At 53.4% G+C, this 114036-nt stretch overlaps 5 protein-coding genes and 1 long non-coding RNA gene across 14 annotated transcripts; 4 read left to right on the top strand and 2 right to left on the bottom strand.

The window, feature by feature from the left end:
- Positions 1 to 8644: 8644 nt before the first annotated feature.
- On the bottom strand, positions 8645 to 31534 carry MAP2K2 (mitogen-activated protein kinase kinase 2). The gene is made up of 11 exons (XM_068537259.1): positions 31137 to 31534; positions 27267 to 27477; positions 21003 to 21149; positions 16809 to 16886; positions 16097 to 16148; positions 15895 to 16019; positions 14956 to 15169; positions 13036 to 13100; positions 11734 to 11795; positions 10758 to 10803; positions 8645 to 8937 (listed from the first exon to the last, which is right to left on the bottom strand). The coding sequence occupies exons 1-11, from the start codon at positions 31226 to 31228 to the stop codon at positions 8827 to 8829; spliced, it is 1203 nt and encodes a 400-aa protein (XP_068393360.1). The 5' UTR covers positions 31229 to 31534; the 3' UTR covers positions 8645 to 8826.
- A 192-nt stretch (positions 31535 to 31726) lies between these two features.
- LOC137759114 (uncharacterized) lies at positions 31727 to 47546 on the top strand. Its single transcript, XR_011073037.1, has 3 exons — positions 31727 to 31812; positions 39489 to 39552; positions 47477 to 47546. It is a non-coding gene; the product is annotated as an uncharacterized lncRNA (long non-coding RNA).
- A 6784-nt stretch (positions 47547 to 54330) lies between these two features.
- CREB3L3 (cAMP responsive element binding protein 3 like 3) lies at positions 54331 to 71853 on the top strand. Of its 2 annotated transcripts, XM_068535033.1 has the most exons (11): positions 54331 to 54401; positions 60499 to 60640; positions 61141 to 61269; positions 61725 to 62022; positions 62886 to 62998; positions 64670 to 64804; positions 65365 to 65471; positions 68169 to 68237; positions 70469 to 70553; positions 70759 to 70855; positions 71063 to 71853. In XM_068535033.1, exons 2-11 carry the CDS (start codon positions 60614 to 60616, stop codon positions 71374 to 71376), a joined length of 1374 nt encoding a protein of 457 aa, XP_068391134.1. In that variant the 5' UTR covers positions 54331 to 54401; positions 60499 to 60613; the 3' UTR covers positions 71377 to 71853. The 2 variants fall into 2 exon arrangements, with proteins under 2 accessions (XP_068391134.1, XP_068391133.1); XM_068535032.1 differs by lacking the exons at positions 54331 to 54401; positions 60499 to 60640 and having other exon boundaries at positions 61081 to 61269.
- A 733-nt stretch (positions 71854 to 72586) lies between these two features.
- Positions 72587 to 79732, bottom strand: SIRT6 (sirtuin 6). Of its 7 annotated transcripts, XM_068537256.1 has the most exons (9): positions 79619 to 79732; positions 78373 to 78500; positions 76834 to 77016; positions 76492 to 76551; positions 74502 to 74597; positions 74344 to 74424; positions 73576 to 73699; positions 73376 to 73487; positions 72587 to 73078 (listed from the first exon to the last, which is right to left on the bottom strand). In XM_068537256.1, exons 1-9 carry the CDS (start codon positions 79682 to 79684, stop codon positions 72861 to 72863), a joined length of 1068 nt encoding a protein of 355 aa, XP_068393357.1. In that variant the 5' UTR covers positions 79685 to 79732; the 3' UTR covers positions 72587 to 72860. The 7 variants fall into 7 exon arrangements, with proteins under 7 accessions (XP_068393357.1, XP_068393353.1, XP_068393356.1 ...); XM_068537252.1 differs by having other exon boundaries at positions 73028 to 73487; XM_068537255.1 differs by lacking the exon at positions 79619 to 79732 and adding an exon at positions 78883 to 78990 and having other exon boundaries at positions 73028 to 73487.
- A 753-nt stretch (positions 79733 to 80485) lies between these two features.
- ANKRD24 (ankyrin repeat domain 24) lies at positions 80486 to 105522 on the top strand. The gene is made up of 22 exons (XM_068535031.1): positions 80486 to 80541; positions 82844 to 82915; positions 91179 to 91265; positions 91367 to 91497; positions 91575 to 91663; positions 92706 to 92770; positions 93271 to 93328; positions 94875 to 94945; positions 95137 to 95243; positions 95419 to 95606; positions 96099 to 96127; positions 96761 to 96841; positions 96980 to 97087; positions 97703 to 97747; positions 97837 to 97935; positions 98796 to 98868; positions 99101 to 99219; positions 99396 to 100802; positions 103166 to 103333; positions 104568 to 104693; positions 104922 to 104987; positions 105181 to 105522. The coding sequence occupies exons 2-22, from the start codon at positions 82880 to 82882 to the stop codon at positions 105256 to 105258; spliced, it is 3231 nt and encodes a 1076-aa protein (XP_068391132.1). The 5' UTR covers positions 80486 to 80541; positions 82844 to 82879; the 3' UTR covers positions 105259 to 105522.
- Positions 105523 to 106423: 901 nt separating this feature from the next.
- On the top strand, positions 106424 to 113493 carry EBI3 (Epstein-Barr virus induced 3). Of its 2 annotated transcripts, none has more exons than XM_068535030.1 (5): positions 106424 to 106711; positions 107335 to 107455; positions 109152 to 109330; positions 110981 to 111138; positions 113079 to 113493. In XM_068535030.1, the coding sequence occupies exons 1-5, from the start codon at positions 106639 to 106641 to the stop codon at positions 113229 to 113231; spliced, it is 684 nt and encodes a 227-aa protein (XP_068391131.1). In that variant the 5' UTR covers positions 106424 to 106638; the 3' UTR covers positions 113232 to 113493. The 2 variants fall into 2 exon arrangements, with proteins under 2 accessions (XP_068391131.1, XP_068391129.1); XM_068535028.1 differs by having other exon boundaries at positions 107332 to 107455.
- Positions 113494 to 114036: the final 543 nt, after the last annotated feature.

Here is a 114036-nt window from a genome sequence, read left to right as displayed (position 1 = left end):
GCCTTGTCCCCCTCACCCCTGCTGCTCTTCCTGCAGGGTGTGGGTCCACAGCCTGGGGCATGGATTCACTGCCTTCTGGGTCTGGTTGAGAGTCACCTGATGTCAGGAGATGGGCCCATTCTCCAGGACTCCCCAGACTGGACGGGAGGCGGTGGGGGTGGGGGGGTGGGGGGTGGGGGAGAGTCACCTGGGGATGTCAAGAACATAGCTCAGGGAATTCCCTGGTGGTCCAGTGGTCAGGACGTGGGCTTTCACTGCCGTGGACCCGGGTTCGATCCCCGGTCGGGGAACACAAGCTGCGTGGCGTGGCCAAAAAACAAAAAAACCTCACAGCTCAGCGAGATAGGAAGTGTGGGAGCCAATGGGAGAGGGCGGTTCGTTATTTATTTATTTATTTCTAATTTTTAAAAAAATTTTTTGAATTTTATTTATTTTTTATACAGCAGGTTCTTATTCGTTATTTTACATATATTACATTTTAGTGTATATATGTCAATCCCAATCTCCCAATTCATCCCACCACCATCCCCCCACCCCGCCACTTTCCCCCCTTGGTGTCCATACGTTTGTTCTCTACATCTGTCGTTTTTTAGTATAACAGCTTTATTGAGATATAATTCACATACCATACAGTTCACACACTTAAAGTGTGCGATTCACTGGTTTTCAGGACATTCACAGTGTTGTGCAACCATCACCACTATCTAATCTTAGAACATTCCATCCCCCCAAAAGGAAACCCCGTCCCCATTAGCATCACCCCCAGCCCCTGACAACCAGGAACCCACTCTCTGTGTCTGTGGATCTGCCTGTTCCGGACGTTTCCGATCAATGGAATCACACCCTGTGTGTCCTTCTGTGTCTGGCTTCTCTCACTGAGCATCGTGTTCTCAGGGTCCATCCACGGTGTAGCGAGTGTCAGTGCTTCACCCCTTTTCACGGCTGAGTGATGTTCCCGGGTGTGGATGTGCCTTATCCCGCTTATGCATTCCTCAGCCGATGGACGTTTAGGATGTCTCCAGTTTGGGCTGCTGTGAATGAGGGCAGGTGTTAACCGAAGTAGGTGTTGATTGGTGCATGTCCACCCACCATAAGTGATGTCTGGGGACCCCACGTTTTCTGGGGGGTAAGAAGCACACCCTAAAAGGCACAGAGAGAAGGAGCACCCCCAGGGGCGGCCCAGCACCCAGTCTCCCTGGATCTTTGCCGGATGCTGGGAAAACACCTTCCCCATCCCCACCCCCACCCAGGTTGGCTCCAATTGTGAACCCAGAACTTCAAAAGGGAGAGTTTGAGAAGCTCCCAGAACCTCAGGGGCCAGCACGAAGCAGCAGGGCAGGCAGGCTGGGAGCAAGGCCCCGGAAGATGGCCCCTCCCTTTTAATGAGGAGTAGAGCCGGGCTGGGGGTGGGCCGGCCGAGGCGGGGGAGGGGAGAGCAGAGGAGAGGCAGGAAGGGGAGGAGGGCAGGGCCGGGGCTTCCTCAGAGGGCAGGTAGGCAGGCGGCTTCTTCGCACCTGTGCCGGGCTTTGCGCCGCCCCTTTGGCGGGGAGCCCCCGGGCAGGGGAGGAGGAGGAGGAGAGGGAGTCACACAGGATTCCGTTCCCGTCACTCCGGAGCCACTTCCTGCTCTTTAATGTGGGGTGAAAGCAGGAGACAGCGCACCTCCGGGTTCACGCACGCCGGGGAGACCCCACCCCTCTGCGTAGAAGCTGATCCCACTCGCCCCGCCCCCTCCTCCAGCCCAAGTCCAGGTGTGGGGAGACCCCGTCCGGCGGCAGCTCCTCACGTGCTCACTGGGCACTTGTACAACGTCTTTGGGGAAATACCCGCCTTTTTAATTGGGGCGACTCTTTTGGTTGCTAAGTTTTAAGGATTTTTTTTTTCTTTGTTGTAAGGATTCTTTGTATCTTCTGGGTACTAGGCCCGTCTCCCCTACAGGATTTGCAAATACTTTCTTCCCACTCCGTGGGCTTTCTCTTCACTCTCCTGAGGGCGTCCTTTGATGCACCCAAGTTTTCAATTTTGATCAAAGTCCAAGTTCATCTATATTTTCTTTTGCTGCTTGTGCCTGTGTGTCATGTTGAAGAATCCACTGCCAAGTTCAAGGGCATGAAGATGGGTGATGGGAAAGTCAAAGGAGTAATTTTGCTGAGGGTTTTACATGGGTGGGGGTCTGGCGGCCCTCGGCGAGGGGGAAGGGAAAGGCTGCCTGAAGTTTGAGCAGGAGCTGAGGGTGGGGACGGGGGGAATATGGAAGAGGAATTCCAGAACAGGGAACAGCAGGTGCAAAGACAGGGAGCCAAGAGTGAGTGAAAGGCTTGCACTGCCTCCCCTCTCCCCCCTCCTCTTCCCCCTCCCCCTTCTCTTCCCCCTCTCCCTCCCCTCCCTCTTCTCTCTCCCCTCCCCACTCCTCCTCCCTGACACTCTGACCCCTGGGCAGTCCCTACCGCTGTACACTGGGCCCCCCCACAGACATTAGGGGTTGGGGGGTGACGTGTCTGTGCTTAGAAACCTCACCGGTCCCCACCTCAAAATCCAAGGCTGTTATAGAAGAAAGGAGATGGGTGGCCCGGCAGGGGAGCTGGTGGCGGGCTGACCCTGTGTGTGAACTTGCAGGTGAGTGTAGTGGGGGGGGGCATCTCAGCCACACGGGAAGGGGGAGGGTTATGGGGGCTCGGAGAGCCCTCCCCAAGAGACACCCACAAGTGAAGGAGCAGGAGCTAGGCAGGTGCAGACGGAAGGGAGTGAAAAGGCTCACGGGTGAGCAGAGTAGGAAGTGCGACAGAACAGACAGCAATGCCAGTGCTGGGGACAGGTGGGCTTGGTCTTCTGGGAGGAAGAGGGGACATGGGGACAGGAGGTAAGGGGCCAGCCTTTACCTCCACCCAGGGCAGGCCAGCAGGGTGAGGGTATTTGTGGAGCGATAGGTCTAAGGGGAAGGTATAGGGGGGGGTCTCCAGTCCAAGGCCTTGCCCTGCCCCACGGCCTGGCTCTCTCTGTGACTTTTTTCTTTTTATATTTATTATTATGATCATTATTATTTTATTTATTTTGGCTGCACCAGGTCTTAGTTGCGGCACACGGGATCTTCGTTGCGGCATGCGGGATCTTTGGTTGCAGCATGTGGACTTTTTTTTTTTTTTTTTTAATAAATTTATCTATTTTTATTTATTTATTTTTGGCTGCGTTGGGTCTTTGTTGCTGCACGCGGGCTTTCTCTAGGTGCGGCGAGCGGGGGCTACTCTTCGTTGAGGTGCGCGAGATTGTCATTGCAGTGGCTTCTCTTGTTGCGGAGCACAGGCTCTAGGAGCACGGGCTTCAGTTGCAGCATGCGGGCTCAGTAGTTGTGGCTCGTGGGCTCTGGAGTGCAGGCTCAGTAGTTGTGGCGCACGGGCTTAGTTGCTCCGCAGCATGTGGGATCTTCCTGGACCAGGGCTCGAACCCGTGTCCCCTGCATTGGCAGGCGGATTCCTAACCACTGCACCACCAGGAGAGCCCAGCATGTGGACTTCTTAGTTGCAGCATGCATGCGGGATCTAGTTCCCCGACCAGGGATTGAACCCGGGCCCCCTGCATTGGGAGCGTGGAGTCTTACCCGCTGGACCACCAGGGAAGTTCCTCTCTGTGACTTTTTGCAGGAGAATCTGTAACCTGAGGCCAGCTTCCCTGGATGTCCATGCCCTCCTAGCTGGTGTGACCCCCCAAGAGGACAGCCACAGTGGGGACTGGCCTGGACCCCTATGGTGGTATTTCTGAGCATCCTGTTCCTTTGCTAATTCATTTCCCCAAACCTGCTTGTCTGAGTTCACTGCCCAGCTTGCAGTCAGCCATCGTCCCGACCATAAAGTTCCGGTTTCTTAGCCAGACATCCAAGTGACCTGGCTCCCCACTCAGCCACCATGTTGTCCTGCACCCGAGGCCAGTGGGGGCTGAAATGTCGAAAGGCTTCCGTTCGTTCACCTGGTAGGCACCCAACACCCCAGCCCCTATGTCCCCCCCACCGCCCCCAGAAATTAAACAGTCAACACGAGGTCCAGTAGAGGACCCCTTTCTGAGTCCAGGCGCCCTCGCGGGCCCATCAGGAATGGGCACTGCTCTGCTGGATGGTTGTTAAAGATCTTGCACCCTGGCCCCGCTGCCACGCCCTTGCTCACGCGGGTTCCCCTGCCCCGGATGCCCTCTCCGGTCCAAGGGTTCTCAGCGTGGACACCCAGCCCACGGCCTTCTGCCTGGTGCTGCCGCTAGGGCTGGGAACTCTCCAGCACGCAGGGTGTGGAGATGGGGGGCGCCCGGCATCTGTCGGGGGAGCTCGGAGCCTCTGGACGGGTCCCGTGTCGCCAGGGCTCAGGGGGAGACGATGGGGTTAGCTGTTCTGGCCAATTCACGGGGTGTAGCCAGGGTGAAGGGAAAAGGGATGCAGGATGCCCAGGAGGAGAGGGTCTGCTCCTTCCTTGGGGGTCAGCAGTAGCCATCTCATTTAGTCCGGGATGACCCCCTTGCAGGGGGCGTGGCCTCCCCCAGGGGTGGGGGGTCAGGCGAGGGATGGGGGTGGGGAGGAGACTCAGCTGCGGGCCTCGGTCCCTGCCTCACCTGAGGCTTCTCTCTGATTCTCCAGGTGCTTCTCTGCGGGCCTCCCTCGGTCCCCAGGGAAGCCTGGGCAGAAACCCGAGCCTCGGTTCAGGCTGCCATGGGGCCTGGCCTCCCCCTCCGCCCTCCTTCCTCCTCCAGAGCCTCCCTGCCGTTGCCACGGGGACTGCAGACCGGGCAGGTCCTCCAGCCACTGGCCTGAAGTTCAAGGTGTGGCCTCCAGCCCCGGGTGGGCGGCCTGGGGCCCGCACACCTGGTCAACCGGGAGCCCCAGCCCCGGGAGGCGGGGCGAGACCCGCAGGGCCCCTGCTGGTTTCATTTTGAGGCCGTCCCTTCCCCTTCCTCACTCCCACTCCGCCCGCCCGATCCCCACTTTCTGGGAAACGCTGTGGCAGCTTCTTCTGAACTGAACTCGGTTAACCCGGAGTCCACTGAGTTCCGCCTCCCGGACCTGAGGCTTCCTGCCCAGCACACACCTCCACCCCCGGGGCTGGCTGAGCGCCCTTCTCCAGACTCCCTGCCTTCCGGAAGGTTCTGGGCCGCCCCTTCCCACACGCCCCCTGCCACACCGTGTCCCAGGCTCTGGACACAGGAAACCTGGTGACTGCAGGCAGGGCTGCCTTGGACATAGAGGACCCAGGGTCCGATTTCTGCTACTGGGGGACTGTGGCCTCCTACCCTGTCGGATCCCGGGAGGGGCGTGGGCTAAACCAGCTTCCTCCCTTCACTGCTGACAGGGGGCAAGACTGTCCCCACTGAGACCCAGTGGGCATGATGACAGCTGGGAGAGGACAGAGCAGCCTCTGGCCACGTGGGGCATCGAGCACTGGAGATGTGGGCCGTCCGAATTGAGGGCAAAACACACGGTATCACAACTCCGTACCAAAAAAAAAAAAAAAAAAAGGAAAACACCAGACTGATTTTCATATTGATTGCAAAGCGCAAGGGTAATATTTTGGCTACATTGGGTTAAATAAAACATACCATCCAATTACCTTCGCCAGGGACTTCCCTGGCGGTTAAGACTCCGCGCTTCCACCGCAGGGGGCACAGGTTTGATCCCTGATTGGGGAACTAAAGATACCGCCTGTCGCGTGCCATGCGGTGAGGCCAAAACAAAAAACAAACAAAAACAAGAAACCAGAAGGGTTAACTCTTTTTCCTATTTTAAACGTGGCCACGAGGAAATTTAAGTTGCGCCTGCAGCTGAAAGATGCGCATGCGTACCAGTGGCATCTGAGGGCGCAGGGGGCCGAGACCCGCCTGGAATCTGCCTGCTGGTTCTGGGTTCTGCACACCTTCTTTCCTTCCATTTTCCCTCTGCCCCACCCCCGGAACGTCTGCTACACTCAGAGAAGGGAATGCGACGGTCCCAGGGCCGGGGCTGGTCCAACCTGAGAATTCCACTGGATCAGGCGGGCAGGCATTTGCCCGCCCGTGACCCCGAGCTTTTAGATGGCTCTGGCCCATGGCCAGGGTTGGGGGTAAAAGCCTGTGGCACCCTGATAGAGCTGGGCCACCTTTCCTGGCTCATCACTTGTTCCAAGGTCACTTGTGAGCTGCTCAGAACAAGGCAGGGAGAGTCTGCTCTCTGGGGACACAGGGGTCAGCACACGTGGTGTTGTTAAGCGCTGTTTAATATGATGAAAACTTGGACCTGAGGAGAAACTTGCATCGACAAGACGCTGGATACCTTCTTCTTCCAAACCAAGCGCGAAAGAAACCAAAAAAACAAAAAAACCCCAAAACCCCAGAAGCGAATAAAACTCAAAACCCAAGTAAGAAAACACCCAACAGGCGAGATTCTGAAGCTCTTGGATTCATTTCCTGATTGATTTGTTTTTGGACAAAGAGGTTAGACAGAGGGGCGCTGGGGGTCCCAGGGGCCCCGAACAGGGCGGCTGCATCATCTCACGCACTTGGCCATCTCGGGGTTTAAGGAAGAGCCACGGGGAACCTTGACACAGAACACAGTCTCTCACAAGAAGCTCGGGAGGGGCCAGCAGCCTGGCTGCCTGACCCCCCCTTCTGCCTGGACCCCTACACGTCAGGAGACCCCAAAACCAACAGATGTTACATGTTTCAGGGAGAAGAGCCTGCCCCCTTGCCAAGAGAGGACCTCGACAGGACAGGCAGCAGCGTCCCCAGGCCTGCCTGTGGTCACCTTTGGCCAGATCGCTGGGAGCAGCCAGGCCTGGACCACTGTGAACCGGGGAGAGACAGGGTGTCGGGGTGTGGGAGCAGAGGGGGCCAAGTCTAGGGACATTTGCAGGGAGCGGGAGCGAGGAAGCGGGCGGTGGGGGGGCGGGGGAGGGAGGGAGACCCCTGGCTGTTAAAGTCGGACACTTTCATCACGGTCTCCAAGGCTCTGGCGTGTTCCTGGCTGACTCGGAGTGGGAAGGGTAAGCGCCAAGTGTCTCTCTGGTCCTTTCCTGAGGCGCCTCGGGGTCCTGGCAAAGCAACACAGCAGACGGTGGGCGGCTGGAGCCGATGGGCTGGGGGAGGCGCCTGCTTTCGATCCGTGCTCCCCCAGCAACCCTGGAGGCCTTACCCCACCGACCCGATTCACCCGCACCCCTAGGAACCCCGTCAATGTGGTCTCACTCCTTGCAAACGGCAGTCGGCTCTGTTAACAGACATTGGTCAGGCCCACAGCCTGACGTGTACAGGACTGGCCCGACGATGGGGCTGTGACTGCCAGCGCCGGGCGCCCACGGGCCAAGACGCTGAGTCACAGTCACCCGTTAGGCCCCCTTCCCCCTCTGAAGCTCTGTAGGGAGCTGGGGTACCCACAGAGCGACACCTCCATCACTTTTAGTTATCTTTTTTATTCTTTTCTAAATCAGGAAAGACTTTGGGGGCAACTACGAGGTGGCAGAAATCTGGAAAGCTGGTTGGAACAGCTACCAACTTGTCTTCTCTTTGGTGACCACAGGAAAAAACAGAGGAGACTTGAAGGGTCTCCCTAGGAAGAAAAGGACCCAGCAGTTCCCAGAGGGCCACAGTCCCCCACCTTCAGCTGTACCTTCTCCAGAAACGCGGGGCCGGTGTGGCTTGCACCAGGACCGCTGCTCTACGAGAACCCTTCCTCTGCGACTTATCACAGATAAGTATCGGCTCGTTTCAAGCCTTCAGGAAGTATTGGGGTTGTGGGGAGACTCACAGCTTCATCTTCAGAGAGCCTGCAGGAGGGGAAGCCTTAGAAGCAGCCCTGCCCTCCACCACTTCCTACTGCCCGATGGCCCAGAGGTGGCCTTCTCCGTTGGAGGTGGTACGGCCCTGAAGGCGGAAAGGCTGGGTCTCGGGCCTCGGACCTCATGCAGACCCCTGCAGGGGGCCTGGCTGGACACCTCAATGGCCACCAGGAGTAAGGACAGCCTCACCCCCACCATCTCATTTCCGATCCGCTGCGGTCGAACGGTTCAAGGCCCGAGACAGTGACGTGCCTTGGGTGGTCACTTCTGATTTGCTGGGCGAGCGGAGGTGACACAGAGCCACCCGCCCACATCTGTCGGCCTGCAGGCATAGGGGAGCGGGCCTTATCTGCAGGATCTGCTGGGGCTTCAACCACAGGACAGCTTGGAAACCCAAGGCTTCCTTTCTGCGGAGCGAGTGTCAGCTCAGGCTGCTGCGAGCTGTCAGAAGTCTCTGTTTCCCGAAGCACAGGAGAGGACCCGGAGGTCCCTCCCAGGGGGCAGGTCACACACTGCTGAGGACAGGCTGCATGGCCCGAGGCTGGAGCCACCGGGGCGGGGAGGGGACCCCACGAGAGCCACTGGGCCCGATGGCTCTTGCGGGCCGGGAGGGTCACCTCCAAGGGGCAGATGCCAGGCTGGGGGCACACACGCACCCCAAGGCGGCAGCCCCCTTCTCTTCTGGTGAAAGTCACCCACGGCTGGGGGTCCCCCCGAGGCTTCAGCCCTGGGAAAGGAGCAAAGCCAGTGCCCGACGCCAGGCCCGTCTCTCGGGGGTGGGGCCGCCCTCGCAGAGGCGCCCACCCCGGGCTGGACCAAGGCTGACACCCCAAGGACGAGGCACAAGAAGCACAACCGGCACGTTTGCGTTTTCTTTCCCTGTTTTGTTTCGGTTTTTTTCTTTAAACCTAAGGAAGCAGGTTCTGAGAAGACAGCACAGCGGCGTCGGCCTCCCCGGGCCCGAGGGCCACGCGCGCATCCCCGCGGAGGGTGCAGCGGGAGGGGCGGGGGTGGGGGGGGAGCGGGTCTGTCGGTGGTGGGACCGTCAGACGGCGGTGCGCGTGGGCGTGCTGGGCTGGTTCAGCCGCAGCGTTTTACACAACCAGCCGGCAAAATCCACTTCTTCCACCTCGGACCGCTTGATGAAGGCGTGGTTCTGAAAGGGAAGGAATGACGTGAGTGGCCCGGCCCTGGCCGGCCGGCCGGGTCCCCACCCCAGAGCAGGGAGGCCCGGGCCCGAGGCCACGCGGCCTGGGACGGGGTCTCAGGCGACAGGGGAGGCCGCTCTATGCCCCCTGGAGCCCAGGGTGACGTGGGGGTCGGCTCACCCTCTGTGGGGCGTCCCGGGCGCCGCGGGGCGTGAAGCAGCATCCCTGCCCCGACCCGCTCGACGCCAGGAGTCCCCCCCAGGTGTGACAACCACAGACGTCCCCAGATGTGGCCCAGGGATCCACGGGGGCAGAGTCGCCTGGGTGAGAACATCTGATCTGGAAGCACGGAACTCTGTGAGGATAGCAAGTGCCCTACGTGTCCTGTCCCGGCGGCAGCCACCGGCCGCTTGAGGCTCCTGAGCCCTTGAAACAGGGCCCGTGTGGCTGGAGAGCAGGATCGCGCCTCGTCCGGCAGTTTAAGTAACTTTAACAGTCACCCTGACAGCGGTTCCCGTTCGGAAGGGCGGGGGGGCGGTCTAGGCCTCCCACGTGACATCCGCCTGTTATGCCAGCTGGGGAGGCGAGACCACCCCCACCTCCCTAAAGGTGGGCGCAGGCTTGGGTGAAACACCAAACCAAGGGAACAGGACTCGTGGTCGGGGAGACAGTCAGCCCCACACGGCCCGCGGTGTCACGCAGGCAGAGACCTGGACGTCGTCCCGCCCCGTGTGAACTGCGCGGAGCTGGGCGGGGAAGACGACGGCAGGTGTCAAAGTTCACTCCCCTGTTCCGTGGGTCTGCATGTTCCACAGTGAACACGTGCTTCTTATGTCGTGCGTGCCCTGAACACACGTCACTGGACTCAGTAAGGAGCTTCTAGAAAGAAGCAGACGGACGCAGACCCCCTCCCACAAGGCGCTCCAGGCCAGCTCACTCTTGGGGCCACAGCAAACTGACTACAGCCGCGACACACAGGCTGTAGCCACAGCTAACAGAGGGGTGGGCTTAGACAGGGCGCCTTCCTGGAGGCGGTGCCGAAGCAGAGGCCCACAGCTGGGGAGAGAGCAACAGGACACGTCCCAGAAGGAGAAGGGCCACCCTGTGCAAAGGTCCCGAGGTGGAAAGCGGGAGGGAGGCTCGGTGGAGGACATGGTGGGGAGGGGGGAGCGTGGTCCTGCAGGCGGGCGCAGGGGCACAGGAGCCCACCGGAGGGCGTGGCTCGGTTATTCAAACTACCGCATCGTGACCACCCTAAGAGGCTCCTTCTCTCCCGTGTGGACACCTGAGGTTGACAACCAACGTCTCACGCCTATAGCTGGCAGTGTTTTCTCTCTTCGAGACACAAGACGCATAAACAAGGGGCTGACTCAGCATTGGGGGTGACTCAGGGGGTCAGGCCTGGTGATGGAGGAAGAAGGCCTAACGTCCACAGCGGACGTGGGCGGAAGGCACTGTGACGGTCACCCTGAGGCTGGCAGGCAGCCCTGCCGGGGGAAGGCCAATGCCGGAGACCACCTTGGTTTTCAAGGACGTTGGACAGTACGGGTTTAGAGGAAGGCAAACACCCCAGTGGTGCCCCCAACGCCTTGGAGGCTGGCCATTCTGAGACACAGCCCTAGCCCCGGGCACACGGGCCCTTCTGTCCCCCGGGGAGCTAAGAGGACCACGGCCGCTCTGCATGGCCCCTTCCAGCAAGCCAGGGAGACCCACAGGGGTTCTCCAGCTTGGCTGGCCGAGAGACATCGGAGCCAGCTCAGTGTTCACTCAGGGCGAGGAGGGCCTGCCAGGGACCTCCGGACGTCCGAAATCTGTGGGTATCACTCACCATGAGCATCTTCAGATCTGCTCGCTCTGCTGGGTTCTTAATTAGGCTGTGGGTTCCAGGGGGTGGGAGAGAGAAGACAGGAGGGCAGTCAGTGGCCTTGGGGGAAGAGGCCTGCATCCTGCTGCCCTTTCCTGCCTGGCCCCCGTGGGTGAGGGGCTCCACCACCATCCTTGGGTGTGAGAGCAGGATGCCCCGGGAGGGCAGGGCAAGAATCTGAGACCAGGACAGGAGGGAAAGGGGAAGAGGGTGGGAAACCGCCCCCCCATGCTGCTCCATCAGAGGCCCAGCAGCAACCGCAGCTAAGTTTCTAATAAAAACCCCAAGTCTGGGAGTCCAAGGGTCAAAGTGGAAGTCTTCCCTTCACGAAAGCAGAACTGTCTAAAAGGCAGCTGCTCAAAGCAGTTCAGGGCTGAGTGGCAGTTCTTCAAACTGGCAACCTCACAGGGCACAGAGAGGTTTACGGGGAGCGCTGGACGCACAGTCAACAGGCTGGCTGCGAGGTACGCAACCCTGGGCCGCAGTGTCGCGTCCTGACATGCAGGGCGCTCGACGGGCCGGCCCTCCGGGTCCACAGCCCGCTCCCCCGAGGCCGCATCACCCAGACGCTTCAGAGGGTGGGAGGGCCACCCCCCGGAAACCAGCTCTGAAGGCCTGCCTAGGAGCCGCGGGTTAGGGGCTTGAGGGGTTAGGACACTGGGCTGCCTGCTGGCAGAAGGCAAGGCGGGAGTAGCGTTATTTCCAGAGAGCCTGCCATCCTGGCTCGCGCGGGGTTTTGGGGACAAGCTAGGGGTGGCAGCTGGACGCCGTGACTCAGCAGCCTCGGTGGGGGGTTGGTGGGGGGATCTGGGTTCTCAGGTGAGCTCCGGTCCCGCCAGGCGCCGCCACTGCCCGGCATCCCCGAGGCCCTGGTCGCCCAGGAAGCAGATGGCCTGGCCCCTGCCCCACCCGACCCGAGCTGGCAGCCGTGGCATCTTACCATTTATTTACAAACTCCTGGAAGTCCTGGGTGAAGACGCCGTTGGGCAGCTTGGGAGGAGGCTGTGGGGCAGGACAGACAGGCGGGGGTGAGAGCTCAAGGATGCTTCTGGAATCAGGGAGAAAAGGCGCTTCCCAGCCTGTGCCTCTGAGGACAGCTCGGCACTTGTCGGGGACCCTCAGGACGCACGCTTCCTGGAGGCAGAGCACGCCCACCCCCCCCACCCCCCCTTCCAGCAGCTTCCCCGGGCAGCCCTGCCAACTGGGTCGGCCTTTTCCCAGAGTTTCCTCCAAAAGCTCTTCTTGTTTGGGGACCACGACTGGTTCTGGAGTGAAGGAGAACAGGGCTCATCCCATTTTATGGACGAGGGTGGTTACTCTTGACCACGTGCTACACGGTCTGGGCCACTACCCTCCGGAGGTGCTTGGAGAGAGCTGGGGGTCTGCCTGAAAAGAGGGGGAGCCCGAGGGGCCTGGCCCCGCACAGGTCCCGGGGTGGGGACAGCCGTGCACAGGCTCAGGCCCCGTCCAGGAGGGCGGTGGGCCTTCTTCCTGTTCAGGGGTGGGAGGTGTCGGTGGCCTCCCTGGAAGGACGTGCTCGCTGGGCCTGGGTGTCGCTGCCAGGTGCAGGGATAGCTGTGTCACCAGAACCACCCCGCCCTGTTCTGTCACCACTGACCCTGCTCTGAGCTGCTCACCTCAAGACCCAACCCTGGGCCAAGCTCGGCCACCCCAACTCCAAAGGGCCACTGGAAACACACTTGCATCAGAGAAGGGCCAGGAGGGTGACCCGGTCACGCCGAGGGGGAGGGCTATAGGGTCAGGTCCTGCTCGGTCCCGTCCCAGCTGCAGGCCTGAGGAGGCCACTCCCATCCTTATGCCTGGATTTACCCATCTGTACAATGGGAGTATCCACGCTGCCCTCTCACGGGGCGGGGAGAAGGATTGGGTGGGCGCCCCGTGCCCACTTCCCAGAGAGGAAGGTGATGCCTCAACTTTCCCTGAGGAAGTGGGATGATTTATGACTTCACCCACAGGGCCCCAGCGCTCGGCCCTGGTGAGAATTCAGAGTGAGAATTCTGGGTTCATCCCCGTGAAAAGATAAAAAAAGAGTCCCCTGGGGAGGGGAGGTGTGCGCATCCTACTGGACTCAGTGGTCTCCACGGCTCCCTGCGGCCCCTCCCCGACACAACCCACAGTCTACACGTCGAACGCTCTTCTTTCTGGGGGACGCTTTCCAACGCGAACGGCTTGATGCCGCCGCTGTGGAGACCTGCCTGCCAGCAGGGCTCCGGGCACGCACCTCGTTCACGATGTAGTCCAGCAGCTCAAAGATTGCCATGGCCGGCCGGCTGTCCATCCCATGACCTGCCCGGGGCAGAAACAAAGACGGGTGAGACGGGCAGGTGGGCACCGTGCTTCCATCGGGCGGCGGGGCCTGAGCGCGCTGCACGCAGCCGAGCGCCCTCCTCCGCACCCGGCCCGACCCAGAGGGCAGGCTCCCGGGCCCAGCTGCCTTCCTGGGAGAGGAACGTCCCTCCTGAGCCTCTGGTGAATTAAAACAACAAAACACCAGAACGAACAGGAACGTTTGTTGAGAAGGCACACATCTGGCAGGGGGTTGCGTCTGGGCTGTGCTAAAGCCGACCCCCTGCCCCCTGGCGTTGGGGGAGGGAGCACGGGGGGTCGAGCAGGCAAGGGCAGCAGTGTGACCTGGCACGGACCTGCGGGCTCAGGATGGTGGCTGGCTGGGATGGCTGACCCCTGTCCTAGACCCAGCTGGCCAGGCCCGCGTTTGGCAGCTGGACTTTTGCCTTCTGTCCCCTGTCCTGAAATGGGCACGTGGGCCGGGGCCGGGGCTGGGGGAGGTGCTGGCAGGCCGAGCAACCTGGCACAGCGCCCCGCTCCTCCCCGCCTGGAAGGCCTGGGCACCGTCTGGGAGTTGGGCTGGAAAGGGAGGGGCAGGGCCGGGGCCTGAGGACACAGATGCGGGCGGGGGGGTTCACCCCTAGTAGGAAATCAAGACACCTCAGCGGTCTGGGTGCGGCACCAGGAAAGGGGAGGGTCTGGGCTTGAGAATACTGTGAAAACCACCATCTGACGACCCAAGTGTCCGTCAGTGGTAAACAGATACCACACGGTGGAATATTATGTGACCATAAAAAAGGAGCGAGGCACCGATGCTTGCCACGGTGTGGACAGATCTCAAGAACACAATGCTCAGTGAGAGAAGCCAGACACAGAAGGACACACAGTGTGTGATTCTATTGATGGGAAACGTCCAGGACAGGCAAATCCACAGACACAGGGAGTGGGTTCGTGGTTGTCAGGGGCTGGGGAGGGGACAGGGTCTCCTTTTGGGGTGATGAAATGTTCTGAAGTGAGATAAAGGTGATGGTCGGACAACCTTGTGAAGGTATAGAAATCCAGTGAGTTATAAGCCGGAATCGAGTGGACCATATGGTATGTGAATGCTATCTCAATAAAGCTGTCAGAAAGCAACCAACTGCAGTCCACTGCATGGTCCTCTGGGCTCTCACTCAATTCAACTCTTTTCCGGTCACTTGACTTTAAAAAAAAAAAAAAAAAAAAAAGTCACAGAGCCCTACGCGTCGCTTCCTAATTACACCACCTGAGCCATGACCCTGACCCCTCACCAGCCCCCAACGTGGTGGAAGCATCGGCCTGAACCTCGCAGGCGGCTGCTTGAGGTACCAGGAGGCCCCTGGGAGCCCCGCTGCCCTCCCGTACCCGTGCTGTGTGTCGGGGCTGAATCTAACCAGCCGCCCGAGACCCGAGTCGAGTTCCTTTCACTTTGGACTCCCTGAAAGGTCTGGCCCAACACAGCAGGACGGCCACTGCAGAGTCCAGGTGGGGGGCAGAAGACTGCCTGCTGGGCAACCCTCTCGGCTTTTCTGTACACTTGAACGTTCTCGTGATGAAATGCTGGAGAAACCACCCGCCACCCCACGGCTTGGCTGAGGGGCGAGTGTCCTGACCCCGCCAGCTGGCAGCGACAGGTGCAGCTGCCCCAGACGGGACAGTTCGGGGCGTTGCTTGCCGCGTTGTCCCCAGAAGCCTCAGGACCATCTGAGGACTGCTGACCGCAGTGAGCGCGGCCCAGGGGGACAGGTGGCGCTAAGAGGGGCCAGAGGGGAGGCAGCTGCCGTCCCCAGGCACCGTACGCCCCGTCCAAACCGGAAGTCCCAGCCTCGGGCCATACCGCTGATGGGGCGTCCGGGGGGTCTCGGCCGCGGCGAGATGCTGTGAGGCTCTCCTTCTGCGCCGTCGACCATGGGCCGGCCAAATATGGCCTCCAGCTCCTTGGCGTCCGGCGGGGGGATGGGGTACCTTCCAATGGACAGCTCCACCAGGGACAGGCCCATGCTCCAGATGTCTGACTGCACCGAGTAGTGAGTGCCTTGCAGCCGCTCCGGCTGGGGGGGAGATGGGCAGAGACGGCCCGAGGGAGATGGAGGGGCGCTGGCACCCTAGAGTGTCCCTGTGGTCCCCCTGCAGCCCCATCCCGCTTAGGGACCCAGCAGCAGAAAGAAAGCCATTCCGCCCCCTCCCTCCACCTGCTTCCAGCCGTGCTGACAGCAGCCCCTTAAAGCCCCGCAACCCAAAGTGCTTCTGGAGAGCGACCGGCCCAGGAAAGACGCCGGAACGTCTCCTTCTCCCAACAGTCTCAACACGGACTTCTCAGAATCTGCTCTTAAAATCACCCAGATGGGGACTTCCCTGGCGGTCCAGTGGTTAAGACTCCACGCTGCCAATGCAGGGGGCGCGGGTTCGATCCCTGGTCGGGGAACTAAGATCCCGCATGCCACGCGGTGCGGCCAAAAAAAATTAAAGAGATAAAAACGAAAATAAAAAAATAAAATCACCCAGATAGTTCCTAAAATAACGGAGGGTTAGTCGACTGGCTCAGAAATTAACTGACTACTCTCCCCGAGCGGACAGGCACCAGGCCGGCGTCTCCAGAGAGACAAAAACCCAGATGAGAAGATGATGGAAACTAGAAATTCGACGGAGAGAAGAAAGCCCGCAAAAGAAACTACACTACAGGGAAGGGCAGGCTTTTGGAAAAGCTTCTGGAAAACGGGGAAGAGCTGATGAGGGTCGGGGTGGGCGGGGGGGGGAGGACGCTGGAAGGACTCACAGACATGTAGGACCGCGTCCCCACAAAGGAGTTGGCCATGGAGTCGATGAGCTGCCCGCTCACCCCAAAGTCGCACAGCTTGATCTCCCCTCGGGAGTTGACGAGGATGTTGGATGGCTTCACATCTGGGAGCAGAGCCGGCGGTGTGGACGCTGCGGGTCGCCGCCAGCCCCTCCCGGCCCCGGGGCGCCCGTCCCCTTACCTCGGTGCATGATCTGGTGCTTCTCCCGGAGATACGCCAGGCCCCGCAGAACCTGCAGGGAAGCCGCAGGGCGGTGCCGTGAGGGGGACTGTCCTCTGGACAGGCCCGAGGCCCAGGCCGAAGTGGCCATGTGACAGTGACGACATTCTTCGGGTGGGTACAGTCACCCACCTCCCCAACTCTCACACGGCCCCCCACCTTGAGGAGGACACCGCCCTCCCCTTGTCTGAGGAGGGCCCGAGGCCCTGTCAGCAGGGCTGTAAGCGTCCAGCCGACCGCCCCGCCTCAGGGGTCACCCCCGCCCGAGAGGCGTCCTCTGTTGAGCCCTTTGGTGCCGGGACCGTGCTCAGGGCCCCCAGGTCGACGGCGTGAAGGATACAGTGGCTGTTTCACCGAGTTAGACAGGCAACACTCGACGACGACAGCACCGTGGGACAGTGTGTGCCTGGCGCCACGCCACGGCTCCTCCTGCCACCCCCTTGCCTGTATGGGGCAGGGAAGTATCACCCCCACTTCACAGGCAAAGGGACGCCACCCGCTCAGTCCCACAGCCGGTGGAGGCTGGCACTGGCACCTCTGCCTCTTTGCCCGGAGGCGGATGCCCACCACTGGCTTCCGGAGGCTCCTTGAGCCTGGCCGCGTGGAAGGGGGCAGAAGTAAGCAGAAACCCATGAGAACGCGGGGCCGGGAGCGCGCGCCCGCACGCACTTACCGCGATGCTGACCTTCCCCAGGATCTCTTCGGGGATTCTCTTGGCTTCTTTCAACACCTGGTCCAGGGAGCCACCGTCCTAGGGGCAGCACAGGAGAGAGAGGCAGAGCTGCCCTGAGCCGTCGCCAGGCAGGGCTCCCCAGAGGGACGCCAGAGTGGCAGGGAGGAAAACGAAGCATCTCCCTGGTTCCCAGCGAGCTGGTGCTCAATTTCCTCCATGGAAAACAGAGGCCAGACCACAGCCAAAGGCAGCCCGCTGGCTCAGAGCAGGGACTCCCGCAGCCCCGGCCACCTCTGGGGCCTCAGGAAACGGAAAGGGTGCCAGTGTGCTCGCCAGGCGGTCCATCCTTCCCGGAACTGAGGCCCGTGGCTGGACGGCGTGACTCAGCCTTCCTGAGGTTGCCACGGCAGCGGCAGGCGGCCAGTGCTCCACGAGGCCTGCGGCTGAGCCGCCCAGCTTGCAGCCGGAGCACCAGAGAGCGTACCTGAGCCAGACCCGCAGCTCTGGGCCTGCGTCCCCTCCCAGCAAGTCAGCCGCGGCCTCGGGAAGGGGAGCGCGAGCACAGGGGCGCCGCCCGCAAGTGCCCGGTGCAGACGGGAGGCCAAGCCAGCTCCGCCAGGGAGGCCTGATGGCCGAGGGGCATGGGGGAGGGGGGAACGATGGCTCGGCCCCCCCCGTCCTGCCAGTGTAGACACTGCTTGCCACCCTGAACCTGGGATGTCCAGCAAAGGACCTGACACAGGGCACCCTAGCTGATCCCCTGACCAGGGCATGGCCCCAAATCCACACGATAACGAGGAAGTGACAGAAACCAAGTGTCTTGCGCAAGGTCACCCGGCAGCAAACCTGGAGACCAAAACCCCGGGTGTCGCCGACCGGCCCAAGGCGCCTCTTCAGAGATGGGCTCCGAGGACACACCGAGGCCCCCCCCAGGATGCTAGGCAGACCAGAGCTGAGGCTCGGGGCATGCAGTGGGAGGTGGTCAGCATCTGAACGCGCAGCTGGGTGGAGAGCCTGTTTTCTCTCCATGCTGCTCTAGGGCTCCTGTGGCCACCGGCTGTCCCAGGAGGCCTCTTATTCCGCTTGAGGGAGGGCGAGAAGCCTGCAGCCTCGGAGACGCCTGGTCCCCCCTCCCTGGCACTCTGCTCCAGCTGTGCTTGGGTAGAAGGGCCGTGGTGGGACTTGTGGAAAGCCCCAGGCCCTCCAACGCCTTGGGAACCCATGAGGGGCTCTGTAGGCGAGCCCCAGCCTGAGGACGAGGGGGCTGTGCGTGCAGCGACGGCGGGTGTGGCCGCGGAGGAACCCACGGGACCAGGCGGTCCAGTGCACTTGGGCGGCAGGCTGCCCGGCCCAGCCCCGTTCTGCGTGCAGGGCGAGACGGGAGTTCCACTTTTTTCTCATTTTTTGTTTCATCAACTTTAAAAGGATTTTTTAAAAAAAGCGTTCGTGATCCCTGCTCCCTGACTCGGCTCCTTATACTCTTAACTTTCCGTAGGACTGCGGTATGTTTGCTGGATGACATTCAGGGAGAGCGTCTCCGCAGCGACTATGGTGGGCCAGGCCCCAGACCGGGGTCTCAAGGCGGCTCAGGACGCGGCGCGGGTCTCCTCCACGCGGCCCCACTGCCACCCACCCACTGACGTCAGCATGCATCATCCTCTGCGGGGGGCCGAGCTGATAACGGAGTTTCAAGTGTATCTATCTGTCTATCCATCTGCGGGCTCATATTATGCATGCTTTCCTCTCGGGGGATTTTCTCATCCGGTGCATATATGCTGCTTTCACTTCTCCCCTGGAAAGCGGCCTGGTGTCACTCTTCACCTCCCCTTTGCTGACGGACGTGTCTGATTTTTCATTATTGTAGAACAAGGTAGTGCATTCTTCAGTAGATTTGACCGGGACCCAAGAAAATACCAAGAGGTGCCTCTGAGTGGTCAGTCGGCTGCTCCTTGGCCGCTCCGGCCCTGAGACACCCGCTGTCCGCTGGTCCAGGCCCCAAGTCTCCCCAGGAATAGGAATAGGTCTGGGCACCAGGGAGCCGCCAGCCCCGCTCTTTCCCGTGCCCACAGGTGAGTTTCTCCTTCTGTGCTGAATCAGGGCTGCTCGTCACAGCCAGCGGGCCTTTCTCACAAGCTGGAGCTGGAATCTACCCGGTGCGAGACGAGAGTCAATTCGCGCACGACCCTGCGTAGAGACGAATGTGCGCCCTCGACAGGGAGAGAAATGGAGGTGATGCGGGAATCTGGGGAAATGGTGGCGGTGGTGACAACGTCACGGCTGACGCTCCGTCAGCGTTCACGGACCAGCTCGCCCCGTCCTCACACCCTTGGCCTGACAGACAAGGTGTGAGACTCGTCCAGTCCCGCGTGAGAGGTGGGGGGACTGCAAGCGTCCTCTCACCGCCATGTGCGAGACCCTGCAGGGGACCATCGGGCACGAGGACGCCGGGGTGGGTGGCACAGGCCCTCTCAGCGCTTCCTGTCGTCTTGTCCTCCTCACGCCCTCCCCGCCCAGCAGCCGCCCACCACTTAAGGCTCACCTCCACGGATGTAACCCGTCAGCAGAAAGAGGGGCGCGTGGGCCACACCCGGGCCCGTGTCTCTGCGTTTGTGTGCCATCTACGCGTTCCACTGTCGTCATACGCTCGCTATGAAAGCGAACAAGAAAAGCCCAACCGTGAAGCTCTGAAGGACAAACACGGCAAACAGAGAGAATCCAGCATCTCCCCTGCATCCCAGCGGTTCCGTCTGTGCGCTGCCGGGGTGCAGGCGTCTCACCTGGAACTGGTGCTTTACACCCACCAAGAACGGAGGCGGAGGGGGTGGGGCTGTGATGCTGCCTCTTTTCTTTTTTATTTTATTTTATTTTATTTTTTTAGACCGTGCTGTGTAGCACGCGGGATCTTAGTTCCCCAACCAGAAATGGAACCCGTGCCCCCTGCAGTGGGAGCACGGAGTCTTAACTACTGGACCGCCAGGGAAGTCCCATGCTGCCTCTTTTGTACAAGGCAAAGAGGGGCCTCCAAACTCTCAGGGTATTCAGGGAGCAGGGATGGGGGTAGCTGAATGGGGGGGCGAGCAGGGGAGGAGGGGGGAAGGGGAGAGGGAGGGAGGAGGCGGGGAGAGACAGCACAGAAGAGGCTCCCCTCACACCACAGCGATGTCACATCCTTTTCTTGCCCTGATACTCGTCTGTGCAGTGTCGACCAGGTGGGTGGGCAGATACGACTGCCCTCTCCCAGGTGGGGAAGGGGCTCCCACGGGGCAGTGCCAGGCGGGAATCAGGCAGCCAGGTCGGCGCAAGGCAGCTGGGGGAGCCCTCCCTCCGGCCCACGTGCATTCCTCGCCGGCTCTTGCTCAAATTCGTTTCCTGCCTCCTTACAAAACCATCAGAGGGGACGGCACGCTGGAGGCGAGGCGTAATCGAAGCCACCCGCCCAAAGCCACGCGGCATCCTGGTTTTGCAAGGGCCCTGAGGGCTGGGGCCTGGACAGCCGGGCGCGGGCAGGGTCCTACCTGACAAAGGAGGCACGGCAGAGGGCCGGCGGCATTTCCTCTGGGGGCCTTCGGCTCTGACCACTTCTGCTTTCGTTACACCTGATCCCACCCACTTCTGAGCCTCGAGACCAGAGTTCCTTAATGAGGGGGCACATCAGAATCAACCATGGTTTAAAAGAGATGGGCGGCCGCCCTCCATGGCAGAGGCCTGGTCCCATGGGTCTGAGCTGGGGTGCAGAGCCAGGTCCCCAGACCATGCACTCTGGTTAGAGGGCACTTGGGAAGGAGAGATCCAGTGTTTAGTCGCGTAGCCCACCGGCGGGCCTCAGCCCTCAGGCGTGCCTGCTTAGGTGCAAGGACTTTCAACGCTGCATTACTCAGAAGGCCGTGGGGGCCGGAAACAACCTCAGTGTCCACCAAGAGCGTTTCATAAATTATCCAACAGGTACACGTGGACGCCAGGGCGCTAGACGGAGGGGAAAAAGACGGAGCCGGCTCTGTGCCGACAGAGAGCAACGTCTACCATGGATCCGGGGAAAAAGCAACGTCGGGAGGAGGGTGTCTGGTGCTTAAGAAACAAAGGAGCCTACGTGCACACACGGCTGCACCGCCTCGCCCACCTCTAAGAGGGTCCTCCGGGAACAGGACGGGGACTCCGGGGTGGGAGGGGAGGTGCCCCGGGCCCCGCCGCGCTCACCATGTGCTCCATGCAGATGCTGATCTCGCCGTCGCTGTAGAAGGCCCCATAGAAGCCCACGATGTACGGGGAGTTACACTCATGCAGCACCTGCAGCTCACGGATGATCTGGTTCCGGATGGCTGGCTTGATCTCCAGGTGGATCAGCTGCAAGGGAGAGGGAGGCGGGGTCAGGACCGGGCCACTGAGGAGGACCGGGCCACTGAGGGGGGCCGGGAAGGGGGGCTGTCTATGTGCCTGAGAACGGGGAACACACACCCACACACAGACTGGAGCGGGAATGTTCGCAGCAACCGGCTTCACAGCAACTGAAAGGTGGAAGCAACCCAAATGCCCTGAATCAACGGAGGAAGGGACAGAAGAATGTCTCTCTACGCCCTGAACATCACTCAGCCGTGAAAAGGGGTGATGGGCGGACGCTCGCTGCAATGTGGATGGACCTTGAGAACATCATGCTCACTGAGAGAAGCCAGACACAGAAGGACACACGGTGGGTGACTCCACTGATGGGAAAGGTCCGGAACAGGCAAATCCACAGAGAGTGCATTCCTGGCTGTCAGGGGCTGGGGGACAGGGGAGTGACTGCTAATGGGGATGGGGCATATTTTTGGGGTGATGAAAATGTTCTAAAATTGATGATGGAGATGGATGCACAGCTCTGTGAATATACTAAAAATCAGTGAATTAAATACTCTAAAAGGGTCGTTTGTATGGTAGGTGAAGTACATCTCAATAATGCTGTTTAAACAAAATATATCATCAGAGGCAACATTATTCACTTGGTTACAGGGGGAGCTCTGTTAATCAAATCATACAAAGGGCCAGCCTTTCCCAGGAGCAGACCAGGTAATGCCCTGTCCGATGCGGCAATTACTTCACCTCTGCCCCCCTCTGCCCCTTGGGTTTTCTGAACCCCTTCCCACCCCCAGCCTAGACAGAACAGATAGCCTTCCACTGCCACCCTAGGATCCTGGCTCCCCTTCCCCTTGAGTTTGTCAGCAGAGAGGACAGTCACCAAATTCATCGCAATATCTGGAAAGGTTAGAAAAGAAAGGATCGTCCAGAGATGCAGAAAAGACAGCTGACAAACAGCCAAGAGCAATGCCCAGCTACAAACCCCAAATAAGCCAAGATCCCCCGTACAGCGGGGGAGAGTCAGGCTGCGGGTCCACGTCCTGGTTACTTCGAGTCCTAGATGTTACAGCCATGGTGATAAGACAAGAAAAGGGTGTGATTTCCACCTGTCCATCAGAGAGGCGGAACCAGATCCCCGGTACCTGAAAATGACCACTATCAATTCAACAGACATTTCTGTAGAGTCAGTTACACTCGGGGCTGGTGACAGGGAGAGACAGCACAGATGGTCCTGCTTGGAGGAGATGCGCCACCAGGAGGGGAAGAGACGCAGGCAAAACAACCCCGCTGTGGTGGAGATGCTGACGGAGGAATCACAGAGGGGGGTCCAGGGCTCAGGCGACACTCAGGCCGGGCCTTGAAGCACAGGTGGGACTCTGCCAGACGGACCAGGTGGGGTGGGCATGCTGGGCGGAAGGACAGAGAGCTGCCTGTTGGCGGGCTGCGTGCCGAGTTCAGGGGGGCACAGGGCGTGTGTGGGGCACCCACCAACGACCTTCAAAACCTTGAGAACTGCGGCAGCTCCCGGCGAAACGGTGCCTGGTGCCTACGCCGCCCCAGGCAAAGCCTCACGCCTCCACGTGAAGGTTCCCCCACCTGACCCAGCCTGCAGAGTAGAGCCCTGGCTGTGGGCCCTGGGACACCACACCTGCCCCTTGGCCACCACCAGCGGGACGGCGGAACACACCAGAACCCCAGGTGCTCTCTCCTCCATCGGCCGCCCCCATGAGCACGTGCACACAGACCCGCCTGGAAAGGGCGAGATGAGGGTCTGAAAGCCAAGTGCTGCCGTCTGCGTGCAGCGCGGCAGGTTCATCCTGCAAGCCAGGTGGGAGGGCACGGCGAGGCTGACAGTGGGCAATGCCGGCGTCAGGACCATCAAGGCCCAAGAGAAATACAGCGCGGGCCACCAATTTAATTTTGAATCCTCTAGCTGCTGTGTTCAGAGTACAGAGAGACAGGTGACATGAATTTTTCATGTGTTTTGTTGAAACTCGGTGCAATGTATCAAAAATTGACTGTTTCGACGTGAGGGCGATGTAAAAAGATTAATGAGTTTTTTCACACGGAGCCCTTGAAACCTGGTTTGTGTCTCTGCACGTACGGTGAGCCCTGGCTGACATCGACCGTGTCTCACAGGCTCGGCCACCGCGTCTGACCAGGGGCAGCCATCGTGGACAGAGCTGCTCTCGACCAAGAACTTCAAAGGAGCTGCAGATGAATCACTGGGGGGGGGGGGGTGGGTGGGTGGGTAGAGAAGCAGAAGTGGGGGAGTTGGACAAAACTGGACGAAACCGGGCAGATCTGGACAAATCCCAGGGGTCCTGGAAGCCTGGGGTCAGGGCCTTAATGTGAATAAGGCCAAAAGAAGTCAGAGGCTTTCCAGAAAGGTATGGTAAAGAGAGCACGCGGGGGCGGCTGCCATGTGAAGTGAGCCTCGTGGATCACCTAGGAACCACCGCGGAGGGGGTGTGGAGAAAAAGCAGGAATGGGACGAGGGCCACGTGTCTGAGCCCTGGTGCTTGCGATTCGCCCTGACGACGACGACCCACAGGGGCTGGAGGGTGGTGGCGAGAACCGCCCCCACTGGGCTGACCAGCAAGTTCAGGTTCAGAGACTTAAATGACGCCCCCAGGGGCACACAGCTGGTGAGCGGTCAGGAAGGGTTGGGGCCTGGCTCATGGAACGCCAAACAAAACCCATGCTCTTTCCACTGCGGCACCTGGGCCCTGCGAGCTCCAACAGCTGATTAAATAAGTATGGTGCTAGGAGTTCAAACCCCATCTAGGAGTCCAAGGCTGTTCCTACTGCAGAACGGGGGATTCGAGTTAGGGATGGGGGCAGGGGGCACAAACTATGTAAAGAGGGAAATGGATTGCGGAGGCGAGGCCTTGACGGCTTCCTCTGGGTCAGGGTCAACTGCAAAGGGAGGACCCGAGAGGGTTCAAGCCCAATTCAGACACCGACCCAGCTAAGCCTCAGTTTCTCAGTAAAACAGAGCTGTTGGTCCATGCAAATGAGAACGTGCGCACCGGCTTTGACCCAGGGCCATCACTAGAAAGAAGGCAGCTGGTGTTAGGACGTGGCCTTGGGCAGGTCTGTAACCTCCATTCTGGAAGCATGCAGATGCCGAGGGTACACACACACACACACACACACACACACACACACACACACACACACACACACACACACACACACACACACACACACACACACACACACACACACACACACACGAGGCTGAAAACATCCCTCCGCTTGGAGCACAGGGAATTTGGGAGAGCCCCACAGGTGCAACACGGTCACCGAGTCCCTCTGCCGGTCCCAGTGACGCAGAGGTTGTGTGCCCAGGGCTCCCGCAAGGATGCGGGAGGAATCGTGACACCAGGCATGAGTTCAGAGAACATTGACGAACGGACGTTAACAGTGGAAATGGAGACTGGTTCTCGCGGGTCTTAGGGAACTGGTGTCACTGCTCGTGTCGTAGTGGTCAGGATAATCCCCTGCCCATCACAGGGGCTGGAGGGACGCCGGCCCACAGCAGGATCTGTGCAGGCCTTCCAGAATGCGTGGAATTCCTACTCGGCTTCCCAGGAATTCGGAATTCCACCCAGGGTAGTGGAGCAAGGACGGAGGCCACTGTTCCTCAAAAACCACTTTGACACGTCAATTTTCCCACCTGTGTCCTCTGCTGAATACAGGCAAACAGAGCTCCTGGGGGAACTGTCACCCTGGGAGCCCTTGACCTCCGCAGACTGGCCGAGGGCTCCGGGGCCACCAGGAAGTGAATTCACGCCCTGAATTGCGTGACTCTGGGTGCGGCTGCACAGGCCACAGGCAACTGGAAGGGGTTACGACTGATGGGGAACAAAATCTGAGGTCCACCTCCCCCAGTTTTTAGAAGTTTTTTTTTTTGGCCGTACCACGCGGCATACGGGATCTTAGTTCCCTGACCAGGGATCGAACCGGGGCCCTTGGCAGTGAAAGTGCTGAGTCCTAACCACTGGACCTCCAGGGAATTCCCTTTCTTAAAAAAATGTTTATTCTATTATTATTTTTTTTTTTGGCCAAACTGCGCAGCATGTGGGATCAGTTCCCCGACCAAGGATTGAACCTACGACCCCTGCAGTGGAAGCTCGGAGTCTTAACCGCTGGACCACCAGGGAAGTCCTCCCTTTTTTTTTTAAACCTTTTATTTTGAAAGGATTATGCAAGCACAGGAAAGCTGCAAAAACAGCAGAGAGAGTCCCGTGTGCCCTTCACCCAGCTTCCCCTGGCAGTGACGCTGTCTGTGACTGAGGCCGGTATCACAGCCGGGACACAGACATCGGGGCAGCACCACTAACTAGACTACACCTGGGCCCCCCAGCTTTAAACCCGGAAGCCTTACTTCGCAGGCTTTCAGAAAGCCGTAGACAAACTCTCGGATTTCATGGTTATACAAGGCACGTCGGCAGCCACCTGGAAGAGTCCTGGCTGGCGTGAGAACCCTCCGACCCTGACGAGCACTCTGACCCGTGCACTCTGTCCCCAAGTCCCCACCTTCCGTCACCGTCTGAATTTCACGTCTGCCCTTCCACTCCCTGTGCTTTGGGCGATGGCAGACCAGGGATTTCGGGGGCTGCTCTGGTTTTGAAAAGGCTGCCTGTGGTAAGCAGACAGAAATAGAAAGCATGTGGCTGTAGGTTTCAGGAGGGAGGGCGGGGCTCTGGAGGCAGGAGGAATAGCTGCTGCGCTAACCTCCCCCCACCCCCTCCATGGAAACCGAGTGCATGGTTCCCAGGAAAGGCGGGCCCTGCGCAGATACCCCCGGGGAACGGGGTGGTCAGGTTTCCAAGAACGCAATTCAGAAACTACGGGACGATGGGCTTCCAGGAAGAGGGGGCTTTCTATGTCTGCAGGAACATGCCTGTGTAAGCTGAATCATGTGTCAACTCAACGTATCCCAGTCACGTGTGCAGAAGCCACCATCCCCAGGTGGTGACCTCCTCTTCCCCACTCCCGATGCCTCTCAGGGACCCTCCCCTACATGTAGCAGGGAGACTGCACTGTGGCACAGGAGCCCCGATGAGGGACTTCTCAGCACCAGGGTTTGCACTGAACAGGGAGGTGATGGTTGATTTTGTGTGTCCGCTTGGCTAGGCCACGGTACCCAGCTGTCGGGTCAGACGCCAATCTAGACGTCACTGTGAAGGTATTTTTTAGATGTGATCTAACATGGAAATCATCAGACTTTGAGGAAAGCAGGTGACCCTCCATAAGTGGGTGGGCCTTATCTAATCAGTTGAAGGCCTTAAGAGAAAAGACTGAGGTCGTGCCCCCCTGCCCCCACAAAGAGAGGATTCTGCCTCCGGACTCCCTCTCTCTCTCTCTCTTTTTTCTTCTTTTTAAATTTTTTGGCCACGCCACGCAGCATGCGGGATCCTAGTTCCCTGACCAGGGATCAAACCAGCGTTCCCTGCAGTGGAAGCATGGAGTCTTAACCACTGGACCGCCAGGGAAGCCCCCAGACTCTCTCTGGACTCAAGCTGCACCAGCTCTTTCCTGGGTCTGCGCCCACCGGCCCGCCCTACAGATTTCAGACCTGCCAGCCACCACGATCACCTGAACCAATGCCTTAAAGTACCTCTACCTACCCCACCCCCTACACACCCCTAGTGCTTCTGTTTCTCTGGAGAACCCTGGCTACTACAGGTGGCTCGGGTACCCCGTTGCCAAGGGACCGCCCTCCCCCACCCCACCGATGTGACCGTCGCTACCAGCAGCCAGTCCTGGTCGGCAGGGCCTTCTCCTGGTTGTGAAGTCAGGGGAAGGCCGGCTCTAAGGGGACTCGATTCTCCTCCCTTCCGTCTGCTACCCTTCTCAAGCCAGTCCGTTCCCGGCGACCTGAATTTCAGACATCCCGCAAGGCAGGGGGTGGCCTCCAAGGGAAGAGCTGCGTGGGACCAGGCTGCATCACCACATTCTAACTAGAACCCACGTTGGCAGGGGTGGCCTCTGAGCCTGGGAGCCCGTCAGAAGGCAGAGGCCGGCACCCTTGAGGCCCCTCTCTCCCGCTGCCAGGGCACCTGTCGCCACCGCTCGTACCCGCAGAGCACGGGGACAGAGCCGTCAGCTGCCTCTCACCTTTCTTGCCATGATGAGGCCCGAGGGTCTGTGCTGGACCTTGGTGACCACCCCACCGTTCCCGGCTCCCAGCTCCGAGATCCTTTCAAAGTCATCGTCCTTGAGCTCCCCGACCTTGGCCTTCTGGGTGAGGAAGGCTTCCAGCCGCTTCTTCTGCTGCTCGTCAAGTTCTAGCTCCTCTAGCTTCTTCTGCAGGTCCACCAAGTTTGCTCTGCGGAGACCCCAAGGGCGAGGGTTAGCCAAGACTGCACGCGCTACCGAGAGATGACTCAGCCCGAGCCGAGGTCACCGCGTGGCCACTGCACATTCCAGGCCCGGGGTTTGTAGCTGGGAGGTGAATCAGACCTGATTCTGGTGCTTGAAGGGCCTACGATCTCATGGGAAAGAAAGACCACCCGCAGACACACAGCTGAGGTCCCTGAGAACTGGGGATGCCGTCCCTGCCCCCCCACTCATAAAGGTTAGGAGCCCTCAGGACCTTGAGGACCAGCTCTAGCTCAGTGGCCCTGGTATCAGACCCGGGAGCCCTTCCTCCTGACACAAGAGCTCTGGACCACATGGGAAGGAGACAAGGGAACCGGAGAGACAAGCCTGGGGGTCGGGGAGTGAAGGCCCAGGTCAGGACACCTGTTTTTCACAGGGATGGAGGAGCAAACTCATTTTGAGTGGACTCAGAGCAAAGAACTAGAACCGAGAGGCAGATGACAGAAGCCGTAGCATCTGCGCCTCTAATTTACACGAATTACCCAGAGGTACGGGCAGGGGAAAGGAGAGGGGCATAATTTAAACAGTGCAGACAATTCCAGGGCATTCCGTTCCAGCAGCACGCTCTTATTATATCTTGAGCGTTACTGTAAACGTTAGGCATTTATACGTACACGCATTCCTAGAGCCGGTTATTAAAAACCAACCATGTGGGACTTCCCTGGTGGCGCAGTGGTTAAAAATCCACCTGCCAATGCAGGAGACAGATTCGAGCCCTGGTCCGGGAAGATCCCACATGCTGCGGAACAACTAAGCCCGTGCACCACAACTACTGAGCCTGCGCTCTAGAGCCCGCGAGCCACAACTACTGAAGCCCGCGCACCTAGAGCCTGTGCTCCACGACAAGAGAAGCCACCGCAATGAGAAGCCTGCGCACCTCAATGAAGAGTAGCCCCCACTCGCCACAACTAGAGAAAGCCTGCGCGCAGTAACGAAGACCCAACACAGCCAAAAATAAGTAAACAAATAAATAAATAAATGTATATAAAAACCATGTATACTGCACTTTATTGGGTGATTCAACAAACTTTCAAAGGAAAGGTTGACAGCTATTTTCACTAGTGCCTTGACTTTGAACCAAATCCTGGAGTAAAAAGCAGCTCACTATAACAGGCAGGTAGACGCCAGCTCAATGCTCAGCGCACACAAGGACTAACCTGAGGCTGCCCAAAAGAAAAAGAACATGAGCTATGTATGCAATTCTAAAAATTTCTAGCCACATTAGAAAATGTTTATCTGGTGAAATTAGTTACTCTGGAATACGTATTATACTTACAGCTTCCCTGAATTTGGACAAGCCACATTTCAAGCGCTGGCTGTGGCCAAGGGCTCTACCCAAACAGTGAGTGCAGCTCTAAGAAAAGTCACTAGAGGAGAATGGGCCACCTCCAGAGGTCCCCACTCACCATTCTCCAGGGCATTTAAGCCAAGGTTTACCGCCCACCTAGGGGAGACCCCCCCGGGGGAATTCAAGCAGGAGATGAAGGGGGACACTGGAGTTCTGGCAGGAACCTTCCAAGCCCCAAGTTCAACCATGACTTGCCTACAACTTTAAGAGATGTGAGCAAAAGGGCACACAGGAGCAAGATGACCTGCCGCTGGGTGATGTCACCTGAGCTGGTACCTCGAAGAGGTCGCTGGGAGGTAGGGGGCTAGGTGCCACTTCCTGAGCAGGTACAAGAGCTTTAACTCCCACAATCCTCCTGGGAGGCACCTCTCTTGTAGACCCAGCCCACCCAGGAGGGACAAGGCTCAGAGGTTCAGTAACCTGCCTGAGGGTCACAAGGCAAGGAAGTGGCAGAGGCTGGAGCGACACCTATGTCCTTCCAGCCTGCAAAGCCTGTGCTCATGGTAGTGGTCCCCTGAGCCAGGACCTGGAGAAAGGGGGAACAAGAAGGACACTGACAGACAGAGAAGGAAAGGCAAAGGGAAGGAATGAATGTGCCACGACCCCTTCACCATAGGGCTGAAGAGGCAGCTTTTGCAGCCAGACCCTCAGACCCTGGAATGTGTCCAGCCTGGCCTATGACATCTAAAATGCATTCTGGAGTCAGCTGATTAAGCCATTTTACATTTCATGGCAACTCCACTGTGGTTATTTAAAAAAACCCTGGAATTCCAATGGCTGGCTTCTTCTACTGGGGGAATTCTTGAAGGGATGGAAATCACAAATCACATTAAAAAAAAAAAACACAAAAAAACGAGAAGAGAATATGATGAAGGAGCTGTCTTGTAAGAATAAGTGGAGTTTTTGAGAATCAGGAACACATCCCCACACTGAGCTGCGCCCTCGGGGACAGAGAAAGATGTGAACTCACACACATATGCATCAAGGCGCTCCTCCTTCATCTGGTTGCAGGAGGCCAAGTCCCCCGAGAGACACCAAACATGCCATTCGCCCATCACACCTGGTTCTCATGGGTCACACCACAGGCAAGGCACACGGCACACGGATCCCGGCCACGGACCTCTGAGACCAGCCTGGCCGCTCCAGCATGAAGAACGGGAGTAGGGAGGTCATAGGGACATGCTCTGGGGCCAAGTGGCGTGACCTCACACAATGCGACTCTACCATCGGGTAACCCCAATGCCCCGTGCTTCTTCCTCTGTCCCCTTCCTTCCTCTCAAGTCCTCCTGTCCCCCTCAGTTGCCTCAAACCCACCCACACTTCTCCAGCCCCTCAAGGCTTTGCTAATCCATTCGATCCAGAATCTCTGTTCATCTGCTTTCAGGGGTCCCAGCAGGCCCCCGACTTCTTTCCTGCTGGGTGCCCAGGTCCCCCCACCCCCGCCCCTACAAATCCCCCTCGCTCCTTGCTCCCCCCCAGCCTCTATGCCTCCTCCAGGCCTCCTCACCACTCTCCCCAGGCTCAGCTCCACCCCCCACCAGCAGGGTCTTCTCAGGCTCCCTTCCCCTCAATTCCCTGAGGACACCCCCACCCCTCAGGGATCCCTCCCCACCCTCAAATCTCTCAAGCACCCCCTTCCCCTTTTCCTGGACCTCCTTATCCCATGCTCACTCCCAGGAACCCCGCTTGCCCCATCCCCTCCTCTCAGGAACCCCACGCGCCACCGTTCTTGGAACGCAAGGATCCCCCCCCCACCCCGCCTTTCCCTCCACATCACTACTCAGGGACTCCTCCTCCTTCCTCCGATTTCACTATTGCGGACCCCTGACCCATCCTCTCCCCTCAGAAACCCTCCCATCATCATCCTGGCTTCACTATTTAGGGCGCCACATTCCGGTCTTCTCCCCGCAGGGACCGATTCACTATTCTGAGACCCTCCATCCCATCTTCTCCCAGCAAGAACCCTCCCCCAGCCCGATTTCACCATTCAGGGACCTCCCTCCCGCCGACAGAGATACTCTGAGCCCCTCACCTCTCCTCTCCTCTCAGGGCCCCCTCCCCGACCTTGCTACCCAGGGCCCCCTCCCCTCCTTTCAGGGACCCCCTTCCCCGATCTCGCAACTCAGGGACCCCTCCCCCCGTCCTTCCCACCCAGGGTCCACTCCCCCGTCCTCTCATCTCCTCGACCCCCTCCCCCGACCTCGGTACTCTGGGACCCCCATCCCGTCCTCTCCCCGGCGCTGGCCCGGCCCACTCACTCGGAGGCGCCCTCGCTGGTGGGGGACGGGCCCTCGGCGATGGCGGGGTTGATGGTGAGCGCCGGCAGCACCGGCTTCCTCCGGGCCAGCATCGGGGATCCGAGGGCCGGCGGCGGCGGCGCCTCTAGCCGGGGCCCATAGGGGGCGGGCCGGGAGCGGGCGGCGCCGACGCGAGCGCGGGGCTGCGGCCGCGGCCTAGGCCGGCGCCGGGGGGGCGAGGATTGGCGGCGCTGCGGATCGGGGCCGAGAGGCGCCAAGGGACGAAGGGGCTGAAGCCGAGGGATCGGGGCCGCGGCAGCCACAGAGGCCGGACCGAGGCTGACTCTGCAGCCGGAGCCCGGGAGGCAGAGGGAAGGGAGGGGGAGCTACGAGATCGCGGGCCTCTCGCGAGAACCAGCGCCGGTGAACCGAGCCGGGCCCCGCCCCTCACCCCGACGCGTGCGCACCAGCCTGAGGCCGCCTCCTCGAAGGGAAAAGGGGAGGATACCGACTCTAGGCGGCGCCTGGAGCATGCGCACTCGCTCGTCTCCCGCCGAGCGTGTGCGCATGTGCCTGGGGCGCCTGGAGGCGGTTCGGAGGAGGCAGGGCGAGAGAGAGGACGCGGTGACCAGGTGCGCGTGGGGAAACGTCAGACCCTTAGAGCTTTGCAGGTGCCGGACTGCGAATACATCACCCGGTAAAATCCTCAAAAGTTGTGGGCAACTTAAATTGACCTCAGAGTCAAAGGCTTTTTGCCAATTATGGACACACACACGCACACACACACCCCCACTCATAATATCAATTACCATCATTCTTTCACGAAAGAGAGGTCATTTAAAAACTTTTGTTGTTGTTGTAAGTATATGTAACATAAAATTTACCATTTTACCATTTGTAAGTGCACAGCTCAGTGGCATTAAGTACATTCACACGGTTTGGCAACCATCCCCACTATCCATCTCCAGAACTTTCTCATCCTCCCAGACTGAAACTCTGTCCCCATGAACCACTGACTCCCTATTCTACTCCCCCAGGCTACCACTACTTTCTGCCTCTATGAATTGGAAATCATACAATAAATACATACATATGATTGTAATCATACAATCATACATATGATTCCATAAAGTGGAATCATACAATATTTGTCCTTTTGTGACTGTCTTATTTCACTCAACATAGTGTCCTCAAGGTTCATCCATGTTGTGGCGCGTGTCAGAATTTCCTTCCTTTTTAAGGCTGAATAATATTCCTCTGTATGGTTGGACCATGTTTTGTTTATCTGTTTACCCAGTGATGGACATTTGGGTGTTTCCACCTTTTGGCTGTGATGAATAGTGCTGCTATGAATATGGGTGTACCAATATCTGTTCATATCCCTGCTTGCAATTCTTTTGGATATCTACTTAGAAGCGGAATTGCTGGATCATATGGTGTTTCTATGTTTAATTTTGAGGGATCATACTGTTTTCCACAGCGGCTACACCATTTTATGAGAAAGGTCATTTTTAACACAAACTAAAAAAAAAAAAAAAAGGAGGCAGTATATGGCGCAGAATAAAGGCACAGCCATTTAAATGGGAAAATGTTGGCTTCATGAAAAACTCACCACATTGCTTTTTTTGGCTCACATCTATGAGCACCTGTGTGCATTTCATGGTAGGGTGCATCCTCACGTGGGAGGAAACAGAGAGGAAGGTTCAGTCCACCTCTTTTAGGTCCAACCCAGGTCCCCTGGTCCCCCTGGCTCAGCCCTGCCCACTTCCTGTCCAGCAGCCCTGCAGTCATTCTTTTAACAGTTAATTTGCAAGCCTTTTAGGTGCTAGACCCGCGCTGGGCACTGAGAGATACAATGTTTAAGAAAATAAAAAAAATAAATAAAAAAAAGAAAATAGCTACATAATCTAAATATACATAATTGCAAAATGTGACAATGGTCTAAAAATGCAAAGATGTAACCATAGCTCTCCCCTGATGAAAACTGCTCCCAGACACTGCCTGCCCCTCCACTTTTACAATCTGAGCCGTGTTTGTTTTGCCTCTCACCGCTCCCAGTCGCTCATCCAAAATTCAGAAGAATGCTCATCTAGCCTCAAATAATGCCATGACCTTTCCCAGATCTGGGCGTTTCCAATGTCTTTCTGTTCTGCAAAATGATTTCTCTATAATTTTATTTTATTTTAGGCTATATATACGTATAGTCTTTTTTATTGAGCTGTAACTTACATGTAATAAACGCACAGTTCTTGAATGTTCAGTTCCTTGAGCTTTTATAACTGTATACACCCATGAAACCATTCCCGGAAACAAGATGCAGAACGTTTCCATCACTCCAGAAAGTTTTCTCGGTGTCCTATTCAGTTAATCCCCCTTGCCCCAAGCAGCAGTGGTGTGCTGGTAAATGTTTAACGATGGGCTTGTGAAACGAGAGATTGAGAGAGAGAGAGAGAGAGAGAGAGAGAGAGAGAGAGAGAGGCTGCTTTGTAATCTGTAGTACTTGTCCTTTTCTGTGGTGTATATATTCCCACCGAGACTTATTTCCATCTACCATGAAGTTGGAAAGGATGGTAACAATAGGCACCTATGAGCCAGGACAAGCTGGCTGCAGCCCCCTACTCCCCTACAGGCACCTTAGATTCTGATTTCTATCCCCAGAGATTAGTTTTGCATGTTCTAGAGCTTTGTGGAAATGGAATTGTACAGTATGTACTCTTGTGCCCGACTTCTTTTGCTCAGCAAAATATTTTGGCCATTCATCCATGTGATTGCATGTAACAGTAATTTGGTTTTTTCCTTGCTGTATGTATGATATTCCATCGTGTGTATTTGGGGGACTGCCCTTCATGTAGACCAATCAATTAGTTCTTTTTTTTTAATTGAAGTATAATCAATTTACAATGTTTCAGGTGTACAACAAAGTGATTCAGTTATGTATATATTATAATATATATTTTTTCAGATTCTTTTCCATTATAGGTTATTAAACAATAAATATAGGTCCCTGTACTATACAATAGGTCCTTGTTGTTTATTTTATGTATAGTGGTGTGTATCTGTCAATCCCAAATTCCTAATTTATCTCCCCCCCTTCCCCTTTGGTAACCATAAGTTTGTTTTCTATGTCTGTGAGCCTGTTTCTGTTTTGTAAAGAGGTTCATTTGTATCATTATTTTTAGATTTCACATATATGTGACATATGATATTTGTCTTTGTCTGACTTAGTATAATAATCTCTAGGTCCATCCATGTTGCTGTAAATGGCATTATTTCATTCTTTTTTTTTTTTTTTTTTAATGGCTGAGTTAAATTAGTTCTTGAGGAGGATCAAGGGATCAAATCTTTTCTAATGAGCAGAATTTTCTCCTCAATTCCTAGTTGGGGGCTCAGCGTACATTAAATCTGATTCTCCTTGTTCCTTTCAGTTCCCTATTTCTTGGAATTCCCAATACACCCTGCTTGTTTCTGGCGTATGGCTCTTGCTGCATTCTGATTCCCTTCCCTGCTCTCTTATTCTATCTTCCCTTCTAGTTATGAACATTTTGAAGGCAAGGAAGATGTTGGATTTGTCTCTTCCTCTAACAGTCCAGCTCCTTGGATAGTGGAACCCTCCGAATATATGCTACTTGAATTAATGAAATGGGTGCTCCTGTCCTTGGGAGGCGAACTTCCTGCTAATCACCTAATGCTCAGCCCTTGTTATAGAACATGAGCTTTTATTGTTGCGATTACAGCAGACTTGCCCTCCACCCCCTTCTCTATCTTGACCACGGAGTACGTTTTGCTCTGTAACCTCACCCTGTTACCTATCTCTCTGCTTATCCTTGGTTCCAATCACATCTTTCTTGATACATCTGTTCCCTGGTCCCAGAGACTTGGATCTCTCTGAAATCTCCCCCTCCCCATGGAAATTAATTTCTAATAGCTTTGTTGATAGATTCAATCCAAAGTGACGTTTATCTCACTCAGGAACAATTTAGCATTAACATCACATGTGTACACTCTGCCTATCTCGGAATGCACCCTGAACTTTATCTCTCTCACCTGGGCAATGGATTAACTGAAGAACGGCTGACCTGACCCCTTTGCATACTGCAGTTGAGCTCTATCTAGACTACCTACAACCCAGCAATTCTACCCCTAGGCATATGCCCTTGTATAACCAGGAGACACATACACTAATGTTCTCTGTGGCAAAAATCTGGAAACAACACGAATATCCATTGATGGAAAAATGGAAAATTATGTTCCAGTATAGTCCCCAAAGAAATATTAGGGAGCAGTAAACTCACAAATGACAACAACAACGTAAAAAAGTCTTAGAAACAGAAAGTTACAGAAGACTTTTTACGACACCATTTTTTTTTTTTTTTTAAGATTTTATTTAATTTTGGCTGCATTGGGTCTTTGTTGCTGTGTGCGGGCTTTCTCTAGTTGTGGTGAGCGGGGGCTACTCTTCGTTGCAGTGTGCAGGCTTCTCATTGTGGTGGCTTCCCTTGTTGCGGAGCATGGGCTCTAGGCGCGCGGGCTTCAGTAGCTGTGGCATGTGGGCTCAGGAGTTGTGGCTCATGGGCTCTAGAGTGCAGACTCAGTAGTTGTGGTGCACGGGCTTAGTTGCTCCGCAGCATGTGGGATCTTCCCGGACCAGGGCTCAAACCTGTGTCCCCTGCATTGGCAGGCAGATTCTTAACCACTGCGCCACCAGGGAAGTCCCCATCACCTCAGTTTTTTTTTAAAGGTAAAAAGTATTTATACTCAAAACATCACATCCTAATTATATTTTGCTATTACATATGCTTTTTAATTTGCTTTGATTTTCACCTATTTTCATTGTTTTTGTTATTGTATCTGTTTGGTGGAAATATGATGGGGAGGTACTTTCTGTATCTTTTTAACTTTGTGTCATTGACATCACATTGGTAGATTGAAATGGTCCCTAGTGAGAGTATTTACACCCTGGAAATTGGCAAATGATACAAATGAGGGCTTGATTTATTGTGTTTTTGATTGCACAGAATGAGTCAGAAAATATTTTGGTAAAGGATCAGTCAATATTTTCTGCTTTGTGGGCCCTACGTCTCTATTGCATGTCTGTACGGCGGAGAGAGCAGCCACAGACCACACTAACCAAATGGGCATGGCCACGTGCCAATAAAACTTTATTTACATAAACAGGCAGAAGATCATAGCATGCCAACTCCTGGTTTAGGCTTTAAAAAGTGGTGGACGGGGCTTCCTTGGTGGCGCAGTGGTTGAGAATCTGCCTGCCAATGCAGGAGACTACGGGTTCGAGCCCTGGTCTGGGAAGATCCCACATGCCGTGGAGCAACTAGGCCCGTGAGCCACAACTGCTGAGCCTGCGCGTCTGGAGCCTGTGCTACGCAATAGGAGAGGCCGCGACAGTGAGAGGCCCGCGCACCGCGATGAGGAGTGGCCCCCGCTTGCCACAACTGGAGAAAGCCCTCGCGCAGAAACGAAGACCCAACACAGCCATAAATAAATAAATTAAAAAAAAAAAAAAGACTTTCTAAAAAAAAAAAAAAAAAGTGGTGGAGAAAAGTTAATAATGCAGATTAAATGTCAAAATGTGTGTGTCTACCATTGTTAGGTTGTGACTAGCACACACACACACACAGAAATGGAAAGATATTTTCCAGTATTCAAAAACCGTTATATGATTCACCAAAGAAAACATTCACATTATTGATGAACAAGTGAAATTCCAACATACATCTTCACTTTCACGTTACTTATTAACATAAATGAAAAATATTGCCAACGTTCATGTCAGAACTACACTTGTTCCATTATTTGCCACCAGAGGTTGGCTATGGATACAAGAGTTTGGCAGAAATCAACCAAAACCTATTCTGAGATTCAAGTGGCTATAGAGAATTTATAATACGATATTGTATATGTGATTATTATCTGTAAATTGTGTCCTACACCTCCTTTATATCGTTAACATTTAAAAATATATATTAGGGACTTCCCTGGTGGTGCAGTGGTTGGGAATCCACCTGCCAATGCAGGGGACACGGGTTTGAGCCCTGGTCTGGGAAGCTCCCACATGCCACGGAGCAACTAAGCCCATGCGCCACAACTACTGAGCTTGCGCTCTAGAGCCCATGAGCCACAACTCCTGAGCCCACATGCCACAGCTACTGAAGCCCGCACGCCTAGAGCCCGTGCTCTGCAACAAGAGAAGCCACCACAATGAGAAGCCCATGCACCATAACGAAGAGTAGCCCCCGCTCGCCGCAACTAGAGAAAGCCCACGTGCAGCAACGAAGGCCCAAGGCAGCCAAAAAATATAAAATTAATAATAATAATAATAAATATATATATTATATAATGCATGTATATTATACACATGTATATTTGACATATAGAGATGTCTGCAATGCATGTATATTATACACGTGTAATGTATATTCAACATATAGAGATGTCTGCAATGCATGTATATTATACACGTGTAATGTATATTCAACATATAGAGATGTCTGCAATGCATGTATGTTACACATGTATAATATATATTAGATATACAGAGATATCTAAATTCCCTTCCAAGAGAGCCGGTCGTTAAACACAGACCAGCACACCACTACTTTTACACATTGGGGAGCTGAGATAGTCCTCCACCAAAACGGTGTGCATTCATTCAACTAACATTTATTGAGTGTCTACTCCCTGCCGGGCAGAAAGACCTACCCCAGGGGATATGGATATTCACTAATTACTTCAACAGAAATGTCTGTGATCATTCCCTGCATCAGCTTCGATCCAGATACTTAGCTATTCAGAGAGAGAAAGGGATATGGGGTTGAGCAAAAACTCAGGAAGTAGCAAATAAGTGGACAAAAGCACAGAGGGCCCATCTCTGTGATGCCATCCCTAGAGGGTTTTTTGTGTGTTTTTTGCTTGTTTTTTTGGTTTGTTTTTCATTTCGTTTTCTTGGTGGCCGCACCACGGTGGCTTGAGGGATCTTTGTTCCCCAGCCAGGGATGGAACCTCAGACCTGGGCAGTGAAAGTGCAGAGTCCTAACCACTGGACTGCCAGGGAATTCCCATCTCTTTCTTTCTTTCTTTCCTTCTTTCTTTCTTCCTTCTTTTCTTCCTTTCTTTTCTTTCTTTCTCTTTTCTTTCCTTCCTTCCTTTCTTTCTTTCTTTCTTTCTTTCTTTCTTTCTTTCTTTCTTTCTTTCTTTCTTTCTTTCTTTCTTTCTTTCTTTCTTTCTTTCCCCTTCCTTCCCTCCTTCCTTCCTTTTTACCTCCTTTTATTATTTGATTATTTTTCTTGAGATATAATTGACATGTAACATTATATTAGTTTCAGGTGTACGACCTAATGATTTGGCTTATGTATATATTGAGAAACGATCACCACAACAAGACTAGTTAACATCCGTCACCACACATAGTTAACAAACACCTTTTTTTTTCTTGTGATGAGAACTTTTAAGACCTCCTCTCTTTGCAACCTTCAAATATACAACACAGTACTATTACCTATAGTCACCATGCTGTACATTATGTCCTCAGGACTCATTTTATAATTGGAAGTTTGTACCTTTTGACACCTTTCACCCATTTCTTGCCCCTCCTATCCCCGCCCCTAGAGTTGTTTTTCTTTTTTAATGATGTTGTATCATGTCCTGACCAATGGATGGGCAAGATGATATCTATTTTACAGCTGTGCCAAAAGGGTCCATGCAGATGAATAAGAATTAGGAGGAATGTGGAAAAGGAGTTTGACTTGGGGCAGGGGTGTTTAATAGGTGAAATTTACTTTTTGCCTTCCCTTTATTTATTTATTTCATAGCACTATTATTTAGTAAGAAACAGATAAGCATTGTCTTTTAAAATTTATTATTATTTTTTTAAATTGAGGCATCATGTATGTAATGCAAAATCCACCCTTTTAAAGTGTATGGGGACTTCCCTGGCGGTCCAGTGGTAAAGACTCCGTGCTTCCACTGCAGGGGACACGGGTTCGATCCCTGGCTGGGGAACTAAGATCCTGCATGCTGCGTGGCGAGGCCAAAAAATTATAAAAAAATAAAATACAGTGTACGAATCAGTGGTTTTTAGTATATTCACTGTGTTGTGCAACCCTCACCGCTATCTAGTTCCAGAACATTCCATCACCCCCAAAAGAAACCCCGTTCCCATTAGCCGTCGCTCCCCAGCCCCCGGAAACTTGCTTTTCTGCCTCCAGTTTGCCATCAGCTTCTGACTGTGCCCATAAATGTCTGCGGAAGGGATGAAGTCAAATGGAGTTTTGATGGGATGTTGTAATCACTCCGATCAAAGTCCCAAACTCAAGGTTTCTAGAGTGAGCGATGACTTTATTTTTTCTTTTTTTACAGGGGCAATTAAAAATCTCCGGGGCTTGGCAAGATCAGATGGTTGGGTGCAGATTTCTCTCTCAAGGTCGGTACCTCAGGTGACCTTCAGTTTATGAAGGTGTTTCTTCATCAGTCTGATATCTTTCTTCCTTCCTTCCTTTTTTTTTTTTTTTATAAATTTTTTTATTTTTATTTTTGGCTGCGTTGGGTCTTTGTTGCTGCACGCAGGCTTTCTCTAGTTGCGCTGAGCGGGGGCTACACTTTGTTGTGGTGCGCGGGCTTCTCATAGCAGTGGCTTCTCTTGTTGCAGAGCACGGGCTTCAGGCGCGCGGGCTTCAGTAGTTGTGGCTCGCGGGCTCAGTAGTTGTGGCTCGCAGCCTCTAGAGCACAGGCTCAGTAGTTGTGGCGCACGGGCTTAGCTGCTCCACAGCATGGGGGATCCTCCCAGACCAGGGCTCGAACCCGTGTCTCCTGCGTTGGCAGGCGGATTCTTAACCACTGCACCACCAGGGAAGCCCCTTCCTTTCTTTTTTAATATTTGTTTATTTATTTAGGCTGCGCCGGATCTTAGTTGCAGCACGCCGGATCTTCGTTGCAGAACGCAGGATCCTTTAGTTGCGGCATGCAGACTCTTAGTTGCGGCATACATGCGGGATCTAGTTCCCGACCAGGGATCAAACCTGGGACCCCTGCATTGGGAGCGCGGAGTCTTACCCGCTGGACCACCAGGGAAGTCCTGTTTCCTGTAAAGCATCAGAAACATTGTTCAGATAATTCAGCAAAGGAGGAGTCCCTCAGAAACATGGGGCCTTGGAAAACTCATCTCACCCCTCTGGGTCTCAGTTTCCCCTTTGGCAACACCATTTCCTCCTTTGACACGAGAGCAGGGCTCTGCAAACTTTTTCTGTAAAGGACCAGATAATAAATATTTTCAGTTCTGAGGGCCAGTCTCTGTCGCAAAAATATAGAGACAAATGGGTGTGGCCAGGTGACACTGACATTTGCATTTCATATAATTTTCAGTAACAGAAAATATTCTTAAAACTTTTTCTCAACCGTTAAAGAGTGTAAAATGCATTCTTGAAGACAATACAGCAGCAGGTGGTGAGCTGGCTTTGGCCCGTGGGCTGTGGTTTGCCAACTCCTGATCTAGGGCATCAGGACATTGGTTACATTCGAGGCATTTGGGGTATAAGATGTGGCATGTTCCTCATAACTAAGTTAAGGCAAATCATTCATTCATTCAACAGCTATAGCAGTTCGTTCAAATTTTTATTGAACCCCTACTCTGTACCAAGCTCTCATGGAGCTCACGGTCTGATAGGGAGAAATAGGCCACAAACAGATAAAAAACAGTATGTCCCATTTCAGCAAGTGCCGCGGAAGAAAAATAGCGAATGCAAGAGAAGAGGAAACACAGAAGCTGGGAATAGGGCAAAAGTCACAGTTTTACATAGGATGTCAGGGACTTCCCTGGGGGTGCAGTGGTTAAGAATCCACGCTCCCAATGCAGGGGGCCTGGGTTTGATCCCTGGTCAGGGAACTACGTCCCACGTGCATGCCGCGACTAAGGAGCCCGTGAGCCTCAACTAAGACCCGGCACGACCAAATAAATAAATAGGATGCCAGGGAAGGTCTCATTGAGAAGGTGACATTTGGCAAAAGCAGAAAAAGTTGGGAGTGTGCTCCATCGAGATCTGGAAGAAGAGTTTTGAGGCAGACGACACAGCCCGTGCAAAGGTCCTGGGGCAGGACTGCACCTGGCGTGTTGGAGGGACAGCCAGGAGGCCCGGGTGGCCGGAGCAGAGTGAGGCAGACTGGATAAGACTGCTGATGGCTGGACGTGGGGTGTGAGGGAAAGAGGAAACTCAAGGACAACCCAACGTTTTGACCTTGAGCACTGGAAGGCTGGAGCTTCCGTTTAGTGAGACAGGAGGGGCGGCAGGAGGAGCAGGTTTGGGGGAATGGCAGGTGCTCAGTCAGCCACGCTGAATTTGGGAGGCTTGTGAGACGCCCGCATGGAGATGGCAAAAGGCAGTTGGATATGCAGGCCATTTGCCAACCTTCAGCAGTTAACCCTGTAAACAAGGTCAGACTTCTAGAAATGACAGGCGTAGCAGAAGCACTTGCTGCATTTGCGGTAGAGACTAAGCTAGTTTTTGTTTGTTTCCTTGTTTTGTTTTTGGCCATGCCCCACTGGCATGTTGGATCTTAGTTCCCGGAGGAGGGATCGAACCCGGACCCCCTGCAGTGGAAATGCGGAGTCTTAACCACTGGACCGCCAGGGAAGTCCCTAAGCTAGTTCATTTTGAATCTAATAACTCACATCTGATATCTTGGAGAGGTGGTACTGGACTTTATAAATAATCACAGCTTTTTGGGGGGAGAAAGGTCCAAGCATTATTCTAATATTTGAGAAGGAATGGGTAACGTCTTATTACATCAGGTAAATATTTGATAAATATTTGATGGGGAAAATGAATGAATAAATGAGTGATGAAGGAAGGAGGGCTCTGAAAAAGAGTGATTTGTCTTCCCAAAAGTCCCTGGCACAGCTGGCATGTTTGCCCTCTCCCGGGAGGACTGTCTTCCTTGCTGACTGCCATGCTGGTGATGCTCTGCTCACATCCCAAAACGCAATGGTTACACCTTCCCTCTCGTGAGCCACACAGAAAATCCCTAATTTGTAGCATCTGCCGATTTCTGAGGTGTAAATACCCCAACCTTGGCCAATTTCAATCTACCTGTGTGATGTCATTGAATCTCACCAGCCAGAGGAAGCCAGCTCCAGCTCACCACTGTACCTGAGTCTTTTCGGGCCTTGGCCCCAACATCATCTCTTAGCCTGAGTGTATATATTACCTATCTCCTCTGTCCTTCTATGTCTTCAGTGTGAAATACTAGCCAGTTCCTGCAGATGTTGGATGAAATGATGTGGATCAAAATACTTCGGGAGAGGGACTTCCCTGGTGGTCCAGCGGTTAAGACTCTGGCTCCCAATGCAGGGGGGCGAGGGTTCGATCCCTGGTCAGGGAACTAGATCCCTCATGCCGCAACTAAAGATCCCTCATGCTGAAACTAAATATCCCACACTCCACAACCAAGATCCCGCATGCCCCAACTAAGACCCGGCTTAGCCCAATAAATAAATAAATATTTTTAAACAACACTTTGGAAGGGCAAAGAATGGCATGCTACACAAATGCAAGGCGTACGTACAGATAAAAAGCACAAATTAAGAGGTGGTGTGTATACACACCAAGGGGCTTTGGAAAGTAACGAAGCTGTTCAAATTTGTCGACATCTTTGACACCGACTGCATGGGATTTAATTCATTGAGAGTCCTAGTGTGTAAAATATGGTGGGAGAGTAGGAGCATGGCCCCAGGAGGGGGGAGTCCTGGAGACCTTGGCAGGGGGCAGGGGGAGGAATCAGGACAAGGAGGAGGCACAAAAATAACCTCCCACTCCTCCCCACTTCCCAGGAGACCTGGGGGGGGTGGGGGTGGGGCGGAGAGCGTGGGCGGGGCCGCCAGGGAAGGAGGTTGAGAAGGCAGTTGCTCGCGGGATCCACTAGAGGGCGCCAAGGACTGAGAAGTTGACCGGTCTGCCCCAGCCTCAGACCTGGCCTGGGTGGGAAGGGGAGGGGTCCACTGGGTGACGCTGGGCAGCTGTCTATAGAAGAGGACCTGGGGGCCTAAGTCTCTGAACATGGACTTCCAGAGTTGGGGGTTTGGAGGAGAGGGGTTGAAAAATTAGAGCAGCAGTCTGCAAAATTTTAAAGGGCCGCGTAGCAAATAGTTTAAACACAGCCCGTCACAATTAGTCAACTCTGCCCTTCTAGTCCCAAAGCAGCCACAGACCATACAGTCCCTAAATGGGCGTGCTGTGCGCCAACGAAATTTTATTTTTGGAGGCTGAAATTTGCATTTCATGTAATTTTCCTGTGTCGCGAAATAATTTTTTCCTATATTTTTAAAGCGAAATAATTATTCTACATTTTAAAATTATTTGAAAATGCAAAAGCTGGTCTTTGCTCTCAGTCTTTACAAAGACAGACTATGGGGGTATAGTTTGTCAATGGACTATGGATGATAATAAATATTTGTCTGACACTAGGAACCAGGTATTAAGTGCCTAAATGCAGTGGCTTACATAGCGCATTTAAAAGCTGGAGGAAATCTTGTTTTAACACTCACTCCTCTATGAGCCAGAAAGTTTCAGTAACAATTATGCAAAGCAACCAATAATTGTAATAGCCATAAGAGAAATATAAAGTGAAATTTTTTTCTTTCATTGAACACCAGCTATATAATCACACCAGTAACATACGTAAAATAAATATCCCAGTCCAATATATACACTACCAAATGTTAGATAGATAGCTAGTGGGAAGCAGCCACGTAGCACAGGGAGATCAGCTCGGTGCTTTGCGTCCACCTAGAAGGGTGGGATAGGGAGGGTGGGAGGGAGATGCAAGAGGGAGGACATATGGGGATATATGTATATGTATAGCTGCTTCACTGTGTTATACAGCAGAAACTAACACACCATTGTAAAGCAATTATACTCCAATAAAGATGTTAAAAAATTAAATAAATAAATAAATATCCCAGTCCAATAAAGGGAAAAAGGTGATGAATGGATACATTTTAATTCCATTAATGAATTTTTTTTTAAAGAAAAACTTCTCTTTACATGTAGGTACATATCTCTACTGATCTGTTGCAGCAATGAATAATAGCTTTACAGTTTAATAAGTTCAAATCATCAAACAAGAATAATAATTTAAAGGAGGAAATTATTGATATTTCCATTTTAAAGATACGGCTCAAATCCAGTAAAAATGAATTAAAATTTGAGCTTGCCAAACAAAAATATTATAATTTGCAATTGGTGCACTGTCTAAACTTTTAAACAGAAATAGAAGGTCCAAGTGGTCAGATAGGGAAAAAAAAAAAAAAAAGTGAAGTAGCTCAAACTCTGTTTCTTTGCATTTAAAATCACTGGCCCATCACTGTTTATTTCAAATCTACTGTTTAAACACAAGATCGTGTAATACCACAAGGGTTGGAAATATGAACTGTGTCCAAAGAGAACCCAAAAGAATTAGGATCGTTAAGAACTAACTCTTCAAATGAATGTGTGTAGCTGAGTCTGTGTGTGTCTGGAGCCAAATGCATTGCATGAAGTTCTCCAAATTCACTTCCATGTACAATACAATGTTTATTAAAGGATAAGTAATAAAATGTGCTAATTCAAAACTTCCAGTGGTTAAACCACAGCAATTGTTCAGACCAAGAGTGGACAGACCATGACTTGCCAGCCAAATCCAGCTTATTTTTGTAGGAGCTAAAGAGGGTTTTTGTTTTTGTTTTTTTTTAACTAGTTGGGAAAAAAATCAAAAGTAGAGGGACTTCCCTGGCGATCCAGTGGTTAAGACTTCGCCTTCCAATGCAGGGGGTGTGGGTTCGATCCCTGGTTGGGGAGCTAAGATCCCACATGCCTCGCGGCCAAAAAACCAAAGCATAAAACAGAAGCAGTATTATAACAAATTCAAGGAAGACTTTAAAAATGGTCCACATCAAAAAAAAAAAATCTTAAAAAAAAAATCAAAAAGAGAATAATATTTCACATGTGCAAAATATAGAGGATTCGAATATCAGTGTCCATAAAAAGAGCTTTCCTGGCACTGGGCCATATTCATTGATGAATTGTCTGCAGTGGCTTTCTTGCTGGGATCACAAGCTGAGTAGTTGCCATCTGGCCCAAAGAGCTGAAAATATTTACTATCTGGCCCTTTATGGAAAAACTTTGCTCACTCCCTGGTTTAGACCAATAAAAGATTTCTTAGGGGGAGATTATTTTGACACTGACATTGTTCAGCATTGTCTATGCACGTTGATAAAAAAATAATAATAAAATCAGGTTTATTATCAGTTTTTGAATTCTCTGCAGACAATGGACTCCCCTTTTTTTACTTCAGATTTTCTTTTTTATAAATTGAAGTGTAGTTGATTTACAATGTGTGTTAGTTTCTGGTGTACAGCAAAGTGTATCAGATAGATACACTTCTCAGATTCTTTTCAGATTCTTTTCCATTATGGTTTATTAAAAGATATTGAATATAGTTTCCTGTGCTATACAGTAGGACCTTGTTGTTTATCTATTTCATATATAGTAGTTTGTATCTGCTAATCCCAAACTCCTAATTTATCCCTCCCCCACTTCCTTACCCCTTTGGTAAACATATGGTTACCCCTTTGGTAACCATACGTTTGTTTTCTGTTTTGTAAATAAGTTCATTTGTATCATATTTTAGATTCCACATGTAAGTGAAATAATATGATATTTGTCTTTCTCTGCTTGACTTACTTCACTCAGTATGATAATCTCTAGGTCCATCCATGTTGCTGCAAATGGCATTATTTCATTCTTTTTTTATGGCTGAGTAGTATTCCATTGCATATATACCACATCTTCTTTATCCATTCATCTGGTGATGGACATTTAGGTTGTTTCCATGTCTTGGCTATCGTAAATAGTGCTGCTGTGAACATTGGGGTGCACGCGTATTTTAGAATTAGAGTTTTCTCTGGATATATGCCCAGGAGTGGGATTGCTGGATCATATGGCAACTCTAGTTTTAGTTTCTTAAGGAATCTCCATACTGTCCTCCATAGTGGCTGCACCAGTTTACATACCCACCAACAGTGTAGGAGGGTTCTCTTTTCTCCACACCATCACCAGCATTTTTTTATCTGTAGACTTTTTGATGATGGCCATTCTGAACAGTGTGAGGTGATGCCTCATAGTAGTTTTGACCTGAATTTCTCTAATAATTAGCAATGTTGAGCATCTTTTCATGTGCCTATTGGACATCTATATGTCTTCTGTGGAGAAATGTTGATTTAGGTCTTCCACTCATTTTTTGTTTGGGTGGTTTGGTTTTTTTTATTATTGAGTTATACGAGCTGTTTGTATATTTTGGAAATTAATGGGCCTCTTTTTTGATAGCACCTGGGGTGGGCTGCTCCCCTCGCCCCAGCCGTGGTATGCCACCGCTCACGTGTAAGAGCTCATTGGATCTTTACTATTATCCCCATTTTGGGAGGAGTAGAGGCACAGAGAGGCCAAATAACTTGCCCAGGGTCACGTGGCTTGCAAGAGGAGGAGCTGGAATTGAATCCAGAGAGCCATAACCATGACATTCGCTCTGTGCTAGATGACATGACAAAGCCCCGGCCTGTTGTTGCCATGAGCACTGCTACCTGGGGTTGACTCTGGCTCACCCCGGGGGCAACTCTGACTTAGCTTTGCTGCCTTGAATTTCAGCGTCACTGCTTACAAGCTGCTTGGGCGAGAGCATCCCCTCCCCGAGCCTCAGTTTACTTATCTGCAAAATGGGTATTTACAAAGTTCCCAACTCATTTGGGGTTTTTGGAGGATCAAGTTTATTTGTGTACTTTGCACGGTGCCTGGCACAGTGAGTGATCAATAAATTTTAGCTGTGGTTTTTTTTTTTTTAATTTTTTTTTTTTTTTAGGTTTACTTACTTATTTATTTATTTATTTATTTACTTTTGGCTGTGTTGGTCTTCGTTTCTGTGCGAGGGCTTTCTTTATTTGCGGCAAGTGGGGGCCACTCTTCATCGCGGTGCACGGGCCTCGCATTATCGCAGCCTCTCTTGTTCAGGAGCGCAGGCTCAGCAGTTGTGGCTCACGGGCCCAGTTGCTCCGTGGCATGTGGGATCTTCCCAGACCAGGGATCGAACCTGTGTCCCCTGCATTGGCAGGCAGATTCTTAACCACTGCGCCACCAGGGAAGCCCTTTAGCTGTGGTTTTGATGAGACTGGGCGCCCAGACCCAGAAGCTGGGCCTAGGAGAAATGGCATTGTTTTTCGTGGAGAAGGGAAGTCCAAGAGAGTCGGGGGGTGGTGGGGGCGGTTTGAGAGAATTCAATGCACAGAGTGAGTTCTCCGTGCATGTTTGTTTGTTTGTTTGTTTCAGAGGCCCCGCTGGGATTCTCCATGCACGTTTGCATGCAAATTGCATATACAAAATAAACCCTAATGAAAGGTAAGAAATGACTTCCTTTTCAATCCTTTTTTAAACTGTTTGATTCTATAAAGAAGCACTCAAATTGGGTGCTGTTGTGTCCTTAACACCTTTTTGCTGAGTTCTCAACAGAGTCACCTAATCCAGAACCTTCCACAGGCAACAGTAGCTGTCTAGAATATAATAACATTGTTTATTTTGTTTTGCATCTGTTTTAGGCACCTGATACTTAAAAAAAAAAACAAAACCCTGGTGTTATAATGTTTCCTTTTAAGATACATTTGTTGAAGAAAGTTTAGTACCGTCTTCAGCATTATTATGTATTTGGCTTGTTTTCGTCAATAAATTTATTTTTGAAAGACACTTAGTAACGTGCTGGTAAATCAGATGCCCCAATTGGAAGGTAATTGTAAAAGCAACGTAACATGAAAATAAATGTTACTAGGGACTTCCTTGGCGGTCCAGTGGTTAAGACTCAGCGCTTCCACTGCAGGGGGCACGGGTTCAATCCCTGGCCCTTCCGGGAACTAAGATCCCACATGCTACACTGCGCCGCCAAAAAAGAAAAAAAGTTACTAAATTCTGTTGAGGGTTTTGGTGATCTTTTAAGTATACTCTAACCTGGAGATTCTATTGGTGATCTGAGATTTCTACAGTGTTCTTCCTGCAGCAGGGAGGACACTTGGGGATTAACCACGCTCCCAGCGAGAAGAATCAGGGTGCGGTTCTTTCTTAACACTTTCTCAGCCCGTTCCACCTCGCTCATGCGTGGGCGGGATTGTCCCCTACCTGGTGGGCTTCTCCATATATACGTACACAACGTGGCCCACGACTCTTATCAAACTCCACTCCTGGTCAGATTTTCCCTGGGATTAAACATTAACCCCAATGTTTAACCTGGCAGGGGCTTCATTTTATATAACCTTTAGATCCATCGTCCCATTTTGCAGATGGGGAACCAGAGTCTCAGAGGGGAGGAGTGACTCTGTGATGTCACAGCCAAGTCGATTGCTGAGCTGGGGCTAGGACTTCGACCTCCTGGCACCCAGTCCAGAAAGCAATTGTGCACAAAATGGGAAAGTTTTGAGTTGATTAGAGATGACACAGATATCCCAGCTCGGCCGAGAGCAGGTGCATTTCTCTTGAGATCCGTGGCGCACACTGAGTTGTGGGGTTCACTCCACAGATGGGTTTGGAGCCACTTCAGTGGTGGTGGGGGATTGATTTCGTGGCTGAAGGTATATCAGTGATCAAAATACACAGGTCCCTGCTCCCTGGTGTAAACAGATAACATAGATAGATAAACAGAATTCCTTCCCATCAAAGGGGTTGTACTGGGTGTGACTGGGATGGCGGGGGTGACTTTGGCTGGGGTGGTCAGGGCAGCTACTTGGGGAGGTGACCACCAGGCTTCGGTTTCATCACAGCTCTGAGGGGTGTTAGGGGTTGAATTGTATCCCCCAGGCCCAAATTCATATGTTGGAATCCTAACCCCCAGGGCCTCAGAATGTGACTGTATTTGGAGTTGGGGGTTTTCAAAGAGGTAATCGAGTTAAATGAGGTCACTAGGGTGAGCTCTAATCCATAAGACTGAGATCCTTGTAAAAAGGGGACATTTGGACACAGAGATACAGGGACAAGATGGCATCTAAAAGGCAAGGAGAGGGGCTTCCCTGGTGGTGCAGTGGTTAAGAATCTGCCTGCCAATGCAGGGGACACGGGTTCGAGCCCTGGTCTGGGAAGATCCCACATGCCGTGGAGCAACTAAGCCCGTATGCCACAACTACTGAGCCTGCGTTCTAGAGCCCGCGAGCCACAACTACTGAGCCCGCGAGCCACAACTACTGAAGCCCGCACGCCTAGAGCCCGTGCTCCGCAACAAGAGAAGCCACTGCAATGAGAAGCCCGCGCACCGCAACGAAGAGTAGCCCCTGCTCGCCACAACTAGAGAAAGCCTGTGCGCAGCAACGAAGACCCAACGCAGCCGATAAATAAATAAATAGATAATAAGTTCTTTAAAAAATAAAATAAAATAATATAAAAGGCAAGGAGAGAGGCCTCAGAAGGAACCAGCCCTGCTGACACCTTGATCTTGGACTACCAGCCTCTGGGACTGGGAGAGAATACATTTCTGTTGTTCCAGCCCCCCAGTCTGTGGGACTTTGTTTCAGCAGCTACAGCAAACACATTCAGAAGGTGAGGGATGGAGGGCCAGGACGAATTCAGGCTCTGGGGACCCCGACATGCTTCCCCCACCTGCAGCTTAAGGGCTCCCTCCCAGAAGCCCCAGGGGTGGAGCCAAGGGAGACAAGGTCTCCTCGCCCACAGGGGGAAGGAAGCTGAGTTGACCACATCCACAGCCGTAGGAGGCCTCCTTTTCCTGGTGAGAGGGTCAGCTCTGACCCTTGGACCCACCAGCCATAAAACAATCACCGAGATGAGGTGAGATGAGATGGTGGTGAGACATGGTGGGTGGGGGGACTGGGCAGAGGGGTGTGGATTGCGAGATGGCAGGGACGCTGACCCCGTTTGCTGGTCTAGACTCAGGACCCTCACGGGGTACTGTCCCAGAGGCCACCTGGTCTCCTGAAGCTGGGGGACCCCCTTCCTATGGTTGACTAAGGGCTAGACCCCGACACCAAGCTTGGAGAACCGGATCCCTGACCCAAGGGACCTCCCAGCTCTGTCCACAAACACATCCCATCCAGCCCCACACAGAAACTTCTAGAACCATCACAGGACTGACATCAGCCTTCTCATCCTGGAGCAAGGCACCACCCTGCCCTCAACTCCCCAGGATCTTTCTGCTGAGGCCTCCCTGACCCAATCCCTCCCATCTCTCTTTCCTGCTTTATTCTTCTATACCTGGTCTCTCCCAATTTATTTTTTAAATTTCTAATTGAAGTATAATTGATTTACAATGTTGTGTTTCTCTTCAATTTATTTCCTTGCTTATGCACAACTGATTTTACTTAGCCTCTTCCCCACCTCAGAACATCAGCTCCACGGGGGCGGGGCATGGGGAATAATTGGTTATGTTCTCTGCTGGGTCCCCAATGCCTGGCACACAGCAGGCACTCAAGAAGTAGTGGTCAAGGGCTTCCCTGGTGGCGCAGTGGTTGAGAGTCTGCCTGCCAATGCAGGGGACACGGGTTCGAGCCCTGGTCTGGGAAGACCCCACATGCCGCGGATCAGCTGGGCCCGTGAGCCACAACTACTGAGCCTGCGCGTCTGGAGCCTGTGCTCCGCAACAAGAGAGGCCGCGATAGTGAGAGGCCCGTGCACCGCGATGAAGAGTGGCCCCTGCTTGCTGCAACTAGAGAAAGCCCTGGCACAGAAACGAAGACCCAACACAGCCAAAAATAAATAAATAAATAAATAAATAATACAAATAAAGGAATTCCTTTAAAAAAAAAAAAAAGAAGTAATGGTCACAAGAATGAATGAATGAATTCCCGGACATAACGTCCTTCATGCTTTAGGAAGGGCAGAGGGAGGCTCCCACCCCCTGACAAAGTCTCGCCTCTCGTGGTATTGGGAGACCCTCGTTCAAGCTTCCTGTCTTCACTCACCCCTGAGAGCCAGGAACCCCTTGGACTGGGAAGCCTGGCGGATTCGGTGCTAATCAGTTGGCGTTGCCCAAGAGGCGGATCAGAGTCCCCCTGTCCCCAGCCCCTGGCCTGCCTCAGCCACACCCATGTCACAAGGGTTTTACTCACTGCCTGGCCTGGCCGTACCCCAGGGGAGAGTCCCGGAGAAGGAGGAGGAGAAAGAGGGGGAGGAGGGGGAAAGGGAGGGGGAGGAGCACCTGCTCCCAGACCCCCTCACCTCTTTCCCCCAAAACTGACCGAAAGGGAGAAGTAGAAAGGACCCTCCGGCAAGCAGTCAAAGGAATGTGGAGGTGACATGGTGACGAGGGACATGTCCCCATCTGGGGCAGGGGACCTGGGCGTTGTCTCAATGGTGGCTGACTCATGGAGTGGCCATGGTGAATCATAACCCCTTATTAGCCCCTCTGTCCTCCTGTGCAGAATGGGGACTGTCATTAGGGCCAGACTTGTGCTGAGGCCAAAGGGCTGAGGCGGCCGGAAAATGACAAGCGGACGTCTGCCCTTCAAGCGCCTCGGAACCGGAGCCTGGCGTGTTTCTTACAGATTCATATACTAGTAATAATAGCAATAACCCTAAAAATGGCCGGAGTTTGAGACCTGGCTGTGTGGGCGTCCCTTCTGAGCACTCCACATGTTATAATGGATCGAACCCCCAAGAACCCGGTGAAGCAGGGTCTTTATCCCCCATTTTACAGATAAAGAAAATGAGGCAAGAGGAGCACAGTTATTTGCCCACAGTTACAAGTGGCAGAGGCAGGATTCGAACCCAGGCCCTGCTCTACCCCAGCCGGTTCCATGGAAATATCATTCTCACTTTAAAGTTTTTAGCAGTTACATCAGAAAAGTACAAAGCAAAATGGAGTTTCGTATTAATAATAAATTTTTGTCAATCTAAATGATTGAATTCATAAACCCAAACTGTTATCATTTCAATGTGCAGTCAATGTCACAGTTATGAACGCGGTATTTCACTTTTTTTCATGCTAAGTCTTGGATATCCAATGTGTATTTCACACGTACAACCCATCTCAATGTGGATGCTCAGTTTTCATCAGAAATCCTCGATCTGTATTTATAGAGTTCAGAAAATTTACAGTAAAAATGTAGATTCACATACGCAACTTGTTCCATATATACTCAAAAGTTGTCTGTTAACTGAATTAAGTATCAATTTTTTAAATTCAAATGAATAGAAATTAAATAAAAGTTAAAATCCAGTTCCTCAGTCACACTTTTTATACTTCAAGTGCTCAGTAACCACATGCGAACTTAATCCTGCTATTGGGCTGAGCAAGTCTAATCCACAGAACCTGTGGATTACAGAAAAAGTTTTCTGAAAAGAGCCAGACAGTAAATATTTTCAGCTTTGCAGGCCACAGTGTCTCTGTCAAGACTATGCAACTGTGTGACAGCAACTGTGAACAATATGTAAACTAGTGGGAGTGACCATGTGCCAACAAAGTTTTATTTATAAAAACAAGCAAGGGGCCAGAATTGGCCCACAGACTGTAGTTTGTCAGCCACGCACTAAACTGCATGATTATATTTATACATGTTCAGTTGTTCCTTCTACAAGTATTGATTGGGCAGCTACTGCGTACCAGGCACAGTTCCAGGCACTAGGGATACTGCACACGGTAGGTCTTGTCCTAATGATTGTCCCTGTTTTGCAGGTGAATCCTAGCTAGAGACTTTATAGTACTCCCCCGCAACAACCTTTCCTCTCTCTGACTTGTTAAGCACTTGGATCAGTGTTGATGTACGGAAGGAGTAAAAGACACTTTTGTAGAGTGAAATAATGAATGAATATTGACATTCCCTAGGATGTGTCCCTCTGCCTGGCACAGAATAGACACTCCATAAATGTTTGTTGAATGAATGTACGCTGTGATAAATGAACAAAATATATAGTGTCGGGTGACAGTAAGTTTCTATGAAGAAACATAAATCGAGATGGGGATGGAGACTGGTTTTAAAGAAGGTGGTCATGGAGAGCTTCATGGAGGAGGTGAATTTGAGCAGCCATTTAAAGGTGAAAGGAGCCAGCCACAGGGAGATCTAGGAAAGGGGATAGGACAGCAAGTGCAGAGGCCCTGGGGGAGGCCCGTGCCTGGTGACATGAGTCCAGTGTGGAGGGAGAGAGAGGAAAGGCAGTGGAAGACGTTGCAAAGGTAATGAGGGAGAGGGCTTTTTGAGTCCTAATAAGGAAAGCAGACTATGGGGGCCAGCATGGAAGCCAGGAGGAGGAGGAGAAGGGGGAGAGTGCACTGGTCCAGCCCAGTGAGGATGGGGCTGGACCAGGACAGCAGAAATGGAGCGGGCAAAGAATGAACGTATTTTGAAGGCAGAGCTGTCAAGACTTGCTGATGGATTGTAATAAACATGTGCAAGGCCCACTGGAAGATAAACAGAAGCACAAGAGTGTGGGAGCTGAGGGAAGGAGGAGGGTGACAGATACACAGGAAGTAGTGAGAGCCGAAAAAAATGCCACAGAATTCAGAACAGTGGTTACCTCCATGGGGGGAGGGGTAACTCCTGAAAAGGGATTTCTGGAGTTCTGGAATATTCTTTCTCCTTTTTTTTTTTTGGCCGTGCCATGTGGCATGCGGGATCTTAGTTCCCCGACCAGCGACCAGCGGTCGAACCTGTGCCCCCTGCAGTGGAAGCCCAGAGTCTTAACCACTGCACTGCCAGGGAAGTCCAAAAATTATATATATTTTTAATTTAAAAAATTTACACAGGATCTTGGTGCAAACCAATGCTAATAGCATGCCATCAGATTAGAGTATAAGAGATTCAATTATGAGCATTTCACAGCCAAAAATTAAGGGGGAAGAAAAGCAATGATATGTGAATAGGGGAGGACCATTTTGGCAAATTCAGAACTGGCCAGACATTCTTGAGTATCCACCATGCCCTGAGTAGTGTCAAGGAAGATGAACAGACCTGCCTTCAACCTTCAAGGGACTCAGTCTAGTTTTGAAAAGACAATACAGACAGGCAGGACCAATCAACAAATACCTAAGGAGAGTGTGTTAAGTGCTAATCTCTATAATCTACATTCAAATGTGAAGTTTGGGGCAGGGGGAGAGGGCTCTGTGGACAGGATTAATCAAGGAAAGTAAATAGTTTTTTTGTTTGTTTGTTTTGTTGTTTGTTTGTTCAGTGCAAGGGTCAGAAACTCCAGCTCAAAAATTTTAAACCGAAAAGGGAAGTCACTGGCTCACATCACTGCCATGTTTCTGAAGCCAAGGAGTGGATTTCAGGTATGGCTGGGTCCAGGACTTCAGACCATGTTGTCAGGGATTGATTGCTCTCTGTCTGCTCTGCTGTATTCTGGGTGGGCTTCATTCTCAGATAGCTTCTCCCATGATGGGGTAATGATGGCCAACAGCCCCAAATCTACACTCCTACAGCTCAGCACCCCTAGAGTGCTATAGAGTGGAAAGGGGAGTTTTGGAGTGAAGTGACTTACCAGGGTCTAACGTAATATCTGTGAGGAGTGAAGGTAGAGTTCACACACACATCCATCTGTCTCCAAACCCTGAGTTATTCTTAACCACAGAATCATACTACCTCCTATAGAACTGTCCCCAAGCTGCAGAGGAAATGGTTAGCATTTTCTCAATTTTTAGAGTTTTCTCATTTGAATTTTTTTCAGTCTTTTCTGACCTTTAACTACCACTTGTCTGAGCTAGAATCTGGTACAGTATGCAATCTCCAGTCAGTAAAGATTCAGGAAGCAGTTCCTATGTGCCCTAAACTAAATGCTGGGATTTTATAGATAGGAAACTTGTATGTTTAAGGGTGTGAGACTGAATATCATAATTTCATGGTGTTTCACATAGAACCCAGTGGCTTTTGAACATCTTACCACTTGAGTACATCTGAAACCCACAGAGGGAAGTTATTTGCCCTGGGCAAAAAGATAAGAGCTAATATAGATCTGGGCTACAGTTCCTTCAGGCTCCATGAAGAAATGTAAATGTTCCCAAGAAAAATAATATATTCACCTAAAATCAGTCATTCACATTTTACCTAGGTCTAGTTATATCTAAGTAACATCTGAGAGGGGTGATTTTTGCCCTGGGGAAAAATGCTAAGAACTAATCTTTGAGTTATAATGCCTTAAGGCTCCATAAGGAAATGTAAATGCTCCCAAGAAAAGGAATATATGTGCCTGATATCAGCCATTCACACTTTAGTTGGAATTAGCTCAAAGTGCTTTGAGCACATTTTCCCTGAGGTAATTTTAGAGATGGAAAGGAAGAGGGATCTGTGAGAAAAGCATGGGTATAGGGAAACTGCCTCCTGGCAGGACTTGGCTGGCAATTATTGATATGGTAGTGTTCACATCAGAATAAAGCAATACTGATGAAAGGGAGGCATCACCTTATTTAAGGAATGTTACAGGCAAGGCAGTGGGAATGCTGGACTTTGGGGACCCAGGTGGATCAATTTACTTTTGTAGAGGGGGCAGCTCCTAAACACTAACTCTAATACAAGGTGAGCTTGTATTAGAAAACTTGGGAAACTATGGAAAAGGTATGCTTTGCATTTTATTTGTATTGTTTTATTTCCTTTTTAAAAAAGTTAAATTGTATTTCTTTGTTTGGAATATGTACATCGGGCACATGGCTGAAAATTACCAAATAAATGATTATACAGGGAAAAGCCCTCCTTCTTCTCTATCCCACCTCCCAGCTCCCAGCCCTGAAGGTTACCACCGTTACCAGATTCTTGTGTCTCATTCCAGAGATATTCTATAAATATATAAGAAACGTATATACACATTCATTTTTCCTTTTGTCACACACAGACAGTATCTTGTGTTGTGCACCTTAATTTTTACTTAACCAGTGCACTTTCAATGGGAAAGATATTATCTTCAAGGGGGTTGTGAAAACTAGTTCTTAGGGGGTGAAAAAAAATCTTACTCTTTTACTGTATAAAGCACAGATATACATACGGTACACAAGCATGTATATAGAATACATGTGGATTTACAGTTTCATGGGAGAGCAGTTAGGAAAATGTCTTCAAAGACTCCTTGTGGGAGGGCCAGAATAAAAAAATGTTGAGAAACACTGAAATAACCATATATTTTCAATAAAGATAACCCTCATTCATTTTCACAGCTACATAATATTCCATTGTGTTAACACATCAGACTCTATTAATCAATCCCCTATTGACAGATATTTTGGTTGTTTCTAATGTTTTCCTAAACACATTATGTACGTGGTTGTTCATTATGTATTTAGTATGCTTTTTATTGAGGTAGAATTAATTTACAATAATGATGCACAGGTCTCAGGTATGTTCAATTGGCTGAGTTTTGACAATTCTAGACAATCATGTAACCACCATTAAAAATAAGATATGGAATATTTTCTCCACCCTAGAAAGTTCCTTCATGCCCCTGTCCAATCAATTGCCCATTCTACTTCAGGCAACCACTTTCTTTCACCAAGAATTACTTTTGCCTCTTCTCTGGGTGTCATATAAATGGAATCCTACAGTATTCTTTTATGTCTGGCTTTTATCACAATGCATTTGAGATTCATCCATGTTGTTGAATGTATCAGTAATTTATTCCTTTTTATGGCTGAGTATTATTGTGTTGTATGGATATACCAGTTTGTTTATCCACTCCCCTATTGCTGGGTATTTGAGTTGTTTACAGTTCAGGACAATTATGAATCAGGCTGCTGTGAACATTCACGTACAAATCTTTCTGTGAACATATATTTACATTTCTCTTAGGTAAATACCCAGGAATAAAATTGCTAAGTCATATGGTGAATGCATGTTTAACTTTATAAGAGATTTCCCAATTGTCCAAAGTTTCCCCAAGTGGTTGGACCCTTTTGGTTCCCACAAACAATGGGTGAGAGTTCCAGTTGCCCCAGATTTTCCGCCAACACCTGATGTTGTCTTTTGTATTGCAGTCAGTCTAGTGGGTATCTTTTTTTTTTTTTTTTAAACTTTTTTTTTTTTTAATTAATTAGTTTATTTATTTATTTTTGGCTGTGTTGGGTCTTCGTTCCTGTGCCAGGGCTTTCTCTAGTTGCGGCGAGCGGGGGCCACTCTTCATCGCGGTGCGCGGGACTCTCACTATCGCAGCCTCTCTTGTTGCGGAGCATAGGCTCCAGACACGCAGGCTCAGTAATTGTGGTTCACGGGCCCAGTTGTTCTGCGGCATGTGGGATCTTCCCAGACCAGGGCTCGAACCCGTGTCCCCTGCATTGGCAGGCGGATTCTCAACCACTGCACCACCAGGGAAGCCCCTAGTGGGTATCTTTAAACGTTTTCATATATCAGAAATGGTTCAGTATGAATCAAGTGCAACTTAAAAACAAAACTCACACCTACGCAATTATGTTTAAGAAATGCTACAAACTCTGTCCCTTCCAAGGGTGTTACAGGGTGTTGCAAAGGCTCTGACAAGTTCCGCAAAGCTGTTTGTTAACACAGTATTCCTCAATCAACACAGCACCCTCTTGTGTTATGTTTCATACTTTTTAAATAATTAATTAATTAACTAATTAATTTTTGGCTGCGTTGGGTCTTCATTGCTGCGCGCGGGCTTTCTCTAGTTGCGGCGAGCGGGGGCTGCTCTTCGTTGCGGTGCGCGGGCTTCTCATTGCGGTGGCTTCTCTTCTTGCGGAGCACAGGCTCTAGGCACGTGGGCTTTAGCAGGTGTGGTGCAGGCTCAGTAGTTGTGGCGCACGGGCTTAGTTGCTCCACGACATGTGGGATCTTCCCAGACCAGGGCTCGAACCCGTGTCCCCTGCATTGGCAGGCGGGTTCTTAACCACCGCGCCACCAGGGAAGTCCCATGTTTCGTGCTTAAACACATCGGTGGAATCTATTGTGGGACTTTTACTTTAGATTCCCACTTAGCATCACTTTGAAGCATGTGGTCATGTCCAGTAAATTAGGTCATATGATGCCAAGGGCATCAGAAAGTCCTCTTGTCCCTCAAATGCTTATCTTTATCCTACCTTTTCAGACATCTCTTCATTAGGACATATAAAAGCCTTCCAAAGCCCATGATTATAAAATTACAAAAAAAGTACAAATATCCTGGGGAGGTGGACTATGGGGTCTAAATCTACAGGAAGGTGTAAATGAGTAATACCAGATCCATGATTCTGGCAGGTTTTGATAAGAAGAGGAGGAAGAGTTCTATGTCAAGGGCACCGGGGCTCCTGAGAGTCATAAATGGGAGTGAGGGGGAGGCAGAGACAAGCCCAGAAGTCAAACTTCACCTACTTTCTACACCTGCTGAAACTGCCCTGGAAAGGAGCCTCCATAGCAAAGGCTGAATAAATATTATGACTAGGATCACTAAAGCCAAACCAAACAAAACAAACCCCTTAAAAAAATCCAACACACACACACACACATCCAACACAGAGTGGTTAAAAAGGAAATAAGAGATGCAGAGGTCAAGAGTGAGATCATGTCCCCCACCCAGAGGGGGACACTTACCATAATGCAGGGATTCTCCCGCCAGGCACTGCTGACATCCGGGCCAGGCTTTCTCTGTGTGGGGCCGTTCCAGGCATTGTGGGGTGTGGAGCGGCATTCCTGACCCTCGCTCATTCCACACTTGGAGGACCCCCAGTTGTGACAACCACAGATGTTATTGTCAGATAAGAGAACCACTCTGGCGCAGCACATAGTAGGTCGTCCTTAAATTTTTGATGCATGAATAAATAATGGCTGGTCCAGGGAGAAATGTACACCAGGATGGGAACTTCTTGAGAGCAAGGAGGGTGTCTGAGTTACTGTGTAAACCTAGCACCTACCATCGTGCCCGGCACACAGAAGGTTCGTCATCCATTCACTAATCTCCAACAGCTTCCTGCTGTATTTGGTATAAACCAAACTCCTTGCCACAGACTGCAAGGCCCTGCACGACCTGCCCCATTCCCTCCCTGCCCTCCCCTCCTCCCTCTCTCTCCCTCGCTCACTCTGCTCCATCCACACGGGCCTCCTGGCTGTTCCTCCAACACGCCAGGCCCCCATCCTGCCCCAGGACCTTTGCACATGCTGTTCCTTGGCCTGAAACACCCTTCCACTAGATCTCCCAGTGGCTGGCTCTTTCTCATCACTCAGGACTGTACTTAAATGTCACCTTCTTTTTTTTTTTTATTTTTATTTTTTAAATTTTTTGGCCATGCCACATGGCACGTGGGATCTTAGTTCCCCGACCAGGAATTGAACCCGCATCCCCTGCATTGGAAGCGTGGAGTCTTAACCGCTGGACCACCAGCAAAGTCCCTAAATGTCACCTTCTAAAAAGAAGACTTTGCCAGCCCTCTGTTGCCCTTTACATGATGACATTTAGTTTCTTGGTAGCATTTGCCCATTTGTCAGTTTTCTGGTGTGTTTATGCATTTATGGTCTAGCTCATCCGCTGCCTTATCCCCAGGGCCTTAAATAGTGCTTGGCACACAGGAGGTGCCCAATGAATAAGAGTTGACTGATCACCTCCTGTGTGCCGGGCACTTCCTAGACACTGGGGACCCAGCTGAGAACAAAAGAGCCTCTATCTTAGCCCCGAAGTCACTCACATGAAGAGGCAGGGGAGGAATGAGGGAAGAATACAGGCGAGTAAACAAGAAAATTTCAAATAGTGAGGATTTCAGTGAAACCAGTGATGTGATAAAGAGGTACAGGGTGAGGGCTCCTCTCTGGTGAGGGGTCAGAGACGGCCTCTCAGCTGTTTGGGCTGAGATCCACAGATAGAAAACATTCCCGAATATGTGAACGCAGTGATAGATTCGGGGTGGAGGGGATAGGAGTTCCAGGCAGAGGGAACAGCTAGTGCAAAGGCCCTGAGGAGGGAATAAGTTTGGCTCCATGAATATTTGTTGAGAATAAATGAATGATAGAAGATTCTAGAAGGAATCGATTGTTCTGGTTTGGCCATGGAGAGCTTGCTTGTGGGCAGGGGGTTGGGGGTTGCCAGCTCCAATGAGGGAAGGGGGCTCCTGGCAGAGGGAAGGGCTCTAGCGGAGGCCTGGGCAGTTCTTCTTGGTTCTGTTCTGAGAGTGGACAGGACCCGGCCAGGGGCCCTGGGCTCTCCTGGAGCCAACATCCAGGGATTATGATGAGAAACAGTCCCTGAAAGTAGGGGAGAGGTCATGCGAGAGCCGCGGCTCCCCAGACTTTGGCCTTTGCCCACTGCCGGCTGGAAAAGCACGAAACATCTGAGATAACGGTCTTCCCTCCCCTCCCCCTAGCCTGCCCCCGTGTCACTGGCCCTTAACCCTGTCTGTCTTGCCTGTTCCCCAATCAGCACCTGGGGGTGGGCTAGGAGCTCCCCAGGACTATTTCAGCATCTTTTAGGGGTGGTGACAGAGCCACAGAGAAGAGCCGGCGGAGCCTGGGAGCCCTGGTGGTGGGGTGAGCCCCCAGCTCGCAGCAGACGCAGAAGTGGCTGGAGAAAGAGCTGGCCTGGCTCATGAATGGGGATTCAGCAGTTGGAAAGGTGAGCCCTGCACGGGTCTCCAGGTGAGGGAGGGTTTATGCCAGGAACCTTCCCCAAGCTCCCAGGGTTGGCAGGAACCTCACATCCCATTTTACAGATGAGAAGACTGGGGCCCAGAGGGAGAATGCAACGACCAAAATTGTGTCTCCATTCCGGGGCTGCTCCTGGTCTTTCTTCCTGGTTCCCCCGCCTTCCAGAAGGGGAGAATTTGGGCAGCATGGGAATGCAAGAGAGGGCTATCTCCATCGGCTGATCATCCCCACGGGGGCATCTGTCTACCACTTCTTAAAGAAATTGGCTGTCAGGCCCCGGGAGTCTCTGGGTTGGCCCCAAAACACAGATTTGGAGACAGAAGTCCAGCAAGCAGGAGCAACAGGCCCGACCTTGGGGCTGGAGCCGGGATAGAACTGGAGCAGGATGGACCTCAGGGTGGTGTGCAGATGGGTGGTGGGGAGGAGAAGGGCTGTGTGACCCTCACAAATGTCCCCTCCTTGCCCCAGATGGCTTCCTCCACCAGTCTCACGTGCCCTATCGACAGCCTGGAACTCTTGGATCTCCTGTTTGACCGGCAGGACGGCATCCTGAGACACGTAGAGCTGGGCGAGGACTGGGGCCACGTTGAGGACCAGGTGATAACCCACTGCATTTACCCCAGGGCCAGAGCCAGCACCCCATTCAGCTGTGTGCATTTACTGCTCATGTGTGAGATTTTAGCAAAGCACGTTATTGTATGGAACCTCTCAGCGACCCTAAGGGACAGATGACATCACCTCCTTCTTATAGGTGGGGAAAGCGAGGCCCAGAGAGGGGTGGTAACTTGTCCTGGGTCACACACACAGCAGTTTGGAGTTGGGTCCAGACTTAAACTTGGGGCCTGTGCCTCGACACGGTTGGATGTTGTTCCCGTGCTACCTGACTGTGTTCAGGCTCCAACAACACTGGGGGCAAGGAGCGTTAGCTCTTTCCATCTTACAGAAAGGACACGTGAGGCCCAGAGGGGGTCAGTGGCTTGCTCAGAGACACACAGCTATCCAAGCCAAAACATAGACCTCCTAATTCCCACCGTCCCTCTCCGTCCCAACAGGTCCTGCCAGGCCCGAACTCTGATGATTTCCTCAACTCCATCCTGCGTTCTGGAGAATCAGTGCCCAGCTCCCCGACCTGGTCTCCTGCGGCCAGTGACAGTGGCATCTCAGAAGATCTGCCCTCCGACCCCCAGGACACCCCTCCACACAGTGGGGTGGCTGCCACCCCGGCCAGCTGCCACAGCGTGGAGTCTGGCAAGGGGCCCTGCCCCTCCTACCATCCTGGCCCTGCCTGCCCCACCAGGAACCTTGGGCCAGTGGCCCAAGGGCTTGAGGCTTCCGTGGCCATAGACCTGGGTGAGCCCTATGTCTTTGCCAACTACCCTCCCCTTCTCCCAGGCACTGTACACGCAAACCCACCTTTTGAGATGGGTATTGGGATGCTGTCATGGGCCCGTTTTCCAGGTGGTTAAGAAATGAGTCAGAGCCACAAAGGTGGGATGCGCCCCTGGCAGGCTGGTTCCTGCCCCAAGCATCATTCTGGCAACCTCATTTTTGTACCTTCTGTGCCTGAATCATAGTAGACGCTCAATGAAAGTGTGTGAGGTCATGGGATCCCAGGCCTTGGGGTGCTCCCCCTGGACCTGGAGAAAGGCCTGATGCAGAAGCCACTGCCAACAGGGTATCCTTTGTCTCTTGAGCATTGCGATGGTATGGGAACGCTTATTAGTCCCTTTGGAGACTTGACAAAACTAAGGCTCAGAGAGGTTTAGTCCCTTACTCAAGGTCACACAGCTCCCCCTAGTCGGGATTAGAACAAAGGGCTATTTGACTCTGAAGTCTGTGCTCTCCAGAGCAGCTCACCTACAGTGTGCCAGGTACCTGGTGGGAGGGAACCACAGGTGAATCAGACCTGGTCCTTTCCCCGAGGGAGAGATAAGGCCAGGCCAGCTTCAGATCTAGCCTATAATCCTCGGCAATAACAGCCGCTCCCTCCTGGGTTGACAGTGGGTCCCTGACAATGTCCTGATGAATCTGGGTTCCCATCTTTTGGAGGGGAGACTGAGGCACCAGGTCTTGGGGCCCCAAGCTGTGCCACAAATCCCTAGCACATTGGGGTCAATGCTGGGAGCTTTGCTGGAGGAGGGAAGTAGAAGCTGGGAGCCCAGGGGACCCCTGCCTGACTCCCTCCCTGTCTCTGTCCCCATCTGCCCTGTCAGAAATGTGGAGCCCAGGCCTCTACGCCGGGGAGCAGGCTGAGCTGGCCAGCTCACCCCCACACTGCAACCTCACAGTGAAAGACCTCCTCCTCTCTGGCAGTGGCGGGGACCTGGTGAGCAGTCCCCACCCGCCCCCTGGAGCATCAGAGGTGGGAGGGCGCTGGGGTTCATGGGGCCCCAATACCCCCATTTTGGAGATTGGAAGACAGTCACAGACAAGAGCTGATTGTTGTCCAAGGTAAGTCCAAGTCACTTACTCTGACTTACACCCAGAGTAAGTCAGTGGGTCCCAGTCCTGAGTTCTCTGTCTCCTGGGCTGGGATACTTTCTGCTATAGTAGTAGTATTAAAAAAAAAAAAAAAAAAAGGCTAAAACTTACCAAGCATCTACTATAGGCCAGGCACTCTTCTAAATGCTCTTAATGTATCATCTTTTAATTCACAGCAACCCTGAAAACTGGGACTCTTATCTTAATTTTACGTTTGAGGAAATGGGCACAGAGAGGTCCAGTAACTTGACCTAAGTCACACAGCTGCTGCAGGCTCAATCCCTGGGCTGGCCCATTGGGCCTATTGTGCCCATTGCACGCTGACCGAGGGCTGTCTATCTTGCCCTGGGGTTCTACTACAGGTAAACCAGACCTGAGAACCCAATTAGTACCTCCATTTCGCAGATGAGAAAGCCAACGCCCAGAGAGGTTAAGCCACAAAGCCAAAGTCACACAGCAAGCAAGTGGCCGAGTCAGGATTTGAACTCTAGTTTGCCTGATGCCCAAAGTTGTCCTGACAACCTCTAAGAAAGAGCAGAACATCCCTCTTGACTTGAGAGATGCGCGGTGAGCACCAGCTGTGTGCTCAGCCTCTGGGGACCTCATGGTCAAAAGGGGACAACTGACTGCTCATGGAAGTGTACCCGTAAGGGAGAGAGGCTGGAGGGGCATTGCAGGTCCAGGAAGGCTTCCTGGAGGAGGCAGAACTTCAGCAGGTCTTGAAAGATAGGAAAGGCTAATGACTGCTCTGGAAATACTAACTGGCTTTTGTAAATGTGTCAAGTTTAATACTGTTGTTCTGTGTGTGAACAACGTTGAGAAGTGGAAGACCTTATCCCCATTTTGCAGATGAACATGGTGAGGCTGGGATCCTGGAGAGAAAATGGTTGGGCTGATCCATGGCCTGGAATTCTAGGGAGTGGAGTTTGATCCAACGAATGTCAGGCTGCCCCAATCTCCACCTTTATTCCTGAGCCTCCCATTCCATGGTGTGACATTCCTAAGACTTGGCGCTCTGATGACACGATTCTTTCATTTTCAGTGTTTCTATTTCATAATTTAAATTTAATTAAAAGTTTTTTTGAATAGGCAAATGCATTCACATAGTCCAAGTTCCAAAGGTACAAACAAGTAGACAGGGAGAAACACCCCTCACCCCCATTTCCCGTAGGCTCACTTAACCTGTGCCCTGTGTGTTGGATTTTCCCTTTGCTGTTGCAGACTGCACTGCAAGGAATGTTCAGAGCCCAGAGAAGTGCCTGGCATGTAGTAGGTGCTAAATACATAGCTGTCTAATGACTACTTGTGAAACAAATGAAAAACTTGTATCTAAAGAGCAATTCCTGGAAGTGGAATTGCTGGGTCAGAGGGCTGTGTGCTGGTTCTTTGGAGCCCTAGTGCCAGCGGGGACTCTACAGCAGATGGATCGATTGTTTCTCAGACCTGATGCCTCTTTCATTTCCCAGAGGCGGTCACTCTCCCTGCCCTCAAAGCAATTCTCCTGGTTTCCCCACAGCAACATCACCTGGCAGCCCCCAACCTGTTGCGCCTTGGGACCGGGCACAGCCAGGAGCTGGTGCTGACGGAGGATGAGAAGAAGCTGCTGGCCAAAGAAGGCATCACCCTGCCCACCCAGCTGCCCCTCACCAAGGTGAGTCAGTGGGACCCCTGGCTCTGGAGCTCGCCCCCTTTCCTGCAGCTACTTGCCCATGAGTCTCACCTTTGGGTCTCCCCCACTAAAATGTTAGGACGTGTCTGTCACCAGAGCCAGAAAAATCATCCTCAGAGCCAACGCAGTAGGGGCTCTCTAGCTGGCCGCAGTCCCCACCCAGCCTATTCACTCAACATCAGTATCTGAGTTTGCTTTTCCAACTGGAAGACCTCTCTTAGTCTTGATAACTGGCCCCTGGAAAGGCGCTGTTCCCACAGATGGCCAGAAGATGGCGGGATTGCACCAGTGCACAAAATCCAGTTGCCAATACGAGACTGGGTTTGGGAGCTGGGAAGACCTTCAGGACCCAGGACCCCCCCTAGAGATTCTGCAAGAATTTTGGGGCAGAAAATCTGGTCTTCAAGTCATCATGGGTCTGCCCTCAAGTCCCTGAGTCTGGGATGGCTCCCTTGGGAGGATAATGGGGTGAAGTTGTGGGGTCTGGACAAGAGAGCAGACCCTCCAGACCGCCTCAGTCTGCCCCCCTTGTCACTCTGCAGTATGAGGAGAGAGTGCTGAAAAAAATCCGCCGGAAAATTCGGAACAAACAGTCAGCCCAAGAAAGCCGGAAAAAGAAGAAGGAATATATTGATGGCCTGGAAACTCGGTAAGGCTGGGGTCCCGGGACACCACACTTAAGGGGGAAACTGAGGCCTGAGAGAGGGACGCAACGGAGCTAAGGTCACAGTTTGCAGGATGTGACAAAATTAGAGTTGTTTCCTTCTCTGGGAGAGACGATTTTTCACGTGAATTGCAAGGATGGAAAAAATGCCTAGTAAGGTGGTACAGGGCTCAGGTTCGAGGCCCCTTAATCCCCTAGAAGATGCTATGCCAAGAAGGGAGAAGGTATCATCCATCTTGTCCTGGCTCTTTGCCTGAAGATGGGACATTTACTTCCCTTGCTGAGCATCACTGGTCCTCAGAGCTGTCATGGCTTCCTTCGGTCGGGGAGAAGAAAGGCAGAATTTCCTCAGCTTAACTGTGCACCTGGGACTTCCCTGTTGGCGCAGTGGTTAAGAATCCACCTGCCAATGCAGGAGACACAGGTTCGAGCCTTGGTCCGGGAAGATCCCACATGCCACAGAGCGACTAAGCCTGTGCGCCACAACTACTGAGCCTGCGCTCTAGAGCTCGTGAGCCACAACTATGGAGCCCGCGTGCCACAACTACTGAAGCCCGCACGCCTAGATCCCGTGCTCCGCAACAAAAGAAGCCACCACAATGAGAAGCCCGCACACCGCAACAAAGAGTAGCCCCCACTTGACACAACTCGAGAAAGCCCGTGCGCAGCAACAAAGACACAATGCAACCAAAAATAAATAAATAAATAATAATAAAAAAAAAGAACTCTGCACCCCAGGACTTCCCTGGTAGTCCAGTGGTTAAGACTCCACGTTCCCCATGCAGGGGCCCAGGTTCGATCCCTGGCCAGGGAACTAGATCCCACATGCCACAACTAAGATCCACGTGCTGCAACTAAGACCTGGTGCAGCCAAATAAATAAATACATAAATATTAAAAAAAAAGAAAAAGAACTGTGCACCCCAATCTCATCCAATCACCTCTCTCAACTCAATTAGGCTACTGAGGGACAGGCTCCTCTTTATTCTTTAATAGAAACATAAAAACTTAGCTTGCTCACTTTTTAAACTAAAAGTGATTTAATTAAATGTTACAGATTTGGGTTTTCTATTTCTTTTCTAGTCAATTCTGAGATGCCATAGTCTTCTGGAAAGTTGTCCATTTCAAATTTACTGACATAAAATTGTTCATAGTTCTCTCCTGTTATTTTTTTAAGTTCTGAATAATTTATAGTTGTGCCCTTTTTAATTACTCATGTTGTGTATTTGTGCCTTCTCTTGTTTTTTATCTTGGTCAATCTTGCCAGAAGTTTGTCTGTTTTATCATTCTTTTCAAAGAATGAATTTCTGGCTTTTCCTCCCACCCGGTTGTCTTTTTGTATTCTAGTTCCTTTATTTCTACTCTTAGCTTTATTGTGTCTTTAGCTGTGTTTTGTTTTGCTTTTGGTGGGGAAGATCTATTCTGTTGTTCTTTTGCTAATTGTTAAATGTGTATGTTCAGCTGGTTGAGCTGTAATAAGGTTTTATACATTTTGGGGGACTTCCCTGGCAGTCCAGTGGTTAAGACTCCATGCTTCCACTGCAGCAGGGCACAGGTTTGATCCCTGGTCAGAGAACTAAGATCCCGCATGCTGAGGGGCCAAAAAGAAAAAGAAAAAGAAAAAAGGTTATACATTTTCCTCTCAGCACTGCTTTAGCTGCATCTCACACATTTTGGTTTGCACCATTGTCCTTACCATTTGGTCCCTAGGTCTTTCTTAATTTACACAGTGGATTCTTCTTTATCCCATGAGTTATTTAGAAGGAGGGCCTTTTAGTGGGAGAATTTATTCTCTTCCCTGGTTGTGATATGAGGACTAGCATATCCTCATGCCATGATTTGAGTGTTTTGGTTTTTTTAAAGATTTTTTGATGTAGACCATTTTTTAAGTTTTTATTGAAATTACTACAATATTGCTTCTATTTTATGTTTTGGTTGTTTTCTTGTTTGTTTGTTTGTTTTTTGGCCGCAAGGCATGTGGGATCCTAGCTCCCAACCAGGGGTTGAACCCACATCCCCTGCACTGGAAGGTGAAGTCTTAACCACTGGACCACCAGGGAAGTCCCATGATTTGAGTGTTTTAATTCTACATCTGAGTGGTCTGGGCCAAGACAGCATTAACAGATGGATGCAGATGGGAAAGGTGGGGTTCCCGGCCCGGACTGGACCCCATAACCCTAGATGGAATGATCACATTGTCTTGTTCCTCAAATGTGCTCTGCTAAGCCCCTAATCAACTTTACTTCATGTCAGTCCCCAACTGCTCTATGAACTAGGTAACTGTATCTCCACTTTACAGATGAGGGGACTGAGGCCAGACAGCAGAGCGCCTCAAGGTCACAGGGAGGGTGAGGATTGTAACTCGGGTCTCCTTGGACTCAGTTGCCATGCTACTGCATCTTCTCAAAGCATCACTGCCTGAGTTTGGTGGTCCACTTCCAATCCTGGGGGCTCAGACCGGAATAAAGCCCCACACCAATGTGAAGATGGTACCGAGGAGCCAGGCAGAACTGGGTTCAAATTCTGGCCTTGCTACAGACTTGCCAGGGTGACTTTGGATGAATGACTTCCCCTCTCTGGGCTTCGGTTCCCTGCCGGTACAGTGGGGCCTCACAAAGAGATGTTAGTTTGACCTGTTGGTGACAGGCATATTCTGAATGTCACTGTGATGTTGCCCCTGCAGGATGTCAGCCTGCACTGCCCAGAACCAGGAACTTCAGAGGAAGGTCTTGCATCTTGAGAAGCAGAACCTGTGAGTATTGGTCAAACCGGGGCAGGGAACAGGGGGAGCTGACCCCAGAGTCCCTTGCAGGAGAGGTGGACATGGGCGGACAGGCTGTGTGACGGCAGGGCAGAGCAGGGGGTAAGGGCTCCACCTAGAAAGGGGGAAGGCTGCAGAGAGAAAGGGTTTTGGACTTGGGCCCTTGAAGGATGTGTAAGAGTTCACTAAAGGGAAGATGCTGCCGGTAGAGGAAATGGCATATGAATGTCTAAAGGCTAGGAGTATGGTGTGCTGGATAACTGCAGGTGATTCCATCTGTGGGTGCATTTACTTAATCAATTTTTTGGGGGGTGTCATGGATGATGCCATTACAGGTGTTTGTGAAATAGCTTGTGATAACACTTTAGTTGTGATGGGAGGAGGTGGTATTTCCTCCCCCCGTCATGGTCAACCTCCTGATTCACATTTTGAACTGTTGGATGTCTGCTCTGGTGGCAGAGAGGACTTTGTTGCATTCATTCAGCTTTGGGGAAGAAATGTATGCCTCTGTCAAGTTGTTGGGTGTTTTTTAAACCTTAAATCTTTTATCTCCCTGCATATATACATTCATCTTGTCACATGGTTGGTGTTGCCTCCATAATTGAGTTAATACAGGCTAAATTTCCATCTTCTGTGATGTCCTGTTTGAAGTTTAAACAGCTTGATCTATTTTTTAAAAGCCTATCAGCATATTCTTCTTGTGTGGACAGTGCTTGGTGCCTTATTCTTTCATAGAATCGTCTGTTTGCAAATAGTGAGGGATTGATTCTTTTTTTTTTCCTAATAAATTTATTTATTTATTTGTTTATTTATTTATTTTTGGCTGAGCTGGGTCTTCGTTGCTGCGCATGGGCTTTCTCTAGTTGCGGTGAGCGGAGGCTACTCTTCGTTGCGGTGCACGGGCTTCTCATTGCGGTGGCTTCTCTTGTTGTGGAGCATGGGCTCTAGGCGCACGGGCTTCAGTAGTTGTGGCACGTGGGCTCAGTAGTTTTGGCTTGCGGGCTCTAGAGCGCAGGCTCAGTAGCTGTGGCGCACGGGCTTAGTTGCTCCATGGCATGTGGGATCTTCCCGGACCAGGGCTCGAACTCGTGTCCCCTGCATTGGCAGGCGGATTCTTAACCACTGAGCCACCAGGGAATTGATTGATTCTTATGGTGGTATTTAGAAGGGAATTTTAGTTCTTTTTTTTCTGTGCTATAATGTAGCTATGTTTAAACTTTCCAACCAGGTGGTATATTTTCTACTAACCTGTTTTTAACCTGAGGAAAATTCTTGAGCCATTGTTTCCAAATAGCTTCCACTGAGTATTTGCTACATTGGCATACTTCTAGATCAAACTGTATGGCCCTACTTACTCAATTTTTATTTAGCATCTACTCTGTGCCAGGCATAGTTCTGGACACTGGGGCCCAAACAGTGAACAAAACAGACCCAGCCCCTCCACTTAAAGACTCACAGTCTACTGAGAAACAGACTCCAGACAAACAAAAATATATGAAAGATCATTCAAATAGTGATAGCCACTGGGAAGAAAAATAAACTAGAGGGAAGGGGCTAGGGAGTGAGGGGGGTGCCATTTTAGGCAGGGAGGTCAGATAAAGTGACATTTGAGATGAGACCCAACAGATAAGAAAGAAGCAGCTACAAAAAGACCTGTGGGGGGTGGAGCGGGGGAACAGTGTCCTTGGTACAGAGAGAACAGCCTGTGCAAAGGCCCTGGGGCAGGAATGCTTGTGTGTAGGAGGAACAGTGAGGGGCTGTGTGTCTGGAACAGAGTGAGCGAGGGGGAGAGAGGGAGGAGGGGAGGGCAGGGAGGGGACGGGACTGGCTGTGCCAGGCCTTGTGGGCCTCGGGGAGGACTTGGGCTTTTACCTCCGAGGGAGATGGGAACTCTGGGAGGGTTGGGAGAAGTTGACTCACATTTGAAAAAGTGTGGAGCATGAACTCTAGAGGAAGCAGGAGAAGCTTAGGGGGACCAGAGGCTGGGACAGGTGTCCAGGCGAGCAGTAATGGCAACCTGGATGGAGAAGGTGGGGTGGCAGAGAAGTGGGTGAGATGTTCAGTGGAGGTTTACTGAGGGAGCTTCTGGGACTTTTAAGAGCAGTGGGGTCTTCAGGGATGGACGGGATTCAGACTTCAGCCAGGCTGGGGGACCCCAGGAATCACAGGGAGGCAGGTCAAGGCTATGTAGGGATCAACCAAGTCTTCCCGTTTCCACTAAGGTCCCTCTTGGAGCAGCTGAAGAAACTCCAGGCCATCGTGGTCCAGTCCACCAGCAAGTCGGCTCAGACGGGCACCTGCATAGCGGTGAGTCCTGACCCCCAGCTCCAAGGGGCTTGTCAGCCTTGGCAGAGGGTCCTGTGGGGGAGGTGAGTGTGAGTAGGAGCACGGACGGCCCTGAGCCCCAGCTCAGGCACGCTCCAGTCTTCTGGGCCTCAGTTTCCCTGCCTATGAGACGAGTGTGCTCAGGGGAGGGGGAGGGATGGGGTGACCCTGCCCCCATCTCCACCAGGTCCTGCTCTTCTCCTTCGCCCTCATCATCCTCCCCTCCATCAGCCCTTTCGCCTCCAACAAAGCCGAGAGCCCCGGAGACTTCGTGCCTGTACGAGGTAGGTGGACCAGGGGGTTGCTCCTCCCTCAAAACCCCTCTGGGCTGCCCCGTGGGCGCACTCCCCTTGGCTCCCCAGCCCCCATACTGGGCCACTGGGGGAGGGGGAGGAGGCCCCCTTGCAACCGCTTCCTGAGGCTGGGGGCTAAAAGAAAGAAGGGAACCAGCCCCCCAGGCCATCCCTCACGACCCCCCAACCCTTGCTCAGTTTTCTCCAGAACTTTGCACAACGATGCTGCATCCCGCGTGGCTCCCAAAACCGTGCCAGGCTCCGAAACCCCAGGACATGGGCCCAAGGCTGCCACACTTCAGGAAGGGTCTCCAAGCAGCCCTCAGGAGGAATGGGGATCCCGGGACCCGCCGGCTCCGGACAACTCGACGGAGGATCTGGACAACGGGACCCTGGTCCAGGGCAACTCCATGAAGGAGCTGGACCGGACCACCCTCCTAGACTGTGCCCAGCCTGAACAAGCACTCGGCCCAGGGCGCGTGGGGCTGGAGGTGGCAGGGGGTGAGCTGTGAGCACCACGGGTACGTGTCCCCAGGCCCCTCTAGTCAGGGGTGCTGCAGTGGGTGCTGCAGTGGAGACAGGCACAGGGATCCGGGGTGAGGGAGAGACCCCGGCGACGGTGTCAGGATGGAGACGCACAGACTCACAGCTACAGACCCAGGGACCCAGGCCCATGCACAAACTGATGCTCAGACATAGACCATAAGGCCACAAAGCCTGAGAAATACACATACAGACCCAGGTGCAGAAGGAAACAGGAAGACACGCACAGACTGATCCACAGACCCAGAGAGATAGGCATACACCAGGCCTCGGTAACTCCCCGCTCGGGGACTCCCTCCTGCCCCCTGGAACACAGGGAGGAGGAAGCGGCCAAGTCTGCTGGGACCCTGGCCCTGGAGCACGGGCTGAGCTCTGAACTTCGGGGCCGCCATGGCTCACAGCCATTCCCTTTTTCTAAGACTGCTATGGTCCTTAATAAAGTATTTTGAGAGAACATGGCTGGCATGGAGGTGGAGTGGGGTGGGGGCTGAATTAGAGTCTGGGGCTCCCCAACCCACAGAAGGAGGGACCGGGCCAGCCTAGGATAGAGGAGTGAGGCAGGGGGTCCCTTGACCCCCAGGCTGGAGCGGTGACCAGAGAGGTGCCGGGGCGTCTTCAGCACCTTGGAGAGCGGCGGCGGGCGGAGAGCAGGGCGCACCAGGAGTGCCAGGTAGCTCTGGCCCGCCCCCCACCCCCACCCCCACCCCGACCCTTCCAGGGTATTCGCGGAAGGCCTGCGGCAGTTGCCTTCCTGGGGGGCCGGGATCCCCAACCTGCTCGTTTTATGGATGAGGAGACTGAGGCGTCGGGAATGAAGGGACCTGCCCAAGGTCACAGCTGGGGAGGACTGACCCCAGCTGCACCTGCGCTCTTCCTTTAACGCGTCACCCTGGCCCTCCCCAAGCACAGGTGCCTGGGGGTTGCAACTGCGATCAAAAAACGCGGCCTCTCTCAAGGGGCTCACAGCCTAGTAGCAGAGGGCACATAATAAAGAATCCCGCAAGTCAGAATTACAAACTGAGGACTCAGCAAATGTCAGCAGCTGGTAAGGCCCTCCTTCACCCCCAGGCCTGGATTGCATGCCCAGGCACACATCCCAGGGGGTGAGGGGACCACACAGCCCTGCCCCCAGGGACTGGGACCCAGGGCAAGGTTGTGGATGGCAAACACAGACTCAGATGCAAGAAATGCTTTTATTGCATTGAAGGCTTTTCTGGAAGCCTGGAGGAAGCCAGGTGGACCCACCCTTCTTCCTCCAGCCCCAAAGGCAGTGTGAGCTTCTATTGTCTGTCCTGCCATGAAGTTTGGCTCCTAAATGATGGCCCTGCCTCCCTTCCCTCCTGGAGGGACTGTGAAGGCTGTCCGGGGGTAGGCAGGGGCTGGAGAGTGTGAGGGCCCAGGGGTCAGAGGAAACCACAGAGGGCCTGGCCACACCTCCCAGGAACATCCTGAGTCAGAGGCTGGAGCCTGGGGTTGGAGCAGGTACGGGGTGGGGTGGGGGTGTGTCAGCTCCAAGGTCAGGGTCCAGGGGGGATGCTCCTTCCCAGGCCCCCTCCAGAGGCCCCAAGCTAAAGGGAGGTGCAGTGGAGGGCAAGTCTGCCCCGGGGCCTGGAGCCCAGCTCTCAGCACCCTGAGGTCTCCCCCCAAGGACAGAGACAAGTAACAAAGTGAAACCAGTAAGAAAAAAAAAAGAATCCATGGTTTCTACAAAGAGCCCCGCCCTCCCCAGGCCCCCTGGTCAGCTGGGAACCACCTCGGTCTTCACTCTTTTGGGGGGCCTGCGGGGAGCAGGACTGTCCAGCAGCTCCCTTTTGGGGCTGGCGGGCCCGGAGCCGTTGTGCTGGGCGCCAGGCTCAGCTGTGGGCTCCTGCTTGGGGCTGGCGGGCGCTGGGCTGTGGAGCTGGGCGGGGGCCTCCTCCTTGGGCTCCAGCTTGGGGGTGGGTGGGCGGGGCAGGGGTGGCAGCGCCCTCTCCAGCACGCGGGGGCCGTCCCAGGCCGGGATCTCCAGGCCCAGATGCTTCATGAGCCGGGTCATGACCTCATCTACATAGCCATGGATACGCAGGTCTGCGTGGCGGTCCTGCGGGGGGCGGGGACCGGTCAGGCGGAGGGAGAAGGCTTGGGGGGGCGTGGGGTGTCAGGGGTCACGGGTGGGCTCCAGCACGTACGTGCTTGGTGGGCTGAAGGTTGACGATGACCAGCCGGCCTCCGCGGCGTTTGGTGGCGAGGGGCAGGTTCCCGCTGGGCCGGATTTGCAGGGAGGTGCCGAGCGTGATGGACAGGTCCGCGTTCCTGGGGCCAGGAGGCGGGATTAGCCTGAGCCCCTCGGCAAGGGTCTCTGCAGCCCTCCTCCTGCCCCACGAGGCTGGGGGCGGGCGGTCTCCGACACACACACCACCCCACCCTTGCTCAACTGCCATGGCTTCACTGCTCTGCTGACACGCCGGGGCCAGCCCTGGGAGGCCGGCTCACACAGCGCCCATCTCTGCCTGGGGGCCGGCTTGCCCCAGCTTCCAAGCTGCCCTGAATCCTGCCCGCCGCTTCCCTTCCGCCGGAGCCACCCCACCCCGTCGGCAGAAGTGGAGTTGCTGATGTGGGTGGGACCTTCCCCACTTGGACTCCTGGGTTCCAGACCTGGCTCAGTCACTTCCTGGCTGGGCAGTGTGGACGGAGGTGTCAGCTTGCTCCAGCCTCGGTATCCTCGTCTGTAAAATGGGCCCCGAGCAGCACCCACCCTGGGCTGTGGTGAGGATGGTGTGTGAGGCCTCTGGCCGGGGCCGGGGGTATGAGGGCTCAGTACACAGGAGCTGCCATTGTTACGGGGGAAGCCCAGAGAGGGTGTGGGCCACCTCTTTCCTCATGTCTCCGGGGTTGCAGCTGGCTGTGTTTCTGCCCCTCCCCTGCCCACCCCACCCTGGGCTCGGCGGGGGTCAGACCTGCTGGCCTCATCGGCCAGAGTGAGGTCCCGGTCAGGCAGGGAGTCTTCCCAGTCCAGGATAGTGTCTCTCAGCTCCCCCCTGTATGGAGAGCGGGGAGTCAGCAGGGACACTGGCCACCTCCCCTGGGGACCAGGGCGTGGGGAGGGGCCGCTTACCTGCAGGCCCGCAGCCCCCTTGACTTGGCCACGGTGCAGAGCCGGCCGGTGGCCTTCAGGCCCATGCTGCCCACGACGGTGTCCCGGACGTACTGCCTGTGTCGGGAGAGGAAGGGGTCAGCTCCCTGCCTGCTCCCAGGTGCCTACCCTGCGGCCCCACCTGGGTGGCTCTTGCTTTTTGCAGGCAGCTGTTCTCCCAGGAAAGCGGGGGCCACATGACCAGAATCTAAGCATGAGGGGACATCTGGCAAACCCACCACGGGGGGGCAGAGGGGGCCTCCCACAAAACAGCTGGCCTGGCTGCTTCAAAAGGTCCACAGCTCGGAAAACAGAGAAAGGTCGGGAACTGCTCCAGGTAAAGGAGACTAAAGAGATGGGACACTGGCATGCAGAGTGCCACCCTGGGTTGGACCCTGCACCGGGGGAAAAACAGCAACAATGGGAGGGAACACTGGGAACACAGACTGGGGATCGAATAGTCGCGTTTGTGGTTTTTACATTTCCTGACTTCAGAAACTGCACGGCGGCTGTGGAAGAGAATACCGTGGCTCGTGGGAGATGTCTAAAGGGTTTAAGGGGCAAAGGATAAGGAAATCTGCCCCTTGAACAGTAGAGCAAATCCGAACACAGAGAGAAGAGGAGAAACAAATTGTGGCGAAATGGTAACATTGATGAATCTAGGTCAGGGTCAGCAAACCATAGCCCTGAGGATCAAATCCGGCCCTCTGCTTCCCATTTTCATAAATAAAGTTTTATTGGCACACGGCCATGCCCATTCCTTTAAGTGCTGTCTATAGCAGCTTTCACGCTACAGAGCTGATAGTCACGACAGAGACAGTCTGGCCCACAAAGCTGAAGGTATTTACCATCTGGCCCTGTACAGGAAAAAGTTGGGGATCCCCGGTCTAGGTGAAGTATGAGTTCATTGTATGGTTCTTGTGAGTTTTCCACCAGACAGAAGTTTTTCGAAATAAATTTAGAGAGAAAAAAAATTTGTTTTTAAAGTTGGGGCCCCACCTGTGCTCTGGTCTCAAGAGATTCCACCCGCAGGGGAGCCACACGCACCCACCACACCTGAGTTATTCACACCCGTAAGGCTGCTTGCCCAGCAGAGGGAGACACGCCCAGAGCCCTCCTGTTCCAGGAAGGCTCAGCCTTCCCAGAGCCAGAAGAATGCCCAGTCACACCCTGTTATGGGCTGAGTGGTGCCTCCCAAGTATTTTGGAATAAGACCTTATTTGGAAGTAGGGTTGTTGCAGATGTACTGGGTGGGTTCAGATGAGGTCACATTTTGAGTAGGGTGGCCCCTCACCCATATGACTGGTGTCCTTATAAGAAGAGGGGACACAGGGACTTCCCTGGTGGTCCAGGGGGTTAGACTCTGTGCTCCCGATGCAGGGGGCCCGGGTTCGATCCCTGGTCAGGGAACTAGATCCTACACGCTGCAACTGCAACTAAGAGCTCGCACGTGGCAACTAAAAAAGATCCCGCATGTCACAACGAAGATCCTGTGTGCCGCAACTAAAGCCATAAGTAAATATTCAAAAAAAAAAAAAAAAAAAAGAGTAGGGGACACAGACACACAGGGACACGGAAACGTGATAAAAGAGTCAGAGGTTGGAGTGATGAGTCTACAACCAAGGATGGTTGGAAACCACGAGGAGCTGGAAGAGGCAGGAAGGATCCTCCGCAACAGGGTTCAGAGGGAGCACGGCCCTGCCAACACCTTGATTGTGGACTTCGAGCTTTCAGACCCATGAGACTTATCAGTTTCTGTTGTTTTAAGTTACTCAGGTTGTGGCAGTTCGTTACAGCAGCTGCAGGAAATGAATACACCTCCTGGGAGGAAGATACGCCCCCAAGTCCCACCCTGGGAGGGTCACACCCTCGTCTCTGGAAACATCAGGTTCAACTCACAAGGCCCTTCTGCAGAGCCCGACCAGGGTCATCCACGCCTTGGGCCCCCGCCCCTACCCTCCGTGGCACTCACGTCTTACACTTGACACATTCTTCTACAAACATGTTTCCGTGAAGCTCTGCCAGCTTGTCCCTGTGGGAGGAGAAGGAAGAGGCTTAGTGGAGGAGATCCAGAGGGCTCAGGGCTGGAATCCCCCCCAGGACCAGGAAGAGGGGATCTCGATTCTCCAGACGTGCCCGCCTAGCAGACACTGACAGTGGCAGCTGAGCACCAAGCATTTCTCCTGACTGAATCGCCACAGTGGCCTTGAGAGGGAGGGGCTGCCATCAACACCCGTCTTCCAGATGAGGAAACTGAGGCTCGGAGAGAGGGGCAGCCTGCCCAAGGCTGAGCGGGGCTGGACACGGGGTGCACCTGGGGAAGCCGGAGCGCACGTGCAGCCCGTCCACGTTCTGGCTGACCAGGAAGCGGAGGAGGCCCACGCGCTCCAGCTGCACCAGTGCCATGTGAGTCTTCGTGGGCCGCGCGTTCTCAAAGGTGGTGTCGAACTTGGGGGCCAGGCCCTGCTCCTCCATCGTCCAGACGCCATGGGGGCCCCTGAGGTGGCAGGCGGGAGAGACAGAGAGAGCTTAGGGATCAGGAAGAGAGGGGACAGAAAAGGAGACAGAGAAGAGGAGACAGAGAAACAGAGGCAGAGAAACAGAATCAGAGAGAGACAGAGTGACACAGTCAAAGGAGGGGGTGGGGGAGGAAGGAGGGAGAACGTGGTACACAAGGGCAGAAATTAACTATTCAATTCCACCAACACTTACTGCTGCTGCACTGAGCCTGGCCCTGCGCTGGGTGATGCTGGGGCCCTAGGGGACCCCGGCCCTGCCCTCAAGGAGTCCTCCATCTTGTGGGGAGAGACATAGGTGGACACAGACCCTCCAGCTCTGTGGGGCTGGGGCAGAGGGAGGAACCCGGGGCTGGGCTGGCCCAGTAGAAGCGGTGAGGGCTCTTTGTGGAACTGTGGGAAGGCTTCCTGGAGGAGGCTGAGCTGTCTCTTGAACAGACAGGAAAGGGCCGGGCAGCTCAGACAGAAGAGGTAAGCAAAGGCCAGGGGGCTGGCAACAGCCTGTGAGTGGTCTGGGGGCTGCAGGGGCTGAGGTTGGAGAGCTGATCCAGGGCTAGGTTGGGAAGAGCTTTGATTTCCAGCCTGAAGTGCTTAGAACTCTCCTGTGTGGCAATGGGGAGCCATGGCAGGTTATGGAAGGGGGGTGAGATTCACACCTTAAAATTCTAACATTCCTCCAAGAACAAGGAATCTGCTCTTCTGCTGTAAGAGTCTGCTCCGGGGGCCTGAGAGGCCTTAGAAAGAGAGTACAATTGTGATAGGCCTGCCCTACGGGGTAGGGTTGCAAACTCAGCACCTACAGGGGCCACTCGGAGGCCATCAGTTAGAGACCCCTGCTATTCAGCAATGAGACTCTTGTCTAACACAGCCTGCCTAAAGTTAGACACTATCTGTCCTCACACCCTCACTTACAGGTGAGGAAACTGAGGTCCAGGTGGTTAAGCCACTTGTCCCACCAGAGGTCTGACAGAAAAATATTTGCAAGTGAATATGGAGCTAATTGTCCTTGATATCAATTCTCCCCTTTTCCTCTGGTAATAACAGAACCCCACTACTTAGCCTTGCACAGTGAGCCTAGACGAAAGACTACATTTCCCAGCATCACTTGCAACTAGGTATAGTCAGGTGACCAAGTTCTGGCCGGTGGAATGGAATGCTGGGTGTGATATAAAGGGACATGCTCCAAAGGAAGGGTCTTTCCCATCCCCAACACCCCAGGGGACTGACAGATCACCCCAGACTCAGCGGGAGGGAAGGCGGCAGGAGGGGTTCCGATGGCCACACATCTGCGAGCTCACAGGGAAGCCCTGCCTTGACTTCCCTCCGTGCGAACGCACCTGAAGTCGGGGATGCCTGAGGCTGTGCTGATGCCCGCGCCCGTGTGGAACACCACGTTGGAGGACTGCCAGACCAGCTGTGCCAGCTCCCATACCTTCCGCTCCAACTCCTCAGGGGGGTCAAAGACCTGTTGGGTGGGAGAGAGTGGAAGGGAGTGAAACAGGAGGGAAGGGGGCAGGGCACAACCTTTAAAAGAGTGACACAGCCGTAGGACGTAACAAAAACTGGTTAAAGGTCCAAGATGGCGGAAGATTCGACTTCCAGTAGACCTGGAGCCTCATTATACACTCATTGTAATACCTCAGCATATGCTAAATGTATTAACACCCACAGGTGTCAGGACAGTTCAAAGGCTAACCATAAATGGCCAAAAAGTGGGCGGTGGCCCAATTCCTGGAACTCCCCACCCCTTCCCCGAAATAGTTGCAATAATTCTCCCACTCACTAACTAGCCTATGAAATTACCCAGCCCATACAAACTAACCACGCCATATTTCGAGGCCTCTCACCTTCTGATGTGGCCCCAGGGCGGAGAAAGTGTCTGGTGCATGGTAAGTGCTTAATAAATGTTTGTGGAATAAAGTGGAAACCAGGCAGAAGAGGAGTGGGGCTTCACACCACCTGGGAGCTCACTAATGCCTGACTCGGAAGGGACGCACTAGCCTTTGTGGGGAGGGGGCAATCTTCTCCCCCGTTTACAGAAGAGAGGAGAAACAAAAGGAAGTGACCCCGCCAAGGTCTCAGTGTATGGTGGGGACTTCCTCTCGGCGTGGCTGGAGGGGTCTTTCTGACTTACATCCTCCAGGTTCCTCCCCAGCTCAAAACCCTTCCTCATCACACCCTCAGGACGGTGTCAGCTCCCCAGCTTGGCACTTGAGGCCCATCCTGGCCTGGTTCTGGTAACCTCTCTGGCCTAATCTGTTCTCCAAGTTTGTTTATTCCCACCTCCGCGCCATTGCCCCGGTAGTGCCTTCCGCCTGGAACTACAGCCCCTGGTCCCCCATCAGAACTTCAGGACTTCCCGACGTGGGTCCTAGCCTCAGTCCCAGCCTGACCGACCCGGAGCTGGGCGTGGTCGCGTCCCCAGGCGCGCTGGGGCGTCACTTCCCGCCCCCTCCTCACTGGGAAGTCCCTCCCATTGTCTAGCTTCAGTGTCTCCTGATACTCCCAGAATGCCCGCTGCCAGGCGGCCCCCCCCAGCCCACGGCCCTGACGACGGCCGTTGGGACACCCAGCCGCGCTCACCTCGGGGAGGCCGCACTTGCCCTTGTCCGCGTACGGCGACAGCCCCGCCGCATAATTCACCGACATCCTCGAGACCCCAACGGGAACAATAAAGTTTCCCTTGTTGCAGCCGCGTCCGCCGGAAACGGGGTGGGACAAGGAAGAAGGAGGAGCCGCCTTCTCATCCTCCGTACCCGGCCTCTTCTCCCCAAGGCGCATGCGCCTCGTGCTGACGCCTCAGTCGCCCTATTAACTGCTGGCAAAGAGCAGCCAGCTTCCTACTGTGCTGGGGATGTGGAGAGTGGCGGGAAAAGGGCTGTCCAGTGACCCGAGCTGGAAACTAAGGGACTGCCGACGTGAGAGTTCTCTAGTCACCTCTAAAATGAGGGGCGCAAGCGATCGTTTCCCTCTTTCCCCTTTTTACAAATGAGTAAACTGATACTCCCCTTCCCCGCACCCCACCCCTCACAGGACAGAGCCTGAGAGAAGGGACCCAGGACTTATGCTTCGAGTCCAAGGTTCTTTCCCCTGCACATTTCATAAGTTTCTAAATTTACAAATGCAGGGTACCTGTGCATGTGTGCGGGGGCCGCAGGGGGTGGCAATTTGGGGCTTCACTAGGGAGGGTCACGGACGCCACTCTAAGTTATCTGAACATTATCCAGTCAGCAGGACAGGTCCTGACTTTACCAAGAGGCTGGGGAAACTGCTCACACTCACTGGGGCTGGAGGCCTTGAGGACTCATTTAAGAAATGTATTGTTTACTGGGGAGACGCTGGAGAACACAGGCAGCACCCTGTGACGGGGCAATGGTGACTTAGTGTGAGTGGGTTGTAATGAGGGCACTGGGCAATGAAGGAGCTCAGAGGAGGCGCCTGACCCAGCCTGGGGGCAACCAGCAAGGCTTCCTGGAGGAGGGGATGTTGCAGCAAAGATCTGAACAGTGAGTACGATTGTGGTGGGGAGAATCAGCCAGTTGGGGGGTGACAGGAGGTACAGAAAGAGGGCTCCTGGCATAGGGACCGCAAGTACAAAGGCTGAGAAGAGAGGAAAAGGGTGGCTCACTCCAGAAACTGAAATCCGTCCAGCCATGGTCGGGAAGAACATCGGTGTCTTCCCACCAGAGCCCCTTGGCCAACAGACAGCCCTGCTGCCAGCCTGTCTCCTCCCTCTGCTCATCCCCGGCCCCCTGGGGCAGCTGCCCGCTCAGAGCTGATCAGGTGTCAGAGCTGAGAGCTGGGAGCTGCTGGTGCGAGCTGGTGGCCCAGCTGGGAGCAGGTAACCAGAGCTGGCAGTGGACACAGTGGCCTGGTGCTGGAGTCACTGGAGCTGCAGGAGGTAGGAGGGGACCGAGTTAAGGGAGGCCTGGGATGGAGGCTCCCCTTAGGGCCTCAGGCTCCTTGCCCCTGATCCCTGGCATGTGGGAGAAAGGAAAGGCTGGTGTGTGTCCCAGCTATGCTGAGGCACGCTGACACCCACACACACACTCATTCATGAGTGCACCTCCCACTTCCCAGCCATTGCGCTGTCTAGGGCTGTCTGCTGCTGCAGCTCAATATCCTGCCCAGCCATCAGGCCCTGTTCATATATCATCACCTCTTCCAGGAAGCAGCTCCCCAGATGAGGGTACTTCCCCCTCCCCCAGCCTGCGGATTCCCTCCTGCCCAGGCAACCTGCGGACTCCTCTCTTGGGTGTCAGTTACACCCTGCCCTGGGTGTGATTGAGTCCGTTAGACAGGAGTAAAGAAAAAGGGTGGGGTGGGTGGTGAGTGAATGGGTACATTGATTGAATGGGGTAAATTGAAGGGGTGAATGAAAGGATGGGCAGTAGATGGATGGGCGGGTGGATGGTAGGTGGGTGTTGGCTGTATGGGTGGGTGCACAGGTGGATGGGTGCGTGGATAGTTGAGGGAGATAGGTGGTTGGATGAGTGGTTGGGTGGGTGGATGGGATGGTGGGTGGGTGGTGGATGAAGGATGGTTGAAGGGTGCGTGGAGAACCATGAGAAGATGAGTTGGGTGGATGAGTGGGTGGGTGGTGGCCAGTGGGTGATTGGATGGATGAGTGGATGGTGGGTGGATGGGCAGGTGGATGGTGGGTGGATGGTGGATAGAGCACTGTTGAAGGGTACGTGGAGGACTATGAGAACATAAGTTGGGCGGATGGTGGACAGTGGGTGGATGTAGAAGCGCTTGGGTGGGAGGATGGATGCACAGGTGAGTGGATGGGTGGAAAGATGATTTGGAGAATTCATGGGCAGGTGAGCAGGTGAAAGGACAGGTGAAGGATATGTCTTAACAGAAATCCCACTCAGACATAGGAAGGAATTCCTAGCCAGACACCTGGCAAAATGCCCCCTTGAGATCCCTGCCTGACCTCTATACCTGCACATGCACGAAACACAAAACAGGCTAAGCTGGACAGACATGCATGCACACACATACCTTGTGCTCACACGTGCACACGCATGCAGCCATCACCCCAGACCTCTGCCCACCTTGGGTGACTTGCCTCCATGCTCTCACTCACACAGGAGCCAGGCTGGTGTAAGGGGACTTAGCTGCAAGAATTTTCTCTCTGACTTTCCAAGAAACATGCCTCTGTGCTAAGACACCTCGGCTCTGGGCCTGGCCCCCCAGGAGCCCCTAACTATTCAAGAAAACAGAACCAGTCCAGACACTTCCAGCCTCTGGAGCCAGGGGTGGGGCAGAGGAAGAGCTGGGGGAACCCAATTTGAGGAGTTAGAGTTCTGCCTACTAGTAAGAGGCAAAGCTGATCAGAACACCATGGGATTTTGGAACTGGGCTGTGAAGGATGAATAGGAGTCTACCAGAGAAGGAAAAAAAAAAAAAAAAAGGCATCCCAGGTAGAAGTAACTGCACAGATAAAAGCTTGAAACCAGAAAAAGCCTGATCTACTTGGGCAACAGGGAATACTGGTGGGATACATTTATTGAGCACCTACTGTTTGCCAGGCTCTATGCTAGGGACCTCACAGGAAACTGGCCACAAGTTGGTTAGGAGGGGATTATTTCCTGCATTTTATGGAAGAGGGATGTAAAACACAGAGAGGGCAAGTGACCTGCTGAAGGACACACAGAAGTTAGAAGATGGGATAGGTCCATGTCCGGCTCTAGGGGCTGGGATGGCCAGGGGGGAGGAGGAAGTGGCACTTTTGAGGAGTGGGAGGCAGACGACTCTCCTGCCCACCAGGATTGATGTCCCTTACCCCCTGGCCTTCTGTAGGTGGCCTGGGGAGAGGAGAAACACCTGACACTGGCCATGAAGACCCTCCGGGCACGATTTAAGAAGACAGAGGTGAGTCTGAGGCCACTGAGATGCCCAATGTCCCCCAACTTCAGGCTCCTGTCCCCCAGGACCTGGCTGAAGATCCACTGGGCCCTTGGACTGCTGTCCTCCGTCTGTCATCAGATTCTTTTGGCAGCTTCCGTATGACCAAGCCCCTCCCTGTTCAAAACTCTTCTATGGTTCCCCACCATCCACAGGTTCAAGTTTACCCTTTTAGCCTCTGGCCACCTCCCCTCCCTTTCCTCTCTACAGCCCCCTGCTGCCCTGATCTCCACATTACTTCCTGTTCAAGCTTTTCAGCCACCATGCCTTTGTCCAGGCTGTTCCCTCCACCTGCAATTCTCTTCCCTGTACTACTATGCATCGGATCCTCCCCACCCCTCACAATTTGGCTCCAAGAACATTTCTTCCGGAAGATCTCTATTCCCAGCTACAGTGACCACTTGCTTTTCTGGGGCCTCACTTTCTCAGGGACCCTGATTTCTTGCTTTTGAGTATTTATTCAGCAAATATTTGTATTGGGTGCTGTTCTAGGCACAGATGACACAGCAGTGAACAGGGCAGACCGAAATCCCTGCCCTTGTGGAGCTGACAGCTGTGTTGGGGAGATGGATGCTGAACAAGATAAATAAGTGAAAGGCATATTTTGTACCAGGGAGACAAAGAAAGCAAAGAAAGGGAATTTAAAGCATCTGGGGCAGGGGAGATGGTTGCAGTTTTAAAGCAGGTTGTCCGGAAAGGCCTCACCGAGAAGCTGATATTAGAGCAAAGATCAGAAGGGAAAGGAGGAGGAAATCATGTGTGTATTTGCAGGAATTGCATTCCAGGCAGAGGGAACAGCCAGTGCAAAGACCCTGAGGTGGGGTCTTGCTGGCTTCTCTTGCAGCTATATTTTGGGCTGTGAACTTCCAGAGACTGTGCTCCTTCCTCATTCATTACCCACTCCCTCCCGGCCCCACTAGTCCCTGCCGGTGTGCAGGCTGGTCCAGGGCACGGAGTCACAGAAGCTAAGTGAGCATTCAGATGTAGAGTCTGGCAGCCAGCCTTCCTGAGCACTGGCCTCTGTCAGGCTAAACTTCCCAATTACAGCACAAAGAAACCAGGGTCCAGAGAGGTTAACTCACCTCTCCTGGTCACAGAGTAAAGTGGCCACAGGGAGATTCAAACCCACACGTGTCTGACTTTAGAGCCCTTGGTCTTTCTCCCATGACAGGGCCTTCCCATCCGGAAGGCTCAAGGCAATCAGGGAGGCTACCTGGAGGAGGTGGTGCTGGAGCGGAGCCTGGAAGGACAGGGAAGATTTAGACAAGTGAAGGCACACAGGGAGGGGGATGGGGACCAGTGTGAGCAAAGGTCTGGAGGCTGGGCAGAGCCTGGTTGATACAGGGACATAATGGGATGATGAAGAGGTTCTTTTGGCTGGAGCAGAGAATGTGAGGGGGAGCTGAGACCCGAGAGGGCCCAGCCCGAGGAGTCCTTGAATGTCAAAAACGGGGCAGAGGAACAAGCCTGGTTTTATTTTTTAATTTAAAAAAAAATTCTGGCCGTGCTGCACGGCATGCAGGATCTTAGTGCCCCAGCCAGGGATCGAACCCGTGGCCGCTGCTGTGGAAGAGCAGAGTCTTAACCACAGGACCGCCAGGGAAGTCCCAAGCCTGGTTTTAAAGTCAGGTGGCTCTAGGTTCGAATCCTTCCTCTGTCCCTGACTAGCTCGGTGACTTTGCGTATATCTCCGCCATTCTCTGGCCTTCCAAAGTTTTCCCAACTGATTTTTATTTTATTTTATTTTTATTTTATTTATTTATTTATTTATTTATTTTGGCTGTGCTGCGCGGCTTGTGGGGTCTTAGTTCCCTGACCAGGGATCGAACCCATGCCCCCTGCAGTGGAAGCTCAGAGTCCTAGCCACTGCACCGCCAGGGAATTCCCCCCTCAAAATGATTTTTAAATGCATTTTTATTATTTATCAATTTTAACATTCCTTTCATTTTGTTTATTTTAACGTTTAAAATTTACATTTAATGTCGTTGAACTCATTTTTATTTCATCCCATTTTTGTTTTTATTTATTTGTTTTCAAACACTACAAGGAGATTTCCATGTGCTTTGCAGATGTCAGCTCCTTTAACCCTCATAACAATCATGTAGGGTAGGAGCTTTTATCTCCACTTTATAAATGAGTAAACGATGCCCAGAGAGGTTAAGGAACTTGCCCAACGTCACACAGCTAGGAAGTGAGATGCCTGCCTTCTCCGCGGGCTGTGTTACTAGGATCACCTGTGTTACTAGGGCTGTGTTATTGGGCCTTGGTTGGGGGGGAAAGTGCATTGATTGAAGTGAGAGGGAAGGAGAGGGAGAGGGGGAGGGAGAGAGAAAGAAAGAGAGAGAGAGAGGGCACCAGAGCAAGGAATAAATTGTTTGTTAATCCCTACAAAACGTGGCATGGGGTTAGCTTCATTCACTGCAGAACGATCCTAAAATTTTCATCCCGTTTGAAATCGATTCCTAGTTAGTGTTCGCATTTCCTGCTAAAAATTCCCGAGAAGTTGTAGCCAGTGGTAAACCAAACCATACGATTGTTGAATTTCAAAAGCAGAGTCCTGTTGAAATCCAATCCTTCAAAACGTTTGTGCCTCTAAAAGAAACAAAAACAAAAAAACACCTAATTTGGGACCTGGGTGTGTTTTGATAGGTGCCTGGCACAGAGTCAAGATGAGGAGGGCGGGAATAGAGGGGTGTTAAAACCTCAGCCTGGGTGTGAGGGTCTCTGGGTATGTCAGGGAGGGCGGGGGCAGCGAGCAGAGCCCGCCTGTGCTGGAGCGGGCGCGGCAGATGGGAGGCCTGGGGGAGGAAAGAGAGGAGAAGCTGGTCCTCCATTCCCCCGCCAAAACCGCCCCCCACCCCCGTCAGTCCCTCTACCTGCCAGGCTCCGGTTTCTCTGCCAAATGCAGGAGTCAGGTTCAGCTTTTGTTCGGCTGCCCCGAGGGAAGAAAGCAAACACCCGCGACTGCAGTGGTCCGCCTCCACCTCCGGTCTCCATCTCTCCGGACCTTCCGTGTCCCATTCTCAGCACACAACCTGCCCGGCGCGCCCTCCCCGTTCCTTTCTGCTTCTCTCATGATACAGCCTGCTCTGCCAGGTCCCAGCAGAGCGCCCTACTTGCTCTGAGCCTTCTCGCCCCCTCTCTGGGCCTCAGTTTTTCCATCCATAAGATGGGAGGGACTTCCCTGGCGGTCCAGTGGTTAAGACTCTGTGCTTCCAATGCAGGGAGCACGGGTTTGGTCCCTCGTTAGGGGAACTAAGATCCCACATGCCATGCGATGCCGCCAAAAAAAAAAAAAAAAAAGATGGGAGTTAACTGGAGCCGGGAGCCTAGTTTTTGGATTCCCATCAACCTCCTGCCCTTATTTCAGGTTTTAGAAAAATCCTACAAGGAAGAAGATTGCGGATTTGTAGAAAATTTTAGAGATTCGTAGACTCCCGGTGCCTCAACACTTTTTGGAAAATCTGTCTGTCTGTCTCTCCCTCACTTTTATTCCCAGAGTCACTGTTTCTTTTTCTTTTTCTTTTTTGTTTTCAGTTTGAACAAAGTAGTTTATTGCTATTAGATCAACACAGGCACTAGGGGATTGACTGAATTTTGTAGCTTGTAGTTTATTATTAGGATGCCTTGAAAAGTACTCTTGAAATGAACAAATGTACATATAGATATATATTAGATATGTGACCTTATTTTAAATGAGTCACTATTTCTTTAATTCATTCAACAAACATTTATTCAGCACCTACTGTGGGCTGGAGATCAGGGCCTGCTTCACAGACACACACACACACACCCTGCCACTCAGAAGGGCCCCATGTTTGGTTTCATACTCATTTCTCCCCATCTTGAAATTCTTCATAATTTTTCAACAAGGGGCCCTGCATTTTCATTTTGCACCGGGTCCTTCAAAATCTATACCCGGTACCTGCTGGGGATCCAGCCGCAGTGACTAAGGGGGACAAAAATTCCTGCCTGTGCAGAGGTGACATTCTGTGAAGAAATCAAGAGGAAACAATATTTTCAGAAAGGTACACAGGATGACGTCAGGTAGTGATAAGAACGATGAAGGAAAGATAACACCCCACTAAGGGGTCAGAGTGACAAGGGGTGATCAGAGAAGGGCTCTCTGAAGAGGTGTCTTCCAGTGCAAAAGACAGTAACGGAATCAGCATTGTGGGCAGTGGAGGAAGGAGGGCATTCCGGGTGGAGGACACAGCAAGGGCAAAGGCCCGGAGGTGGGCAGAGCTGTCTGAGGACCAGAAAGGAGGCCACTGCGGCAGGATGTCACGGACCAGGGGAAAGGTAGAGGGAGATGAGTTCAGAGAGTTGACAAGGAGGATTGTTTAGAGCAAAGCTAGGCACATTTTTCCTGTAAAGGGCCAGAAAGTAAATTTTTTTTTTTTTTTTTTTTGCCACACCACACAGCTTGTGGGATCCTAGTTCCCTGAGCAGGGATTGAACCCCGGCCCTCGGCAGTGAAAGCATGGAGTCCTAACCATTGGACCACCGGGGAATTCCCATAGGCCATTTGAAAATGAATGGGCATAGCCCCATCCCAATAACACTTGTTTTATGGACACTGAAGTGTGAATTTCATATAATTTTCATGTGTCAGGAAGTATTACTCTTCTTTCGATTTTTTTTTTTTTTTTCCCTGACCACTTATAAGTGTAAAAACCATTCTTAGCTCTTGAGCTGGAGCAAACCAGGTGGGGGTGGGGTGGGCTGGGATTTGCCACCCCCCCCCCCCCAGCCCTGGGGACCTCAGTTGGCAGTTGGACCCCTTGCCATAGAACCTCCTGGGCTCTGTGAGCAGTTAGCATTTGATGCCGAGCAAAGTCGCTGGAGGCTTCTGAGCAGAAGAGAAATGCTCTGATGCAGGCTTTAGGAAGCTGGTGGACCAGGGAGGGGAACAGAAGCAGGGAGTCCTGGGAGGAGGTGACCTCCAGATAGAATTGTGATGGGGCTGGACCACGGGTGAGAAGGGGTCCCTGGACGTAGTTTACAGCTGGTGGGGTTGGCTGCTGGATTGGGTGTGGGGTGAGAGAGGAGTGAGATGACGCTAAGACTTGGCCTAAGCCCCTACCGGGACAGCGACGCCCTTGGCCCACTGCAGGGGGCTTCTGAGCTTGTCTAGCATCCAGAAGGACAGGACGAGGGCAGTTGGAAATCCGAGGCCTGAGCTGGGAGATCCATTTCAGTCTCCTCTCTGGACAAGCCTGAGAGGGTCACACCACCCCCCCTCGGTGTAAGAGGAGAGAGGAGCCCTTAACACCCTCCTTCCAACTCCCCAATTGCTTATCAGCAGACTCTCCATTTACCTGCCCCCACCTCTCCCTCCATCTGCCTAAAGGTGTCTAAGAATAATCACGGACAACAGCAGTGATCCTGCCCCCAGGTACACTGGGTGATCCCTGGGACATTTACGGTTGTCACATGGTGGGGGGGTGTGCTTCTGGACCAGGGGTGCCGCTCGACACCCCACAGAGTCCAGGATGGCCCCACCCCAGGGAATGACCAGGCTGAAGTGTCAGCAGTGCCTCTGGGTGGAGGAACCCGGCTCTGTAGTGTTCGTTCCATTATCTATCCCGTTGTTAAAGAATTGAGGCCCAGAGAGGGAGAATGGCTGGCCCCGGGTCACACAGCAACTATACAATGGCCAAGCTGGGTTCAAAGCCCCAGTGCCTGTCAGCAGTCATTGCTCTTAAATTTGGGCTCCTGAAGGCCTGTCTCCTCACACATCCCTTCTCTCTCCTGTAATCCCAATCTTGTCCCTTCTCCTGGTCCCTTCTTGAATTTGCATCCACAACACAGTGGACTATCCTGACTTTTGGAACCGTTTGTGGCTCTCCTGACACCCCACACTCCCGGTTTCCCCCTCCTTCCCAGGACCCCCTCCTCCAGCTCCTATGCTAGCACCTCTCCTCCTCTGCCCCACCCTTAAGTATGCACACCCTCACCCCACCCCACCCCATGCCCCAGGTCCTGGACCAGGGCAGAGGCTACCACACTGGTCCAGGAGAGCAATTTATTTCATGATTTCTCCCAAACATGATCTTGTTCCTGCCACTCCCCAACTCCTGCCCATTCTTCAAGTTTCAGCTCAGATGTCCTTTCTTCCAGGAAGCCCTCCCTGACTCCCCAGATGATATCAAGAGTCCTCTCTGAGCTCCCAGCTCACCTGGGCTTCCCTCTTAATAGCCCTGATCACCTTGGTTCATAAATCCATGGGTGTGTCTGTCTCTCCAGGGACCTCAGTGATAGCAGGGACATCTGTCTTCGTCACCACTGAGTCCCAATGCCCAGTGCAGTGCCAGGCACCCTGTAGCACGAGTGGACTGAATGAATGAAATACACATGGCTCAGAGGGCTTGGCCTTGTGAGTCACACATTAACTGAGCAAACATTCACCAACTGCCCACCCCACCCTGGCCTCTGCCAGGGAGGCCTCAGTGGGACCCTGCTCTCAAGGGGCTCCCAGTCTGAGAAAACCAGCAGAACACAGACCCTCCCAGCCCCTTGGAGTTAGATCCAAAGGCTGTGTCCTCTCTGTCTTTCAGTGGTTTAACTGAGCACCTACTATGTCCTGCGTCCCTAGGATTCAGTATTAGATATGCACACAGCCCAACCGCATCTTTCTTTGAATCCGTGTTTATGGCGCACTATGTTCCAGGCCCCATACATAGCATCTCGTTTAGTCCTCCCAGTAACCCTCTGCAGTAGGCACTGTTTAATATGAAACCCATTTCCCGGATGAGGAAAGTGAAGTCCAAAGCAGGTAAGTATCTGGGCCGATCTTATAGATGGTAAATGCGGGTTTGTGGAGGGCAGGGGGCGTGGCGGGGGGGGGGGATGCCCTGGATTCAAATTCAGGTTTGTCAGACTGCAGAGCCCCACTGGTGGATGATGAATGAATGAATGAGTGAGTGAATGAATGAGTGAGGGAGAGCCTGGATAGCCCAGAGGCAGTGCCAGACCGGGAGTCACCTGAGACCACCCCCCTATCCCACACTCCCCCTCTTCCCCCCCCCCTCCCCAGAGAGGCGGAGACGAACGCAGGCGGGTCCATGCAGATCCTGGGAGCCTGGCCCTCTTTGCCTCAGCCTCCCGGTGGCAAGAAGGTCAGGTCGGGCCACCGCGGTGCCCCTCCCCCAGAGCCCAGCCCCCTTCCCTGGCACTCCCCCCCACCCGTAGGGGAGGGGCCGGGAGGGGGGCAGCAGGCGGGGCGCGCGGGCGAGGGTTGGCGCGGGGCTTGGCGGGACTGCGCGGGCCGGGCGGCCGAGCCCCGGCATCGCGGGCCCTTCCCTCTGGTCACTTCCCGGAGCCCGGCCGCCCGGCCGCCCGGCGCCCTGGACACCATGAAGCAGCTGTGCCTTTGCGCCGCCGCCTCCTTTGCGGTAGGGCCGGGGGAAGGGGCGCGGGAGCGGGGCGGGCGCGGGCCCTTCCTCCCCTCCCCGTCCCGCCCCTCCCCGTCCCCTGACCGCGCAGAGCCTAGACCCTCCACCCCGAGACCCGCGAAGGATGATCAGGGAGGAGGGAGGGGGCGGGACAGAGACTGGGGGGGATGGATGGGACATTTGGGGGGACAGTTTTGAGGACAGATGGGGACACAGGAGAATTTAGAGGGACAGTTTTGGGGAACAGTTTTGGATGGGATCATTTGTGGGGACAATTCGGGTGCTGTTTTGGGTGATCTTTTTTGGGAAAAGATACTGACATTTGGAGGACAATTTTGGAGGACATCTGAAAGATTTTAGGGGAGGACAATTTGGGGACAGATGATGGGGTCATTGGGGGGATGATTTTGGAGAACATGTCAGGAATTTGGGGAAGACATTTTGGAATGCATTTCAGATCTTGGGACATTTGGGAGACAATTGTGGCATCTCAGAGGCAGTCAAAGGACAGATGGCAGAGGATGGTGCTGAGAGACATCGAAGCAACCTTTTTAGGGGTTCCTTTGGGAAGACTTCAGAGGGTAGTTCAGAAAGGGATATGGTGAGGTGATATTGGAAAGGTGGCTTTCACTAAGGGATGAGCTGGGGACCTAGGTTTGGGGGACAACTTTTCGGAAAGATGCTGAAAGGGGCTGATCTGGGGATGGTTTAATGGGACGATGGTGGAAGTGGTGTATGACAGCTGGGGCGATGGACCTGGGGGGCAGATGCTGGGGACCCAGGCTTGAGGGATGCTGTCTCAGGCCCCCACCCAGGACCACTCCCCCCGGCAGCTGCGGCTCAGCCCCACTGACCTTGGCTCCTGCCCACCCTGCGGCCCCTGCCCCATCCCGAAGCCGGCAGCCAGAGGCAGGCGCCAGGCAAGTGCCCAGGCCGGGCGGTGAGAGCCCGGAGCCCCTGCTGGGGGAGCGGGGAGGGGCAGTGGCCGCCAGTCCCACGTTCCCCTGGGTGTGCCCCGCAGAGCCAGGACTGGGGCAAAAGTGACGAGCGGCTGCTGCAGGCCGTGGAGAACGATGATGCCGCACGGGTGGCCTCCCTGATTGCCCGCAAGGGGCTGGTGCCCACGAAGCTGGACCCCGAGGGCAAGTCCGCGTGAGTGCCCACCTCCTGGGGGTGTGATGGCTGAGGGGTGGCCACCCTGCAGCTGACCCCTGACCTCTGGCCTCCAGATTCCACCTGGCGGCCACGAGGGGTGCAGCCAGCTGTCTAGAAGCGATGCTGACACTTGGCGCCAACGTTATGAGCACGGACGGGGCAGGTACTACCCGCCGGGCCCTGGGGGAGGGAAGAGGAACTCGGACCAGGTGCCCAGCCTGAGGGTCCAGCCAGGCCCTGCTTCATGGCCTCCGTGTCCTGCTGAAAAAGGGGGGTTCTCTTCAGTGCCCCCAGGGAGGCACGGGGGCGAGTCAGGCTGTGGTACCCAAGGATGGAGACCATGGCCGGCAGCAAACAGAGTGAGTCAACCTGTGGATTGGGGAGAGCTGGGACTCAGGTAGTGGTTGAGTCAGAGGAAGTAATGGAAACAGAGGAGCATCTGAGCTTGAGGAACATCCGGGGGCGTGAGAATAACAAGTACAGTTTTTTGGAGGGGAGTATTTGAGATGCATGGAGTAGCTGGGCTTTAGAGTTAGCTGGAGCTCTGGGAGTAGCTGAGACAAAAGGAGAATCTAGGTGTGTGACCTAACTAGGGCCCTGAGGGATAACTGCGATAGAAGGCATGGCCAGAGGGAGTAGTTGGGACTCAGGGAATAGCTAGGCATGGGGCATAGCCACATCTGAAGCTTCAGGGCAACAAGTATAGGAGCCAGGATGTATGGGTACTGGGGATTTGTAGAGCATCAAAGAAAGCGGCATAGCTGGCACTTTGGTGTCGTTGAGCTTATAGAGTAGCTGGAGACCTGGGGAGTAGCTGGGGACCTGGGGAGTAGCTGAGGACCTGGGGAGTAGCTGGTGACTTGGGGAGTAGCTGGGGACCGGGAGAGTAGCTGAGGACCTGGGGAGTAGCTGGCGACCTGGGGAGTAGCTGAGCACCTGGGGAGTAGCTGAGCACCTGGGGAGTAGCTGGGGACAGTAGTGCTTGAGGAGTGGATGGATGTGGAGTGTAGCTGGGATGAGATTGTCTGGGACACCTACTAGCTGAGGCTTGGAGAGTCTCTGGCCCCAGGGAGTAGCACGGTTTTGAGCAGTACTTGGGTTTGGGGACTTGTTAGAGTCATCACAAGTAGTTGACACAGGTTTGGGGGGGCAACTGGAAGTTCCCTGAGTATCTGAAGCTGTAGTACATTCTCTCTCCCTTTCAGGTTACAGTGCCCTCCACCTGGCCGCCAAGTATGGGCACCCTCAGTGCTTGAAGCAACTACTGCAGGTCATGTCCTTTCCTGCCTCAGATACTTCCCAACCCCAGATACTCCCTTGCCCTGACTACTCCTGAGTTCCAGGAATTCACTGAACCCCCAGTTACCCCCTGAATCCTTCGTATTCCTTGGCCCCTTTTACTCCTGAGTCCCAGCTACTCCTTGGACAAGCAGATACTCCCTGAGTGTCCAGCTACTTCCCACACCCAAGTTATACTCCCAATACCAGCTATTTCCTGAGCCCAGCTTCTCCCCGAACCCCCGGCTGCCCCTGGGCTCCCAGCTAATCCCTCTTTCTCACCAATTTTCATAAAAGCCAAGAGAGTCATTTGGGGGCCTGTGAGAAGTGGGTTCCACAGAGCAGGTGGGTGGGAGGGGAGAAGGGGGGAGGCAAGGAGCCTGAAATACAGCAGAGCCCAAGGAGGGGCAGTTCCTAGAGAAATTAGGCAACAGGGATGGCTCCTAAACAGGGATGGCTCCACCTCCAATGACACGCCCCTCCCCCCCCCAGGCATCCTGCGTGGTGGATACTGTGGACAGTAGTGGGTGGACGGCCCTGCATCACGCAGGTGGGTGCAGCCTGGCCTTGCCCTGGCCACCATGGCCCGGAGGGTGCTAGGCTTGGGAATTATTCTACCTAGGGCTCTGGGGACCTGCCTAGGACATTCCACCTCCTTCCTCACGGAGCCGCTACTGTGTGCCAGGCACTGGGCTCTGCATTATCCTCAGTGACCCTTTGAGCCATGGACGATGACCTTGGGACAGACAAGGGAATTGAGGCTTATCAGCAAGAAAGTGGGGAGGATCCAGGCCGTCTGACCCCGAAGCACAGCCTACTGTATGCTGGGCCTGGGTGAGGACGATCAGAGGGTGACCAGAGTATAATTTGCTTCAAGGAGCTCCTAGGGAATCTCAGGAAGGCCAAAGGTCCAGGCAGCCTTCATAGTCATCAAATCCAAATTCCTTTCCCGAGGGAGGGAAGGGACCCACCCACCTGAGCCAGGGCCCAGCCCAACGTCTGTCCACCGTGCCCATGACATTCGGGAATGTCTTTCACTTGATGACTCAAGAAACGGCTATCCTCTTGGGAGCGTGAAATACATTTGCTTTGGAGTTTTATTCACTGTTGAAACATTCCCTGCAGTTGGAGTACGCTGCCACCTAGTGGTGGCAAAGCCTTTGATCACGTTATGGAAGCTCCATGGTTTTTTTCTTTCAATAAATATTTATTGAGAACCTACTGTGGGCCAGGCTGGGTTCTAAGCAATGGAATTACCACAGCAAACAAAACCCCATAAGTCCTTGGGCACACAGCAGGTAATCATATAGAGTTTGATGATTTTTTTTTTAGCTTTTTTTCTTATTTTATCTTTTTGGCCGTGCCGCCCAGCACGTGGGATCTTAGTTCCCTCACCAGGGATCGAACCCGCGTCCCCTGCAGTGGAATTGCGGAGTCTTAACCACTGGACCGCCAGGGAAGTCCAAGAGTTTAGTGGTTTTCAAGCAACACTTCCTTGCACAAAGCCCTTCCTTCCCTCTTTGAGGTTCTGGACATAACACACCTTGTCCTACTTCCTTGATGACCAAGTCCTTCCAAGCTCCTCCCTGCCTCAGGGTCCATGCCCATGCAGTGACCTCTACCCTCCCCCTTTCACCATCAAAACTCAAGCTCAGATCAAACCCCAAGAAGCCTGCCCAACCTCAGCAGAGGTCTGATCTCTCTAGTAAATATGAACACGCTGTGTATGAGGGTTTGGTATGTAGTCGGTACACAATAAATGCTGGTTGAATCAAAAGGGGTTAAATACATGAAAATCAGTGAAACGTTCCACCCTAAGAGGGACCCACGGTGGAATGTGGAAAGAGCTTGGGACTGGGAATTAGGAGACCTGGGTCCTCATCCTGGCTCTTTCTCTGACCCCCCTGGGTGACCATGGGCCTGGCTGGGCCTCAGTTTCTTCATCTGTAAAATAGGAGTCATATCTTTGTCACTGATCTTCTGGGGGAGGTGGGAGTTTCTCATGAAATAAAGGATAAGAATCACACTCAGGCAGAAGGCCCCCAGAAGATGTCAAAGCCATGCCCTTCCTACCCACCCTTCTCTCTTTTTTCCAGCGGCTGGCGGCTGCATCTCCTGCTCAGAAATGCTCTGCTCCTTCAAGGCACGTCTGAATCCCCGAGATCGGGTGAGTCTGTGGGATCTTGTGGGGAAAGATACTGCATTTGAGGTATGCTGCCACCAAGTGGCAGCATCCCAGGCACCCTTTGAAAAGTACGAAGATTTGGAGGGAAGCCTGGGGGCCGTCATAGGCTTCCCCACCTCCCAGAGTCATTCTCTCATGCCTTGTCTCATCCCTCTCCCAACCCCCTCCCCCAGCTGGGTGCAACACCCCTCATCATAGCAGCTCAGATGTGTCACACAGATCTGTGCCGCCTTCTCCTGCAGCAAGGGGCTGCTGCAAATGACCAGGACCTTCAGGGCAGGTGAGCGTCTCCCCTCTCAGCCAGTCCATTGTGTGCTGTGTGACTTAGGCAAGTCTCTTAACCTCTCTGGGTGTGGGATCTAGTTGTCCTCCTCCCCCTACCCAGCCTGGGCGTTGAGGAGGGTGTGGTGGTTTGAAAATGTCCTCACCCCCTCAGTAGCCTCCTCTTCTGGTAGGACGGCCCTGATGCTGGCCTGTGAGGGAGCCAGCCCCGAAACAGTGGAGGTGCTGCTGCAGGGTGGGGCCCAGCCGGGCATCACTGATGCGCTGGGCCAGGACGCTGCTCACTACGGCGCCCTGGCAGGGGACAAACTCATCCTACACCTCCTGCAGGAGGCCGCCCAGCGCCCCTCGCCACCCAGCGGTATGCAAACCCCACCTCTGAACAGTTTTGAGCACCCTCCTCCATCTTCTAGGTAATTTCTTGTCACCCCTTTCTCTCCCTCCCTACCGTGGATAGTTTCAAGGTACCCCTATTTGTATTATAGGAGGTTTCATTGCTCCCGTCACACTACTCAGCACAGTTTTGAGGAACCCCAGAGCTTCTAGCATAGCCTAGGGGTCAACTCTGTTTTCCTGGGTCATCCATATTCTTGGATCTTTACCTTTCCTAAGAATTGGCCCTTCCACTTGCCCCATCCTGGAGATGCCACTCTTCTCTCTTTTTGAGAGTTTCAAGGCCCCTCCTATTAGTATTCTGTCAAAATGGTTGATCCCTACCTTAAAAGTCCTGATTCTGGGGGGAAGTGGGAGCCCCCTCAAGTCCCCTGGGCTCACTAATGCCCTTCCTAGGGCTAGGAATGGAATCCCTAGAGCAGTGCCTGACCCTGCTTCCCTCTCTCCCCTGCCCTCCCAGAGGATGATTCAGGCGAGGCATCGTCTCAGGTATGGACCCCTAAGCAGCGAACAAGTCCCTCTCCCTGTGCACACACTACCTTCCCCCTTGCCCCAAGCTCCCTGGGAAGAGAAGGAAGAGATGGACCCTTGACTCAGGGTTAATACCTGGAAGGACCTGTTTGGGAAGAATGCTACCTTCAGGGTATACTGCCACCAGGTGGCAGCAGCACCCACAGCATAACTCCCAAGACTCAGTGAGAACAGTGGGGGGATGGGGCCAAATCATGGGGCTAGGGTGGGATGGCAGAGGGAACTGAGATGGATGAGGGCTGGTGCAGTCAGTGAAGGAGTCAGGTCTGGCCTCTCTCCCTCTTCCGGCGCTACAGCGTCTCAGCTCCATAGGGAAAGAATTGTAAACAATTGGGTCTAGCTGGGGAAAGTACCAGGGCATGGAGAGGGGCAGAGGGTAAAACATAAAATTTAGAACTCTCAGGAGATGTGGTCTTGCCCCCTTTTAAGCTGGGATAAGTGAGGACCAGCGAGAGGCAGGGACTCACTCGAGATCACACAGGAAGTGAGGGCAGAGTTGGGGCTGGTGACAGAGAGTGGGTTGGCTGTGTTGGTTTATTTGGGTGGGAGGCTGGCATGTCCCCCATGTACCCCCTCTCCCCCTCCCCCCAGAACTCTGTGTCCAGCCATGAAAAGCAAGGGGCCCCCAAGAAGCGGAAGGCACCTCAGCCCCCTGCCAATATCCCGATGCCGGTGAGAGATGCCCTGGCCTTGGGGGGGAGGCGTGGAGGGCCTCCAGGCAGGATGGGGAGAAAGCTCTGGCTCAGGTATGGGAGGATACAGTCCTTGGGCCTCATGTAAAGGTGGTGGGTTCCCGGGGTCGGGGGACAGGATGATCAAGATGCCTATGAGGAGATCGTGCGGCTGCGACAGGAGAGGGGCCGCCTGCTGCAGAAGATCCGGGGCCTGGAGCAGCACCAGGAACGGAGGAAGCAGGAGGTGAGGGGCCTCAGAGACACGGGCCTCGGGCTAAGCCCGCGGCAGGTACCATTTTGGGGGTACCCTACCTCTCCTCCCTCTCCAGACACACGGGCCTCCTCGGTGTTCCTCCAACACGCCAGGCAGGGTGCTGCCCCCGGGCCTTTGCACGTGCTGTGGCCTCTGCCAGAAACACCTTCTCCCAGATGTCCCTATGACTCCCTCCCTCCCGTCCTTCAGGTCTTTGCTCAAAGACACCTCCCCTACCCAAATTATTTAAAGTTGTTACACCCCCACTCACGTCACAGTTCCCTTTATTTTTATTTAGAGCACTTACTGCTATTAGATGTACCATATATTTTATTCATATTCACCCATCCGACTGTAAGCCCATGAGGGCAGGCACGGTTGACAGTGCCTGGCTCACAGTAGATGCTTGATAAGTATTTATTGGATGGATGAATATTTGAGTGAGTGAGTGAATGAATAAATAAATGAATTAGTGGCCCCAAAGGGGGTCTGGCACAAAATAGGCTAGAGGACATCTGTGGTTGGGATGGAGGGCCACTGAAGCAGGAGGTGGGCCAGGGAGGCCCCCCAGCCCAGATCCAAGCCCAGGCCCCTTTCTTCCATCAGCTGCCAGAGGCGGAGGCCAGCTCCCTCCACAGCCTGGAGAGACAGGTAGGGTGGAAGGTGGGGGGAAGCTGGACTGCCAGCTGCCCAGTGTTTTCCCCCAGAGGCCCACTGAGCCCCCCACCCCCTCCCTGCAGGTGCAAGAGCTACAGCAGCTGCTGGCAGAGAAGCAGGAGGAGAAGGAGAGCCTAGGACGGGAGGTGGAAAGTTTGCAGAGCAGGCTGTCCCTGCTGGAGGTGGGCCCAGCGGGGAGCAGGGCAGGGGTGGGGCTTCTAGGGGCGGGGCCACCAGGGGCGGGGCCACCAGGGGGAAGGGCCTCTCTTCTGCTGCAGCTGCGTGATAATCACACTAATACACATAGTCTCACACACATGCAAACACAGAACAGACAAACGTACAAACACAGGTACACATAATAGACACTTTTAAAAACACAGAATCACACATACTCACGTACATGCAGAGATGAACAACCACGCTTGTATATATGTGGTCTTACACATACAACAGGCAAACACACAACAAACACATCTGTGGGTGTATAATCACACATGCACAGCAAATACTTGGGCACACACAGCAGATATTTCTCATTCAGTCACACACCTAGGCCACACACCCACAAATACATGTACACACACAAGTATTTCTCAAAATACATAATTACACAAACATAGATACATGTACACAACCATATTCACGCACATGCACACATACACAAACACAGAACGGTCACACACCACAGACTAAAATACAAGTGCAAAATCACACACAGTCACGGGGACTCACACAGGAGAGACCGGGGCCACTGTGCACGCCCACACGCGCGCACACACGCGCGCACACACGCTCACCGCAGACCCACAGACCCTGAACCACTGTTGCAGGTACTCGCACACAGGCAGACAGCCGTGGCCCCGCACAGAATTGCAGACACACCCTTTCAAGGACTCACTCCCATCCCTCTCTTGGTCCCCTGTGCCCAGGTGGCACGTACACCCCTAGTTGTTGGGGTTATGGTCACAAACTTGGGGGAGACACGGGGACTGGAGGGAGGGCAGGACCCCGAGCCGGACCCTGGTCGCCCCCCCACCAGAATGAGAGGGAGAACACGAGCTATGACGTGGCCACCCTGCAGGACGAGGAGGGTGAGCTGCCCGACTTCCCAGGTGAGCTCCCACCTGCCCTCCCCAACCCGTCGCGTCTGGGGCCCCAGGAGTTGGAGCCTTGACCCACAGGCACAGAGAGAGGTTGCATCTGGGAGGGAGCTTGGCCCGCCCCATGAGTTATTCCACTCCCCAAAGCCTGCCTGCCCCAGGGGCCCTGACCCATGGCTCCAGACCCCCAGCTCCCATTCCTCGTGGCCAGGACCCTGGGGCCTGACTCTGTGTCCCCTGCCAGGGGCTGAGGCGCTGCTCTCCAAGCACCTAAGCCCATCGGCCCAGGAGCTCTTGGCCTCGCTGCAGGAGCAGGTGACCATGCTCACCAGACAGAACCAGGAGCTGATGGAGAAGGTCCAGGTGGGGAAACCGAGGCCCGGGAGGGTTGGGTGGGGACAGACCTGAGGACCTGAGGGGCTGTTCCCCGGGGGGTTGGGCGGGCACGTGGCTGAGTCTGTGGACAGGGAAAGTGGCATGGCTGCCCTGTGCCCCCCATGGCCACTTCAGCTCTTGCCCGGCTCCCCCGCCCCCACCAGATCCTGGAGCACTTCGAGAAGGACGAGATGGAGGCTGGCAGTCTGGCCGAGGTCATCCCTCTGGCGCTGTACGACTCTCTCCGGGCTGAGTTTGACCAGCTCCGCAGGCAGCATGCCAAGGCCCTGCAGGCGCTGGAGCAACAGGAAGCGCAGGAGGCCCCTGGAGAAGAGGAGGCAGCCCCCAGGGAGGGCAAAGGCCCGGGAGCCAAGACCACCAGAAACGGACCGGTGCAAACAGAGCTTAACGGCACTGCAGCTCCGGAAACCAGAGTTAATGGAGCCGAGAGCACAGATGAGGAGGCTGCAGGAGTAGAAACCATGGAAGCCAGAGCTTTGGAAGCAGCATCCGTGGTGGCTGAGGCCACGGAAACAAGACCCACGGACGCTGAGGCCACGGAAACGGAGGGTGTGGGAGCCGAGCGCTTGGAGACAAAGGCCACAGGGGCTGAGGTCACAGAAACGAAAACTCTAGAAGAAGGAGGAAACCCAGAAACAAAGGCCACGGGAGCAGAGTCCACAAATATGAAAACAGAGGAACCAGAATGGAAGGCCAGTGGAACAGGTGCTGTGCCAGAAGAGCTCACAGGCACAGGGACCATGAAAACGGAGGCCACGGGAGTGGAGGCCACGACTCCGAGGGTCACCCCAGGCCCCGCCCTGCACCCCAGTGCTGCCGGGCTGGAGGCGGCCCACGGCAAGGCTGAGCCCGCGGAGGCCGAGGGCGGTGGGGCTGGCGGGGTCGGCAGCGGTGACACAGGCCAGCTGCGGGCCGCCCTGGAGCAGGCCCGGGAGGACCTCCGAGACCGGGACTGCCGCCTCCGGGAGCTGGAAGCGGCCTCGGCCCGGCTGGACGAGGCCCAGGCTGGCCGGCTGTTGGCCGAGGAGGAGGCTCGGGGCCTGCGGGCAGAGCTGGCCCAGCGGGAGGAGTTGCGGCTGGAGCTGAGCCGGGAGCTGCAGGCCCTACGGGAGCAGCTGGCCACGGCCACAGCCGCCGGGGAGCAGCAGCGGGCCGCGGCCGTGAAGCTGGGCCAGGCGCGGGACGCGGCTGAGGCCCGGGCCGCCGAGCTGGCCGCGGCCTGCGAGGAGGCTCGGCGGGGCCTGGCGGAATTGCGTGAGGCGTCCGAGGGGCTCCGCCAGGCAGCGGTGCCGGCCTCGGAGCATCACCGGCTGCAGGAGGAGGCCCTGGAGTTGCGGGGCCGGGCGGCCAGCCTGGAGCAGGAGGTGGTGGCCACGGGCAAGGAGGCTGCCCGTCTGCGGGCAGAGCTGGAGCGCGAGCGTGTGGGCAGCGTGGCCCGCCTGGAGCACGAGCGCATCGTGGGTGCCCTGCAGGCCGACGTGGCCCGGCTGCAGGGGCAGCTGGAGGAGCTGGGGCGACGCCACGAGAAGACCAGCGCCGAGGTCTTCCAGGTGAGCGTGGCGGGATCCTCATCGGGCACAGCCGGTAGCCAGTTGGTGGTCTGTTCTGACCCCACAGCCATGCGATGTTTCGACCCCATCGGTTTCAATCCTGCAGAGACTTGACGCTGCGATATATCCAGGTGGACCTTTGACCCTGCAGCCATTCTGACCTCCTGGGTGTTTCAACTGGTATTTTCTTTTTAAAAACCTTTTGGCCATTTTGGTCCCATCATTTTTTCTAATGGTTAGCCCTTTTTGCCATTTTCCTTTTTATTTATTTATTTGTTTATTTATTTTTGGCTGTGTTGGGTCTTTGTTGCTGTGCACGGGCTTTCTCTAGTTGCGGCGAGCGGGGGCTACTCTTCGTTGTGGTGCGTAGGCTTCTCATTGCGGTGGCTTCTCTTGTTGCAGAGCACGGGCTCTAGGCACATGGGCTCAGTAGCTGTGGCTCGTGGGCTCTAGAGCGCAGGCTCAGTAGTTGTGGTGCACAGGCTTAGCGGCTCCACGGCATGTGGGATCTTCCCAGACCAGGGCTCAAACCTTTGTCCCCTGCATTGGCAGGTGGATTCTTAACCACTGTGCCACTGGGGAAGTCCCCGGCATGTGGGATCTTTGTTGCGGTGCACGGGCTCAGTAGTTGCGGCGCACGGGCTCTCTAGTTGTGGCACGCGGGCTCTAGAGCATCTGGGCTTAGTTGCCCCGCAGCATGTGGGATCTTAGTTCCCTGACCAGGGATCGAACCCACACCCCTTGCAGTGGAGGAAGGAGGATTCTAAACCACTGGACAACCAGGGAAGTCCTGAAGGTGGATCTTTTGACCCCATCTCTTTTCTTAAATACACACACACACACACACACACACACACACACACACATCCCGCAAAAAAACCTAGCAGCTGTTTTTTTGTTTTTTTTTTTAAACAGAGGGAACCACTATTTTTATTTTTTATTTTTTTTAATTTTTATTTATTTATTTATTTATTATTTATGGCTGTGTTGGGTCTTCGTTTCTGTGCGAGGGCTTTCTCTAGTTGTGGCAAGTGGGGGCCCCTCTTCACTGCGGTGCGCAGGCCTCTCATTATCGCGGCCTCTCTTGTTGCGGAGCACAGGCTCCAGACGCGCAGGCTCAGTAATTGTGGCTCACGGGCCTAGTTGCTCCGCGGCATATGGGATCTTCCCAGACCAGGGCTCGAACCCGTGTCCCCTGCATTGGCAGGCAGATTCTCAACCACTGTGCCACCAGGGAAGCCCCTAGCAGCTGTTTTTAACAAATATGTGAATAAAAAGCCACATTTGTTAATTGTCATCAGGAAAGCATTTTTCTCTCCATGCCTCTGTTTACTCACCTGTATAATGGAGCTAATAATAGTTCTTAGTCCTCACATGAAAATTAAATGGTTTAATTTTACTTAGGACAGTGATTAATAATTGCAGCCGGGATTATTGTTCCAAGAACATGCTCTTCTAGTTTTTGTTGTTTTTTTTTTTGGCTGCACTGCTTGCAGGGATCTTAGTTCCCCGACCAGGGATCTAACCTGTGCCCCCTGCAGTGGAAGCGTGGAGTCTTAACCACTGGACCACCAGGGAAGCCCTATTTTCTAAATTTTACCTTCCTTTATGATCACTTCTTTTGTGGGTAAATTTTGCAAGTCTGATTTGATTCAGACTTAGTTTTTTTTTTTTTAATTGTTAAGGTATAGCCAGTCTGTACTAAGTGAACATCTAATTATTATCCATTTTCCCTGACCTGTTATTTCTATAAAGACCAGTGATCCCCCCAGGATCAGTTTTTGCAAATCTAACACTGCTCTGATCTTGATATTTTTTGTGAAAATGCAGTCATCAATTTTGGGGCATTTGTTTGCTTTTCATCCAGACTCTTCTGTTTTTCCTTCATTTTGTAAGAAATCTGCAAACCTTCACACCACTGGCAGAGGAAAGAACATTGGTTATATTGTAATAAGAATGATAATAACGTTCATTATGTAATAATAATACTAGCAACAACAACAACATCACGAACTTGAAGATAGCACTTACTGTGTGCCAAGCACCATTCTAAGTGTGTTCCATGTATTTTCTCATTGTATCCTCACAATCACCCTGTGACGTGGAGGCTCTTATTATCCTCGTTTTACATATGAGCAAATTGAGACACAGAGAGCTTATGTCACTTGTCTAAGGACACACAGCTTGGCAGAGTCAGAATGTTCATCATGCCCAAAGAAATCCAGAACTTCCCTGAATCAAATTCCTTGAGGTCAAATGGGCTTGAATAGCCTCAGACCAAAATAGAAGGGTCAGAATCTTTGGGGTCCAGGTATCTTTGGGGTCCAGACGTCCTCAGGGTCACACATGGGTTTGGGCCGCAGGTGCAGCGGGAGGCGCTATTCATGAAGAGTGAACGGCACGCGGCCGAGGCCCAGCTGGCCACCGCAGAGCAGCAGCTGCGGGGGCTACGTACCGAGGCCGAGAGGGCACGCCAGGCCCAGAGCCGTGCCCAGGAGGCCCTGGAGAGGGCCAAGGAGAAGGACAAGAAGGTGGGTCCCCTTTTCTTGTGCTCAGTCAGGGGGCCCCCCACTCGACAGATGTTGGAGGGAATCTAAGAATGTCCCAACTGAAAGTGTCTTGGGAAATCAGCCCATTTTCCAGATGAGCAAACAGAGGCTCCAGGAGGCAAACTGAGTGTCTCGAAGTCACACAGCACCTCACTAGACAGTGGATGTGACCCCCAGAGCCCCAGGTGCTTTAGCACACAGAGTCACCCAGCCCCAACCTGCTGTGTGACCCTGGGCAAGTCACTTGACCTCTCTGAGCCCCAGTTTCCACCTCTGTAAAATGAAGATAAAATTGTGGTAGGGATTATGGTTTATTTGTAGCAGGGTTCCTCCCCCTCAGCACTAGTGACATTTGGGGCTAGGTTATTCTTTGCGGGGGACCATCCCGGGCACTGTGGGGTGTGGAGCAGCATTCGTGGCCCCTACCCACTCGATATCAGGAGCACCCCCAGTGGTGACAAACACAGATGTCCCCAGATATTGCCTGGCATCCCCGGGAGGCAGGATCACCCCTGGTTGAGAACCTCTGATCTATAGAAATAACAATAAAGCCCAGCATTTATTGAGTGCCTGCTGTTTGCTGACACAGTTTAAACTTAATCGCAGCAGCCTACCAAGGTGAGAAGTGTGATTCTCTTTAAAGATGAGGAAACTGAGATTCAGAGGGGTTAAGTCATCTTCCCAAGATCTCCAGCAGGGAAAGGGTAGAGAAGGACCCAAACCCTGGCCTGTCTGACCCGGCCCCACCAGGCCAGGCTGCTTTCGGCCCTCCTGTTCTGTCTGTCTCCGCTTTCACTTTCCGGGACTCCAAGATCCACAGGCTTTTTCTGTAAAGGGCCAGACGGTCAATGTTTTTGGCCTTACTTGGTTGGCCACGGCACTCAGCTCTGCCGCTGATGCAGGAGCTGTAGACGCCGTGACAATGAATGGGCTTGGCCGTGCGCCAATAAAATTTTACGTTTGGCCATGGAAATGTGAATTTGGTTTAATTTGCACATGTCGTGAAATGTCATTCTTCTTCTGACTTCTTCCCCCTCAACCATTTAACGTGTGGAAACCATTCTTAGCCGATGGGCCGGACTCAGCCTGCAGGGCAGAGTTTGCTAACCTCTAGGATGAGACTTTCCCTCCAAGGCCTGTCCTTTGCCTGGAAAGGTCCCCCGCCCCCAGCCCCGGCCTCGGGGTGCTAGCTGACCCTCCCCTGATCCCACTTCAGATCACAGAGCTCTCCAAGGAAGTCTTCAGTCTTAAGGAGGCACTGAAGGACCAGCCGGGAGCCCCAGGCTCCTCGGAGGTGGAGGCCCTTCGCAGCCAGGTGAAGGCTCTACGGGAGCAGCTGGAGGTGAGAGCCTCGCCCACCCGCCGGGCACAGGGGTCCCAGGAGGGTGACAGGCAGGCAGGAGTTTGGGCACATGGGCCAGGCGTGGGAGGAAAACAGTTCAGTATTTTAGCAAGCAGCACTGTCACGCCGGCGCCTGCCATCAAATTAGGGGCTCGGGGTGCAAAGGGGGCTTTCTGGCATATCTTGGAGGGGGTTCTGCTTTTCTGAGCGCCCTCCCCACACCCACAGGAAGCTGCCAGGTACCACAGTGCAGTGGTGGCCTTGTACAGGAGCCACCTCCTCTACGCCATTCAGGTGAGTCACCCTGGCTTTGGGTGCGCCACTGCTGCTCTCTGGGCCTCAGTGTCCCCATCTGTACAATGGGACGCTGGTCAAGGGAAGAGGTTCATGGCCTCCGGGGCGGGGGGTCGGGGAGGGGAATGGAGAAGCTGGGGAGGGGGTGGGGAACGCCCAGGCTCTCTCCGCTTCTCTCCACCTCCCGCCCCAGGGTCAGATGGATGAAGATGTACAGCGGATTCTGAGTCAGATCCTGCAAATGCAAAGACTCCAGGCCCAGGGCCGCTGAGATCAGAGCACTGCCCTCCGCCTTCCAGGCCCCGAGTCGGGGCTTCCAGACTCACGCACTGACCATCCGCACTTGGAGACCAGCCTGGGCTCCTTCCCAACGATCCCTCACTGCCTCCACGGCCCCACTGGTCCCTGCATGCGCTGGTCAGTCTAGACCCCGGCCCTGACCGTGTACCCTTCCCTGCGCCGGAGAATCTGTGAGTCCCCTCCCTCACGTCTGGTCTTATCATCAGACGCCACCCCAGGAATAAAAGCTCACGGAGCAGAGGATGAAAGCGTCGTGTGGCCTGATTGCTGGGCTCCCACTGCAAAGCGGGGAAGGGGCGGCCCAGAGCAGGGATTGGGGATTAGGGTGAGGAGAGCAAGGCAGGACTCAGTCCCCAAGATGTACACTATGTTACTATGTTACTGCAGTATCTTTTTTCTTTCTTTGTTTTTTTTTTGGCCACGCCACGCAGCATCTTAGTTCCCAGACCAGGGATTGAACCGCGCCTCCTGCCTTGGATGCGCGAAGTCGTAACCACTGGACTGCCAGGGAATTCCCCAGTTACTGCGATATTTCTAAAAGTCAGAATGGGTTCCCAAAAGTTCATGATGAACAAAACATGCAAATGTCAAATGAAGACAGAATCTGAGGCTGCACGACTTACCTCACTGTCCTCACCCTAAACCCGGCCCTGGTGGGAGTGTCCCACACCCTCCCACAGCCTCCTTGCCCCTGGGCCAACCCCCTGAAATCCCCTGGGGGTTCTTGGCTCTTTCCAGCTCGGGCAGGAAGGCAGCTCCGTGTCCAGCCTGTTCCCCAGGTTTCCTCAGCGTCCAGCAGAGGCTCTGCCTGTCCCCGGGCGTCCCAGGCCCTTGGAGAATGTCCACGGTTCGGGGCTGCCTTCCCAGAGCCTGGGTTTCTGCCTCTCTGTGGCCTGGAGCGTGGAATGTGGCTGGCGGGGGGGTCCCCGTCTCTGTGGTTGATGAATGATCGGCATCTTCTGTCGGTGCCAGCTGCTCTGTTCCTCCCCGCCCTGGCCTCTCTCTGTCTTTCTCCCTGTCATCATCGCGCTCCCCGGGGTGCCCCCTCCTCGCTGCAGCCGGAAGGAAGGCTCTTCTGGGAAAGGCCACGGGGTCACCACTTCTCCCTTTCGTGGCCTCCTCCTTCTGCCCCCACCTTTGGGGCCTTCCGCACCCGAGACTGGGGGTGGCCAGTGAAGGGACTGGGGGCTCCTCCTCCAGAGCCCCATGAACCAGGCAGTGAGTCAGAAGGGGAAGGGGAAGTAGGGGGCCTCGACTGAGGGCTGGGCTTTCCCCTGGGTGGGACCTGAGTCCCTTGCCTGCCCGAGGGTGCTCCCTGCCCCAGCCCCTGAAAGCAGATCCCGCCTGAGCCATGGCCCCAAGACTTGTCCTGGTCCTCACCCTCACCTTCTGGGTGGGTTGCTCACTTTGCTGCGGGAGAGAAGGTATGTGGGGACCCGGGGGGGTAGGGGGAGCCAGGGCAGAGGGACACTCTCTGAGGACTGGACTTTGTCTGCCGTGGAACATTCTGGGTGGGGTGGGAGCTCACACACCTTCTGTATGACCACTGATGGGAGGGGGTTACCATCCCATTGCATGGCTGGGGGAAACTGAGGCACAGAGAGGGCAAGAGCTACCCCAAAGGGACCGGGAAGTGGCAGCCACAGCCTGGAGGAAGGGAGGGTGGGAGAGAAAAAAATTTTAATTGTATCCATTCATTTCATGTGATTCAAAACAAAACCGTCACAAAGAGGGGTCCGGTAAAGCATCTTCCTCCCACCAGAAATCCCCGCCAACGCTAGGTCCCCTCTGTGGCTCCTTCAACCTCAGTTTCCCCATCTGGAAAATGGGCTAATAGTTCCTGCCTTGGTGGGTTGTAGCGAGAGTGAGAGATGATGTAGGTGCCTTTCATTCATGTACTCATTCATTCCACAAACCTTTATTAGGCTCCTAATGTGTGCCCAGCACTGGCTGGAAGTGAGGTGGGGGCCAAGCCATGGTAGGGCTTTGACAGTCCCGGGTGAATCAGAAGCTCACGCTCTCCCTCTCTCTCCGGGCCCCCCAGCAGCTCCCACCCAGCCCAGGGTGCGGTGCCAGGCCTCTAGGTACCCGATCGCAGTGGATTGCTCCTGGACCCTGCCGCTCGCTCCAAACTCCTCCAGGCCCATGTCCTTCATTGCCACGTACAGGTCAGAGAGCCTGGAGGGCTTCCTGGGGATTCTACATCTGGGCTGACCCCCTAGGATCAGGGCAGCTGGGGACTTAGTGAGAGCCTGAACGCCTCAGAATTCTAGAGCACCACCAACCCTTAGAAATATACTCCCTAAAATATGTACTGCGTGCCACATGTGGAGGGTAAAATTTTCTAGAAGCCACATTTAAAAAAGAAAAAGAAATGGGTGACATTGGCTTTAATGTTTTATTTAAATAGTATCTAAGTATTCCAAATGTTTATCATTTAATATGATCGAATGCAATGTACTTTAACATGCTTATATACGATTCATATATTTAAACTTATACTAGAAATTGATTTCATAGCATTTAATAGGATTATCTAAAGTATTATTTCAACATGTAATCAATACTTTAAAAATTAATGAGAAATTTTGCATTCGGTCTTGTTATACTAAGTTATGGAATTCCATGTGTGCTTTACACATGTGTCACACTTCAATTCAGATGCTAAACATTCAATCAGAAATTCTTTTTTTAAAAAATAAATTTATTTATTTATGTATGGCTGCTTTGGGTCTTCCTGTTGCTTCCCGCAGGCTTTCTCTAGTTGTGGTGAGCGGGGGCTACTCTTCATTGCAGTGCACAGGCTACCCATTGCAGTGCCTTCTCTTGTGGAGCATGGGCTCTAGGCGCACGGTCTTCAGTAGTTGTGGCACTCAGGCTCAGTAGTTGTGGCACACGGGCTTAGTTGCTCCACGGCATGTGGGATCTTCCCGGACCAGGGCTCGAACACGTGTCCCCTGCATTGGCAGATGGATTCTTAACCACTGCGCCACCAGGGAAGTCCCCCAGTCAGATATTCTTGATCTCTGATTAGATTTCATAACATTTGTGTTTGGAAAAGTAGATTCACACACCTGAGTTGTTCTGAGGAACTTTCTCACGCTTTCTGATAGGTGGAAACTTTTCATTCAGATTAGATGAAATAAATCAAAAAGTCCCACTCAGCTGCACTAGCCGCGCTTCATATCCACAGGGCAGAAGCAGAACGTTTTGGATGCTGTGGAAGTTTCTGTGGACGGTGCTGAGCTCCAGGCTCTAGAGTCTGAAATCTTGGGGTGTCAGAACTCGAGAGAATTGGAATCTTATTATTTCGGATTCCGGAATCCGTGAATCGTAGTCCTGGGAATGTTGGAATTCTAAGGCTGGCATGTTGACGTTCCAGAAAGCTTTATTTATTTATTTTAAAAACTACTATTATTATTACTTGGCTGTGCTGGGTCTTTGCTGTGGCATGCGGGTTCTTCTTCGCTGTGGTGCATGGGCTTCTCTCTAGTTGTGGCACATGGGCTCCAGAGCACGCGGGCTCAGGAGTTGTGGCGCGTGGGCTTAGTTGCCCCGCGGCATGTGGGATCTTAATTCCCCGACCAGGGATCGAACCCGCGTCCCCTGCATTGGAAGGCGGATTATTAACCACTGGACCGCCAGGGAAGTCCCCCCAGAAAGTGTTAGAATTCGGACCCTAGCATCTCCCTGTGGGTTTTACCCCCGACCCTGGGTCCCCCGGGCTCTGTGATGTTGGAGTGAGGGGTCCCTAGGATCACACAGCCAAGAGCAGGACTCCTCACCTGCTGTCCCTACTCGGGGTCCAGGGCACAGGGGGCCAGCAGGAAGTGCTGGGACCCTCACAGTGCACTCGGTGTCCAGGCTTGGCGTGGCAGCCCATGGGGAGAGCTGGCCCTGCCTCCAGCAGACACCAGAGGCCACCAGCTGTATCATCCCTGACATCCAGATGTTCTCCATGGTGCCCTATGTGCTCAACATCACGGCTGTCCACCCCCGGGGCGTCAGCAGCAGCTTCGTACCGTTTGTCCCAGAGCACGTCAGTGAGTAGGGGCAGTGGTGGGGGTGTGGAGGGTCCCCCTTGCTCCTGTTCCTCCCCCCCCAACATGCCCACCTCCCACCTGTCAGGATGAGATCCTGTCCATCCCTCACGGATCCTGTGGGCTCCACCTTCACAATTCAGCAAGAATCCGCCCACTTCTCCCCTCTCCTGAGCCCCTACTTGGTCCAACCTCCATCACCGCCCACCTGGACCAGTGGCAGCCCCTCCACCCTGGTCCCCTATTCCTGCCCTCACCCCCATCTGTCCTCCTCACAGCAGCCACCAGAGGGCGCCTGTGAGCACTCGAGTCAGGTCCTGCCCTGGGCGCCTGCCCTGGGCTCCTGCCCTCTTGCCCACAGTCTGTCCTCCCCACAGCAGCCACCAGAGGGTGCCTGTGAGCACTCCAGTCGGGTCCCCCCTTGGGCTCTTGCCCTCTTCCCCACAGCAGCCACCAGAGGGCGCCTGTGAGCACCTGAGTCAGGTCCCATTGTTGCCCTGCCTACAGCCCTCCAGGGCTCCCACCATCTGTTCCTGCCCCCTCCCTGCCCTCCCCTCCTCCCTCTCTCCCCCTCGCTCACTCTGCTCCAGCCACATGGGCCTCCTCACTGTTCTTCCAACACACCAGGCACAGTCCTGCCCCAGGACCTTTACATGTGATGTTCCCCCTGCCCGAAAGGCTCTTCCCCCAGGTCTCCACACTGTTCACTCCCTCACCTCCTTTAGCTCTCAACTCAGATGTCATCTCCTCAGTGAGTCCTCCCTAAGCATTTTTTTTTTAATTGCAAACCATCATACATTGCTGGTGGTTATTAGAAAACAGACTGGCAGTCCCTCAAAGAGCTAAACATGTTACCATGTAATCCAGCAATTCCAATTCTAGGTATATACCTAAGAGAAAATGGAAAGCACGTTTGCAGAAAAACTTGTGCATGAATGTTCATAGCAGCATTATCCATAATAGGCAGAAATTAGAAACGACACAAATGCTCATTAACTGATTAATGGATACACAAAACGTGTCCATCCCCACAATGGAATATTATTCAACCATAAAAAGGAGAGAAGCACTGACACTCACTACAACCTGGATGGACCTTGAGAACATGATGCTCAGTGGGAGAAGCCAGACACAGAAGGACACACAGTGTGTGATTCCATTGATGGGAAATGTCCAGAACAGGCAAATCCACAGACACAGAGAGTGGGTTTGTGGTTGTCAGGGGCTGGGGAGGGAGGAATGGGGGGCTGACTGCTCACGGGGATGGGGCTTCTTTTGGGGAGATGGAATGTTCCGGATTAAATGGTGGTGATGGTTGCATGACACTGTGAATATACTAAAACCACTGAACTGTACACTTTCAAAGGGTGAATTCTCTGGTATGTGAGTTATGTCTCCAAAAACATTGCAACCCACTACCCTCCTTGCACTCCTGAGCTTTCTTCCCTCCTGTTTATGACCTTCGGATCTGCCTCTTGTGTCTTATCTTCTGCCCCGGGGGATTGAGCTCCAAGGTGACAGGACTACTCTGTCCCCAGTATCCAGAACATCCCTGGACACTCAGCAGACCCTCAATTAATATTTATTGGTTGGTTGGTTGAATGAATGAATGAATGTGCCCTCCACTGACCCTGCCTCCTGCTTGTCCATCAGTCAAACCGGACCCTCCAGAAGGTGTGCGCCTGAGCCCCCTCCCTGGGCAGCGGCTCTGGGTGCAATGGGAACCCCCCCGGTCCTGGCCCTTCCCAGAGATCTTCTCACTCAAGTACCGGATCCGCTACAAGCGTCACGGAGCTGCCCGCTTCCGCCAGGTGAGGAGGATGAGGTGATGGGGAGGGCGGTTCCCGGGTAGAGGGAAGAGCGTGTGCAAAGGTACAGTGGGGTGTGGGTCACAGCTTGGGGTGCTGGTGTGCGACATGAACGCAGCCCAGCAGTTCCAGTCCTGGGCATCTACCCAAAAGAATTGTAAACAGGGCCTCGAACAATTACTTGTACACGAATGTTCACAGCAGCACCACTCACAATGGTCAAAAGGTGGAAATAACACAAGTGCCCATCAATGGGTGATGGATAAACACAATGTGGTCCCTCCACACACGGGAACATCACTCAGCCATGAAAAGGAGAGAAGCACTGACACTCGCTACAACGTGGATGGACCCTGAGAACACGATGCTCAGTGAGAGAAGCTAGACACAGGAGGACACACTGTGTGTGATTCTGTTGATGGGAGACGTCCAGAACAGGCAAATCCACAGAGACAGAGATTGGATTAGTGGTTGTCAGGGGCTGGGGGAGGGAGAGGAGGTGACTGCTAATGGGGATGGGGCGTCTTTTGGGGGGATGGAATGTTCTGGAACTAGATAGTGGTGATGGTTGCCCAACACTGTGAATGTACTAAATGCCACTAGATTATCCACCTTGGAATGGTTAATTTTACGTCATGTGAATTTCACCTCAGTTGAGAGCACCAGTATATTGTTTTACATTCTTAAAAAATAAAGGCAGGGTATCAGTCAGTGAGCATATGGGCAGGGCAGTTGTGTCCTGGGCAGCCTTGGACGCTGGGCTGAGGAGCTGAGTCTTTGCAGGGTTTAGGCTTTTGCAATCCTGTCCCTTAGAACCTTCCGCAACAGTAGAAATGTTCCACATCCACACCGTCCAAGACGGTAGCCTCGGGCCGCGTGAGGCTGCCAGGCGGTTGCAACCTGGTAAGGAGCCGAGGAATTGGCTTTTAAAGTTGATGTAGTATTCATTAATTTAATTTTGTAAATGCTTGCAATTTTAAAATTGAGACAGAATTTACATGCCACGAAGTTCTCTGTTTTAAAGTGCACAAGCCAGTAACTTTGGTGTATTCGCAAGATTGTGCAATGATTAATTAATCTAAATTTAAAACGTAAAGCGTCACATCCGGCTGCCATATGGGACAGCTTGTGCAGAGGAAGGAGGGACACAGTCACACCTGACCTTGGGAAGCTGCCGGTGGTGGCTGACATGGGACATGCCAAGGATGAGGGGGACCCCGATGCTGGAGGGAGAGTGTGGAGTGGCGGGGACAGAGGGGGCAGGGCGGAGAACCGGAAAGGCAGAGCTGAGAGGGTGTCTCATTGGTGCCCAGGGATTTTAATCTGTGGAGGTGCCTGAGTGAGGACATGGAGAGGTCAAGGCCATGGAAAGAAGAATTTGTTACATTTCCCCAGAAAAGAGGACACATCACGCCACGCAGGGCCATGTGGGCAACTTTGGGACATCAGGAGGCTGAAGTGGGAGCCAGGGGAGAGCCCAGGACAGAGGTGGATTGGGGTTTCCTCGGGGAAGGCTAGGCGGGACAGGTGAACAGCTTAGGGTAAGCGAGTTTGAATAATTCCAGTGGGCTCTGGGCTGCAGGGTGGTCTCTAGTTGCTTGGCATCTGGCCCTGGGGTGATTTAGGGCAGGGTGGGGATATGGGCTGGTGTGTGACCAGTAGAGAGAGGGGATGGATGGGAGTGTGGACTCGGGGTGGATTGGTTTTTATACGAAAGGCATGCTCCTGGTCGACCAAGAATTGGCTGGCCAGGGAGGGGCAGGTTCTCCCTGCTCAGCAAGATGTTTAAGATGTCCGAAGATGTACAGGGGGCCGCAGAGGGCATGCCGTTGAGGATTGACATTGGTGCCTGAGTCTTGGAGCAGCAGCCCGAACATGCGGACGGAAGGCTTGATCACATAGCTTCCTTGTTTCCACTGACCCAGACCTCCTTCTGCTTTCAGGTGGGACCAATTGAAGGCACATCCTTCACCCTCAAGGCTGTGAGGCCCCAAGCCAAGTACTGCATCCAGGTGGCTGCTCTGGACCTCACTGACTATGGGGAATCAAGCGCCTGGAGTCTCCCCGCCGTTGCCTCCATGACCCTGGGCAAGTAGTAGGGGTTCCCTGCACCCCCGAAGAGGGGCTGTGCCCTTGACATCCAACTAAGGGTGGATGGGACCTGACTGGCCTGGGTTCACTGCTGCCGAGTTGCTGGGCAACCTTGGACAAGTGACTTTGCCTCTCTGAGCCTCAGTTTCTCAGTCTGTGAAATGGGGATGTACTCCCTGCCTCCTTTGACACAGTGCAATGTTTTGTGAACTGTCAATATGAGAATTTTTTAATTGTTTAATTAGAAAAGGATCATTGTCACTAGAATCAGGACTCTTCCTTCTTTTAACAGATCCACATGAGACCCTGGGAGGAGAGGACAGACCAGGACACACACACACAGTGAATCCCCACTGCCACACACGGGGTCAGGGCCAGACCAGAGGAAGAGACGGGGCTGGGGGAGTCAGGGCAGGGGTGGTGGGTGTTCCGCCTGGGATGGAATGATGAATCCATTCAGTTCAGTTCAGTTTGGTTCACCTCAAAAGTTGCCCAGGGCTTCCCTGGTGGCGCAGTGGTTGAGAGTCTGCCTGCCAATGCAGGGGACACGAGTTCGAGCCCTGGTCTGGGAGGATCCCGCATGCCGCGGAGCGGCTGGGCCCATGAGCCACAATTGCTGAGTCTGCGCGTCTGGAGCCTGTGCTCCGCAACAAGAGAGGCCGCGATGATGAGGGGCCTGCACACCGCGATGAGGGGTGGCCCCCACTTGCCGCAACTGGAGAAAGCCCTCGCACAGAGGCGAAGACCCAACACAGCCATAAATAAATAAAAATAAATAAATAAATAAATAAACCCAAAGTTTAAAAAAAA

This window comes from Eschrichtius robustus, chromosome 2, assembly GCF_028021215.1.
Source record: "Eschrichtius robustus isolate mEscRob2 chromosome 2, mEscRob2.pri, whole genome shotgun sequence".
NCBI classification, from domain to species: domain Eukaryota; kingdom Metazoa; phylum Chordata; class Mammalia; order Artiodactyla; family Eschrichtiidae; genus Eschrichtius; species Eschrichtius robustus.
The sequence above is the reverse complement of the archived record's forward strand: the minus strand, read 5'-3'. Positions and strand labels throughout refer to the sequence as shown.

Coding starts and splice junctions, on each gene's coding strand:
- MAP2K2 (XM_068537259.1), bottom strand. CDS start 31,228: ATGCTGGCCCGGAGGAAGCCGGTGCTGCCGGCGCTCACCATCAACCCC. Junction 16,887..21,002: donor GCATCTGCATGGAGCACATG/GTGAGCGCGGCG, acceptor TGCTGCCCCTAG/GACGGTGGCTCCCTGGACCA. Junction 13,101..14,955: donor CCCCGGACGCCCCATCAGCG/GTATGGCCCGAG, acceptor TGCCCCGGGCAG/GTCATGGGATGGACAGCCGG.
- CREB3L3 (XM_068535032.1), top strand. CDS start 61,081: ATGGGTGGTGGGGAGGAGAAGGGCTGTGTGACCCTCACAAATGTCCCC. Junction 62,023..62,885: donor TTCCGTGGCCATAGACCTGG/GTGAGCCCTATG, acceptor CTGCCCTGTCAG/AAATGTGGAGCCCAGGCCTC. Junction 68,238..70,468: donor CATCTTGAGAAGCAGAACCT/GTGAGTATTGGT, acceptor GTTTCCACTAAG/GTCCCTCTTGGAGCAGCTGA.
- SIRT6 (XM_068537252.1), bottom strand. CDS start 79,684: ATGTCGGTGAATTATGCGGCGGGGCTGTCGCCGTACGCGGACAAGGGC. Junction 78,501..79,618: donor GCAAGTGCGGCCTCCCCGAG/GTGAGCGCGGCT, acceptor CCCACCCAACAG/GTCTTTGACCCCCCTGAGGA. Junction 73,700..74,343: donor CTGGCCGATGAGGCCAGCAG/GTCTGACCCCCG, acceptor TCCTGGCCCCAG/GAACGCGGACCTGTCCATCA.
- ANKRD24 (XM_068535031.1), top strand. CDS start 82,880: ATGAAGACCCTCCGGGCACGATTTAAGAAGACAGAG. Junction 96,128..96,760: donor CAGGCGAGGCATCGTCTCAG/GTATGGACCCCT, acceptor CCCTCCCCCCAG/AACTCTGTGTCCAGCCATGA. Junction 97,936..98,795: donor GCAGGCTGTCCCTGCTGGAG/GTGGGCCCAGCG, acceptor CCCCCCCACCAG/AATGAGAGGGAGAACACGAG.
- EBI3 (XM_068535028.1), top strand. CDS start 106,639: ATGGCCCCAAGACTTGTCCTGGTCCTCACCCTCACCTTCTGGGTGGGT. Junction 106,712..107,331: donor ACTTTGCTGCGGGAGAGAAG/GTATGTGGGGAC, acceptor CGGGCCCCCCAG/CAGCTCCCACCCAGCCCAGG. Junction 107,456..109,151: donor TCCTTCATTGCCACGTACAG/GTCAGAGAGCCT, acceptor CTCGGTGTCCAG/GCTTGGCGTGGCAGCCCATG.